The sequence below is a fragment of the Momordica charantia genome, assembly GCF_013281855.1.
Source record: "Momordica charantia cultivar OHB3-1 chromosome 8 unlocalized genomic scaffold, Mcharantia_2.0 BLBB01000008.1, whole genome shotgun sequence".
NCBI lineage: Eukaryota > Viridiplantae > Streptophyta > Magnoliopsida > Cucurbitales > Cucurbitaceae > Momordica > Momordica charantia.
This window is the reverse complement of record NW_028275166.1, coordinates 7,470,184-7,573,178: the sequence shown is the minus strand read 5'-3', so window position 1 is coordinate 7,573,178 and position 102,995 is coordinate 7,470,184. Positions and strand designations below refer to the sequence as shown.

Below are 102,995 nucleotides of genomic sequence, written 5' to 3'. Positions count from 1 at the left end.
TTTTATTATTTTTCTAGTAATGAGAATTTTAACTCTTGCGATTTTTTAATGGAAGATAGGTAATTAAACCAGTTGAATTATACTCAGACCGTTAAAGTGTTTTTATTTTTTATTTTATTTGATATATCAATCAAATGGCTTAATAGTGGTAACATGGTTTAAATACTAGTCTATATTGTTAAATTATATATTTTTTAAGGAGAATATTGTTAAACTATATTGTCCCAAACAAAAACTGTTTTTTTTTTCGAATTCTATACTAAATGTTTGTTGTATATGTCTTAAAAGTATACAAATCCTGTCTATAATTTAAAATTCGAAAATGACATTCGAAAGTATTAAGATTAAAATAGAATAGGCATAAAACTTTAGTATATAGAATAAAATTTAAACCTAATAAAAATAATGTACAGCTTTTGTTGGGTGGAAACCATGGAACTTAATTAAATAAACATTAGAATGTTTAAGTGTTGTTTTGTGTTGGAATAATCTTTTTCTTTCAAATGTGTTGTATAATAAATTCTTGTGCACTTATTTTTATTAAGGATAGTTAATTTTTATCATCATTTTTTGCATTAAAATATTCATATGGTTTTTTTAATACCATTCAATTAAGGAAATCACCTTGATTATTCTTCTTGATGAATATTGTATGAAATTGAACAATATAAAAAGAGTTGCACATCGGATCCTCTTTGATATATCAAAGTGAAAGTTAGTGAAATATAATTGAATATAATCCCTTCTCAACAAGGTAAATAGAGAAGAAAAATAGTTTGGCGGATATATTGCATGTTTGAGACGCTTCAAGAATATGATTATGATGTTTTTAACCGTCATTGCATTCGCGAATTTTTATTTTCCATTTTTCGTGACATTTATAAAACGTCGTACCAACATCGTGCCTCCAATATATTTTTTTTCAATCTATTTTCACTATTCATAAAATAGATATGTGAAGAACGTTTAAAAGAGAGGCTAAGTAAAAGCACCCTAATTAAGTAAAATGACGATAGAAATATCGTAATTACGAAAGGTACGAGGTTGCATCTTCCCAAAGACGACCTCTCGAAATTCAATTACCTTACTAATTAACTCGATAAAAGTAGAATTTGTCCAAATTTAAGCTGATATGTGATTCTTACATATATTAACAAAAGCTATATCCTCGTTAGGATAAGAATGTTGTCACTTTAATTTCAAAAGTTAGTAGCTTATATCTCAAACTCATTTTCAAAATTATATCTTTATTATGATTCTTCTATCAAATAACTCTTTCTCATTCTATAATTAGGCGAATTTCACTTTCATTAGACAATCCATAATAATAATAGTAGTTCTTCACATCCTATGAAAACTGTTTTCATAAAATTGTGTACTTATTTTCTCCCTCCTCCCTAACTTTACTAATTTAAGCGTGAAAATTATTGTTTTAACCATTGAGCATGTGAATAAAGTATCATTTTAATTAGTACTGAAATTTTTTTGATGAAACCAAAAAACAAAGTCACAAAGACTTAGGTTCAAAATGTTCCCTAACATAATATTCTCGATATACGATATAAGCCAAATCTTAATGAACCCGGCCTTGATCTAAATAAATAATGTTCAAAAGTTTTAGTATCAGATAAATCTCGTATAGAATGAAAATAAGGCATTTATATAGCTTCCTAGAAGCTTCAAATTTAAGTTCGTTTTGTTGGCTTTTCTTGACCCTAGTTGAAAATAGATATAATCTAATTATATTGTCAAATTTTTTTTTATTAACAGAACATTTCAGATTATAATCATAAAAAGGTTTGATCTTTTGTAGATGGGTCCATATGGGCAGTGCCTGTGTGTTTCCATTATAGAAAGCATACCATAAAATTATAATTGCATCTAAAACTTGCATTTGAAGCTACACTAATTTTTACCTATATTCTAAACTCACAAACTAAGAACAAATAATTACATAAATTTTAATTTTTTTTAATCAAACAGGAATATGAATCCTAAATTCACTGATCATCTAACTTAAGTTACAATAATTTCTAATTATTAGAAAAACAATTTCTTGGGTAGTATGAATCTAGACGTCTCACCTTTAAATATATTATCCAAAGTTCGGTTAATTTCAGAAATTAACTGCGGTTGGTGGGTGTACGATGGTATGCAAATTCTCCACTATTCTTAAATTTTAAATTTGCAAGTGCATGCATATTGCCTTCACTTTTGTTGGTTGAATTGTGTTCAAACAAATCTCTTATTCTTCATTTTCTTCTCTCTGTTTCTATGTGATCCAAATCACAATATTTAAGTATTTTATAGTAATAAAAACAAAATCAAGGAAAAAAGTATAGTTAAAGTGGAATGTGGAAAAAAAAAAGAGTTGTTTGGGGTGTATTTTTGGAACACGTTTCTAAAATATTATTTCTAATAAAAATGAATCAAGTTAATATTTGTTTGGCCGACTTGAACATAACTCGTTAAATGTATATTCTCGACTAATTCGAATCCCCACTAAAAATGTTATTCAGCTTTAGAAAAAGTTAAAAGATTGTGCTTGAGAAGAACCAGATATAAGAATTTTTTGAAAAATCAGTAAATTAATAGTTACTCAATATTTTAGTTGGTGGGATTATTTAAAATCAGAAGAAAAATAAAAATCTATACATATTATTTTACAATTTTTATCCCTTTTTTAGTTCAATAACATATGCTCTTTTGGTTAGGTTGGATTTTCAAAAGGAGAATATACATTTATTTTAACTACTACTAAACTATATTCTAGTTACCCTAACATTTCGATTTTTTTTTTAATACAATATGTGAGATTGAATGATTCGAACTATTTTTCGGTTCAGACATAGGTGCCTTAATCCACTAAACCATGCTCAGTTGAACTAACATTTTGATACTAAAATGATTATAACATCTCCAAATGCCAACATAATTAACGTCATAAAATTAAATTAAAATTAAAATTAAAAAAATAAAAACATATTAAGGAAGCTAGAAATATTGGTAGTATGATGAAAATTTTATTTCCCTTTTTTTAACGATAAAAATGTTTTTCCTTGTGAACGTATCTTGCTCAATTCAATTTTAACAAGGCTCGTTATCACACAATCAAGTCCTAAAATTTTCTGATGATTTCATACACAGAAAATGTTTTAATTAATAGACTTCACATTAATGTCAGTAAACTCAGATATGATCTAATAAACAACCATCCATTATCAGCTAATGTTAGGTTAAAAACTTAAACCCAAATACAACAGTAATAAGGAGTTAATTATTGTTGTGCCAAAACCCTAAAAAGCTCAGCTAACTAGCAAGGCAGAATGTAGGCATGATCGTATAGGCAAGCTGATCTAGCTTTTTTCTTTTTCTTTTTTTTCTTTTTTTCCGTCCTTTTTTGCATTGTTCTGTGCTTCTGAGTTTCATCCGTCTGTTCTATTTTCCAACAAATGAAACCAGCACCCAAGGATCTGCCCTTCCTTCTATGGCTGAAGTTTTGAGCTAAAATCTGTTAGTTTACATCATTGGTAGTTCTTTGAGGTAACTGCATGCTTACTGTATCTTCGCTTGGGAGACTATATCCCGATGTCTTACTCGGCTCGTTGCTCAGTCGTAGACTTTCTGATGTTGTTAGTGCTAGGAGATATGTGATCTCCTTGGTCTTTCTGAAAACCAGGTAAGCAATTCCAGCTAAATATAATGCCATGCCTGAGAATCCAAGTATCCCTATGAAGACGACTGCTGCGAGTTGGAGATCATTGTGGAGAAGCACGTGGATGAAACGGGTCATAAGGTAGTATATGTTTATAGCCATGATGAGGAAACCGATAATCCATGTCAGTACCGTAATCTGCATTTCGAAAAATAAATGACGAAAATTAATGGTATGATCAGAAACTATGATGTTCAGCTTGGTGTTGTCCAAATGTGAGAACCATTTTGCCATACATTCATTTGTTCATCCTTAAAGAAAAAGTAAGAGAGCATTCAAGCAGAATATATATTGTAGCCTTTCCTTGGTTATAAAGATTCGTTCATGCAATTAGTATGGTGTAAATGTTACATTGATTGTTAATGTGAAGTTTAAAATTAACATTCATTTTTGGTCATTATTTGAGGAAAAATTACAAACCATTCTGAAAAGCTTTCAAATTCATGTCTAATGACCTAACCAGAAGATAGCTAATGGTTAATGGTTAAAGTATTAGTAACTTTTTTTTATGGGTCAAAGATAAAAAATCAAGCACCATTTGGTAAGAACTACTTTAGTGGATAATTCATGGTGTTATCTTTTTCATGATGTTAACGAAAGATAGGAAGTACCATTTCCAATCCAAATTATTTGTTCTAATTATATAACCAAAAAAACAGTTGAAATTACCACGGTAGAGTTAACATGTGGTCCCATCTTGGTCTTGCTGCTTGTAAACTTCAGAAGGGGAACGAGAGCGAAAGGGAGTTCAAATGACAAAATCATCTGCCAAAAAAGATGGCAAGGAGTCAAAAATGTTTTTCGCTTCAATTTTCAGCAACAATAGAACCACACAACAATTGAACCACGCCAAGAAACTTGGGGGGCCTCAGTGAAATCTGTGAAAAATTAATTGCTCTCAAAGTGATTTATGGAACACTTCAACATTTGGGCAGTATCCAAGCAGACATATAGAAGCAGTGCAACATCATCGAATCCTAGGCATATGGAATAAGAAATCTATTGCAATGTTTAGTGTTTTCCAATCGCAACCACTTCGATCTCAAGAAGATGTGTGTTTTGAAGTGAATTTACTAACATTTTTCTTTTAAACGTGCATAAAACAGAGACAGAAGTATTGTCGATGCATATGCTGACTGGCAGTTAAAACTCAATCGCATTCATGGGGGGGTATATATCTTACCGACGCAATAATGATCAACTTCCCAGCCCCAGAAGACCCACCAATGATAGCAACAATCAAACTTGGAACAATTGCTAAGCTTCGGGTTAAAAAGTTTCTGATCCATGGCCTCAGTTTCAAATCAAGAAACCCCTACAAAAAAAAAAAAAAAAAAAAAAAAAAAAAGGTGATATAAACAAGAATATGTCAGGAAAAAAAAAGGAAGATTTAAAGAAACACTGAGTATCACACAGTTATTTGAAATCAAGCATTATGAAATACCCATAATTAGGTCCTGTTTAAAGGCAGAGAGACAAATTACCTTCTAACATTTTATATATAATCTTTCAATTCTAAACATTTGGAGAACTTTGCAATCTTAATTTTTATATATAATTTTTTTAATCTAAGACAAATTTGGGGGCAATTTCTCTCTCCCTTCTTCTTCACTCCATGCTGTCATGTTTATGATCATGAATATCGAGAAAATTTGAAAACCATGGCATGGCTATTTCTGATTTACTCTATACCAATAATATAAATGGAATGAGTACAAGAATCCAGAAACTCTAAAAGAAGCAGCTAGCACGAAAAGTGGAGCAGAGCAGCGCATTATACCTGCATAACATACTGTCCTGCATAGGTTCCTGTTATGGTAGAGCTCTGACCAGATGCTAACAAAGCAATGGCAAAAAGTTTTGAACTCCATTTACCCAATACATTCTGAAAAAAGTATAGAAGACCTCTGTATGAAACCGGCGCACCATTGGTGGGGAACCAAATCCCATGAGGTAAACAACAAGGTTATAGGCAAAAGTTGCTAGATCACACATACTCTCAACAAAAATGAGGCTTTATTCAAGTCCAAGTCACTGCAGCTCATTTGGTCCTCCTTATTTAGATTCGGGGCATTGCAAACTGCACCACTAACAGAAATGACCGACACATTAATGAGGAAGGCCACCATAAGAGCAAACCCACTCTCTATCATATAAAACCTGCAAGCTTCCTGTGAAGAAAATTTGCAAATGTTAGCAAGGTGGAATGTAGAATTAAAATCTGAACAATAAAGCAACAACCAAAGCATCATACTTCTGTGAAGCTATAAGATAGTTACATGTTAAGTACAAATTTAAATAGATTTTAAACTCATTTGAAAATTTTTAAGTAAAAATGAGCATACATATTATACTGATGAAGATGAAACATCACCTTGATACCATTAACAGATCGGGGTATTTTCCTAGAGAGCACCAGTGCGGAGTGAAGAAAGAGATTATGTCTGCAGACAAGTAGTTAGACTTAGAACATTGAGAATGAAGGCTATGAATGTTATTAAATGATATAACAGAGACATACGGCATAACCATAGCACCAAGAAGTGAAATTGCAAGACCAGTAGCACCACTTCCTTTTAATTGAGGGACAAATAGCCCATAAAGAATTTCTCCGGCATCTGGTTTTGCATAGCCCAGCTCCAGGAAGAAGCAAATTGCAATTGTCAATACAAGAATTGCAATCAAGAATTCAAGCTTTCTAATCTGCATGGTGGACATAAACCCAGTCAAGGTGAGCATTTAAAGTAGCTAAAGTTTAGTTATCTAAAATTATGCTACCTCCTTGACAATTCCCAATGTAAATATTGTGCAAGGCTTAGAATCTCAATTTCTTAAAGATAAGTAAAATCCGGAAAAAAGTAAATTTCAATATACCCCATATTGTTGCAGCGCAAGAAGGAGTAGAGTACTAAGCCCTGTCAGCAGAACACCACACCAAACTGGAATGCTGAAGAGCATATTCAATGCAAAAGCTGTTCCTATAACTGGAAACAGAAAGGAGGAGATGTAAGAATAACTTCAACTACCTACAACAAATAACAATTATATACCAATGAATGTCATGTAGCATATACAGAGCACAACACCCCATAGCAAATCTAAACGTGAATCTTCATTGGTAGCATACTTTTAATTCCATACATGCTTTTTGGTTTGGCTTGTACACTTGACCATGTCAATGTGAATCACATCGCAATTGGTTGGACACCTAATCAGCTTTTACAGCATATGATGAGTAGTTCTAATATTTCCCTTCTCCTCCACCTTGATGCTAACGATACTAGCACTAACAAAGCATTTGTATCGGCTACAAATATCAATCTCCACTCAACCTTTTTAATTGGCTGGCGGGTACGGATCTCAATAACTTCATTTTAAATTAAATATCCAAAACAAGTACACAAAATGCAAAAGACTAAGCATGCAACAATTGTACTTATTTCTCCAACGACCAAGAGTATCTTTCACTCAACTTTTAGCTTTCTCATGAAGAGGATCACTTTACCTTCAGGAATATCACATGCAACTATTGCAATTTCAGCAAGAACCCATAGGATGAAATTTTGTACCCTGGGGTATTCAGCTTTGCAGTGCTCTGCTAAATGTTTTCCTACACTTACGAAAAAAAACAAGAAGAAAAAAGATGTCTAAAAACTCTTGAAACTAGAGAAATATCACAAATTAGAGAAAAGGAAAAGGAAAAACCTATGCATAAGTTATTTACCTGTGACAACCCCTAGATTGGCTGCTAAGGATTGAATGATCAGGGCAGCACAGGAAGCTACTAATATGATCCAAAGCAACTGTGCCAAGAGAAGAGGTGTTAGTTGTCAGGCCCATTAGCAATATAACTATCATGTGAAATTTGAATGGTGAAGCAGGACTTTCCAGCTTCCACAAGGGAAAAAAAATAGGAACCAATTCTTTTTTAGTACAACAAATGTGAGGGTACGAGGATTTGAACCTCCAACCTCAAGTGAAGGAATATATACCATTTACCACAAGGAATGCGTTATGTAAATCACAAATTACTTAATAAACTGATCCATACAGATGGATGTGTGGGGGACATAAAATTGAAAGATGATACCAAATTGTGGCCTGTGACCACAATATGATGTGTTGGTGGATAAAGGTAAAGCAACCACTTACGTACCCCATACTTGTACTGTGCTCCAGATTGTAGATCAGTTTCAACTGAGAGTAACCATACCAAGTCTTCAGAATCCCATTCATAATGATAATGGAATAAAGAGAAACTAGAAAACTGAAAATATTGTAAAAGAGAGAAACTACAAATCTTTTTTTTGGCAGCGAAACTACAAATCTTACAATTCCCAGGATCAATATAGGCAATAGAAACAAGAAACCCCGGTCCCATGTACGCAAAAAGGTTCTTCCAGCTTTTCTTCTGCACATAACACGCAATAGTAGCTCTCAATTGAAAATTCCTTCAGCACTTTTCATAGCGAATACTTCAGATCTTACTAGTTACCAAGGACGGAGCGAATGAAAAAATGAGAACTTTCCTCCCTCGTTTATCTTACATTAAAACAAAAATTTCATTACAACGTTAAGATTTTAACATGTTCTCTCTAATTTTCCCTTCCTACGAAGATTTCTGGCTCCACCCTACAAGTTACTTAAAGTATCTTCGTATTCAAAGCGCCACAAATGATTAATCATCCAATAAATTGCAAACATGAAACGATTGATAATCAGAAAAATAAAAATTTATCCTCACGTCTGGAACAACAATCTGATCAGTTTCCGAGTTCTCGATCAACGGCGCGTGCGAAAAGCTCTCATCTCCGGCCCTTGCAAGGAATTGTGGCTGCCCAGAACTAGGCCCTCCAGCAGCCATTTTATTGTGCCTGTTCCTTTCCCCCTCTTTCCGAACGAAATGGAACCCGAAGTTAACTGAACCGAAAAAGAAAGCTCAGATTATACAATACACAGAAACACAGAAACCATTAACCACCCCCCATTACAGAAGATCAAAGCATAATCTAGTCAAACAAGAAATTAAATACGGTAGGAGTGGAGTCATTCAGAAGTTAAAAAAAAAAAAAAAAAAAAAAAAAAAAAAAAAAAGTGATCCTCTGTTCCATCATTCGCCAGCTGAAAGACTCAGGTACCGAAGGAAGCAAGAACAGAGAAAGGGGGAGGGGAAAACCAAAACAGATCTCAGTATGCTAAATTTTCTGTGATGATTTAGAGAGAATCAGGGCAAGTGATCCGGAAATGAAAATGGAAAATGGAAAATGGAAATTGGGAATTGGGAATTGGAAATTGGAAGAATTGGTTTGAAGAACGAACCTTAATCGAGGATATGGAGAGGCGAGTGTTGATGGTTGGTTCGACAAGCTGGTGGTCAGCGCTCCGGCTTTGCTTACTCTTTCAGACTTCTCTGTGGCTTTATATAATCCTCCATCTCCATTCCTTCCTTCCCCTTTCTCTCTCCTCTGTACACCTCCCACCATCTCTCTCCTCAGAGAAAAACTTTTAGATAATTACAAATTTTCATCTTATTCTTTCGGTATTGGGTCTATTTTTTACTATATGCTCCAAAAAAATTCAATCATCTATGGTATAACATGTGTTAGAGCGTAGAAAATCAACCTCACCGCATGGAGAAAGGTGAGGGTCGGAAGGATAAGGTCTTAACTGAGAACCATTTTTAGAGGAATCGACCTTCTATACTTAAAAGTGCAAATGTTGTAATAATACTCTCCGACAATAATGTAGGTATAACCCACATTCGACCGTAGGTACCCGACAACCGAACATTTGGAACGACACCAATAAACGAATGGCCGATCAGATCATCAAGGGTCTCACTTCCGTATAAGGTAATGCATTCTATCTAGGACTTCATATCAAAGTAGAGTTTAAACTGACTTGAGCATCGAAAGTGTTTGCAAAGTCGTCCATTCAAGTTCCTCTAGCTATTATTGATCAAAGTTTGACCCTATTTTTTTAAGAATTACACATGTCAGTGAAATAAATAAATAATATCATGAGAGTAGAATTTGTATTTGGGACTAATAGTTATATTGGATTTAGGGTTAAATAACTTAATTCAAAGGTGAAGTGTTAGAATTCGTCTCATATGGTATTATTTGATTGCCAACCTACCTGCCTTATTAATTAGTATTTTATTTCATTGAGTATTTTTTTTTCTTTTTTTTTTTGAAAGAATTATTTAATTGAGTATTATGTAAGTATTGTGCGTCAAAAGATTACAATATAAGCATAGTAAAGCTTTTCGAATAACTATTATTAGCTTTAAATACCATTTTAGTTATTATTAGCTATTATTTAAGTTATTGGATTTGGTTTATTTGAGTCATTCCTTCAAAAAAAAAAATCTATTTTAATTTTTTACTTTCAATCTTCTTTTTTTAATGAAATATTTTCAAAACGCCTATTTACTGCTTGTACCTTGAAAAAGAACTAATTTGGTCTCTTCAATTTCATTCCAGTTGTAACACGGCACAAATTAATTTTTTTGAAATATAGTCATATAAATTTGTATTAAAGAATTTTCATTTTTATAAAATTTATGTTAAATTTTTACAAATTAGGATTAAAATAGTCACTTTTTAAAAATACGAACAATTGTCAAAGACATATATCAATTACTACGTTTTTTTATATCTATGAGTGTCTGTATCAGTTTACGCACACTTCTACTAATCTCACGAAAAAACCATCTAATCTTACAACATTTGGTACCGAAAAATACATTGGAATTACTAATTCCTTAAAATAGATGGTCATCATGAGACTTGAATACCGCAAGTTCATGTTAACGACTAAAATAACATTTTTTTTTTATTTTAGTGTATCTCAAACCCTGGGGTCTCATTTTTTCCTTTAATTATTATTATTATTATGTATTCCAAGCACTCAACCATAGATCGTAATTCTACTCTACATCCCTTAGGTATTTGACTTTGTTTCCTTTATTTTCTTTATTATCCTTTGGACATATGGTAGGATTTAATTAATAATGATTTGGAAAGTTTGAATATATTTTCTGTCTCAAAAAAAAAAAGTTTGAATATATTTTCAGATAATTTATATCCACAGACATTTAATTCTAAACCCTCATTTATTTAGGGTTCTGTCATCGCAGGGGGAGATCTCTTTAAATGAGGCTTTTTATTATTTATTTTTTATTTAAAAGAAATAACTCCCAAAGTCATAAATGAGTAGCATAGCTTGACTATTTGAACGATGCTATTTTATTTATTAAAAAAACCTTAAAATTTTCGACATTTTCATTAATGCTGCGTTATTTTTTAATTATTCAAATATAAAATGCGAATAAATTACAATTACATGCAAAACTCATTATACTATGTCAATAATTACTCAAAAAGTAGCAAGAAGAAAAAAAATATTCAAAAATATATTCCAATAAATAATTTGTGTCAAAAGGACTTAAATTTGCCTATTACCCCCCAAAAAAGTGTTTTTAATATTTATCTTTAATCTTTTCCCCTTTTCTCTCTCTTTTTTGACTAAAGATTAGGTAATTTCTTTGCTAGAAAGGAAGACCATTATCTTTTGAAAATAAATAGTATGGCACGTTTTTTAAGAGAGGTTCAAAAAATATAAACATATAAGTTTTAGAAATTTTGATTTTTCTGGTCCCTTATGTCTAGTTAATTAGTAGCATTTTCTGATTTACAAAACTGAGCAAGTAATTTGAGATCTGAAGTAAATCTTGAAAGGTTGATTGAGCTTAGCAGTTTATTCATCTGAGTGGTAGATTTGAAAATTTTGAGTTTATATTACTTAAATTTTATGCAATTAATTATGAAAATAGTAACAAATATGTAATTTGGGAATAAATAGATCCATATATATAAAACGTGTATTTGACTTTTCAATATTTAAACTTGTATAATTTCAACTCTTGAGTCAACCAACCTTTTAAAAGACGAAAAAAGAAGAAAGTTTTAGACAACCATTACTTATTCTAAAATTTATATGTATCATGTGCGTGAGTTAGACTCGAGCCAACTCCAATATAGTTGGATAGGAGATTTTTGCTTAAGTGTCACATTAGAAGGCACTCAAAGCTTTCAAACTCCTCAATCTTGACATGTTTGGGACTTAAAAGTTGATCACAATTGCCTTTATTCAACTATTAACCACTCCCCACAGCCAATGTGACCATTAGAGAAAGACAAGATTTAATATTCTACGATCTCTCTAAAAAGTTTCCACTTTTCAATTCACGACCATTACTCTCTTTTAGGTGAAAGAAGTATGACTACGTTACCAATAGTTGAGACTCAGTCAATTTCATTAGATCTACATATTTCTTAGTATATATTAGATATCAAATATATGAATTAAATTTACCAAACTCATCAGTGGTAATTTATTTATCTTTAACGTGATAAGTTTATCCAGATAATAGGTAGGAGGAGCATAAATTAAAACATTCTAGAATGGCACAGGGCCACCCTTTTTGGAGTTAGTGAGGAGGACAATCTCTCTCTCCTGTTTTAGCCAACACCATCAACCACGTTCATTTTTTAACTTGATGAGTCAAAATCAGAGGTGTATAAGTTGTCGAGCTATTTTTCCGCATGATACTAACCTAAATATATGTTGAAAGTACAAACAAATTACCACATTAGTTAAAGAAGAGGAAGATTCATTATATATAAGTGATGACAACTATCTACGTTGATATGATATATTTTTAATGAAACACAAAATAAAGTCATGAGAGTTATTATATTTAAAATAGACAATATCATATCATCGTAAAGATATATAAAATCGAAACTCACCGCTCTACGCACCATGTCAAGTTGATTAATTTTGGAATATTTTCGAGTTCCACTCCTATCTTCAAAGAAAAGGTAAAAAGAAAGAAAGAAAATGGGGAAAAATGGAAAACAAAAACCTTGGTCTCAAAAATTCACCCCATTTCGTTTCGTGGAGCTTTTTGTTTTATCCACACACATGGCGCTTTTCAAAGAGATTCCATGGACCAATAGGAGCTCGGCATCAAAACCCGCGGTCCCACAAAACGGAGGGTGGAGATCATCCCTCACGTACGCTACGACCACACCTGATTCCACCTTTTTGCGAGCCTTCCCCAAAGCATAATTCTTAACGTGTGGCGGCCGTATGGCTCACGCACTCCTCCTCCCTCCCACGTGCTGCCACGTCACCAAAAGCTCCTCCCACTGTGGGCCCCACCCCAAAAGAAAAAAACAAATAGACAAAACTGGCAAATAAGTCAAGTTACGACGTTGACAGATTTTTTCCTCTACTTTCTGCGGGTCCCACTATGATATTTTTACAAAAATCGAAAATTCCAAATAAAAAAAGCTATCGTTATTTGATTCGATGATTCGGAAACGGACGGCTGATGTTGCAGTTCTGAGGATCCCTTTTTATTTATATATTTTTTTTTCTCTTCTTCTTTCTGTTGGTTGTCATTGCCACTATGATTGAAAAATGGAGCAGATTAAAATTTTGTGATTATTCTTTGAATGATTGATCCTAATTTTATTTACTAATTTGAGAAAAAATACTATCTTATAGGTTAGGATAAATTTAATTTGTTTATAGAATATATTTAATCGAACATATTATATATACAAGTAATATAATGTATAATTTTGGTGAGAAAGAAACACACAATTCAATCGAGAATTGATGATAAAAGTTATGGTATGCTTATAAGATTGTTTGAGTAGTATAGATAGAGACTCGACTTATTTACCGAAATAAATTGCTTGAATAGAAGTTTGATAAACCTATTTAGTGTGTCTAGGCTAAATGAATATAGCTTTTCTAAGTTGAAAGGGTTGCTAAACAAGCATTATTCGAGTGTTTGTTTCACTTAGACAAGAAGAATATCGACCTACTTTGTTGAAATTTACCTTGTCTGATGATAAGAACTTGGCATATATACAATCATATAGTTCATCTTTGATCACAAACGACTATATTGAAGTATGTAACAGAGATGCTCCAACATTTATGATTGAGATGTTTCCAATTAGTGATCTTTATCCTATATTCACTTGTAAGAAATAATGTTATAATAATTCAACTAAATTTTCAAATGTTTGCATAATTTTTTTTTACCTTCTTTATGATTTGATTATATATCATTATTATTAAAAGTATAAAAAAATTAGAATAGCGGTATTGTTTTATGATAAGCTGAAAATTGAGAATATTCTTTCTATGATAGCAGCCAAGGAGAAAATAATTAGGTAATATCTTTTTTTTAATTATTTATTTAGTGTTTTTGTATATGTTTGGAGAGAAATAGTCAAATTAATGTCAAGTCATACTTGCGTTGCTCATTTTCTACGCATTAGGTTTAGATTATGAGAGAGGGGACAAAAATTCAATACTTGTGCTTTCACAAGTGATATTTTTGTTGTATTATTATTATTATTATTTTTTTTTTTTAACATCATCTATTTGATGATAATTTATATTTTATTTTTTAAATTTATGCTTGGAAAAAAATTTACAGGTCCACGCGTTAGGTTTGTTTAATTATTATTGTTATTTTGATGCTTATCATTATTTTTTTCCTTTTTTTCTTATCATGAGAACAATTAAGATAACATTAGTATATCATATTTACTTTCATCAATGAGAATTATAAATATTGATCGGATTGTTTTCTTATTGGATTTTAAAAATATGACCCTTTTATCAATAATTTAAAATTTTATGGTTAATTTGAACTAATATAGTAATCAAATACATTAGATTGACTTTAATTAAATCACTAATTGAGCAGTATATTTGATATTAATCCAACTAAATATCTAGTATGTCCAATGTCAGTCAAATTTCAACTTAACTGTTCTTGAAGTTTCGTAAATTTTTACACTTTAATAAGGTGATTTATACTACTAACCCTATCTTAATATTACTTTCTTTTATCTATTCAGTCGGCATATTCATACTAAAGATACTTGACAATGAATCGAATACTATTCAATTATTTTATTATTCTAATGAATTTTCAGCTTTACTAAAAAAAAAATTGAATTTTCAGCATCCATTGCTTTAGCCCAACAGCAGGGCCCATCCAACAAAAGGAACGAAACCCATAATTACAGTATCTGGGCCCAGGCCCAAGTCACAGCAGCACTTCAGATGGTTCAGAGGAGTTGAGTCATCTTCAATGGACAGAAAATAGGCAGACTAATACCAATCCCTCCACAGCTCCACTAGCTGATGTATTTTGACCTTAGAATAGTGCTTCCAAGTAAGACCAAAGTGACACGTGTCTCCATTAACTGGCCCGCATTAATTCGAGTGCTGAAAATCTATTCCTCTTTTAAGGTTCGTTCAAAGAGGGCGAGTTTAAACTTATGACTAAACTGGTAATCAACAATGTATGAATGTTTATGTACCACCCTTTGTTGGGTTTTGAAGACGGAGGAGGTTTGGTTAGCTGAAATATGATTTTCGGTTCAAGAAAGATGTCAAGTACACAGGAACCCCATGACCCAATTGGGTTCCCATTCATTTCATCATGCTACTATGATGTAACGTGCAATAGTATAGGCTCCCCATTTTTTTTCTCCCAACAAATTTGTAGGTTACTTTTTTCTCCATATTACATCGCAAATGAAGAGGTGGCAGTTTTAACTTATTACTTATAATGGAGAGATGTCTATGTCTAACCACTTAAATCATGCTCATCACTAACATTAGACTACCATTAGCCAATCCTTGTACTAAATTTTATGAGACTACTTGAATAAATTTCTTACGAAGAAGGTGTTTGGTTCACAGGTTAAATTTGTGTCCTGAAGTTAAGAAGCCTAGTTTATATGTCATATGTGAATTTGTTTGTCCCATACTATAAATTTGTTAATCTCACAAGCCACATGAATTCAGACTTATGAAACTGACCTTTTATACTAAGTACTGACTTTATCAATTATAAAGTAATAAACCAAAAGAAAGTTACAACTTTTCTAACTCATTCATTTCTACCCTCTGAACATAAACCATATGAACTTAAACTTCTTTTAACTTCAAACTTCATAAACCTAGAGTCAGTAAAACCAGGAGTGAAACAATCTTTGATAGGAAATGCATTCTTTCTAACCATTACATGTCACAAAAATTTATACACAAGTCCCAAAAGCATTAGAGAAGGTACAAATTGTCAAAGCCCACATCATGAGACTGGTCAAAACTACTAAACCAATTACTCTCTCACAAAGTCCAGGTATTTTACAAGCAAATCCTTTCAAGTATTTACAAAGTTGACCAATTTCAAACACATAGCTATCAACTCCAACTAGCTTCTAATCTAACTAAACCATTCATATCCGAAAACACTGACAGATTTTAGTTGATTCAAACATAGCTAAATAGATAAAGTATCTATTACCTTTCTCGAAGTTGAAAATGAGATCTCTTACCCTTAGATTTGTGAACTAAAAACAAACTTCACACAAAAACTTATCTACATCCATCACGAGAATGGCTTCTTCTTCAATGCTCATTTTTCAGAGATTCCAAATCAACCATTAGAGGCCCTCACTCTCCCCTTGCCAGCTCCAAACTATGTCTTTCAGTGCAGGCCTCACATCCTTCTCACAGAACTTGTTGTACTCCAGAGTGTCCCCGGCCGACTTCGAGAACTCGACCACTGCCAGCTCCGGTGCCACCTCGAAAACCTCCGCTGTGACTGTCAGCTTCCCTTTCCTCCCCTCCTCCTTCGCCTGCAGCCTCACCTTGCACTCCTTCAGATTAGTGGCCTTGAAATTCACCTTCTGAGCCAGAGACTGAAGCTTGGCTACAATGGCCGAGGCAGAGCACTTTGAAGTGAAAATGGACCCTGATTTCTTCTTGCTCTCAAACAAGCTTGACAAATCAAAACCAGAGGACATTGTGGAAATGAACTCAAAGGCATTGTAAAATGGAGGAGAAGATAACTTGGGGTTCCCCAGTTCAGAGATTTCATTGTTGAATTCATCTTTCTCACTGAATGAAATTGGCTTTGAGAAGCCGTTTCGAAACCAAGGACTTTGCATTATCTCTGGCATTGAAACTCTATTCTCTGGATCAACAACAAGAAACTTGGAGATCATTTCCATGGATTCCGAAGAAAACCATGGGGGAAACTCGAAGTCGGCCTTGAAAATCTTCCTATACAGCTTCATCACATTATCAGCTCGAAATGGCAGAGCCCCAGCAAGCAAAACATACAGGATCACCCCACAAGACCAGATATCTACCTTGGCGCCGTCGTATCCGCGCTTTCGGAGCACCTCAGGCGCCACATATGCCGGCGTCCCGCACCGCGTGTGGAGCAAACCATCGACTCGGAGCTGCTCCGGCAGGGCGGAGAGGCCAAAATCGGAGACCTTCAAATTCCCATTCACGTCGAGAAGGAGATTCTCCGGCTTCAAGTCCCGGTGCGAGACGCCGCGGCTGTGGCAGAAGTCGACGGCGGAGACGAGCTGCCGAAAGTACTTTCTGGCTGCGTCCTCCGTCAGTTTTCCTTGTTTAGACAATTTCACAAACAGTTCGCCGCCACTAACGTACTCCATCACAAAGTAAACCTTTGATTTCGTCGCCATTACTTCTTTTAATTCCACGATGTGGGGGTGACGAACCAGGCCCATGACGGAGATTTCTCGCTGGATTTGATCCAGAAGCCCCTCTTTCTTCACCCTCTCCTTGAGGATCACTTTAATTGCGACGCTCTCGTGGGTCACCAAGTTTCTTCCATAATAGACCTTAGCAAAGGTCCCTTTCCCTAATAGCCGCCCCATTTCGTATTTCCCAAACAGAACATTTCTCGACGGCGCCGCCTCACCCGCCATCTCTTTATCTTCAACGAAGTGAAAGAAAAGAGTTTCAAATTTGGGTTTCAATTCAGGCCCAGCGACGATGGAGATAGAGGAGAAATCGGCATGACCCAGATGAGAAAACGTAACATTTTCCCGGGAAAAGGTGTGGATTGATGAGAAAATAGAGTGGGGAACTGATTTGGAGTCGAAAACAGAGCATTATCGGCGGGAAATGAAGATAAAAGTGATGGGGAAATTGATTGGGGGATGGGAAAATGGCTGCGCGAGTGAACTGTGGGCGAGAATCAGGGGTAGTGGATTGGTGGGAGAAATTAGGCGATTGGATGATGAAAACGATAAAATTGGAGGAGATATGAAAGAGTAGGGCACTGTGCTCCAACCATTGAAGAACACGGTTAAGTTTTTGGCTTTTGTTTTTTTGGGGGATTCCGGAAGCAGTGGGCTATCGTAATCAGCACATAGAAATATCTACGTTTTTCATATTTGAATAATTTAGAATATTTCTTCCCGTAGATGCTTGACACATCAAGCATTTGTGGGTCCAAAGATATTATTAATATGCCTTGATCACGCTCAAATTATCACGAAACTTTTCGAAGAATATTCAGATTTTCAATTTGAGCATAGTTTATTTAGTTTAATTTGCATTTGTCCTACCAATAAGGTTCAAATCTCACATTATTGTTGAGTTCTAAAAAGAAAAAGAAAAAACTTGAGAATAGCTATTGGGTTAGGGTTTAGTCTAAACGTCAATATTTTGAATTTCTATGCTAATTAGTGGGATAAAAGATACCTATTGCATCCCTTGAGATTAAAAGTTTAATCTTGACCTTTACAATTGTTTGAGCTATAACAATATTTAAATCTCCAAACCTTAATTATAATGTTATATTCTCCACAAAAAAAAAAAAAAATCAAATACATCGTCATGATCAACCTAAGCATTTTGGCCAACATGAGTCTAACTTCGATTGGTTAAGACATTTATCTCCATTTTCATCTCTATATGTTGTATTAAAAAAAACCACTAGTCATCTTGATCGTCAAAGCATATTTTTAAGTGAAACACTTCTTTTTATCCGCACATTTTAAAAAATCACTAATTAAATACGTTTCCTAAAGTATTTTAAGTATCGTTTTTTAGTGTTCTAAGAATTTTCAAAAAACTACTTTCATAGTTAACATTATAAATGATTTCTATCAAATTTACTGTTCAAATTCAAGATTGAAACAAATATTTACCCAAAGTTTCAGAATCAAAATAAAATATTTTCAATTGTGGAGGCGAGAACGCGAATAAATATAAAAAATCCGAATAAGATATTATTATTATTTTTTTATTAACACCATTTTTGCACCAATTGTATTCGGCCAAACTGGTGTAGCTTGAAGTCACTGGATTTCCATTCTATATCAAAATCATGGTTGTTTTTTTCAAAATTTTTATTAGTTCACTTCTTAACCCTAGCTTTTAGCTCCAAAAGAAGGAAAAGAAGTTTGATTTGATCTAATGTTTTAATGTTAATAGATAATACATTAAAGGTAATCATATTCATAGTAACGTGTCATTAGCTATTTTAAAGCACTATCAGATATTTATATAATAAAACAAAAATAGATTAAAAAACTTGTTAATGGATTTGACAAAAAGCCAAAGGCAGATATAGAATTTAACTAAAGTTAGTGTACTTATCAACTGATTAAATACTTTTTTTTAAGGAATATTCGAAGTACCTTCAATCATATTAACTTCTATTTGTGTCTGATTACAGTTTGAAATACGTTTTATTAAAAACCAAAAGAAAATATAATCTTGAAGAAATAATTGATAAGTAGTTTATTACGGACGTTTGGTTGATAATCATATAACAGAAACTTGAAAACGAGATATTAAAAAAAATAGAGTGTTCTTTTAGTATCCTTAGATTTTTGTTTGTCAGCAGTTTGATAATTGAATCTCAATTTAAAAAATTGTTAAAGGTATTTTTAGCAATATATTTATAAATGAGTAGTAATTACCAAATATTTAGTTTAATCTAAAATATTAATTTATTAACATTTTTGTTATGAATTTTGTATAATTATTATTTTACAACTTTCTATAATTTATAATATATTATATTTTATATGTTTTAATATTAACAAAAATAAAATGAGTTTAGAACATGAACTAATACATTAGTCAAAGTTTTTATCCCTTATCTTAAAATTTCAAATTCTAAATCTGAAAATACTGAAAAATGTTTTATAAGGATTTCCACTATTTGGATCATACAATCCCAAACAGTTTTAAAAAACAAATTTGTCAAACCTATCCAACCGTAATCCATTTGATTCAATCTAAAAACAAGAAACATAATTGGATTGCCAACCAAACAAGTCCTATTAAAAAAATATATATATATCCAAAGGCTATAGGTGTATTTTCACAATAACTATGATGATAATTATGATGCAGAAAATGTCAATTCAAATTAAATGGATCGAAAACGATATTACTACATGGATAAGAATTCACATCTTTAATTTCTTACCAAAAAAATTTCTCCTTCCTACCCTCTAATGGCAAGAAGGCGAAGAGAGAGCTAAAAGAAGTTGATGGTTGGAGGGATTTGGGGCGGAAAAAAATTGAGTTGGGTCGAGTTATGAGATTTTTTTTAGACCAATTTGATCCATTCTCCTACCTGATGGAACCGAATCAAGTGGCCAACTTAATCTTAAAATTATTAGGTTGGGTTGAGTTACCAAGTTGCAAAACTTTTAGATTTTCCTAGTATTTATAATAATCTATTTCTTATCACACAACAAATAATATCTAAAATTTCATAAAACAATTTACCCCATGGCTCATGTGGATATATGTGGGGAGAGACATCATAAATGAGGGATACGGAGAGAGATGGAAGTCGAGCACGAAAGATGGATGGACAGTGGGATATGCATACTACAAGTAAATTTAAAGCTAAGAGAGACGAGAGACTAAAGCATTCGAACAAGAAAAGAATTTCAGTACAACAAATATGATGTAGATTTAAAGCTTGAACTTAATAAAAAAAAAATACTTAGATATTTTTTAACAAGTTGAGTTATGTTCACAAATTTCGCAGATCAAAAGGATATTTACCCTCATTATAATACATTAAGAAGCTCTTGTCACCTTATTAAAACTATTTTTTTAAAAGCATTTCTAAACAAATGATTTTAAATGTTTAAAGAAAAGCTTTTCAGAATGAATGACAGAAATCTAAGGCAGAAACAGCCGAAGATATGGGCCTGTCTTTCCTTTGGTGGGCCTAATGACCAACCAAAGACCTTTCAGAATGGGCCGGTTTTATGATCGGCCTCTCTCAATCATTGAGCCTATGGGCCAGATTCCATACCCTTTTTGCTACTTATCGAACATTGGGCCTTTCTTACGATTGTTCTTTCAACAGTTACTTTCCACAATTTTGTCCCACCTCTGTAAATTTTTGACAAAAATTCTCCTTTCCATTACATGATGTCATAAGACATCACTTAATTATAATTATCAACTTAATCCGTTGATAATTATGAATTACTTCAAGTTATATCTCTAGTTAAACATAGAAAGAATATGTACTTAAAAAAAAAACATCGAAAGAATATAAGTTATAACTAGACAATTTTTAAAATAAATACTTATAATTTATTTGGGTAAAATATGGTCAATATGGTAATACTTTGGTTAGCATACGGTCAAAGTACAATAAGATTTGACATATAAAATAAATTTGAATTCTCAAACCAACTCACTTTTTCTATTCTTATATTCCTACATAAATAGATAAGTAGATAAGTGATAGACCACAATAAATAAATAAATATATATATATATAATAAATTCATGGAACAAATATTGGCTAGGGGTAAGAATAGAAACGCAATAATCGACTTTTGTTAAAGAAAAAAAAGTAAAAGATTTTTATTCTCAAAAAAGAAAAAGTAGTAGAAACTTAATTCGTATATGATGCAGTCTTACAATAAAAGAAATTGACGATTCATGTTAATAGCAATATTCATTGTATAGTACTAATTCAACCCTTAACTTCATTCATAATTTTTTTACCCAATTGGAAGTGAATGGTATTGTCCGTAGATAAATAACTTAGCAAACAAGTGAATCATAATATTAGTTGGAGGCCAGAGGAAAATCACACTTAAATCGAAATACATGAGTGTTAGAAATCATATATATTTATATATAATTTGAAATATGGAGTTGGATATTCGAACCAATGACCTTTTGTAAATTATTTCGAGTTTTCTCACATTTTTATTAATAAAATTTTCAAAGATATGATTGTCCAACTCATACAACGCACTCTTTTTAGTTTAAGAATTTTTATGTACGTGCATACATATTATTTGCAGCTTTTATTTATAATGTAATTCTTAATCGTAACACTCCTCTAGACGATTGTGGAGAGAGTTTTTATGTAAATTATTTCTTCTTTATTTTGGTCGTCTTTCAGCATGTATGTGAGAGAGAGATGTTCTTGTTGATTAGATCGGAAGTGAACGTGTTGAATCAAAAAAAGAAAGAAAAAGGAAAAAAATATAAAAAAAAAAAGAAAAAGAAAAAGAAATTGGCAATCTGAGACTATAAGCTCCGGCTGATACTGATAATAATTTATGACTAACTGTTCCAATTTCGGCTATCGCGTGTTCACACGCGTCGGTCACTGATTATTGACCAAAAACTTTTCCGCACGTGGCTTCAATATTTTTTTATTACTATTTTGCATTTTCAATTTCAAGTTTTCAACATAATAACATTATTTTTAAACAATATATATTACATTACATTCTACCAATTTAATATGTATTTAAAAAATATATCATAACTTTTCCTTTATTGTTCAAATATAGCATAAGTTTGATGTTCCTGATGTATTTTAGATTATATTTGAGTTCGACTTTAATTTAAGTTATGATTTTTGTAAAATTTTAAACATTCTATTCAAGGTTTTAAATGTCAATGTCGATGAAAATGTCGAGGTTTCAATTTCATTGAATTATCGATAAAATGTTGATGTCGGTGAATATTTATGTTAAAGTTATCGAAATTAAAAAATTGTAAAAAGTATTTAAATTATTATATAAACATTTTCATATTTTTAAATAAGTTAAAAAATAATTAATATTAATATTATGTATATATTAGTGACATTTTGTTGATATTTTTCATATTTTGTCGATTTTTTTATACTATGATGGAAATGTCGATTTACCACTCATATCGATGTCGAACCCATGAAAACATAGACATGTCGATAGAAACGTCGACGTGTCGATAGATATTTAGAATCATGATTCTAGCTACTACATTTAAAAATACATATATTTATTTTATATTATAGGAGAGTAAGAGATCTTGTGGGTTAGAAGTTAGCGGTACCTTTAGTTCTCATTTTTTTGCGTGGAAGACACTCGATGACGTATATCTCATAGATGGATCTACCTTCTCCATAACTCGACATGTGGTGTGACTACGTGGCGGGTGAGATTTTACCCATTTTTTCTTCTTCTTATTGGCAGTGAGATTTTCATTTCAAACTCTTAGTAATCTCTCCTCGAACGAAACTATATAAAATTTTTCCTCTAAATAAGTTTTTTTTTGTTCTGCTATATTAATGGTTTTCTCTTTATCCATTATTCTTTTTTGGAACAATATACCTTTACCACATTTATTTCTTTGTTGTTGCATCCTTAAGATCACTTTGATATGAAAAAATTTATGAATATAACGATCCTCTTTCAAATTAAATAATCAGTTTATTTAACAGTTATTATCATCAAAATCATTTTTATCTTCAATGATTGTCCATTAAGGTTAAGTTTGACCCCAAAAGGGAAAATATGGAAAATTTTATTTAATTAGGCTATTTTCCACTATGAAGTCAAATGTGATTTTAGAGTTGTAAATAATTAACCAACTAATTTTCCATCCTAATTCAATCAACTTTGAATTTTTGGCTTTTTAGATTACCTAAAACTTGATTTTTATGTTCAAACATTTTCAAAAGTGATTTTTTTCTTTAATAGTTTAAATTTGTTAAAATTTGTTTTGATGTTTGGGTAGATATCATTAATTTTCACCATTGATTTTGAGGAGTTTAGTTGTGTGTTAAATAATTCTCTTAGTCCTTACCCATACAATTCTAGGCGTTATACTCCAAAAATAAAATATATATATTATTAATGCAAATATTAATGAAGATTTTATAACTTACCTGAAAAGAGAGTTTTTTTGTTTTTTGTTTTGTCTTTTTTTAAGAATAACTTAAAAAGAGTTAAAATTTTATTCATTAATATTCCAAACAAATATATATATATATAATAAATTCAACTTCAACACCAGCTTGGACTTGGGATGACCAACACGAATTAAGTACTAACTTAAGTTTTAGAGGGTACGCGTCACATCGGTACAAGATTTTGTTTGTAGGTTAACCCGTCAACCCAAATCATAATCCATTTCGAATCACTTGCTTACATTTAACCTTGGTTAGAAATCATACATCGGCAACACACATATATGATATGATGCCTTGTCGATATCATCGGTCAAATTAGCACATAGGATAATGAAACTAAAGGCAATTGAATTTAGGTAGAGATCAATAAAGATAAAAATGAGAAAAGTAGGAGGTTTGAAAGGTATAATATAATATCTCTTTATCTAAGATGTTAATTCGACCAAACACTATGTAGGCAATATATGGTCAAGTCACTTAGTATCACATGAGGTGACTTGATTGAGTGGAAAGGACTTCACACGCGACAATCCTTGGCTCTCATGTGTTGTGACACTCGAGTAGAAAGGAGAGGTACATGAATGAATTAATACCACATCCAAATAAGAGGGATCCTGATATCATGGAAGAATGTTTAAGGCTTAAAATAATTGATAGTTACCACCTATACTAACAAAGTGCACCTTCCTTTTCGATAACTCAAGCGCAAGAACTCTAAAGTTAAGCATGTTTGACTTGGAACAATCTTCGGATAGGTGACCTTCTAGTTGCTTTACTTGGAAGTATGTGAGTGAAGACAAAGCATCCTGGAAGAACTCGTATTGGTCCGTAGGGATAGTCTACGCTCTTCTAAGTAGCTCAAATCTAGACGGTGGTGCGATCGGGGCGGTTAGGGCCAAATCCAGATTCCGATTATTTTGCAAGTATAAAAATTTTTAAAATATTTTTTGCATGCTTATTTATACATTTTTACATAAAATTCTTAATCCCCATATATCATTAACATACATATTCTAGGATTGAAACATCATGAGGAGGGGAACAAACTACAACCAGTTTCAAGACCATTTCAATCCTTTTCCGTGAATAAATTTAGATTTTCTTTTTTACTATATTTACAAATTCAAAATGACAACGTTAGTCCATATTTACAATTAATCGAGCTTGTTTGGCTAAAATAATTCAAATCACAAGTTAAAATATAAATTAAAAAAAAAAAGTTTGTAGGACAAGTCTCCAAACTCATATGAGAACAAATTTAGAATTGAGAAGGAAAGACCCACCAATAGAAAACTAATTCTCACCCAAGTGGCTTTAGCCATTAACCATTGGCCAACTTGAATAGCTAACTAGACAGACCCCATACCATTGGAATTCAAAAGTCTCTCTCTTTTTTCTTTTTGGCAAAAAAAAAAAAAAAGAAGAAAGAAAAATCCAGCAAAAGCCAGTTAGTTTCCATTTATTCATGAATGAGAACAAAGGCTGAAAACAAGTGCAAATTCATTGGACCACCACCTACTATTAAAATATTACGCAAATTATTTAAATAGTATATAATTGTAATCTAATATTATTTAATATATAATAATAATTTTTCTTTTCCTTTTCCTTTTTTTTTTCTTTTTTGGTCACGGTCAAGGCCATCGCCAAGACTTTGGAACGGTACGACGCCGTCCTGTCGAAATCAATGTTGTTTACGTGGGTCTCCGCCTCCCTTCTATTTTGACTTTTCTGTATCCTTGTCGGATTTGTACAACTATTTTTTTTTGTTTTTTTGGAGAACTTTTTGTTGTCTTCACTATTTACTGATCTCTCTCTCACATCTTCTTTCATGTTAACTTTTTTTATTTTATTATTTTTATATCCTTCATGCATCTATTAAGGTTAAATTTCAATCTCAACTATTTACATTTCATCAACTTAGGTTGGGATAAAGTCTTGGTACATTGAATTTTGGTACGAAAAAGAAATTCAATGATTCTATTCTAATTTCTTGAGACAGGACATAACATAATACAATGAACTGTACATATTTTGTTTTATGTCTTTCCTTTAAGATCAAGTGAAAAGAATATCGTCAAATAGTAGAATGACTAAATACAATTTTTTAATAATGTCGCGAAATAGTAGAATGACTAAATGATGTTAATGTTTAATTTGTTTGATTTTCAAAGTTATGTTTAGACTTTAAGAGAGTAAAATTTATGATAGTATAAAACTATTTAATGAAATATAAAAATATATGAATACAAATAATCAATCAATAAGGAATTTAAGATAGATGTAAAATACTTATTAATTAATTTAAATAATTTATATGAGTTTTTGTTGTTACCAAGATTTCTTATTAATATCTTTATCATATTTCTGAAATGGTAAAGCTAACTATACTTTTCATTTTTATTAATGAAAGAGGTCTACGATGTCAAAGTGCAAGACCAAAAATATATTATTAATGTTTTGGTTAAAAAAAACCTAATTAATAGTATCCATTGAAATACACGATATAATTGGTTCAAGATTTAATTGAAATTGAGAGAAGAATACTTTTTTTCCTTTCCAATCGATCCATTTTGAGTGTAATTCGCAAGAATGCTTAGCTTCTCAGTTGAGGCTATTGTGTCATGCATTGTGGCGAGAGCGAGAGGGAAATTAATTTTTTCCTTTTTTTTTTGGTTAACCTCCAACCACGAGGGAAGGAGTTTGATGACTTGATCACTGAGTTAAGTTCATGTTGGCAGAAAATTTACTTTGTTTATTAAAACTATTATAACAATATTTATCGTCAAATTTGAGTGTCGAGACAGATGTTGGATTTGTAGGTGATTGCAAATAAAGTCTCACATTGGTTAGGAGAGGAAATGATCATTGGTATATAAAATAGGACAATTATCTTCATTGATACGAGACCTTTTGGGTGAAATCAAAAGCAAAATTGTGTAAGGAAAGGAATGGAGACCGAAATATGATTTTAGGGATTCAAGACGAAGCTCTCATGTCTTTGAGTTTCGTTAATACATGTTTAAATTCTTTATTAAAAAAAACCTTGTGTACACATTTATACCATCATTTCAATTACTTTTTTAGTGTATTTTTTTTATTAGCTTTATTGATAGATCAACATTTCAGTTTTACAAACGACACAATTCCTACCTCTGATCCAACGAATAGTTAAGCCAAATCGACGTATCACCAACTAATATTGATTTAGTCAATTTCAATCGAGTTGGTCGGTTTATCGAATCTTCTTCTTGATCACTCCCCAGGAGCAACCCAAATCTACCTTTTTGTGTAGAAGATCAAAAAGAAGGATTAGATCCACCTGCTGCCTTTGCTACCCCAAGTAGAATTCAATTACCAAACGTTTCAAACAAAGACAATAAATAAATAAAATAATAGAGACAGAGAGAGGACAGAAAGTGCTGTTCCTTTTTCGCCTAAGATCTTGACTTTCAATTTTTGAGAAATGGAAGAGTTTTGATAATCCAAATAACCTACGGAATTGAATGTGTTTTAGAATGACTTTGACTCCAAAACATGGATCTCTCCTTTGTTTGTTTAAGACAAAACCAATATGGTTCTAATAAAGAAGATGAAATTTTAAATAACAAAATACATCTTTAAGTTTTATGTCAAAATCTCTCTCCCCACAAAGTTGTGTGTGTGTGTGTGTGTGTGGAGGGAATAAAAGTCAACAATTACATGAACTTGGAATATATTTTGGAATGGAGTGATAAAGATATCACCGAGGCAAACGTATAGAAATGATGCTTATTTTTCTTTATTTGGTGGTCTGAGTTGATCTCGACGATGACCCTCCTTTTGTCTGGAACAAATACACTGATTTAACTAAAGATGAAAGATTCCGAATTAGTTGTCAATTGCTAATTCAATTCTATTTGATGGATTTTTCTCGCAGTTGAATAATCTTTGATGGATTTTTGTCATGAGTATAGAATATGAGTAATTTTTATCATTTTCATTCTTCTAGTATCTTTTTTTAGTATAACAAGTAAAGGTGGGAGGTTCGAACTCATTACCTCTTCATTAGAGATAGACACTTATTACCATTGAACTATATTCACGTTGGTCATTCTTTTAATATCTAAGAAACTTAGAAATACCTATTGACATTTCCATACCCATTTATTGCAATTTCTATATTTAAATGCTTTATCCCGTGCTCAAAGTTTTTAAAATTTATTATTTTATACTTATTTTTTGTTCGATATAACATATTAAATAATAATAATAACAAGGCTATTTATGGGGTTGGGACAATTTGATGGATGCTTGAATCTGAGTTGAGATGTCTTTCTCTTTTTTTGCAACATAATTAAAACATTTTTAATGTAATAATTGTTGGTGCCTTGAACGAAAATTAAAAGGGTTGAACAATGACTAAATAGATTTCAGGCGATTTTCAAAAAAAAAAAAGAAGAAAAAAGAAAAAATAGATTTCAAGCGATAATTATGTTTGATTCATTGAACTTGAAGTGTATAACAATTGAGTACATATGAAAATATTCATGGTCAGACTTTATTTTTTCTAATATTATTTATAATTTATTTATTTAATATACATAGATGTCTCATGTGTGTACAGTAAGTTCAAATCTCCACCCATTTATTTATTGTATTTGAAAAAAATTTCGAGTTCAAATTCTTGTCATTTTTTTTTCGCTCTATTTTACATAGGTCACTTAAAAATATTTTTTATATGCTCTAATGGTCTCTCTCACATATGGTGGCCTTTTTTTTTCAAAGGAAAATATAAATAGGTTAGTGTCTAAGTATTATGGTTGATTATATAATATTTTAACTAATTATGATATACCATAGGAATTACTAATTCCTAACCTAGGGTAATATTAATACATGTATAAATATTTTAAGGAAAGTATCGGTTAGACGCGTTCTCAGACATACTTTTTAATACATGCTAAGCGATTTTTGTCATTAGATCACAACAAAACCATAACATTTTAAGGAAAATATTTGGGTTTTTATTGGTAAGGACTTATTTTGTGTTGAACACCATAAAATATTATTTTACCATCCAAGATAGGTAAAAAAAATCTTTTTAAAATAATTAATTGTCAAATATTAATGGTCATTGGTACAGAGATACATCTTACCCGTTGGGATTAAAATATTTTCCTAAATTTAAACTAATACCAATGTACTTTGAATTTAAAAGAAAAAAGAAATAGTAAGATGACGTGGTATAGAATTAATCCAATTGGGGTAAACATGTATGATGTGACGTGGACATTGACGAATATTCTCATTCAAAACGTGCAAGACTTTTTTTTTTTTGTGCTACAATAGTTATCTCATGCATGACGTCATTTTGTGAAGCTTCGTTTTGACTGGTATTTAATTAAAATAAATGTAATTTGGGAAAACGAAAATCTGCTGGGTCCCGTCAAGTCAATCCACGTGTTTCACTGTTGGGTCTTGTTTGGCACTTCCCCCTTTTCTTTACAAAATCATTATCTTATTTACTATTTAATCAAAAAAAAAAAAAAAAAACTCTCCGCTTCCAGCCAACGTTGAATTTACGCTCAAGCCCCTCCATTATATTTATTTATTTATTATTATTATTTTTTTAAGAATTTGTCTCACTCTTAATTCTATTTGAGCTCCAATAACTACCCCCTTGGCAAATGGCGACTCAGTTCGAATTTGACCCAATCAGTTCTTTCCACGTAGACTACTTTTGTTTCCCTTTGAGAATTTCAAAAGATAAAAGAGGCGCTTGCAAAATAGCAGAAAAAAGGAAAGAATTTGTAAAAGTTGTAACTTCCAGATCGAAAGAACTACAAGCGATAATCATTTTAGTTTTTGGTTTTGGGTTTTTAATTTTTAAGTTTTGGTTTTATATTTTTAGTTTTCTATTTTTTAAAAGTTAGAAAATTGAAAATACATGTTAGAGAGAGAAACTTCTATATAGAGTAGAAATTGAAATGATGTGAGTACAAGTGAGATACTCTCCCCATTCTCGTGACGTCCGAGTAGGGAAGAGGGATATATAAATGAACCAATACCACATTTCAAATCAGAGAGATCCTGAGACCATAGAAGTATGGTTAAGAAAAGGCTTAAAACATTTGATGGTTATTAGCTAAGCTAACAATATGCACCTTCCAGTAACTCAATCGTAAGAACTTCAAAATTAAGCGATAAATAAATATAGAGATAAATGAAAGTTACCGTAAAAGAAAATTGAACGAGAAAAATGATAAAATTTTCAGAGGAAAAAAATAAATTAGAAAGAGAAAGAAAAGTTATAAAAGATTGAGAAAAAATGTCAAAAAATATTAAATTTTTAGAGAGAAATGAAATTTACCTATTAGAAAAAAAATAAAAAATAAAAAAAGATGAAAAATTTGAGGAGAGAAACAAATAATAATAAATATTCAAAATACGACCATTTTAGAGAGAGAAAAATAAATTTTGTAAAAAGAAGTTTAGAAAGGAAAAATTTTATAGCGAGAAATGAATTTTTTAGAGATAAATATGAGAAAGAAAAAAAAAGAGTATTAAAAGAAAAAATTAGGATTTTAAAAAACATAAATCTATTTTTGAAAATTATTTTTTTCCGTTTGTAAAGTGGTTTTCGGAAAACAAACAAAGAAGAAATTGAATTCAAAGAACCTGTTTTCAAAAAGTTAAAAACCAAAAAATTCAAAAACTAAAACGAAATGATTATCTCCAAACAACAGGACATTAGAGTTAAAATATTTTACAAAATTTACGATTTACAAAACTGAAAAAGTTGTTACTAAATTTTTAAATATGATAAATACTTTAGACACCCATTACAATTTTTATTAATAAATTATAAATATAACTCCATAACATAAATTTAATGTGATGTTTAAAATGTTATAAACTTTTGTTTTCTTCATATATAACATAAGTGTGTTTTTTTTCATTACTTTTGAATATAAGTTTAGTCTTTTCAGATTATGTTCTTTTGGAAATTATCAAAATTACAATACATATTTATTTTATAATAAATGCCTCTAAATAAATTTAACCCATTTTTAACTCTTAAATTAAACTAGTTCCGGTAATTTAAACAATAGTTTAAGTCCTACTTCAGTCTCTTAAAATTTTGAAGTTTATTCAATTTTAGTGTCTAATTTTTTCAAAAAGTAACTTTATTTATTCATCTCTTTCAAAATATAATCGTTTTGGTCCTATACCTATATTATTCTGTCACCTAATATTCGTCAATCAAATACAGCTTCAACTGATTCATGTGACTTGAATGCATGTTCGTGTCAGTTTGTTAATTCACATATTCGATGAGAGATTTTATATATATTGACTATAGAATATGTTACAAATTAAAGCGGTTATTTTTTAAAGTTGAGGCAGGACTAAAATAAAATTGAAATCTAATAAATATACGCAATATTTTATGTGAGTCTGATGTTTTTAAGGAGGTCGCAATAATTTACTTTTGTTTTGATATTTTTCGTAAAATCACAAGACATGAAACTAAAACGTCAAGCATTGGGACGTGATTGGACTTTCTTTCCAAACAAGGAAAAAATAGAGGAATTTTAATTTTGTGAGTGGGAACACGGTGGAAAAATGAATGTGGCAAAACGGGTTCAATGGACTTAATTTTCAAGTAAAAATTGTGGGCGAAATAAATGATTAATTGAATTTGGTCCATTTCTCCAAACTTTTAGTCTCAAGGGGAGTTCTTGTGTTTGGTACATTTTCCACATTGCTAATCTAACAAACACATGTTACTTCGTTTTTCTTTTACTTTGACTTTCTCCCATCAGGATTTTCAATTATTGAGTAATTTTTTGCTAGCTGTAATTTAATAAAATCATACATTTTTGGACACGTAATTAGTATATGTGTCTTGTTGATGTAGAATTTGGATAAAAACTCCAACGAACATTTATGCACACGGATACGATAGTAAGTCCAATACACTCTAATGTCAAAACTAGACAAAGGATTCGACTGAGAAGAACAAAAAGTAGGATTGTAGACCCTACTTCGCATCTCATGCCTCTCTTCTTATTGATAAAGGGAGTCTCCTTGAATTGATTCGAATGGATCAAATCGATCAGGTTTCGATCCTAATCGAGTTGGATGGTCTAATCCGAGTGAATCAATTTACGTCACCTCCTAAATCTCACTTTAGAGGAACTTTTTCGCTCCTAACATATCTTATTGATAAATCTCAAAGGTATGTTTCAAAACCCATATATAATTTTAAGATGTATTTCAATTATAAAATGTGGCAGGACTAAGGAGATCAGGGAAAAGTGGAATCAAAATCAAATGGCTTGACCACAAAATCATATTAGTTTAAAAGATGTGACGGTGTTGAATTTAAATTTTATATATAAAAAAATGTGTGACGGTGATGAAAATTGAAAATAAGGGTTTCTTGAGTCAAAGTCAAGTCCTCCTTTCTACCCATCATCCTCCCCACTTCCCACTTACACCAGGGGTTATTATGGACTTTACACGCCATTTCCATTCAATACTACGCCGTTTTCTCACCAAAAAAAAACCATTTTATATTTTCGACCAAATACTTAAATACTTTATGATTTACTCCTGGTACTAAATTAATTGATTCAATGTTAAAAATTTTATTTAAAATTTCATATGAAATAATTTTTAAAATCCTATATTTTGGTTCAAGCAATCTTAAACTTTGTTTATTATAGTTCATATTCTTTCCCAACATCTATTTTAATTTTTTTTTATATTTTTAAGAAGTTATTGTTTTGGTCCTTTCTTTAGTTTATTTTATCTTATTATTTTCAATCTCAATCTCATCTAGTCTTGACTTTGTATGAAAATGTTTTTATTAGGTATAAAATTTATATTAAGATTTTGTAAATAAAAGTCAAATAGGTCCTAAAGAGTAAAATATATAAAAATTGAGGATATAGAGACTAAAATAAATATTTTGAAACACAGGACGAAAAATAAATTTAAACCAAAACAAATTTATTTATTTTATATAATATGATCAAACAAACTCTCTAGCTAGTTTCTAGCATTCAAGCTGAAATATAGTCATATATACAATAGTATTTCCAAGGATGGAGAGATGTGTGTTTCAAATTCTCATGAAAAACTAAAAGTGGTTTTTTTTAATTAATTTATCTAATTAAGTTTTTGAAGAGTAGTTTTAACCAATTAAAAAATTTATTTAATATGTAAAATTCTAAAAATAAATAAATGATATTTAATGTATTTTCAAATGAAGCATTTAATATTAGGGTTCTTTCACAAGGGTCTACAAAATTAAAAAAAAAAAAAGATTACGGATGGTTGGTTTTAAATATCAATAAATAAATTAAATTTACTCAATTCATTAATTTGAACTTTTGGATTGAGTGGTGATTTATTCATTTTTAATACGGGAGGTCATATTTTCAAACATTACATTTTTGTTTTTTGAGCAGTGGTTTATCCATCTATAATAGTTGCGAATTGATTTCTTTTTAATATTTCTTAATTTTAATATTATATATAATATACATTATTTCTATATTTGAATTTATTTTTAATAGGGTAATTTAAAACTACAAAGCATTTATTTATTTATTTTCTTAAAGGTAAATAGAGAGTTTGAGATTCATAAGTATAAATGTGTACTATATAATGACACGTTGAATTAAATTATACCTGGAAAGGTAATTGATTATTATATTCTAACAATTAACCTAAAAAACTCGAAATAATACACATGAGAAATCAACACAATAATATTAAAGTTTTCTACTATTTTATTTAAACCTAAAAACAAGGAGAAAAAAAAAAAGTCCAAATTGGTAGACGGGCAGTTGTGCCTTCTCTCTCTCTCCTCTCCAATTTGAAGTTTGATGTGGACTTTTACTTTTACCATTAAATAATTAATTGATCTATGTCTATGTCTAATTAAGTACAGCTACTCTTTTATTTATTATTAATCCAATTATTAAAAAGATAGCCCCCAGTTCTTCTGAGTTCAACAGCCCCTAGTTCTTGATGTTTTTTTTAGTATGAGGATACTCCAGTGAGAGAAAATAAATTATATTTTATTAATATTATTAAGTCCATATGCTTCCAACTTTGTTTCATTTTATTATATGTAGTTTTAAAATTTACATTTTAGTTCCGTTGACGGGTTCATTTCAGTACTTATACTTTCAAAATGTTCGTTTTGGTCTTTATACTTCTAAGGAAGGATCATTTTGGTCATTTAATTTTATTTTTAATATCGTTTTTTTATCAAAATTTTAACATGACACTAGATTCAATATATTTTTTTTTGAAAGGTAACTATGCTTTTATATTAAAGGGTATCTGTTATGTGTAGAATTTATGTTGAAATTTTGAAAATAAGGACCAAAATGGTCAGTTTTAAAAATTTCAAGGATAAAAAAGAACATGTTAAAATTATAGGGACTAAAATAAACCAAAGCTCAAACTACAGGGACCCAAATAATATTTTCATCCAATTTTATCTTTTCCAAACATGATGTAGGGCAACAACTAATAGAGGATCTATTTATCTCATTATAAATTTACACTATAGAGTTAATTTTCTGCGTTTTCTAAAAAATAATATATTAACATAAAATCAAAATAAATGATACTTGGATATTTTATAATCAATATTGTAACTACACAGAAGGAATCCCTCTTTATCCAACTTAATTCTACTCCAAACAGGAATTGAATATTTTTTTTTCTTTTTTTACTTATGACCTCAAAATAAGTAGATGTCGTTTAGCCATACTTAAGTTATTAAATTCAATCTTTTATAATTCTATGTAAATTTATGCCCAAAACATAATATGAGAATGGACATTTATAGTACTGTACTATTTATTTGCAATTTTATATCTATTGACTAGAATAAAAACAAAATCAATTTGGTCTCTTAAAAGCAAACTTAATATAAAGAATAATAGAGGATGAAAGGAGAATTAAAAACTTATTTTAAATGAATCATGAAAATCATTTCTTTGCTAGCAGCTATTTCAACAGTCTTAGTACATTTTGAACACTATTGAATTTTTTTCATCACTATTCACTCTTAAATTCTTTTTTTTTTTTTTGGGTCAATTGGTAAGGTGGTTAAAATGTAGAATCTCCTAATTTTGGCCATGAATGAAAATAGAATGATTTGTTAACAAAAATAATAATAAAATAATAAATAGTGGCTGTTTTTGGATTTGTTATGGGAAGGGATGAATCTGAAATGAAAAAAAAAAGAATGAATAAATAAAACAAAAAGAAGCTGAAGGTTTAAAATGTGGAACTCATGGCTTATATATTTATTTAATAGACAACTTTAGCTTTCTTTCACTCTATAGAACAATATAGCCTTTGGGTGGGTCCCTCTTAAGAAAGAGAAATTTATCATTTTATTTTCCTTTGAGATGAGTCTCTAATTTTAAAATGGCAACAAATACACAGCTGACAAGTGAAATCAATAATATATTAAAAGTTTCAAGAACATGGTTCAATGAAAAAAAAAAAAATTCTACCTAGTTTATTTTTATTTTTTAACTGGAAGAAAACTTAAGAATTATGTTAGTTCCTATATTTTAAAAACTGAATTCTAATAAATTATTAAAAATAATTTGGTTAAAAAATACATTTGGTCTCTATACTTTTACTAAAGTAACAATTTAGTCCTTGAATTTTAGTTTGTAACGATTTAGTCCATACACTTTTACTAAAGTAATAATTTAGTCTCTAAACTTTAACTTGTAATAGTTTAGTCCATATAGTTTAAAATTGGAAACAATTTAGTTCCTATCGTAACAAAATTTATTAAAATTAAGTGTTAAATTTTATCATATAACAATTTAGTCTTTCTAGTTTATAAATATATTTGGTCCATCTTTAGTTTATCGATCTATATATAAGAAACTTAACAAAAAATTTCATGATAAAGACTAAATCGTAACAAACTTTAAATTACAAAGACTAAATTGTTACCTATTAAAGTTCAAGGACTAAATTGTTATCAATTTGAAAGTACATGGACTAAATTATTACTTTAGCGAAAGTAGAGGGACCAAAAGTATTTTTTAACCAAATAATTCTTGACAGGTCACCGTTGTTAAGTTTGTTAATCTTTTAAGATACACATAAGCATTAAATCAAAGGAACTAAATTAATGATAGAGAATTATTAGACATCAAATTAAAAGTCGAGTGGATAGAATTCTTAAAGATATATCAACTAGATAAACAAAATCTAACAAATTCAAGAATCAATTGAATTAGACAGAAAATTAAGAAACTAAACTTGTAATTTAATCCTAAATTAAAAAAAAAAAGTTAGATGTTGATATGTTATTGGGTGGGGGGAAGGTTCTTACTCGGGACCAATGCCAATACCAATATCGATGTCAAGACGAAATTGAATTAGGGGAAAAAAATAAAAAACAAGAAAAGTAAACTCAAGTGGTCATGTGATACCGTGTCCCCTCAAGCCGTGTGGAAGTCTTGAGAACAATCATATTTTAATAATTTTGTTTTTTTTTTCGTTCTGTTTTTTAAAATTAAAAAAGATAAAAGATAAAATAGGGATGCGTGGAAAATGTTTATGAAACGTGACGATAAAGGGAAGGGTGAGGGCAGATCTCAGTATCTGGAGAAGAGCTGGGGACGGAGTATCTGGTCAACATATTTCTTCCTAATTTCCTAATTTCTTTTTCTTTAATCTTCCACATCATTTTTCAGTTAATTTCTTCACTTTTTACTTCATTTTATAATTATTTTCTTCACTATGATGTTGACGGAAAACAAAAAAAAAAGGGGGGAAATTTTTATTTTTATTACATATCAAACTGATTGAAATAAATTTAATTGAAAGTTTGGATTCTACTGGATTAGACCATTGTTTGCGCCTAAATTTGAACCAAAGGATCTAGATTTACAAAAGTGTAAAATGGTGCAAGAGAAGCTTGCACAAAAAAGGAAAAATAACTATCATTAAGTCTCTAGAATGTGAGGTATGTTTTCAAGACGAACAATCAAATTCAAGTCCTTGACGTTGACGTGTGGAGTCCACTCAATGGTTACGAAGCACGATCGCGAGATTCTTGGTAGGAGATTCGCGAATAGCGGGTGATCAGTTAAGAGCGGTTTCATTTGACCCCTTAGTCCGATCTTTATTTGGACAAAGGCTGGTTGATATTTCATAGTATAGTGCATCAGACTGTGGCTCAAATGCTTTTTATTTCTTGAAAATTTAACAGACTCACGTGGTTAGAGTCAGATGTCTAATTGAGAGTGGTTTGTGTTTTCGTCTCGATGTTTCTCCATGAACTTGAACGAGTGAGAAAATTAACATCACTTTATTGCTACGGATGAGTACTTTTTTATTACTTTAGTGTCTTTATTTTTCTTATGTGGTTGATTTTGTAGATGTGTTGGATGATTGTTCTGTGTTATTTTAGTATGAACCTTTTTTAACAATTTCATTTTGAAGTCCGACGTTTGAGATAAGAGTTTGAATTTAAAAGGTTGAACTCATGTTTGTCTCTAGCCTTTGTCACACTTTGAGATTTGTTAGACAAATTGATAGGTTTCAATTATATCCCACTCTTATTTCTCTAAACTTACTTCCTCGCATAGTTTTCCCTAAACTCTCTATTTAAGCTCCTACGTCTAACGTTTCTTGGCTTAAGAGGTTGAACTTGTGCCCCAAATGCTCTCTTAGTATTTTTCTTGATCGTTTATAATTGTAATATTTGGAGGCACCATGTAATGTCACCTTATTTATTGAATTAAAATTCAACTAATTTATCCCAGTATCATTCATCTCTAGCACGTCCTAAGAAAAGGATTAAAGGAAAAAAAAAGGAAACAGATCTCATGCTCGCTCTAGGAAAGCATAATCTCTCCTTTGACATATCATACATGGACATGAGCAAGTGGGTTAATTTCGATTAATTTTTAGTAAAAATTGGTACTAAATCCACGTATCGTTTAAGAAAATAAAATACTTACTAAAAATTGAGTCCATTGATCAGAAAAATGACCAACTTTACGAATCTCGACTCGGACTGAGGACGGCTCAAAGGATGAGCTGGGCAGATGACCTGCAAAACAAAACACACTCCGATAATAAAGTCAATAACTGGCCGAACTAAACTAGAGAGATAATTTAGTATTTGCATATCTGAAAATGGAGTGAATGAGTTTATTTATAGGCGACTTCCTCGACAACATTCCCGATAATGCCTTAACTACTCTTTAAGGTTGTCGAATATGTCGGAGTCTGGATCTGAGCCAATGTGAAATAGGTCAATTCATTTGAATAGGGATGACCAGATCTATATGACTTCAGCAACACAAGACGTCGGCTCAGCCGTATAAAACGAAACCGAGGTAATGAAATTTCAAGCTTTGGATAATGGCCACATATACTTCCCATCACCCAATCGACATGTGCCACGTGTATGGTGAAAATGGGTTCCAACACCATTAAACTAACACAATATTAAAAATTGAATAACTATCCGATCAACTTGACCTTATCATATTTTATGACTTACTATATTTCATTATAGATAGAGAAAAAACTAACTACATTTGATAGAATTATCTCACACCATAAGGTTTGTTTGTTTGTGTCTTTTTTTTTTTTTTGGCATAAATGACTTATCTCATTAAGAAAAAAGGGAAACAAACCTAAAAAATTTTCTAGTAGCATAGAGAATTGAGAGCTTTATAACTTGTTCGTTTCTTTTAAATTATTTGCAAGTAGCACCTTCGAAATGTCACATGAGACCCAAGACTTTGAATTCTTTCCATTAAAGAATGTGAATGCAATAAATAAACCCAACAACAATAAAAACAAAGGAAAAACCAAACTCCAATTGCAGTGAAAATTCAAAACTTTCAACCCCAAAGCTAAATTCATGTCTCTATACTCCCAAACACATATATTTTTATATTTCCATAGATCTTTATTAAGGTACGTTTCGACATGTTAAAATCACTTTTGTCATCGTCAAGATTACATCCCTTTCCATTAATCATGTTAGCTTAAAATCACTTTGAATTCATTTTTAAGGTATCACTTAGATATTGATTTTGGAAAATTAATTATACTTAAATCTATTTTTTTTAAATTACTTCATAACTACTCTCTCTATCTATACTATGAACCCTTCTTCATAAATTGTATTTTAATATCGCTAGATCACTATTAGGTTTGTAAGGAGTGCAAACAAAGTCTTACATTAATTAGAAAAGAGACTAACCCATGATATATAAGATGACAATTATCTCCATTCAAATGATTAGAGTCTGTTCTCCTTAACAACCAGCAACTGATATAGCTCGATTAATTAAAAAAAGATATATATCTTTTAAAAATAATATCAATTTTTTTATCTAAAGCGAGCATAACTCAACGGTAATTGATGTAATCAACAAGAAGATTTTGAGTATAATATGTGGAGGTAGGAGATCGAACTTACAACATGCTCGCTTTGGCCCGTGGACAGGAAGATTGTAGTCATATGTAAGTACTCTTCTAGAAAATTTCATCATGACTTGTAAATGGTCCCACTCTTATCTAATTTCCAAAAGCATTTATTACTAACTAATTAAATTTAAAAAAAAAAAAAAAGCACACGGTGTGGCTTGACTTTGAATCCTGGAAAAAGATTTTCAAATTTCAACCCTTAAACCGACATGGGACATGGCCCCTTCGCCCCACCAATCACAATTCTCAAATATGCCAAAAAGCGCACACCAAATCAGAACCTCTCCACGTATTTTCCTCTTGTTTCCTCTCTCAATTGCCATTGCCATTGCCAGCTTTATCCTCTTTCTCTCTCTCTTTCCATCCACCTTCCTTCTCTCCACTCTATAAAATCTCTCTTTCCTCTGTTTTTTCTCTCCGAACAACTTTGGACTCTGCAAAATCCCTTCTGGGTCTTCCCTAAATCTCACAAATTTTTCATCTTTCTCTGTTTTTCTCACTTGGGTTTTCGCCCATGGCTGCTTATACTTCCTGGGTGGATTCTGTTGACACTTCTCTCGACCTCAATCTCAACCCTCTCAGATTCTCCGGCGACGCTCCGGTGGGTGGTTCCTCTTCTCTTTTCTCGCACAAGGAGAAGAACTATTTGGATCTTGAGAGGAAGGTTTCTGTCAAGGAAGAGGTGGGTGTTTGACTTTTCAGAAAAGTTTTGGTTTTTAATTTCTATTCTTGAGTACTGATTTGGAATTTGGAATTGTTCTGTTTTCAGACTGGGGCTTTGATGGAGGAACTGAAGAGGGTGAGTGCAGAGAACAAGAAATTGACTGAAATGTTAACTGTTGTGTGTGAAAATTACAACACTTTGAGAGGGCATTTGGTGGAGCAAATGAACAAAAATGGGGAAAAGGAGATTTCTTCTTCGAGGAAGAGGAAGTCTGAGAGCAGCAACAACAATATGGTTGTAAATGGAATCAATGGGAATTCTGAGAGTAGTTCCTCTGATGAAGAGTCCTACAAGAAGCCAAAAGAGGAAACTATTAACAAAGCTGCTAAAACCACTAGAATTCAAGTCAAAATTGGAGCTTCTGAGTCAAATCTGGTAAGTTTTTCCCTTTTGCTGATGATGAACAAAGAAATGGAAGATGGGATTTTCAATCTAAACTTGGATTTCTCTTTTTCTTTGAATCTTTGAATTTGTAGGTTGTTAAAGATGGTTATCAATGGAGGAAATATGGCCAGAAGGTCACTAGAGATAATCCTTGTCCTAGAGCTTATTTCAAGTGCTCTTTTGCCCCAAGCTGCCCTGTGAAAAAGAAGGTAAATTTAACAGATTTTGAGCATTATTTTGATTTTTGATTTCGTCTTTTGTTAAATTCTCAAAAATGCTTAAAAGGGTTTTCTTTTACTTGATTTTTAGGTTCAAAGAAGTGTAGAAGATCAATCAATTCTTGTAGCCACCTACGAAGGGGAGCACAACCATCCACACCCATCTCACATGGAGGCGACCTCCGGCGCCGCCCGCTCCCTGAGCATCACCCCGGCGCCGCCCGGCTCCTCGGCGGCGCCGGCCATTTCCCTCGACCTGGCGGCGAAGCCCAATCCAAGCACCGACCCTAAAACCTCCTCCAATCCAAGATTCGACTCGCCGGAATTGCAACAGTTTCTCGTCGAACAGATGGCGTCTTCCTTAACGAAGGACCCCAATTTCACGGCGGCGCTCGCGGCGGCGATTTCAGGGAAAATTTTTCCGCATTAATTAATCTCGATCGGACTTTCGAAGTGTAAAATGGGACTTTTTCCTTGAGATTAATCTGTAAATACACACCGAAGAAAAAGAAGACAAGATTTGACAGGTCGTAGTAGAACTGTAGAAGATAGTCTGAAAGTTTGAAATGAAAAAAAGAAAAACGTTAAAAAAGAGTACAAAAAATGGGCGAAAACAGAGGATTCAATTTGGGTACTTGGTCGACGTTTTTGGGCCGTCGGAGGAATTATTGTTTCAAATTTGTAATGGCGAAATTCTTCAAGCAATTGAATGAATTCGATATCAATGAATATTCCCTCGCAAAGTTTTCAATTTGTCAACATTTTTTTTTTTGTTTTTTCTTCTATTTTGATTTGATGCCTTTTCTTATAAGTTATTTTTACGTTGATGGAAAGTCATTGGAATCATTAGATCTTTCCATTTTATTCCACTTTTCGTATTGTTTCACATTGAAACTAGAACCAGAATCTCTGCAAGTCAATTTCTTTTATAGTATGTTTTTATGGAGATTTAAGAGGGAATGATGAATTCTCAAGTCAATATTTTAATTTTAGCAACTTAAATTAGTCGTAACATTTGATATTGGTTAGAATCAAAGGTAACAAATGACTCAGCTCAGACATTTCGAAGATGAGGGAAGGGCCCATGATTTCGTAAATAGCTTGGCTTTGACTTGGGGATAATTCCGACCAGCGAGAAATCTATTGACATTTGATAAAAAAAAAAAAAACCATTATGCCATTGGGAGGATCTTCCAATTGTGTACACAAGTGTGGTGGATTCAGTACTAATTCGAAAATTGAAGTGTATGTGGCCGACCAGAATTGTGCATCAACAACATTAATACATTTGGAGTTATGAAAATTATACTAAATGACGTAAAATAAACATGTATTTATAAAATTATATTATTAACTGTTTTTTCAAAAGTGTCAAAAAAATGGTTTTTGGTTAGTCTCATATAATAGTTTGTAATTTATGCTAAATAAAAAATACATATTTATTTTGTGCTATTTTTGAAATTCTCTCATTAATATATATCTTGAGTAACAAGGATATATTAAGTTTTGGATCTTCGCCCCCTCTCCCGACTTAGCCACCTGCAACCAGGCTTGAAACCAAAAATTCCTATTCTGGTGTTGTTGATTTTCCTCACTACTCTTCTTCAACTAAAACAAAAGAATTGTCAAAAGAAGCAAACTAATAAACCACCCAAAAAGCCCCTAAAACTAGAATTGAAATATCCAAACTCGAGCTAAAACGAATATCCAACACAGTCAACAAAATCAACCCCTGAACAATATTTGTCCAACCACAAGAAGACCAATAATTAGCCACAAATTTTGAAAAAGTGACGATTCAACCAATCATATCTTGAGTTTGAATCTCTCCCCTCTCAACTTTCTTTATATAAAAGAAATTTTCCACTATAAGAAAAGTCTCAAACAACCCTTTAGAATTAATGTCTCACCTCTCTAAATAAAACTCTCTCACCAAAGTCTAAACCTTTTACAATATACCTCCATAACGACACATGAATTCTACTTATTTTAGTAGATGTGAAACAGCCCATTTGAATATAACTTAATATATAAGACACCTATTACTATTAGGCTTAATTTTCTTTTTGAATATTTTAATGATTAGACTCTTTACCTGAGTAAATTATATCAATGCCTCTCTAATTCCCACATACTAAATACTAATATTTAATATTCTCTTAGATAGATGTAGTCTACTTCTCAAAGACAGTAATTTTGACATTTGAATATCAGAAAGAAATCTTAGAAGTCTTGAATTGAAAATAGGAAATGTTTTTCTGTCAATGAGCAAAAGTCCACCAGTGTTCAACTGCATTATGTCCTTCAGGAATATAATAAGATTGTTTTATTTAGCATTGTCATAATACAAAGAAAATTTTTACAGATTCTGCAAGCCAAAAACAGGGTCTACAAATCCTTCTCCTAGCCCATAACTTTTGACAATGATTGAATTCCTTCTTGCTCTTTGACCTAATCAGAAAGCTTTGAAGTAAATTACCAGAACATAGAAAGTAAATTCTCTTCTGGAAAAACAAAATTCATTACCAAACAGTCCTTTAGATTTCAAGTTTCCCAAAAACTCGAACGAGAAATGCATCATAGTGAAGAGAACCTACAAAGTATATGGCAAACTCTTATTCCTAGTAGTAGTTACAGACAATTGGCAAAGTAAGTAGAATTGAGGACATTATGAAAAGCTCAAACCAGGATAACATTCAAAATTCCAAGAGCTTTGATCTTGTGGGGTGGGGGATTACCGGGTTAACGGGTACTCAGAAGCGGCCCAAACACACCGTATGTCAATCCTGTCTGGTTGTTCCAAGATTAGTCTCTCACAAATTTAACTTTGAGGCTTTGCCCGAGTTGTGGGATCTTCCTTTGATTCAACTTGCATCATAAAGACGTATCCCAGCGTCAACAGCAGAATATATTGCAAGGGTACCCAAGAAAGACAAGCAAAAATGCTCAAAATGCTTCCCACATACTGAGGATCTCTTATATATCCAAATGGAAATTCTGTCACCCATGGAATGTTCTTCCCAAACCGTACTCCATAGTAAACACCGGATTCACCCAGTAACTGATAGACCCTATAATTTGGCAGAAGACAGAAGAAAGAATTACTTTATAATACAAGCCGGAGCAACACGATATTGTTTTCATTCAATCGAGTCTGGAAAACTGCAGCAACATTGTAAAAAATTGAGGTCCAATAGTCTCATGCATCTAATCGTACTTGACCCTGTCCGGATTGGCCTGATGGTTATAGAGGTGGGTCAAAAAAATATATAGACTTTGAGAGAATGGGTTGAAACTCATGTGGCCACCAACTTAAGATATTAAAATCTACCCTACTAGGTTAGACAGGGACAGTTGTCCCATGAGATCACTTATGTATCCTTAAATTGGCCTAAAAATTTAGGATAGGACATCCTAAACTCGAAAATCTTGATTATAGTTTCTTTGCTTTTAATTAAAACACTAGCAGCCTGAGATGCTTATTCTACGCTTGTTTCTGAATTTTCAAGCTTGAGCATAAGAAACGAACATTAATGTAATCTTAGTTGTTTTTACTTTGTTATATAGTAATAATCACAAAAGATCTATCTTGTGAAGACTACCAATCATATGAGGCAATTATACTGGGAAAATGCTGTCTCTAAAGCTTGTTTGACCATTGCAAGCATCATTTTTCATCTCTGAAATCAATGAAAGAGTATCCAAGAGCAGATAAAGTTCACATAATGAATTTGAACATATATTTTAGTAATTGCTTGGATATTGCAAACCAACGAAAGGACATCTATGATAGATTCTTATTCATATTAAAAATTCCATTCCTCAACCCAAGAGCAGATAAAGCCAATTCCTTAGATTGCAATCATTCTCATCTCATTAAAGTACACAGAATCCGAGGCAAGAAAATGGCCCTTGCAACTATTGATTTCTAAATTTATGTGCTCACTTTGGCGCAACAATCTCCACACTTTCACTTTTTACTGTTGCATTATGATAGGGGAAAATCTTGATATAAACCTATCCACATCAATTTCTTTCTTCTTTTTAATAGGAAACAAACTTCCATTAACACCAAGAGAAATAAATTGGGTGGTTGAGGCATCAACTTAAACGAAACTAGCAGACTAAGTACAGTCCACTAGAATAGCATTAATAAAAAAATATGTACATAGTTACAAAAAGATTTTGAAGATAGGAAACTTTATAGAAGTACTATAAAACGCACAACTTCTAAGTTTTTTTTCACTTCCTCGAGAAGTATTCTTGAAAAGTCTGTAACTTCTACGAAGTCAAATTTCAGGAAAATCCCCTCGACACCACTTTTCTCAAAGGTAACTTTATAAAGTTGTTCAAGGCTAGAGGGGAAGCATTCTTTGGGAAAGACAGAACCAAGTTGAATTCTTATAAAAGTGATAACCAAGGATGTGAGCACTGGGAAGCACAATACAGTAATCCTTAATAGAAATGAAAAACAGTACTCGGGACACTGCAGCAGCCTCAGATAAGTCGGTCACACCAAGTATTCACTTCCTTTCTTTTGGAAAAAAAATTTTTTTTCATCAATATATGAAAAGGAAAAATGTTCAAGATAGAGGACTCCGAAAGGGTGAAAAAATAAGAGAGAGAAGAAGAGAAAAATAAAGCAGAATTAGCACAACAAGAGTACAAACTCAAAAAAGATAAAAAAGCATTCTAAACCAGGTCTCAGAAAACTGCTTCCTACTAAGCTTGAAAAACCAAAAGAACTTCAGAGCCACGACCGCTTGATGTATAAAACCTTGTAGCGAAGACCAAACTCCAAGTATTTCACTTTCTAGGACCTACTTTGGTGCAACAACTATTTCTTACCCAAAAAGTACATGGAAAAAAAAACCTTCCACATATACATCAACTGAATGGTCAATTGGAGAATGAAGAGATTGATCACGATCAGCGATAGCTAAACTTGAAGATAGAAACTGAAATCAAATTTCGTCTCTCTCTCTCCCTGATAAAGAAGAGATTGCCAATGATTCTAACCTTTATTAAATGCTAATAATCTCCTAATGAAGTAATCTTAAGAAGTAAAGAGAAATTTAATCATTAAATTCACAGGTAGGATCGCTTTTCAGACGCTTTTCAGATCATTAATAAATCGTTACTTCCACATATCCAGCTCGTAAATTTCCTCTCATCAATATAGCAAGCAGTAGCACAAAAGTTAAGTCAAGTAGGCTACTATACAGATTGAAGGCAGATTTCAGCACATCAGAGAGAGAGAGAGAGAGAGAGAGAGAGAGAGAGACCTGAAGTTCAAAAATTGGCCAAAGGCCATGAGGGGCCAGAAGTAGAGAGGCGGCGGCCATGAGAAGGAGGAGACGTGGAGGATGGAGAGGAACTGAAGCAACTTGAGAAAGATGGAGACCCGAGCCATCAATTTGCAGGGTTCGCGCCATTTCCCGCAAAAATTCGCCCATAACTGTGGACGAGTCCATAAGACGTAGTAGAAGGGAAATGGCAGCAGCACTCCAATTCCTGCGATTATGCCCATTCTGATTCTGATTCTGATATTTTTCTCACCGGAATTTCCTCCACTTTCTCGGGAAAATGATCCCCGTCGGAAGAAGGATCAAGGAGGACGAAGCCTACCCGTTTTAGTGGATGCGGACTGATATGGGCTGAGGCCCAGATGGGTAATGGGCTATTAGCCCAGGTGGGTATGTTGGGTTATAAGTTATTGGGCCTGAAATTTTGACCAGAAAAGGTTGGAATCAATATGGGCTATGGCCCAGAAAGGGTGCCGTGGGTTGACTAATTGGGCCAAAATTTGTGACCAGAAAGAGTTGGACTTTTGTATTTACCATGATTTGAAGTTTTGAAAGGATCCATTTTCATTGGACCATTCTCTCTTATTTATCTTTTTTTACTAATTTACCCTTGATGAAATTATGAACTTTGGTTTTTCTTCACAATAATAGTAATAGTAAATAACAGCTTTGATTTTTATTTCTTTACTAAAACATTTTGATTTTCGTTTTCAGTCTTAGTTCCCGATAAAATCTCAACATGAATGCAGGTAAAATTAAATTGTTTGGTTGATTGAGTTTAGGCAAAATATATTAGAAGTGCAATTGTCTCACATCCGAAAGATGAGTGTGCTCCAACTACTGACTCCATGACTTTGGGTTTCATTCATCCCAACTGAAAATATTTTAAGTAGTTAGCTGAACAATATTTACTTTAAGAGAGTGTTTTGTATAATTGAGATCGAAGAGAGAAGTTTGTATCAGTGTAATAATTTTTTACATAGTAGACTTTCTCAATTACTTTCTGCTTATTCATTCGAATGAAATAAGTGTTTTTTTACACATCAATGAAACTTAAAATATGGATGAAGCAATGTAATTATATACATAATAATATGAAATGATTACCCATTAAATTAAAAAGCGAGGACAAGAGCATTTAAGAAACAATATCAACATATTGTCACATGATCATTTTTTTATTTCATTATTTTTTTAATTATTCATTATTTTTATTTTTATTATTAAAAGAAAGGTTAAAATCCGAATGATCTATTATGCTAATATCATTTGGCCGAACAAACCATCACATTGCAAATCTTTAAAGCATTATTATTGTTATTCATATTTTAATTAATAAAAATAAGAAAAAAAAAACAGTGGAACACAGCTGTAGCATTTGGCTATTGACACACAAAACTACTTTAATTCTCAATATAACTTTATTTAATAAAAGAAATTGAAAAAAACACTTTCCAAAGCATCACTTTTCTCTATTCTCATTATCATTTACAAACTTTAAGGAGGCTTTTATTACGTGACACATGGTGCTCCACACATTATGGTGCTAATATATATATATATAAACCAACATTGTAATATTAAATTAGGTCAAATTTCATAGATTGGTCACCTTATTTTTTAAAATGTGCAATCAAAGATCAAATTAGCTTTATATTAGTTGAATAAAAGTTGTTATAACATATTGCTAGTCTTTATTTATTCAACTCTTATAATTAATGTTTCATTACTTGGACATTTTCAGTAATTAAAAAGTGGAGATTAATTGAGGGATTTTTTTAATTTTTTTTTTAGATTAATGCTTTCAATATGTTAAGGAAAAAAATGTAAGTTTTAGTCTCTAATGTTTATCCCACTTTTAATTGTTCCCGATAATTTAAGAAATTTGTATCAAATTTCAATAAGATCCAAATTTAGTCATTTAATTTGTATCTAACTAATAGTTCAGATATAAAAATGATAATATATTAATGTATTGGTTAATTTGTGTTTCAGTTATCCGAAAAAGAAAGAGAAGTTAGACCATAAAGAAAATCTTGCTAGAAAATTGTGAATATTCAATTGTAGAGATTAGGAGAGAGAGAGGAAAAAAAGTATTTGATCACTTTTTATGTTTAAACTTGGAAATAAAATAAATTGACCATTTTATATTAACTTATTTTGACAATAAATGAGAAGAATGAATAAGGTAGCACAAGTTGTTAGGAAGATCATGTCTATCTCTTTAATGTGGAATGTTTTGCCATTACCTTTAGTCATGAAAAGTTGATCATGTCCTCATTGCCACTATTCCCATCATAATTTATTAATGCATAAAACAATGGGAAAGATTAAAAGATAACTAATTAAATATCATCTTACCAATTGAATAATCCAAAGTTAGTAGGTTTGCTAAGAAGTCATTTTTGGCCTTCTTGCCTTATTTTCTCAATCTTTTTTTTATTATTATTTAAAAGACTATGAGAAATCTAAGAAAATTATTTGCATATCAAATTTTATATTATTAATTTGTATTCATCTACTTTAGAACCATCGAGACATTTCAAATGGATATTAAAATAACGTAATATCTCTATCGTATCGTTAATTAAACATTTCAATTCAGATCTATCTTTTAAAAATATTTTGGCAGACAATCATTATAATAACATAGAATGCTTAAGCTTTATTAGTATTAATTTTTTAAAAGTTATATACTGAGTTACATTCAAATTGACTAAATGATTAGATATTAACTCATTTTAACTAGTTGACATAACTAATGTAACCAAGTGAAAGGTGTTTCTATAATGTAATCGCTAATCATGATTCGAGCCTACATGCACCTATATACTCTGTCAATAATAAGTCCAATCCACTATTCTAACCTTGTATCTAATATGTATACTTATTTTAATCAGAAATTCAAATTAATTTCTTTTAGTAAAGAGATTCTTCAGTGTGAAATAGAAAGTTAACTACCTAATGGGCCTACAAATTATGAACTCCAATAATCTATTATTAATTAATAAACTATTTAAATAATATTTAATTATTTAAAATAGTATATTAACTATGGCCTAAATGTACTAGTCGACCCTTCCTTCTGGACACTTCAAACTATTTTATTTTCCTATGTTATGTTGCGAAAAACAACCAATTTTTTTAAAACAAGTGAAAAATTTATTTCTTTAAGAGTTCATTTGTAAACATTTTTTCTTTCAATAACTTAACTATTAAAGCATCTATCAATTTCCATTTTTATGAATAATATAAATCATCTCATCGGAGAAAAAAATAGTGTTAGAGATATGAAAGTGAGTAAACTCGATCATTTTAACATATTTTTAAAAACAATCCCGCTATTGTTCATCCTTCCAAACCTATGAGATTGTGAACAATAATTGCAATTTGTACAAATCGTCTCACCATCACAATTCTTAAAAAAATAGTTCTGAAACCAAAAGTAGAAAACTAACCCAAAAACAATGTTCTAGACAAAGCCCTTTTGAACTTTTTTCTGCCCCCTCCAAAACATTCTTGGCTTCTAACACACACAATGAAGCTTGATGAAGAAGAATATATACCCTAGCTAGTCAACATTGTTCTTTGCAAAAATATAAAATCTTGCAGTCGAATATTTTGCATGTCATCTTAATCAAAAACGTAAGCCAAAGAATAACAGCCACACAAAGTAAATCCCCATATTATATTAAATTAAGAAAAAAACCAGCTGCATATAATTAATATAAATGATGTCACTCTCTTACATTAATCCTATAGTTTAATTAATTTTCCTTGAACTTATAAGATATTCATCCATATGGGTTTTCAATTTCATGGATAACCAATCAGAATGTCTATTTATTTTTGGGAAAGATATAGAACATTCGAAGAAATCTGAAAAGCTAAAAACAAATAAAGAAAGGCATAATAAAATATCTAAGAGAATAAGTTAATATATATTTGGGCAAATATAATAAGTGTGACAAAAGTGCTATGTGAACAAGAATATAGAAATCTAATTAACTTTGCAAATAATTCAACTTTTTTTTCTCTTTTTAAACTTGATGGAAGAGAATAATGTGTACATGAAATATGAAAAACAAAACATGGAGAGCATTTTATGGAGATATTCATATTCAGATACAGCCAATGGAGTTCTCTTTCAGACGCTAAAATAATGCAAGTCTATAATGTTGGTGACGGCTCTACTTTTGATTGATTATCTTTTCTTTTATTTATTGTTGAAAGTTTTTTGATGTTGTTTAATCAATATACCTAATAAAAACCATATCAACTCTAGCTAGCTAGACTTTTCAGAAGAAAGAAAGAAAGAAAGAAAAGAAAAAAAAAAGAAGAAGAAAAGGGATACTCTAGCTATCTAGGAGGAATTCTCACTAGTGGCCTTGTTGAACGTGTTATAATTATCCATTTAAATACCTCTCAAGATTATAAAGGTGAAGAATGGGGGAAGAGTTGCTATCAAATCCTTCATTCTAGATTGAAATTCTCATTCTCTATCACATTCCTATTCCTTTTCTACAGAGATTATGAAGACAGAGCTTCACAAGAGAATATATTTTCTTTGCTTTCGCATCTCAACATATATTTCGAAGAATTTCTACCCCCATTCAACAGTGATCTGATTAGAGAGTCCTTTCAATAAAGAATTTCCACAAGTGTTGAGAAAAGAAGAGAATAGCAAATCTTGACATCTATTGGTACCATTGATTAAATTATTTAAAAATTATATAGGATCTAGAATGATACAGATTTACGTATGTTATTATTGTATGGTTATGAAATAGAGTATTCATACAATCACTTACAAATCATTTTTCTCACGCACCCATATTCCTTTATGAGAACAATAATCTTAAGGACTGGGTCAAATATATTTAGATAACCTCCTGAATTTAATTATGGTGTCGAATCCCAGTATAGGTATGATATTTGTGGACTATATTCACCAAACTTCGTATCAATAAAAATGCTATTTCTATATATAAATCTATGATGTATCCTACTATTAACTGATGTGAAACATTAGTGGCATTCTAATATCGTTCCCACCTATAATTGATATGTTACTTTATTCATATTCTAACATCTTAGCTTGACTTGACTCCACATCCGTACAATTTTTTCTCTCAAACTACTAAGTTTAGATAATGCCAATTAATTCACGTTTATCTCAACATGTCCCCCAAAATTTGCTTTCAGATTACTAACCGTGTTTTATTATTATTATTTTGTCTCGAAAGAAATTGTCTGTGACAACAGAACTGGTGACAGAGACCCCAAAGTAGCAAAATTTCAAATGAAATTCTCTTTTTCCCCTAATAGAAATGTTTTTCAGCACTGGTATTCCAATGCAGCCCCTCAATTTGAACAGATTTATCTTTAAAAAAAAGGATCTCAAAGTTCTAAAGGCAAACCTGATTTCTCCAATCAACTTTTATGAATATTGCTGAATTCTCGTTATCTGCAATAACATGAGAACTTGTCATCTAGAGAAGATAAATTAAGTTAAAAAAAATAAAGAGAAAGAGAGAGAGAGGGAGAGAGAGAGTTATGGCAAAACGATGATGAAGGTCACAAGGCCGCCACATGCTGCGCAGTCTGGTGGAAACATGTTCATAAGGCATGCTCTTTCTCTTTTGCCATCTCCACCAATAATTGGTGAAAGGAGGCATATAATATATGGAGACTACTCTCATTTCTCTACAAAGAAAGATTGTTATACAGAGACTGAAGCACGCATGTCATGATCCCAACACCATTCACACCCTACAAAGCTTCTGCCAAATTATAATTGAGTCTTTCGAAGCTAAACATATTTATATTTGAACCCATAAAATTGGATTTATATAATTCGAGACTCTAAAGTTGAGCCTGCCAATGTTATATGAAATTTTACTTATTTCAAACTGAGTCCCTTTATTTTTTCTATGGTGAGAAACCAAGCTTTCGTTAAAAAATTTGAAATAAAAAACAAGGGCATACAAAAAAACTAACCCCTCAAAAGAAGTCAAAACTAACAACCACCCATCCAAAAGAATGAAACCTAATTGATAATGACAAAATGGCTTAGTAACCGATGCCCATAAAGAGGTATCAAAACTAACAACCTCCCACACCTCTTCCCAGGGCCTCTCCGCCCCTTTAAAAATTCTACCATTTCCCCCAGCCATAAATCTTACAAAACAGCGGAAAAGAAATGTCAAACAACCCTATACCCTTATCATGAAAGGGACCTACTCTATCCTAAAACAACAATCCCTATTGTGCACCCACAAGATACCACAAGCCGAAACAAAGCGACACCATAACTCGTGCGCAAATGAGAACTCCCAAAGAACATGATTGAGATCCTCCGATGCAAGCTTGCATAGTCAGGTCCAACACAAAGTAGGAATACTTCTAAATACATTCTAAGATGTTAGCTCTCCCATCGCCAAACTATGAGTTTACAAATTCTACATAAACTCTGATATTTAAAACCTATTTCTCAGGCTACGCAATTCAGAGAATCGTAAACTGAAACCAAACAAAAAATGTAGAAATCCAAACTTTGTAACTCAAGCTACACGTACTCAAGCTTATTCAAATTACGAGCAAAACATTCCCTAAGAATTTAAATTTCTCTTCTCGAAAACTTGTATCTTTGTTCAAAAAGGAAAAAGAAAAAGAAAAAGGTACCTTTGTAGTATATAACAAGATAACTTCATTCAAGGACAAGTATTTTTGTACAAAAAAGTGTTAGAATATTTACCATGTCATGACTCACATGACATTATTTCATACATGGAACATATCAAGTTATTTTCAGATTCTGTATTTAATACTTATAGTGGCCCACTCCAGACAATTCGAACGTATCCCATTCACTTCTCTAACAAATTGTCCTTTCAATCCTGGTTCTTATGTGGTTCAAACTAAAAATGTGACAATAGCTTTGACATTAACATCACTTGTACAAAAAAGAACCTTAAGATCTGACCACTTAAAATAGCTCAAGGACGAATCTCGTTAACATGGGTCTTGGAACACAGCTTCTCTTCTCATAATGCTATAACCAAAATCAAACTGCACCTGGACCAGGTTGAGCTGATCAATAGAAGAGCTAAAAGATTATTAGCTTTCGATCATGATTGGCATCACCATCACCATCACAATCACCATCATGAAGGTCTCATCATAGCCACCAGTGACTTTAAAATATAAATGCGAGAGACTTTTTCAAGTATCTTTCTTTTTTCTAAACCTTATATTCTTGTTGAATATAAAGGTGCTTTGCTTATGAGTAGCTAATGAAACAATAATTGAAGAAATAATTAAATCCACCTGGTTAATCATAGTCATTAGGAAAACATTATTAATCAAATACATCTTAAAGCTATGATTAATAGACTTAAGTGGGAAAACGTGGATTAAGGAGAGGCACCACTTGAGGTGAGACCCACTTAATTAGAGTTTCTAAAATGGTGTGTATAAATATAGGGAGATGGTGGAGTTGAAGCTCCAAACACAATCCTAAGAGGGTTTTTAGCAGTGGTTTCCTCTGTCAAAACTATGGTGCTGAAGATAGCTGATGAATATAGGCCACCAGTTGTTTCAAACACAGAGGGGAATAGTAACTTGGTTGTAGTGAGAGAATATTGTGAAGAGAGAGATAAGGTGTCAGTGGAGAAGATGGAGACGCAGTGTGATGTTGGACAGAAAGGGAAGCCTTCTATTTTCACTGATCTTCTGGGCGATCCTATTTGCCGCATCCGCCAATTCCCTTTGCACGTCATGCTGGTAAATACAATATACATATATATGCAATCAACTAGTGAAAATGATGCATTTATTTCTGTGTTTGAAGTGGTATTCTTTAAACATAAATTAAAGTTTCGTTTGGGATATTTTATTTTCTCATTAGGTGTTTTTTTGGGAATTGCGTGACAGGTTGCAGAGTATGGAGAAGCAAGAGATATCGTAGGAGTTATAAGAGGATGTATCAAACATGTGACAACAGGTCATTCTCATCATGTTCTAAAGCTAGCTTATATTTTGGGCTTAAGGGTCTCTTCTACTCACAGGTCTCTTTCTCTCTCTCTCTCTCTCTCTCTCATCTCTCTCTCTCTCAATATGTTCCTAATATACTTCAATCTGAACAGAAGAGTAGAATCTCTCAATTAAAAAGTTTGATTAATTGGATATTAGATAGCTCTATTAATCATGAACAAACTTTTTTACATTTTAACATAAGAAGTTTTATCTTCTCTAAATGTTCATCTAGTTTTAACTTGAAAACGATATTCTAAGAATGGATAAAAAACAATTAAAATTATATTTGAAGCTCTTAAAATTTTAGGAATGAGTTTGCTATCTACAACAGTAAAGCCCACAAAGTACTCTGTTCCCCACAAACATAAGATAGAGAAACATAAAAGAAATAAATAAATAAACAAAGAAATATGGATCAGGTTCCACCATAAAGTAAAGCAAATGTCTTGGTATCTAGGCAAAATAAGGGCCAAATGCTATTTATGAGGCCAACTATTTGGCTTGTTATTGGACACTTGTATAGAGGGGACTAGCTTACCATTCAATTAAAAATAAGACAACATATTTGTTCTCTTTGTTCCTTCTTAATACAAAAAAATATTCCATCTTTTAACACACTTTGGTCCACAAGACTTTGCTTATTCCTGACAGCTTTGGTCCACAAGAATCTACTTTCTCTCTCTCTCTCTCTCACAGTTTCTTACATCACACTATCTGTGCTAGTCAAAGAAGAAAATATGGTAAAACCTAAAAAATGCAAAAAGTTGACAGCAATACCCAAAAATTCTAAATATTGTTAAATGCTCATGCTATACAGGAGGCTTGGAGTTGGCACAAAACTAGTTCAACATCTAGAGGAATGGTGCAAGCAAAAGGGTGCAGACTATGCATATATAGCAACAGAGTGCGCCAACCAGCCCTCCATCAACTTGTTTACACAAAAGTTTTCATACACAAAATTCAGATCCCCAACAGTGCTGGTTCAGCCTGTCCACGCTCATTACAAGCCAATAGGCTCTGGGATCACCATTGTTCGTGTTCCCCCACACGTTGCCGTTAAAGTTTATCACCATCTCTTTGCAAATTCCGAGTTCTTCTCCATGGACATAGATGCCATTTTGTCCAACAAGCTTAACTTGGGAACTTTCATGGCAGTCCCCAAGAAGCTGCTCCCAAAGTGGGACCCTGAAACAGGGATCCTCCCTCAAAGTTTTGCAGTCTTGAGTGTGTGGAACACTAAAGAAGTTTTTAAGTTGCAGGTGAAGGGAATGTCGAAGCTAACTTATGCATGTTGCATGGGGAGTAGATTGTTAGATTCATGGCTTCCATGGCTGAGATTACCTTCATTTCCAGATGTGTTCAGCCAATTTGGAGTGTATTTCTTGTACGGACTATCCATGGGAGGAACTAATGGGCCACGCCTCATGAAGTCTCTATGCACATTCGTGCATAACATGGCCAAGGACGATGTGGGATGTGGGGCAGTGGTGACAGAGGTAGGCCAACAGGATCCTGTGAGAGTGGCCATCCCCCATTGGAGGAGACTTTCATGGAATGAAGATTTGTGGTGCATCAAGAAACTGGCAAATCTGCAGGGGGATGAGTGTGAAAGATCTGAAACGTCTGATTGGATCAAATCTCCACCGTCTTCATCAGGGATATTTGTTGACCCCCGAGACATCTAAGTTTCTTTCTTTCTTCTTTTCTTTTCCTTTCTTTTTCTTCTCTCTCTCTTCAGTACAGAAAATGACAAAGTCCTGCTGTGCACTGTCTTACAGTACCAAAAGGAATGTTCATAAATCTTTAGCCTAGTCCTTTTTCTTTTAAATACTCTTCAGCCATTGACATCTGACAGAAGCTAAGCTAAGCTAGCTTACTCTTTTTAATTCACGTTCCAATCATTGGTCTTGAACAAATTCTCGAAGTCAGTTGAGAGATAATATAAGAAACTCCATCTCATTCTCAACATATTACACTCCTTTAATTTAGAGATTTGTTTTATATAGTAAGAAAATTTTCTCCAAGTTAGAGAGAGGAAGAGAAGAAATACGATGGCTGGAGGAGCCTATAACTGAATAGAGGTGGTTGAAAAAGAGAGGGTTGCAAGTGCGGTGAGGATACATGGATGAATTAAATTTTCAAAAAAATAGTAACAAGACACAATTGAAGGTGCAATTAGACCCCCTTTTGCATTCTTTTAAATTTTCTTCTCTCCCCTTTTCTTCTCTGCTTCCGGGCTGACTCCATCTCTCTCCTCCAATGACTATGAGCCATCATAAAAAGAAGATAGATGGTGGAGAAATTTTGAGTAATTCCATGATATTGCCACTAATATTTAATCACATGATTAGCCATTAAAGTAATATGATATATATTTTTTTTTTAACAAGAAACGAAATTTTTATTGATAGATGAAAAGGAACATATATATATTTTTTTAACAAGAAACGAACTTTTCATTGATAGATGAAAAAGAACATAATGTTCAAAGATGAGTAACAATAAAATGTTCAAAGATGAGTAAAGTTACTGAGGAAATTTCAAGAATAGAATGAAATGGTTTGAGAGCTTAGAGACATTTATGTAATACCAACTAAGGAAATTTCAACACTCAATTTAGTGTTTGAGAGAGTAATTAAGTAAAATTTTACACATGTGCATGATGGTCGGAATTGGTCCAAGTGAAGTTGGTTTGCTGTCAAATACTTTAACCATTGAGATAAGGGACGTTTAGCTTGATAGAAATACACTAGTATCAGTAGTATGTACTTCAATAATTATTTTACCCTGTTGCGGTCTTCTTCAACCCTTTATTTCCTTAAAATTCTCTTTTTTATTGAGAAATGACAACATAGAGAAATATATAATAAAGTTCGAATTTTTATATAAGATCCTAATGATCTCATTCATTGTGAGAGCCAATTTTTGGGCATGTACTTTTTGGTAAGATTAGATCACTGTCAACTAGAGTTCTTGATAAACCTTTATCTAAAAGTTTTAAATACACTAACAAGGGATAGATGAACTGGTTGTGCGAACAGAGTAAATCAATTAGAAAAAAAATTGTGTGCTAGCCCGCAATGACAGAGTATAATACAATTGGTGCCTACTTGAAACCGATACATGATATAAGGTAAGTTTTCTGGAACCCTAATTTTGGAGTTTGTCCTTATTCAAATACACGGCATGGATAAAAGGTCTCTCTTTTCAATCACATTACATTACCAAATAAATAATGAATTTGCTTGTAAGGACCTAGATGGGTTTACCTTTTATTTGATAAAAAGTCTCTCTTTTCATGGATGGACTCTAATTAACCGGGTCAGAACAACATCAATGAGAGACTACAAGTAAATAGGATCAACCATTGACAAAAGAAGCACTCTAAACTAATCATCAGATGACAATTGAAAACCATGTAAGACGGTCAGTTATACTTTTCAATCTATCCGACCATTGGAAAGAAAATCAATAGGTATCTAATGGAATCCACATGATACATAGTGTCTTAACCCTTTTTTTGTTGAGCCAGCCACCAACACTCATTGAGTTTAATTCTTTAGTAACATCATCTGTTCTAATATTGTGGGTAAGTGATGGGAAATTCTAATTCTTTTTCTTTTTTCTCCATTATTTCTTTTTTGGGTTTGGCTTCCCTTCTTCATTTCTCTTATATTGGTAAAGACTATCAACCGACTCATCCCACTTTCTCGCTCTTGTCTTGTTAGCTTGGGAGGACAAATATGTTTACTTCATTACAGTTCTTTTTTCAAGCAGCATTTTCAAATGATCTCCAATAATTGATCCAACCATTTGTTGTATAAATGTAGAATCTATTAGATGCCTGTGGTAGATTGATATTAGACAAAGGCCGCTAAGTCGAGATGTAATTCTTCAATTCTAATTTACTAAACTTCAATGTAATCCAATTTGACTTTTCTAGTATCTGTATAATAAGTACTATAAACTATATGCTTAAAAAACATTATCTATATGATTAAAAGGAACTATTCTTTCTTTTCTTCCAGATATCCAAGGTGACCATAAAGACAATTAAATTACATGACAAGTGTGACGCTCGAGCAGAGAGGAAGGATGTATTGATGAATCGATATCACATCTGAATGAGAGGGATCCTGAGACTATGGAAGGATGGTCAAGAAAAGGCTTAAAAGAATTGACTAACAAGGTGCACCTTCCATTTCGGTAACTCAATCATAAGAACTCTAAAGTTAAACGTGCTTGATTTGGAGCAATCTTCGGTTCGGTGACCTTTTAGTTGCTTTACTAGGAAGCATGTGAATGAGGACAAAACTAGCTGAAAGGACTCGTGTTTAGAGATAGCCTACGCTTTTCTAAGTAGCTCAGAACTAGACGGTAACACAACCAGGTCACAGGGGATGCAGGGGAATGCCAATTAGGGTCAAATTGGGATTCCGAATCCTGAGCCTGAGGTATTACACAAGGCTCCCAAATGACGGCCTCATTGGCAAGGGCTTGGGGTCTCTTAGTCATATCGGCTCAGATGTCAAGTTCAAACCTTCGAATGAGCTTAATATAAAAAAAATAAAAAATAATCTTCGATGTCTCCCGGATCCGAGCATTAAGGCGGGTGTGGGTGCCCCCGTTTATAGTAGAGCTAAGCTCCGATTCTCTATTATCAAAAGAAAAAAAAATAACATGACAATGATGATGCTGCCCTCTTCGTCATCCCCAACGTTTCTAGTTTCTAGATTTGACATGACAGACATGTATAATTAGGACCTTGAAAATAGGTTGAGACTTGAGCCTTCAAACCAAACCTACTCTTATGTGTTTAAAATAAGAAGATACTTCCCGCAGCCCATACTTTTTTGCTAAGGGAAGAGATGACAAACCAAGTTCTTAAAGGTTTTGAGTTAAGGTAAATTAATTACTTAACCTATTCTCAACATTTCTCCTTGTGGGCTTGTGGGCTTGGTTATTAATTTGATCAATGAGGAGTAACGATTAGGGAAACAACAGTTAAGTTACTTGATTAAGATCAATTTAATCATTTAATACATTCACTACACTTCAGAGCATATGCATGCATATCATTTCAACACAAGTAATACCACAATAACATTTTCATCATTTTCCACAAATCAGGGGGAGAAGCAATGATATTTCGAAAAGCCTCCCTCACCTCTTCCAACTGGTGACCCAAAGATGAAAACCTAAATGTGCCCAGGGTTGATCATCGAAGCCAGAGCAATAACAAGAAAAGAATTTTGATGTAGCTAACAGCTACCTTCATAGTTGATTTATTAAGGTCATCACCTTCTACCTAGCTTGTTCTACCTCTTTAGGGGGAGATCTTCCATCCAAAAATATCTCCATCGGGAGGAAAGAAAAAAAACTAATTTTTTTCAAGAATCTTATTGAAATAAGCATGATAAAGATACAAATACATTCCAAAACTTTTTAATGGCTCAATGTAAAGATTGGTATTATCTGGAGACGTTATCTTAATCGGGTAGTTTGTAGAAGCCTTATTCAAAAGGTAAACAGTCGCTCGTATAAACATTTTAACGTGGACCCACACTCTTTAATCAGTATCGCAATGTGTCACCAAATAGCTAAATTCTATTTGGAAATCATTATTTACTTAAGGTTCTTGCAGTAGAATCGATCACCCTTTACACTGCTAAGTGCCCCCACCAAGCACAATTTAAAAAGTAGTTCAAGACCCACTAAGCTGATTAACTGAACCAAAATATGGGGGGATTGGCAAGTGGCAATCGTCCAGGAAGACGAACCAAAAAATGGACCATTCGCCAGACTCATCAGAAAAAGTGGCGGAATCAGAAACTTATTAAAACCTACAGATAGGCTTTATAGTAAATGCATCCTTAACTACTTGACTGCTATAAACGTGCAAGTAATATGAATCAGTGTGGCGTTGGTCCCCTCCACCAAACACACGCAAAATCCGGTTACATATATATACTCAGGGAACAATATCTCATGCCCGATCTACCTTCACAATGTAACACCAATCTAAATGCCTCCAGAAATGGAAAAGTAACAATAGCATAGATTCCAATAATGACATTAGGCTTAACATCAATGCCTTACCTTACAAATGTCACTGCCTTCCACCTTCAAACCTCGATGCATACCGACTCCCCACGCCAACAGTTCAATCACATAGTATTGAATAAACATAATAACAAACTATAAGGAAGCCAAGGAATAAAATATATGCAAACTGTGTGTACAAGTTATGATGATAAATATTCTTGTCTTAAGATAACAAAATGTATAGTTCTCTACAAAGAATTATCAACAGGCCAATTCTGTCCCTTCAATTAGTGGTTTTTAATCTCAGTTGGTTCTTAACCAAGATAAGTTCAATGGTATTGGACAAGGAGTTCCAACATGATTGTTTTATTTCTCATAGTAAAAACTAAAAATTTTCACAAAAATTTTATTTAACCATATTTACCATATCATGAATTACACTACACTTGAAAAATTCAGTGATGAGTTAGACAACACTCCTGCTACACCAATCACCATTAGATCATAGCAGATAAGTTTATCTTACAACCCTCTCACAACATTGTGATAGTGTACTCACTAGTACCGTCACAGCTCTTATTGATGTTGGTGAGTCAATATATGGTAAAACATAATTTGAAAGATTCTGGAAACTTGAAGCATTTTACAAGAAGCGAACTTTCTAGTATCTGCCGCAAATGAAGCTGGCAAGGCATGTTCAAAGTTACAGAAGAGAAACTCTGAATAAGAAAGATTGACAGAGAAAATGCAAGTTATGCTGATAAGAGATTGAAGGTAAAAGCTCAAGCATCATACAAATGAGTTCTCCGATTACTAGAGATCTTGTAGAGGATCCTTGTATTTAGTAACTGCCAGCATGTTGTTGATTAAAATGCATGCTTAAGACGAACAGTTAGGAGTGCCCCTTGAGCGTAAAGGAAAGCATGATCCAGGCATGGGTAAAGCAGAACTATTCGAATGCTCACATCTTAGAGGCCTTAACAAAGGTTGAAAATTTGGAGGACTCGTTTCCCAGCAGAGCCTGGGGACTTCCTTGTTCCACCTGTCAGAGGAAAGGAAAAAGATTATGCTTTACAAATGAGCAAAAGCTCGAAATTCTGCTAATAACAGTAAATATTGGCTACATTCTGTGGATTATTAATGGGTGAAATACATTACTTTTTTGATAAAATGCTAACAACCATCTGTGTCTGTAAGAGAAGAAATAATCAACTTGAAAAACTGTTTTTCAAGCAGATAATTAACACGTCAAGGCTTGTTTCCTACAGGTTTATTGATTTTCCTCTTTTTCTGTTGTTTGGCCCAGGATCTGATTTTAGGTTGTACAGCCCGGAACCCCCAGAACTTTCATATCAAACCCTACATTGATCCCAGTACATTTCTTACTGCTGTCATGGGGAATAGCATAGTACTTTTGGTGTAAGATTTGAATGGAAAATTTTGTTATAATCATTATTATGTATAATAGACTCGTTCAATTAATACAATGCCAGCCCTTATTTATAGATTATATTTTAATACATATGGATGTAGCTAAGTGTTAACAACTATATATATATATATATTTTTTTTTTTTTTTTTTCTTATAAGAAACAGGGCTTTCATTGAGATAAATGAATAAAGACTACAATAAGAGGGCATACAAAAAAACAGCCCAGCAAAAAGAAACCCCTAAAGAATCGAGCTCCAATCCAAAAGTATGACTCCTAACTGAGAATTATAAAAAGCCTTAGTGACCGATCCCCATAGAGAAGTGTTAAATCTAATAAGATCCCACACATAATCCACAGATCTCTCCACTCCCCTAAAAGTTCTATTGTTTCTCTCCTGCCAAATACCCCATAGATTAGCCAGAAAACACGCTTGCCAAAGAAAACTATATTGTTAACTAACTAACCTAACGGCTACTAATAAACAAATATTTGAGAGGATAGCTAACAATCATTTAATGAGCTGGAGGAACTAGGGATGTAGTATAATTAGGAACAATTTTGCAGTTTTGTTTTTAGTTAGTTTTTGTAGTCTTTAATTGTTGCTGGATTTCATCTAAGCAAAATAATTTTACAAGGTGTGGACAAAATAGGACGAGCAAGTTAAGATTACCAAAAAAAACAAAAGACATGTTCAGAAATAACGGACAGCTTGGAAATAAAAATAATGTGGAAAAAGGATATACATATTCATAAATTGGCATTCATTTGCAAACTAAGCATATTTAGAATTCCACAAGCAACAAATAGAGAAAAAGACATGCATATTCATTCGAGGATATACACATGAAAAATTAGTATTTCAGGTCATGCCATATTCATTCAGAGACATTAACATGCAAACTTGTATACCAGGATCCCATAGTCAAGAATCAGAATATCATCCATGTTTAAGACTGTGGAAATACGATGGGCAATCGTGACCACTGTCATCCCCCTGCATTCATTGGATATGGCGTTTTGCAACAATGATGCTGTCTGAGTATCAATGTTTGCTGTGCACTCATCCAAACACAGCACCTGAAAAGATTTGTGTCAGCATCTCCTCACAATTTAGCATCCATATATACAAGAGCAAAAAGTTTTAACCTGAGCTAAAATTAGGAATACCCAGTAAACTCTTTCAATTCTCACACTCAAAGTAATAGTTATAGCCCTTGAACTAAAAATGAATATAGCTATAGGCCATAATTTATAGGAAAGAAAAATTCTACACAAGGAAACAGAATCGTAATCCTTGTGAATCAGCAAAAACGAGGAAACAAATATTTATATAATTGTACCCAATATTCCACTATCTTCCAAGATGGATATAAAAAATCTATTATTCCCAACTAGGCCCACCAAGGTTTCAAATGTTAGTCTACATACAAAGTCCTTTTGTCGAGAAACCTTCTAGTTATTCTAAGGAAGGTATGAAGGAGAGAAGTTTGAATGACACCTAGAATTCTGATACCATGTGGGATGTGGAGATGCAGAGAGCAGAGGAAAATGCTCTTCCGGTATTACTAATGGTAATAGTTGCATCCCTACATTCATATGAAAAGTTCTGTAATAAAATATTGTACGAGGAAATATGTCGTCTTCCAATTAAAGCCAATATCCGTAATAATTGGCATCTTTGCAAGAGGAAACAATCTATTTTTAATGTAGCTTTCTTCCAATCTACGAAATTTTTCTTTGCCTTAACATTCGACCTGAAGCCTAGTTCGTTGAGATGTAGTATTAGAAGTTCATATATGCTGTGAACTCCATTTGCTTCAAAATCCAACATTAGAAATGAAAAGTGGCTATGAATACTAACTGATGTTGGAATCACAGAAAAAGTAGAAAGAACAAAGAACTGGATTTTCCATTCAAAATGAGGTCCATTTAGAGTGATGCTATGGAGTAATTCGTATGATCTATGGCCTCGGGAAAACATATAGATGTTTCACACAACTATATGATTTTATTCTCTCTTTTTTTTCCATATGAAACATGTACTTTCCATTAAGAGCTCAAAAATGAGTAAACAAAATGGATCGTGGAGTTATATATGATAAAAAAGTTGTTTCTCATACTACTATATGATCAAAAAAGTTTATTTCCCCCTCACCTTAGAGGACTTCAGAAGTGCACGTGCAAGACAAAGAAGCTGCCGCTGCCCAATGGAAAACGATAACCCAGATTCCTTAACATGAAAATCTAATCCTCCGGCTGCTTCAATTTCCCTCTTGATATAACATCTTTCAAGAACTTCCAAAATTTTTTGATCATCATACAAGTGGAATGGATCCAGATTTTCCCTGTGCATTAGGAAATTTTGAAAGTTTAAGGTTTGAAGGTCAAAACAAACATCCAAAGGAATTGTTCAAGCTGTTTCAGATAGAAATAATTGATTCCTGATGAAATTAAATTGCAGAAATATACATAACAATATTTTGGAAGAAGCATTTCATTTTAAGCACCTTAAAGAACCTTCAAACAAGAATGGAGTCTGAGGAACAACAGCAAAGCGCATTCGTAGATCTCTAACAGGGACTTCAGCAATATCTATCCCATCCACCAGTATGCGCCCAGCACATATTGGCATCAGGCGGAAAAGGGAATTCAAGATACTAGACTTACCAGCACCTGTTCTACCAATTATCCCTACCTATTATAAAAAGAAGAGATGCAAGTATGAGCAAGACACAATACCATATTGTAAGAATATAAACCAGGCAGAAAGAACCCAGTAGGAATGAAACATAAAACTAGATAAAAAGAAGCTTCTGTCGCAACAACCATCCATTACTGATGCAATCATCAATCTTCATTTTTTCACACACCTGTGCTCCTCCCAGGATTGTAAAAGAAATATCGTGAAGCGCTGCTGGCAAATATGGTTTATATCTCAAAGTAACATTTTGAAATTCAATTCTTCCTTGATATGGCCACTCTGAATCTAAGGATCGGCACCCATGCAAGTCTTCTTGAGGAATGTCGATATACTAAAAAGGTTGATATAAATAACACATAAATAACTGAAATACACTTTCTTGAATCTGCACAAAAAAGCAGCTTTTTATCCGTACCTGAAGAGCTCTTTCCATAGAAACCATCTCTTTCTCTGTTTCAGTAAAACTTGTCAAAAAGTTTCCCAACAAAGAAACAACTGGAGCAGCATACGAGAGTGCCAGCCCAACCTATCAAGCGAAAAATGTGAAGGCTAATTAATCACTCAATTTCACAACATTGAAAATTAGCATTACTCTATAAGTCAACAGAATTATACTAATAATAGAAAAATACTAGAACAAGAGAATAAGACATGCATAATCTTTTTACATCCACCAAAATCACTTAGCTAGAACAGTCTCATCAAGAACTCTCAGAGTTGCAGATGCCCATAGCACCCTACTCAATTGATCACAAATTGCCATACAACCTCCCACTTTACAAAATGAGAACCCCCGCCCTCTTCAGAACTCTTATCCCTATTAATCTTGAGCCCACAAATGACCTCAAAGATTAAATTAGACACTTGACACTGCACTATAAGTCGACGTCATATTGTCCATTAATCAAATTTTGAAGGCATTCAGCAGAATTTTAAATAAATAAGAAATCCAGATCATACCAGCCCTGGTGTACCAAAGTTTATAGGGAGATTTCCTAGAGATCCAATAACAGCCATCACCGCAATAAACGAGATGATCAAACCTGCTAATAACTGAAAGTAAATGCGAATTACTACAACAATCAAAAGGATCCCTATTTCTTTCATCCAGTTACTGGTCAAACAAATAGGCTAATACTAAAAAATAAAAAGAGAAATCAACAAAAAATAATAACTCAAAATATCTAAATGTACAGAAAGGTTGTAGATGTAGTCCAGAAGCTTGGATTCCATATACGTCTATAAATTTATTTCAGCTTTTAGTTTAATTAGTTAATAACTGATTCTTTTGTTTTGGACTCAGAATCTCTGGGCTGGGTTTTGACTGTTAACCAGTTTTACAGGTTCCCTCTTTGTGCCTGATAGTATTTAAAGACTGCATTTAGGATGTTAATTCAGTTTTTTCACATCAATTAAAAATTCTCTGGTTGTTTATCAGTTGTTAAGGAGGCTTAGACTACAACTGTTTCACATTGGATAAAGCCTTTATAGATGTAGATCTACTAATAAGAAATGCAATCGATTGATTGTGTGTTTGAAAAATTAGGTCATAAACACAATGCTTATCCTTCAAATATACCTGAAGTCGGAGGGATAGCCACAAACTTGCTGTTATTTCTGAGTAACTGGTTTGTTGATACAATATGATGTGCTTTGTGAATCTTGTAAAAAAGAAATCCTGTATCCATCAAGTTTTATTAGTACAAAAATACTAATGCCAATAGCAATTATTTGCAACAAGTACTTGAACTCACAACAGCCATCAAGACAAGATAGCAACAGCGGCCAAGAAATTATGAGACATCAAACAATTATGAGATACCGTGCTCTCAGGATAGCTTATTTTTTTTCTTTTCTTAAGAACAAGATACAAAACTTTTCATTCATGTATTAAAGGGAACAAAATTTGTTCAAAGATGCAAACTCTAGAAAGACAGAATAAAAGAAAAATAAACTTATATTCTACAATGTAGATTGCAACATGATATAGAATATTTCAGACACCAGAAGAGAACAATGGATATTGCAAGACATGATGTATGTGAATTTCTAAAAGAGCGAAGCTGTAATTCATCAGTAGTGAAGATCCAGCATATTTTTTGGAAGAGAAAGAGGTTGTTAATGAAGATTTATCAGAGGTTTCCCTAGCAGAACAATTTAATTTACTTTTTGCAGAGGATTCCAATCTTCTGCAAAAATGGATTCCATTCCTTCTCCTCCTCGGGAGCAGACTTTGGTAGTCGAAAAAGCTTCTTGCACAAATTATCAAAGTTTTTTTAAATTTTTTGAAGGTGTTTGTCTTATCCTAGTTCCATTTACTGAATAGGTAGCCTTTAATTATGGGCAACTGGTTTTTGGTTGGTTCCGCTTTGCAGCAGTTTTGAGGATTGAGATATTATCACTTTTGAGGTTTCAATTTCTTTTCTTCTAGTGATCAGCTTGTGTTAAGTGATTGTTTTGGTTTCTTCCTCAGCAGTCGGTCCTTTTGAATTGGCAAGCTTTATTGATAACAGTTTTCAGCATCTATTCTTGGACTTCAGATCTCATCTATTTCGAGGGTTTTTTTGTTTCTATGTTTTGTTTGTTTTTTCTTTTCTCTTTTTCGCTTCTTTTGGGAGCTTGTATCCTTGAATTTTGTTCTTCCTTTCCATATTCTCATGAAAAGTTTGTTTCTTGTTCAAAAAAAAAAAAAAGAGCAACGTTTTAGCATTATTCCCATATATTAAGTCACTCAGCCAAATTTTTCCTTCAAATTTTCCATTTCAATCTTGGAATCTGATAAAAGATTAAAACTGAAAAGTTATGGTCAAATAACAGTTACCAAACAATGGCTGCTACCTGTCTCACTAAATCAGAACAAATAAAACCTACTAACTCGCTAAGAAAATTTAAGCTATGGTTTCCCTTAGCATCTGTTATGTTTGCATCTTGTTCTTTTCTGTGCTCACTGGTGGCCTTCTAAGTTCTAACTGGAAATAACTGATTTAGACTGAACACAGGACCTTCATATCTTCATAGAAAATGTGATTGCAAATAACTGCTCACCCAATACCATTTTTTCCACACATCATCAAAGTGATCCCAATACTATACTCTTAGGAGCTTTATAGCAAATATAGGATACAAAATACCACCTCACACTTGAATGCTCTAATAGTTGCAGACCCGTCAAGAGTCTCAGTGAAGGAGGAATATATGGGAGAACGAGAAACACTATCAAGCCGTCTCAATTCCCGAGCTGTGGACCTGTAAAAGAACTGCAAAGTTTTTTATTATGTAAGCAGAGGTGAAAATCTCTCTCTTTTTCAATAATCAATATCAAGAGCATAAAGCAAAGAGTTCTAAGGACAAATAGCTTTATTTTAGAAGAAATTTTCGTAAATGGTATTTGCTCTCCTTGAGGCATAAAATTTGAGTGATTAAAGTACGTGCACCCTACAGCATATGGATTTTGTAAGTCTCTCTCTATTAACCTTATTGCCCATCCTACTCTTTGCTCTCCTTTATTCGCCAAGCTCTGGAAGGCCAAATCCCTAAGAATATTAGGTTCCTCTCCTTTTACTTTCATTTCTATAAATATTTCTGTATCCAAAAAGAATAGCATTATCTGTTTTGGTAATCCTATACACTTCTATATAAAAATTAAAGACGGTCATCAAAATTAATATTTGAATTCCTATAATAATATTTAATACATACCTGAAGCTTGCTGTAGATATACCAGAATGGCAGTAGCAACAACAAGAAGAATACCTAATTGAACAAATATAAGCATTGAAATTTTTACCTAATAATGGTTCTTTAAGGAAAAAAATCACATCCAGTAAAGTTTAAGGAATCTGAACAAATATGTAGTACCTGTACATATGACAAGACTATCACAATTCCCAACAAGCCAACAAAATTTGCTAGGAGGATGTTGAGGATAAATGGAAGAGAATCATCAATAGTATAGAGATCAGAAGACAACCTACAAAAAGAAACAATTATGCAAGGCATGAGGAGAAGGAAGGAGCTCTATGTCTCTCGCTATCCTCAACTAACCTGTTCAGGATTCGTCCACCTGGTGTCTGATAAAAGAACTGTATAGGTGCATTAATAAGCTTATTCATTAGTGTATCATGCACCTTAACTGCAGCTTGTAGGCCACCAAATGCAAATGAGAATGCTCTCAACAAAGTAAAGAATGAATTTATGATGCAAAAGATGCAAAGAGTGACCTGCAAAAATGAGTAAGGCATCAAAAAGAAAGATATGCATAGGCACACCTCAATGTTAAAAAATTAAAAAACAATGGAAATGTTGTGTCAGCAAACTTTCATGCTCTCCTGAAAGAAGATAGTTTGCAATGAAAACATAGAAATATTGGCACAAGTTATAATCCATGTATATGGAAGTCATGGCTTTATATGCGAGTTTGAACATGTAAATTTTCTGGGAGAATAACTTTTATACAATAGTCAACCAGATAACTTCAGTACATATGTTTATTCATGAATTTACTATCCAATCTCATTATCTGATTGATTGAATTTGGAAGATGATAGAAATGAATGATCATAATATAGTTAAAGAAGGCATACCCTTTTCACAAAAAATGATGTAACCAAAAGTTCATCAGCCTTCTGTCTTTCTTTAAATATTTCCTATTACTGTTTTAAGTTATTTTTTAGCTGTTGGTTCAGTTCCTAATCAGCTTAAGTTGGTTTTATAGTTAGCTGGACCTCAGTTCGTTAGTTACCTGTTAATATTAGCTTGCTGGCACTTGTTACAATTATATCCATCAAAGTATTCATAAATGTTACAATGATTTTGAAGTAAGAGATAATTTAGTTACATGATAATAAGTATTAAGGTACCTTTGTTCTTGGAGGCTTTGATTATGGTTGGTGGCCACAATTTTCACACTGGTAATGACATAAATCACATCCTAAATGAGTTAGGGTCTATTGTACTCAAACAGGGTTGCGGATTTTTTTCCACCAACTGGGGCCCTCCTGCACCAACTCTGTCCATCCCTATGTTGTTGCTTGATAATGATTAGTTTTTTCACCATTTGTTACCAATTGAGGCCCTCCTGCGCTGACTCTATTACAAAAAATTAAAAATATTTGGAAAGGATGCTGTTGAGGTTTCTCGCCTTCAATCATCCGTCACCAAGCTACAGCAGCTTTATTGTGTGACTTCCCAAATATTTTCATAATATTTCAAATAATTATTTATTGGTATTCTTTCTTTTGTAATCCAGCATGTTGAAATGTGTTTTCTTGGAGGGCTAGGTTGGTTGTTCGTTATTAGTTTGTTTCATTATTATTAGAAAATTTTGTACTGGGTTCTGCTAACTATTAATCAACATTAACTGACTAACGGTTTCTTATTTTTTTAACAATAGTGAGAAGAAGTACAAGAAAACCAAAAGGCTAAAAAGTGCTGAAAGCATCCCAAGAATTACAAATGATACTTGAAGAGTAGCTCGAAAATAAAATTGAAAGAGAAAACCATTGAGAAGCCTTGAACTTTGCAAGCTCAAAACATTCTATCCAATCCTTGCTCTTGCTTGAAAGGTTCTTTGGTTCCTCTCAAACCAAATTTCTGATAATCAGCCATTGACTAACAGCTAATAGCAATAAGATTGGATATATTATATGAATCATGGGAGGAACTACAGCTCGAGATTTCTTCAACTTGAGTAATTAACAACTATTTTACATTAAAATAATTACTTGATCAAAACAAATATAAAATCTAAGCCAACGGCATAAGATGATTTACTAGTAATAATAGAGAAATATAAATGTTGATTACTAGGTAGAAGGTTGTTGAACTATCCATCTGACTTCTTCCCGTTGTGTCAACCCAAAAAGAAAGCCAAAGATCATTCCCATTGCGTGAAACTTGCATTAAAAATGCAGAAATGCATATAATGATTGTAATGGAGTGACCACAAAATGCTGCATAGTTCCTGGAATTGTTGCCACCAAAAATTTCAAAAACTACCAACAATAATCAATTAATGATTTTGATTACAACAAAATTATCCAAAAAAAAGAAGCCACTTTCTGGAATTGCTCGCAGTTAACTGAAGCTGAATATGTTGTTAATGCTTACTTGTATACACTGAGTTGAACTCTGCCCTCTATCCGCATCTCATCATCAACAGTCTCAGTTACTCCATTTGGATCATTCATGGCATCTTTCTCATCAAGGAAATGTGTTTGTGCTTCAGTTCTCTCAATTACTTGGCATTCTTGTCCTTGAATCAGTGTGGATGTATCAACTTCATTCGACCGGGAAAATGCAATATAAGATGAACCAGACAAGTTGGTTGGATGTCCAACCCACTTTACTTTTCCTTTATCCATTACAATAACCATATCAGCAGAATATATTGCCTGTGAAAGATGGGGAAAAAGATCCTGATGTGATCTACAAAGTAGATTTAGCATGTGTTGATATGTTCCACTACATAAATGAGTAGATGTGATTCCTACAGAGCAACAGGCAAAGCTGAGTATGTCTGGTGTTCTATTCTAGACAGTCCAAATTCAAATTTTCAAATGACTAGTTAAAATTTATAATGAAATTATATAACCTTCACTTGATTACAATCATTATAGAAACAGTTGTCTTCCAAACAAGTGAAACATTTGCCCCATAAAATGTTGTCTCACAGATGGATATCATTCTTACTTACCATGAATATGATTCTTTTTTTTTTTTATAAGAAACAATCATGTATATGATATATGATTCATGATGATATCATACTGAATGCATAGAGGGCTTTTTTGTAATGCTAGAGGAACTTTGTGGTTTTTTGTGGTGGCTACAATCTTGTGGAACATATGGAGGGAAAGAAACAATAGAATCTTTTAGAACAAATCCTCAGATTTTCCTTTTTCGTGGAGTAATGTACATCTAACTACTTCTAGGTGGTGCTATAGTTTCAGCAAATTCTTTTGTAATTACTCCTTAAGCTCTATACTCCAAAATTGGAGGGCTTTTTTGTAATAGCTCTTTTGGGGAGGGTTTCTCTCTACCCTTGCCCTTAGGTTGTTCTTTTTGTGAGTAATACGTATCTCTCATGTCTCTTATCAAAAAAAAAAAAAAAAGATTATATCGTACTGAATGCATACTTTAGAAGCTTATATGCAGGGAGTAGCCACTCTTTAAAAGTCTAGGTGCTAAGATTATTCCACTCCTCAACCCAGCTTTCACTTTTCTACCCCAATTTTTTTTTTTTTTTAACAAGAAACGAACTTCTCACTTTTCTACCCCAATTTGATTTTGCTTTTATACCCCTCGCCCCTTAATTCACTTTTATAACCTATTTAGTTAAGACAAGTTTTAGTTTTTGGGTATTTAGATTGTCTTCTGATGCACAAACTTGAACATTATTTAACTTTATTACTTTAATTACTAAGTTTACAATATTATATTTCTTGTTAGGGCCTTGGTATGCATGACTTTCTATGAGATGACATGGACGAGGGTGATGGGTCTCTTGTACTCAAATCAAAGGTGGTGACTACATCAATTCATCAAGGAAGGTGACCTTATAGTGGGGTAGCTTAGATAGTAGGGATTTTTCTTCAAACCCAGTAGTTATGATTTTTCTCTTCAGAACCTGGATCCTTGTGGAAGACTAATGCTAGTAAGCATGGACATCACGCCAATGGTTGGTGAGTAAATCAATTGTGTTACAACCTAAAAATGAATTATTGATATATTAGGTTAATATTAGATTAACTACAAGTTTTGTGAATGCTTGATTTCCTTCTTTAAAGACTTATAAGGAAAAACCACTTTGAATGATATCTGAAAGTCATAACTCCTAATAAGTATTCAATGAGAAATATGCTTGTTTATTCATCGCTTATGCTGATTTAGAATCAATTAACTGTGCCTTTTTTCAAGTAAAAAAAGAACATTTAAGGGAACAACCTGATGATTATGGGTACTGAGAATGCATGTTCTTTTTTGTGCCAAATAACCCAAAATGGCATTACGTAATATCCAATCAGCGACTTGCACATCTACGGCACTAAGAACATCATCAAGCATAAGAATATCTAATCCATGATAAATAGCCCTGTGAATTGCAAAATTCTAAATGAGGTTTTATAAGAATGAAGAGATAAATCACTTTAATGAAGATAAACTTCAAATTTGAGTACATAGAGACGCCATAACCTTGCCATGGCTAATCGGGCTCTTTGGCCCCCAGATAAGTTGACCCCTCTTTCTTCAATATGAGCCATGTCACCTCCAGTCATTAATGCAATATCAACATCTAGAGCACAAGCCCATAAAGTATCCGAGTACCTACTCAAATTGAATTCAACAAGTTGATGAAACAAAAGCTTGTGGATTGCAATAATTTTAATTCAACCAAAAAAAAAATACGAAAGAAGAAAAAGACAGGCTTCATGAGGATTTTTTTTTTTTAATACAAAACAAACATTTCAGTATCAAAATACAGAGCAGAAGAGGGGAGATGAGATATCCCCACCACTGACCACACCAAAGCATGGTATAATAGAAACAGACAATGTAAAATTTTTTACCACACTCCACGGATTCACCTTTGATGATCATAATCCTTTCCGAATAGTATGTTATCCCGAATTGTTCCAGAAAGTATCCATGGGACCTACAATTTCAGGCAAAATGGAATGTCATAAGATTCCTTTTCCAAAACATATGCATAACATAGCATTGCTCAGCCATGAGTAAAAACCTGGGATACATATGCAATCGATCTGTTTGCATGTACAGAACCATGTAGAAGCCGCATTTCTCCCAAGATTGCACTCAATAAGGATGTTTTGCCTGAACCGACCTGAATCACATGCCTTCAGAATAGATTATGTAATGTGATATATGAGGTACAAATTCACTTCATAAATTTGATAAACAAATAACTATTCTGATGCAATCTAACATCCGAGAGTATAAACCCAATTAGTTCTCAACCAAAAGTCTTTACTGTCATTCTAAAAACTTGGAAACACAAGTAATTAACCTGCTAGAGAATGTAAGCCCACTTACTAATTACCAACAAAAGAACCAACTAAAACGAATTAACAGCTTAACCAAACTAACTCGAAGAAAAACCACAAAAAACCTCAAATTACACTACACCAATTCCCTCCCTCATGAAAAATAACTAATTCTCAAGTTAAAAGATAAAAAAGTCTGGAACAATGCTTCAAATAGACTTCTTCCGGTGAATCATAAGAACTCCAATTGAAATGTCTTCTTTAGCTCATAGAAACACCAATTCAATGGTTCATCGAATCCTCAATTTATTGAAGATTCATAAAATTGATATTGGTTTTGTTTGGTTGGGTTATGCAATCTCTCTCTTCAAAAACATTAGTAGTTCGCAGGGCGGAATCTTCATTTCCTGCTGTCATATTCTTGATCAGGATTTTTCTCTTGCTCTAATACCAAAAGAATGCAATCTAGCATTTAAGAATAACTCCAAGAATTCTCAACCAAGGGTATTATGCTAAAAGTTTTCTTTATAGCCAGCTCTCAACTAATCTCATATGACAACCATTAGGCCCTACAACATTTGGTTGTCAAGGAAACTTATAGGATCTATAATCATAACCTAACTAGGTGGCAACTACATCAACCTGGTCATTATTCCAAAAACTTGCAAATACAAAAGATTGACCCTGCTATTTAAGACAGATGTAAGCCCACTAGAGCCAATTACTAACAGACTAACTAAAACTAACTCAAAACAAACTACAAAATAACTCCTAATGACACTACATCATATATGGTCATCCAAATTTGTTCATCACTGCTCATGCTTACAACAGAAGCACAGAATTATCCGGGGAATCAAAGTTAGAGTACTGCTTTTCCTAGAACTTGTAGGTTGCCCAATTCCCTTCCGGAGAAGATGCTGGCTAGAAAATCATCTATTTATCTTTAAATAATAACATTTGTAATGGTTTTAGAAAGATATATTGACTCTGGAAGAATATAAAAGAGATTAAAATTTTGTGGCCCTAGTATGCTTGGTTTAATTGACGGATAGAATTTTGGTTCCATGAAAGAAAACGAGTAAGCACACCCCATGAAGAAATAACAATGAAATGTATCTCAGCTAGGTAATTCTTCCAAAGAAGAATGTGGTGTCGAATGTTGAGTGCCACTGTACGAGGCTCGCTGGAGTAGGCCCCTTATTTTTCGGTTGCCAAAATCTTGGATGTTGCCATTTGGTAGAATCTCCAATGCTCTGTGCCAAATCTTGGTGAGGTCAGGTAAAGTTGGATTATTTTATTGCCATTTATGTAAAGGGAAGCCCTTGCATTCAAATTTAGTTGATTCTTTGTAATTCTGTTTTTTAATTTTTGTCACTCTTCGAGAGTTTGTTTCCTTGAACACTTGTATTATCTTTTCATTATTTCAATGAGAAGTTGTATCTTTTGTTCATAAAAAATATAGGCTAGACTACATGGGTAAACAATATAAAGAAAGACAGACTTACTAAACTTAAAAACAAAATAAACAAATAAAACAAACAATAAAATAATTACAAATACAACCCTACATCAAACTTATCATGAAAACTGCATAAAGCTTACTTCTCCAATAACGGCAACAAAGGAACCCTTGTAGATATTTAGAGTCAAATTATTTAATAAAATATTTGGTTCTACTTCCTTGCTGCTGGACCAAGAACAACATGCATTAGACATGAAAACTGCAATTTCTTTAACATCAGAATCTGCCTGGTCATTTATAATGATTGGGGCAGGAGAAAATTTTGTTGCATCTGGTTCAATTTTGTTATCAATGCAAGATAGAAATCTTGTCAATCGTCTAAGAGATATAACAGCCTGGCAATGTATTTAAAACCCAATTAGAAAATACATATAATGAAAAATCTACAGAAGTAAAGTCTTGCAGCATAAAAAACTTACATCAATCATTCCATTAATGACCCAAGGGAATGAATTTAGAGGAGAAATCAAAGTGTTAAATAGAGCAAGACAGGTGAAAACCTGCACATTAAGGTTGGTAAAAATAATACAATAAATTGCATTTTCCTGGAAAAATCAAATTTAGGTAGAATGCATAAAGGAGTTAACAGGAGTTCTCCTATGAAGTACTACCCATATTTGACATATATACAAGCTATTGTTTACTCTAACAAAATAAAAATTAAAAAAAGAAAGAAAAAAAGAAAGAAATGAAAAGAATAAGAAAAAGAAAAGGAAGAGGAAGAGATACCGTTGCAGCATCAAGTTGATATCCCATCAATGTGAACAGTACAAATGTGAACAGAGAAAACAGGGTTGGTGTAGTAGCCCAAAAGAATACACACCATGCATCAAGGTACTTTCGTGTCTGATAAAATAAATTAAAATTTTTGTCATATAGTATTCAACCATCATTTATAGGCCAAACTAATCCTGGACCCAGATCAACAATGAAAGAATTCTCTTACACTCAAATAGGTGATTTCAAGGGATCTCGTCTTCATCAACCAATCTGAAAAAATCAGCTCCCATCCATGTGTCTTCAAAGTGTGAATGTGAGTCAAAATTTCTCCGGTCCTCCTTATTCTATTAAAAAGTAACATAAATCATTAGAAGTAAACTCTAAAGAGCGTATAACTTTTAGCTCTGTTGCAATTCTTTGGTTGTTTAATTTTCATTATTTAGTTTAATTATTGGTTATGTGTTGGTATAAACATATATGGTCGATTGAGATGCATGAAAGAAATCTTCGACATTTTGAAGGCAAAAGAACATCAAAGGAAGAAAGACTCCATCAAATTAGATACCCTGCAGCCTCTTGGTGTGCTCGCTCAGACTATATTGCAACTATTCCATTGTTGACATTTATTCGCATTGGAATTTTCTTTTTAATTAGAAACTGAGAATTTCATTACCAAAAGCAACAGATACAAAAGGAGGGGGAAAAGTAATCCCCATAAAGCCAACGATGATTTCCAGTTAGTGCTCATATTTACAAAAAAAGAACTCTGTTGGAAAATTTTCAATTAGAATAAGAATTATTCTGTGTTTAATTTTTTGTCTTCAAATTTCTGATGTAGGCATTTGATGAGATAGTCACGCAGGGTCGTGGGGCTTTTGTATACTTTAAAGGGAGACCTTTTTTTTTTTACTTTCAAGGATATCGGGCTTATTTCTTGTTTTGTTTTAAGGGTTTTTTATCTAGGAGTTTTTACTTTGTAACTTTTCACTACTTGAATAAAAAAGTTATGTTTCCAAAAATAAAAATGGGTGAATTGAGATTGAGACGCAAACAATTTTTTTTTTTTTTTATATTCGTGAGTGTCTGTACCAACTTACGTGCACCTTGACTAATCTCACCAGGCAACCGCTTGACCCTACAATATTTGATATCGGGAAACACATAGGAATTACTAATTCCTAAGGTAGGTGGCCATCATGGATTTGAACTCATTCCCTCTTAATTAACCTTAGTCCCTTTGAACCAATGAGCCACCCATGAGAGGCAAAGAATTTATAGCAAACCAAGCCTGCTGCTCAAACAATTACGTGACCTAACATTTCTCAATGAACTGGAGAGAAAAATAGTGGTTCGCCCACAAAAATTGCAAATTCATTCAAATAGTCTAATTTTAAAAAATTTATGTGTGTGTGATAATTACAAGCATTAACATGTCACTCATTACATACTTCTGAATGAAACCATGTCTCACCAAGGTGTAAAAAAAAAATCCAAAACTACATTAACAAACTCAAAAATAATTGTCTTAGAAAAAATGAAAATAAAATATGTGCATGCAGTTATAACATTACACGCTTAAAAAAGGTAAAATATTTTTTATTCAAACATTCATAATTATTCAAATAGAGAAAAAAGAGCATTAAATGCTTATAATTATGCAAATTTTCAAACAGAGGTTTAGAGCATTATAAAACCAAATAAATATATTGTCAACCTGAGCATAGTTCAGCAGTTTAAGACACCTATGTCCGACTAAAAGGTCGTGATTTCAAATCCATCACCCCACATGTTGTACTCAAAGAAAAAAAACCTAAATAAATATATTTTTGTTCGTATCTTCAAAAGGAAAACAGAAAATAAAGGAATAAAAAGTTGTCCAAGTATTTGTACTTCAAATGTAAGTTTAGTCTTCTTCATTGAGAATTCATTACTTTTTTTTAAAACTTTTGGTTATGTTTAGTACTAAAGCTTAAAGAAAAAAGAATAAATGAATAAATTATCTAACGATGTACCGTTGCTCAAGTGTCTGATAGTAGAGTCTCAGGGTGTCAGTATGTCAAATAAGTATCACAAAAGATATGTCACTGAAACTAAATTTTTTGTGCTTTGTTTTGAAACCAAAGAAAAAAAAAGATATGACATTAAACCAAACCCAAAAATACCCAAATACATGTAAAAATTATGTTCTTGCCCACGATTGTTCTATTCATTGGTAATTTTCATATCTACAATACAACTATGTGGAGAATGGAGAATGGAGAAGATATACACCTTTCATCTTTTTGCTTCATCATTTCCTCTGTGGCCCTTGCAATCAATTCAGATATCCATTTATTCACTAGTCAATGTATGTGAATAATTGGTTAGCATAATTAAAGTAACAAATGTCGGCATTGACAGGAAGCAACATAGAAAAGACTAAAATTAGTTTAGATGGAATACTACAGAAGCAAAGTGAAGCTATACCTGGTATAAGTAATATGGTTATGGCAATTCCAGAAAGAAAGGCAAACTTGACTTGCGTGTATAACAAATACAATGCAACTCCTATTTGCAAAGGCAAACTGAAAATAGTTAAATGTAAACATGATTAAAAATAAATCCTCTCACGCTTCAACAATTATTTCTTAGAACACTACTTTTAGTTCAAAAGAAGAGATTAAAACAGAATTTAAAATATAATCATTAAGTCAACTATAATATTTGGATCAATTTCATATTTCCAATTATGTCATAATATAAAATAAAAAATTTAATAGTTAAATCCTACATCAATTTTTGGTATATGTTTACAAAGACAAACTTCAGAAGTTGGCTCTAATTGATCGTATACCATAACTTCATGTAATCATTGACATTTTTCTACAAGGCCAACTCGACTAATCTCACTAGTCAACCATCTGACAGCCAATGAAACTCATAAAATATTAATACCTAGGTAGGTGGCTACAATATTGGTATCTATGGATTGATCACAAGCCGAAATATGGTTAGAGCCCCTATGTGTCTTGAGCTTATACTGAATGCAGTTAATATGAATTTTGTAAAATTTTCTGATTTTTTTGATAGTCGCCAATTAAAAGGGTGGTTGAAGTCATCCTCTCAGTTTTCTCACTAGCCCCAATGATCACTTTTTTTTTTGGGTATGAAACATGAATTTCATAGATGATATGAAATGTTCAAAAGCCACTGGGGCAAGATTACAAAGACCCCAATAACCACTTAACTAACCCACCCACTAGTTGTAGTCGTTGACATTTATAATGAGATTGCACACAATTTCAATCTGAGCTAACATCACTGTTTGCTTCAGACAGAATGAAACACTAGAAAAAGAATATTGAAGATCTTTGGGATAGAATTGATTTTTCTACTCTTTGTTGATCTAAAATGAAAGCCTTTTAGAGTTGGTATTCTTCTACCAATTTGATATCTATATGGGCAAATCTGACGTCATCTTCTATGCAAACAAAAGATGAGTGTCATTACCTCCACAAATCATGGAAACTGTTGCACAAGTTGACAGTTCTATCAGTATCAACAGACATAAAAGTCTGGATCTCTCCTGAAGAAAATTGTGACCGCTCGGCTATGCTAATGGATAGACACTGGGTAAAAGTAATCGGTGCTTAAAAAGCCAAACAATCAATAAGAAATTGATATAGTCACAAAGAGAGAGAGGAGGGCAAATAATATACCATATAAAAAAATAAAAATTATGTATTGTTTTAACTTATGTAAGATACGGATATAGTCACAAATTATGTATTGTTTTAACTTATGTAAGATACGGATATAGTCACAAATTATGCATTGTTTTAAAAATAAAGATTCCATCCTAACAAGAAATCAAAGCAATGGGATTCTCAAGAAAAGTTTGGCAATTAAAAAGTTTATTTGAAGCAACTTAGTAATGAAGAAGATCGGAGATGTTGGTCCATTGACTCTTAGTCTTCGGGCATGTTCCGATGAGTTCTCTTTGTAAATCAAGTCTTTCTTCGGGGATCTAATTGCTGCTATTTGGAAAACAAATGTCCAAAGAACGTCAGTTTGCTTTCTTGGATTCTAATCAAAGGAAAGGTAAACACGGCAAATGTTCTTCAAAAGAAACTTACTGCCTTCATGTTGTCTCCTTCAATGTGCAGGTTTTGTGCGGCTAATGGTGAATGCCAACTTGGCAACTTCACCTTTTCTTTCAGTGCCCTTTCAATTTGGTTTTTTTGAGAGACCTTGTTTCAACATTTTTCTGTCCAATGGGTTTTCAATTCAGATGTTCATCGCATTATCTCTCAACCTTTATGCAGTCAAGTGCTACTGTCCAAAGTTCAGCTTTTATGGACTAATGCTATCAAAACTATACTTTCAAAACTTTGGTTTGGAAGATATCAAAGGATTTTCGAAGGGAAAATCAGATCACCGATGGAATGCTTCAGCTTAGCCAAGTCTAAAGCTTCTTAATGGTGTTCAGTTTAACATTTATTCTTTAATTACTCCCCCTGGTATGCAAAGCCTCCCCTTTAGATTCATCTCTTGTCTTTACATTTTTGTTCCCTCACTCCTCTAGGAGTTTGTATCTTCGAAAATTTTTATTCTTTGTCATGCATCAATGAAAAGTCCATATCTTATTAAGAAAAAATAATAAATAAAGAGAGTAAAAGCTAGAGCAACAATTGAAATACAATCTTTTGAACCTACACTCAAAAGAGAAAAGTCTTAACAAAGGATTAGATACCTAATGGACCCCAAACTTTTCAGTTCAAAACACGTCAAACAGAATGCATTCAATAACATGAAACCCCGTGAAGAAAATAATAACCTAAAAAATACACCTAGGTCCATCAAAAATATACACCTGGAGTGTTTTCCAGTCATATAAAGGCACTGATTTTCAACAATATGATCAGTCCCACTGTATTATTGCACTTCCTAAGTATAAATTTGAAAAATACAAGGGAGAATGCTCACTTTCTGGTAGATGATGGTCATGATACTAGATCGTAACTTTAGCTTCAATTTGGACAGATGGAAAGTGTATTGGGTATCGAAAAACGATCTGCACAATGGAATCGATAGTTACTAGTTTACAACAACTGGCAATAGTTATACAGCAATGAACAGAATACGTATGTACATGCTTCCAAGTAATTTGCAGGCAATATAATCAGCAATGTTGATGGGGCCCTAAAAGTACAAACTTCAAAAGAGTAAGGGCAACTTAGAAGTATTTTGTTTAAAGAAGCACAAAAAGAATACCATATAGGACAAGTTAAAATTCTGTACCATCAATGTTAATACCAGCATGTCTGGGGCAACGAATTAACTCCTAGTTCCCACTACTAAGGAATCATATATTCACTAATTTCACTTGCATAGAAAAATTACAAAGTCCTCAGGGTAACTCTACCTTTACTTCATCTATGAATTTCATAGTTATAGAAATGCATGTCTTACTAAGAATAAGATACAACATTTTTTGGTAATGAATACAATATAGAATGCATGTTCTGCTAGGATAGAATTCATAACTTAGTAATGCCACTAGTCAAGACTTATCGTCATGGGAAGGATGGTCTATTTAAGTTGACATAATCGTTCAACCACTTTATGTTCGCAAAATCTATGTTGTATATTTGAGAGAAGTTGAGTTGAGTTGCATGCTCATTTCTCTCAAAGATCATTGTACTAACATGCCCCCTGCTCCTATCTAAACAAACATACCACCATCAACCAAGTTACGATCAGACCATCGTACTGCAAATTTACCCCCGCCTGTCATGGTGACAAGTACCACCTTACCGTTATAATGGGTGCATCAGAGGCCCTACATGAGTATATCTACACTCAAAAGAAACAACCCATTGGCATAAAACTATCCACTTTTTCTATCAAAAAGAATTATGATATCCCCAGAAATGACCCCTTTCAACAATGCTTTATCTACATCACCAAGGCATCCACAATGCGCACCCAACAAGGGAATTATTAAGAAGGATAAGGTCTTTAAGTAATGATGAATATCAGCAACCTGCTACTAGGATTCATCGTAGTATTAGACTCCACCCACACACGAAACCCTGGGTAAAATGTTAACCAGATATCTACCACCATCATTCCAAGCCCAAAGCTCCCCGATCTACTGTTGTTGTCGTTGATGAATGAGTTATTTCCTTGTAACTACTTCTCTCTTTTATATGTATATAAGAAACAAGAGATTTTTAAGGAAATGGAACTTTTTATTGATGATTGAAAAGTAATTCTTTCCAGAGAAGGTTTTAGCCTTACTCATATTAATGATATTGAAAAAGAGTTCATTGATTTCTACACTTCTCTCTATTCTAGAAAGGAAGGTTATAGATGCTGTCCATCCAATTTGCCATGGGATCCGATCTCCATTGTACACAGGGACCTATTAGAGCAAGATTTCACAGAAGAAGAAATACACAAGGCTGTCATCTCCCTTGGATCTGATAAAGCCCCTGGGCCGGATGGCTTCACTGTAGAGTTTTTCAAAAAATCATGGAACATCATCAAGTCCGCCATCCTGGTATTGTTCCAAGATTTTTTTAAAAACGGAGTCATTAATGCTGCCCTTAACGAGACATATATCGCTCCCATCCCCAAGAAAAAAGGTGCCAAGACAGTCCATGACTATCGCCCTATCAGCCTTATTCCTTGTGCCTACAAAGTGATCGCTAGAGTCCTCTCCGAGAGGCTTAAAAAGGTGCTGCCTAGCACCATCACGGAGTTCCAATCAGCCTTCGTTGAGGGGCGCCAGATCCTTGACTCCTCCCTAATTGCTAATGAGATTGTGGATGAATGGAAAACTCTGAGCTTCGAAGGTGCTGTGATCAAACTAGACCTTGAAAAAACCTTCGATATGGTTGATTGGGACTTCCTAGACACTGTGATGCTCCACAAAGGTTTTGGGACAAAATGGAGAAAATGGATCCATGCATGTCTTTCCACAACAAGCTTTTCCATCATCATTAATGGCAAGCCTAGGGGCAAGTTCACAGCAACCAGAGGACGGAGACAAGGGACCCCCTTTCCCCTTTTCTTTTCATTTTAGTCACTGATGTCCTAAGCCGACTGCTCACTTATGGAGAACACAAAGGACAAATCGAAGGATACTCCTCCAAATGTGGTAATATTAAGGTTAACCACCTCCTTTTTGCTGATGATACTCTCCTTTTCACCAGCAAGGACCCCTCCAAGGTAATAAATCTTCACAAAATCATCAAATTTTTCGATATCGCTTCGGGCCTCAATATTAACTACAACAAGTCCAGCGTCCATCGTGTCTCCATTGACCCACAGATTACCTCTCTTATTGCCACTGCTTGGGGCTGCAAACAGGAAGCTTGGCCTTGCACCTACTTGGGTCTCCCGTTGAATGGTAATCCTAAAATGGATTCTTTTTGGTGCCCTATTATTGAGAAAATACAGAACCGTTTGAGTAGATGGAAAAACCTATTTATCTCCAAAGGTGGGAGACACACTATTCTACAATCAATCCTATCCAACCTTCCTACATACTATTTATCCCTATACAAATTACCAAGGAGAGCAGAAGAACAGATCAGCAAGCTTTTTAGGGATTTCCTATGGGAAGGCTCAACCAATAATGGAAAGCCTCATCTCGTTAACTGGAAGCAGGTTCAACTTCCCATTAATGTGGGTGGCCTTGGGGTGGGTAATATCAGGCACAAGAATACAGCTCTCCTCTCAAAATGGATTTGGCGGTTTATTAGTGAAAGACACTTCTTTGGAGGACTATAATATCAGCAAAATATATGGGTTCTCTATCTGATACTTGGCCCTCTAAGAGCTACACCTGCTTAAAAGGTCCTTGGTCTTCTATTCTTAATCATACACATATTATTAAGGAATTAGCTCTCTGCAAGGTGGGGGAAAACAGTCTTTGCTACTTTTGGAAAGATAGGTGGTTTCAACAAGGGACTCTTAACAACCTCTATCCGAGGCTCTTTGCCATAGCCACAAATAAGCATGCTAAAATTATCGATCACTGGTCCAAGACTACAGCAACATGGGACTACAGCTTCTGTAGACCACTCAAAGACGAGGAGTTTGAAGAATGGTTGGACCTATCACAGATCCTAGAAGCTGTAAACCCTCCCCCACAAGAAGACAGATGGTTTTGGACCCTGGAACCAAGTAAATCTTTCACCACCAACTCTGTTTTTAAGCATCTGTCCAATTGCAATGCCACTTCCAGCCTCTACCCTACTCTTTGGCAAGGAAAATGCCCCAAAAAGGTCAAGTTTTTTTGCTGGGAACTTAGTCATGGAGCTTTAAATACTTTTGAACGGATTCAGAAAAGGCTGCCCCATATCACCCTCTCCCCAAACTGCTGCCACCTATGTGTCAAGGCACATGAAACACCCGGACACCTTTTTTTCAGCTGCAGCTACGCCTTCAAATTTTGGGTGACCCTCCTCCCTTCATTTGGATGGAAGACAGCATTTCACAACAACCCCTCCATCCTCCTTGATTATCTTTTGGTGGGTCATCCTTTCACTAAGCATCGTGCAACACTTTGGACCCTCTTCATCAAAGCCTTCCTATGGAGTCTATGGCTAGAAAGGAACAATCGAGTCTTTAACGATAAATCTCTTCCTTTTGATCCTTTTTTTATAGAGTTACTGTTTTAGCTCTTGGTTGGTGTATTGGTTGGTGTATGTAGAGACTAAGGTTGGAGAGAATCCAATTGTACTATATTCTCATTATTAAAGTCTATATATATAGACAAATATACAAGGTTGACCTAATCCTATAAGGAGAAGTTAAATGACAAACTAATATTAATACAAGAATATAAAATATACGAATATATACTCTAACACTCCCCCTCAAGTTGGTGGATATATGTTAATCATGCCCAACTTGTTAGACAAATAATCTATTCGTGCTTCATTCAACTTGTGTTCTGTGATGTTTGATATCATTGGGATCACCTCATGAGTTACGATTGATTTCTTCTCAGCCATAACAAACAAGCGAACTTATTTGAACAAAACGACAGAACCAGACCAAACCACCCGAACCAAACAAAACATATGAATCAAACGGTTGGAACCAAACCGGATTAGGTGTTTTCTGAAACCAGAAACCCCAAGTGCTCCCCCACGACAACTAGAGGGGAAGGTGATTGGCGGTCACGGAAGCGCACCGCAACGAAGGTGCGAAGGACGGCGAGACGAAACCCACGAATAGCAATTGGAAAAATAACTGGCAAATCAGCAAACGGCGGCGGTGGCGGTGGTCTGCGGCGGTGGCAGTGAACGGCGGCGGCAGCGGTGATTGGCGACGGCGGCAGTGGGCGGCGGCGGCGGCGAGTGTTGGATAGCAATGAACAAAAACCCTAAGGCACAAAACCCTAATGGGCGCAAAACCCTAATGGGCGCAAAACCCTAATGGGCACAAAACCTAGAGCTCTGATACCATGTAGAGACTAAGGTTGGAGAGAATCCAATTGTACTGTATTCTCATTATTAAAGTCTATATATATAGACAAATATACAAGGTTGACCTAATCCTATAAGGAGAAGTTAAATGACAAATTAATATTAATACAAGAATATAAAATATACTAATATATACTCTAACAGTGTAAAAGCTTCCAATCTTATCCATAATTGGAAGGCGTTTTTGTAATTGCCTATGTGGCCTTTTGTATATTTCATATCATCAATGAAATTCTCGTTTCATATCAAAAAAAAAAAAAAAACAAGAGTAAACAAACCCCGATCAGGGAGGCTAAACAAAATCTCCAACGTTACATTTTTTTTTGGGTAAGAGTCCAACATTACATTAAAAAGGCAAAAAAAGACCCCAATTTAGAAATAAAAATCCTGTAAACATTAATTACTAAATAAATCTCCAAGATGTTTTACATTTAGCTACATCCACTCTCTCACATCATTCGATAAATTTGTCCGAAAAAATTCTATGGTTCCTCTTGAACCAAATTTCTAAAATAGTCACTTAGATCGTATTTATTTGCCCATGCACCCCAAAAAAGTTGAATTATATCATTCAGAGCGCTCTCGTCCACCACCCATGGTAAATTGGATTCTCGTAAAAAACCTGCCAAAAAAATTTCACAGGCAAACAAACAGTAGGACAAGTGATTTTGACCTACACTTGCTTTCATACACAAAACACCGAAGGTTACAAGGCTACAGAAGACATTTTCCTTCGAAGATCTTCTGCTGTATTTACTCCATTCTGTAAGATCCATGTTTCAAGGTCTACCTTCTTCAGACTCTTTGACTTCCAACATGCTTTAGGCAAAGCTTTGGATATCTTGGGTGAGTAGTTCAGTTTCTTCCTTAAGTATTGAACTAAAATTATAATTTATGTTTTTATTTAAAAGATAATTACAGCTTCCAAATTCAAGTATCTTCTCTAGCTTGCGGCATCGTGTCCACCAACTTGGCTAATAAAGAACAAGACTCCCCTATTTCCTCTCTCAAATTTCCTTGTAACTATTTTGTTCATTAAAAAATATCTGTTTCCTATTTAAAAAAGTAACTAAACCATAATAAAAGTTTCAGAGATGGGGAGTCACGCTGATGCCCTAACTACAAATGAAACAAGCACTAATTGAAAAGAAAGTTTCGAGGTAATCAAAGTACATGCAGCTTCTTGGTATGTTCTCCCTAAACTTCTCAAAATTATTCTATCAACAAGCTAAAGTCTAATTGGATGACTACCTTATTTGAAGGGGGCATCTTGTTTGGTATTTATCAGAGAAAGATTAGCAACTTGGAATTTTAAAGGTCACAACAACGTTAATTAATAGTTGGAGGTTTCTTCTACTTCATGTTTGTTGTAGAAAGTTGACCGTTTGTAACTTTTCAAATCTCAATGAAAAGTTTTGTTTCTGGTATAAAAAAACAACAATAACAACAAACGAAACAAGATTTCAACTAAATTATTTCAGTGGTGAAAATAATGCAAAGCCTAAAATCAGGTTTATCTGTTTTCAAGAAATAAATAATAAATAAATATGAGACAAATAGAAAAAGACAATAAAACACAAATGAGATATAATGAAAATGACAGCATAAGAAAACAAAAATTTTAGAGTTACTTGAAGATAGAGGTTAGGCCCAAAGATATTGCAAGAACATAGCCATCTGATGTCCTACTACCTGATTAAATAAAAGTAGGAAATATAAATGCCGTTGAAAATTTGAATCATCTTGCCAATAAATAATTTATGCAATGGTGATTAGACTTTCAGAAGGAAGATTAGAACAAATCAATATTCCCAGTATGACATCTAATTTTTCAATAAATTATTTTCAAACACTTGTAAGCTTCATATTGAGAATGTTTATGTCTGCCTGCCCCATGGTTCTCTACCTACTTCGCTAATGAAGCAAACACTAAAATGTGCAAACAGTGGAATAATAGAAAGACTTATAGAAGTGTACAAAACTATTTGATTTAAAACATCAAACTTTCAACTTGAATGAGCGGGGGCAGGGGGAAGGCAAAACATGAATGAGCAGGGGAAATAAAAGAAGAAGAAGGATGGTGTCAACCATAATGTGATCAATATTCATAAACTAGTGACAAAGAAAAGAACACGAATGTAAAAACCTTGTTGTAGAAATTGAATCAACCGATTGAGAAGCATCGGCCCGACAAAACTAATACAATCATTAAGCACCTGGACATGGTAAAATATATATCTAGTCAATGAATAAGATCAAGTTATCTCCTTCGTAAAATATGATGTTATAGCAGGTTGCTAATGCTAAAAATGGTTGGGACAAAAATTTCGAAGAAACTTTATATTTTAAATATGTGGGAAATGAAGTAGGAATTAGAAGCTTCAGTCACTACAACATCTCTATGAAATGAAAACCTTGAAATATAAAGTTCCCTTTTTTTATTTATTTTTGCTTCTATCTAGAAAATGAGAAAACAGGGCACTTTTAAGATATGCAAGTACCTTCAGCAAACCAAGAGAAACATATGGCCAACCATATGCACGACAGATTGCCCAAAAGAATGATGGATTTGAGCAATTCGTGGAATGTTGGTCGTTCCAGCAGGATAACAACTTGTTGTAGCAGAAAGAGGGATCCATATCAGTTGGAAGCTGCAGCAGATCTTCAAAATTCAACTGCTTTTTAACACCATCATTCATAACTGACGTGATAGAATTGAATGTTAAAAGATTCCAACAGCTTTGCTTATCTTCCTTCTGAACCAATAAAGTACAATAATCAATTAGCTATCATAATTCACATTGAGACAAAGAAGAGTACAAATAATTAAAAGGCATACTTATCAAATGATAGCAAACTTTAAGGAAACAAAAGTATGGTTCCATATCTAAGGGCACAAAGGATAGAAGAAGAGCTAAGAAGTAAGTTACTTGTATCTCTTTAAGAATTAAGAAATAATTGGTTAAAGAATTAATAAAAGGCACAGATAAGCAGCATTATCAAATCTTCTAGCAATTTGTTATACTAACAATTTCAACTTATCAGAAAGGAGATGGAAAAGAAATGTAAAGGAAAATGGGTCTTTCTTACATTATTCCCTATATGACTCTCCTCTAGGTCCACATCCACAGATAGGAGTGAATCTTCCATTGAACTACAAACAGCCAAAATAAGCAAGTGATTTCCTAATAGAGAATTGATGTGTAACATGCAAAGACTTATATGCACTCTTACCTAATGACAATGGTTGTTGTATTATCACCACATCTTTGTACAAATACGTATCGAATATGAAACCATGCAACTATTGCACGTGAATACTCGAGAATAGAAAGAAGGGATACAGAGGTCATGAATGGGATCCTTTTGTGTAAAAGAGCGTGCAGATAACAAGTCCACGTATGGACAACCACATAGATGCAAAGGTGAGAGTGACTGTGCAATATGCACAACACGCATATAAAGGAAGACTGGAAGAGAGACTCTGAAAAAAAAATATCGCATAATACTTGGAGGCCCTATATTCTTTTTTAGTCCAAAATACCATTACTTTTTCTTTCACTTACCCCAATGACTACCAGACCAACCATAACTCATGGTGGTCGTAAAAACATTTTTCTTTTTCTTTATTCATAAAGTAAAAAATGTTGGCCAATTCATGCTGCATTCTTATAATTTTCGGAGAAGTGTTAATATGGGATTAACATGTAAATTAGAAATGGGAGTTGTAAGAGAAGAGAACTGATAAAGCAGGATCCCCATTACGTGGCATGAAAAAGTTAGGGAGAGAATGTCATCTTGGAGCCTTGGTCTTTTGACTCGGAGAGGCCCACGCCTCTCGAACAATCTTGCGTTAGAGAAATTCAACCGAGAATGGATCCTCATCGATGAAATTACAGGCAAAGGCGCAACAAGAAATTGAGATGATGGAAAACTGCAGAAAGGGGTTCGGAAATTCCTCAAAAGCATGAAGTGGGTAATCCGATTGCAACTGAGTCGGCATTGCAAAGAAACTGAAAATCTGATGGAGGAAGGAGGAGCGCCAATCCTCGCAAGGAAATGTTTCACGTAGGTTCGAGATGGGCATTATTTCAAATGAGCAGAATATGGCTGACGAATGAACTGGAGGAAGAAACAGCATTGGGTTGCCGCTGCAGGGTAGTGCGTCAGCGGAGGGAAGTTCTTGAGCATGCAGTGGAGGAAAGTTCGTCAGCGGGTTCGAGGAGGAAGACGAAGCAGAGTTGAAGCTGCTGAATCCTATTGGGTCGGGCCAGACAGTTAAAACAATTGGGCCAATGAAAGATGCGAGAATTGGGCCAATATAACACCCAAGCCCATACTGTCCAGGAATTACTACGTGGCCCGGCCCAGTAGTCCAATTCGATCTATTTCTATTTTCTCTGACCACCTGAGTTAGTCGAGGAAGATAAAGTAGAAGTTTATCTCCTCTTTTTTTTCTTTTTTTCTTTTTTTTTGATATTTTGTTATCATAAAAACTGAATTTTAAGTAGTAACCATTTTGGGTTTTGGACCATTCTCCCAAATTTTTTTTCCTTTTGAGGAATTTATAAAAATATCATTAAAAAATATGTATTTTCAAATATAGGTAAAGTTTAAAATTCTACAAGAATCTAAATTGAAGTCAAATTTAAAGGTAAAGTAACACATCAAGAAAATTAAACTTATTCTATATTTAAAAAAATAAATGAAAAGTGATGAGATTCTTTAAAAAAAAATTAATTACATATTAATTTTATGTTATGGAGTGAAATTCCTATACTTTTTCACATGTCATGTTGCTACTAACCACCATAGGTTGGCCTAGTGGTAATTGGGACTAATGAGAAAAGTACGAAGCTAAGAGAGAAAAGGTTCGAGCCATGATAGCCACTAACTCCGGAGTTTAAATAATGTGAGTCTCGTGCCACTAAGTCAATTATGAGTGGTTTTGTATCTGATCTTTTAAAATTAGCGATGTAATAGTAGTTGAATGAATATTATAATTAAAAATAATAATAAGGAAAGAAATATATTGGTGGACATATGAGCTTAACGTACCTGCTTTTTGCATGCTCTGATCTGATAATGAATGTTGATGTGCCAAATATAACATCCAACAAGACAACTAAACTGTTGTTAAAGGTTCTGAGTATCTACAAACAAAACATCCTCTTAGTACTGCACACTATACCTAAATTTTACATATATTTCATAATCTAGAAACATACATAAATTCGTTAACAGATTTGACCACAAAAGTTGCCACTCTCGACCCAAGCTCGATACAAATTTCTTCCAATTATACTCTCCGCTATCTCCTCCCTTATTCTTCCTTCTTTTTCCTTTTTAATATTTGTGAGTGTTCGCAACTCACGCACCTCAATAAATTTCATCCTACCATATTTGGTTTATGAGAAAATTCGTAGGACGTTGGATCTTAGGTAGGTGGCCACCACAGTTTGAACTCATTTTCTCTAGGCCCTTTATTTTTCTTAGGGGTGTCGATGACCACTAGGCCAATTCCTGGTATCCCCTCTTTCTGTTATTAAAAATCTATATTCTAGGGGTAGGAGGTCCGAAAACTTAGATTCCTCGAAATGAGATCATAAATGCAATTCATCTATGCACTGTCACACTGTTATTTCAAACTTCAAAGTGAAGAGATGAAGATATAAATCCTAGATAGATGAATGAGGTCACAAGATACAGTCAGATTAATACTTAAAACTTAGAAGTAGAACAAACTTGATGATAACAGAATATAATGATATGTTTAGGAGGAAATATGAGTACCTCAAAGTCTGCATATGTCGACACAAAAATGAGAATCCCAAACAATGCTCTTACAATCCACCAAAAGCAGAACACTTGGTTGCGAAATACGTGCTCAAAGTTCAAACAATTTGCAAAGATTGTAGTGCATGTCTACATATTCATAGTGCCACTCATAAAACATAGAAAAGTAATAATAATAATTTAACATAATTTTTCAGAAACCTAATGTTCAGATGGTTTACCCAGACTGCAAATAGTGAACATGTTGAAAACCAGTCATGGTATTCAACATCACCACCAGTGAGTAATTTCCTCAGAAGAAACATCATGTCAAAAAGTGACAGGCATAGTCCAATGGCTGGAAGGAAATGCAAGAAAATTTTCTCCAGAAGACTTCTCTGAAAATTCTACAAAAAGAAAGTGTGGATCAACTAATAAATGCAGTTTGGAAACAATAATAGTTTGCAAGAAATTTCAGCGCCATTTTATCATTTTTTTTCAGTGATACATTGGATTTTTGTACATCCATATCATGAATTTTTCCAATTTCAAATTTTTTAGAAACATAAATCATTAGATTGGACTAGCATGGAAGGCTCAATTTTCACTCGGTTGATGGTATTTACAACTACATAGTGGTACCAACTCAAAACATAGATCTTACTCATATTGTTTACAAATCTATTAAGTTTAAAAATGGTGAAGTTACCATTACCCCAATAGCTTAAGCGCTGCAGTATATTAATCTTCTAAACTCCTGACTTATGGGCTTTAAAATTAGTACAATGTCCAACATGTAACTATCCATGTTAATTGAGGAATAAATGACATATCTGGCTAAATTATAGGAGTTTGAACATATGACATCTTGTCCTGATACCATGTTAAATCACCACTAAACTCAAAAAGCTTAACTTAAGCTTGTGGATTATGGGGCTTGAATAATGATAAAAGAAAGAAAGCTAACTACAAAATCTTTATATGAAAAATAATGAAAGGCGCCCTAATTAATTGATTCAATCTTCCTATATATTAACTTCTAATAAGATTTTGACAACTGACATTATCATAGAAATTAAGATCTCACAGTCACCATATTCCCTTGCTTCTTAGTAACTAAGGAGAACATATGATAAGTGAAACGTACCCTCCGTCTCCTTCCACCATTTTTCAGAAAAATTCCAAGCAATGCAGTAATAATGATGGTCAAAACATTTACTCCAAAAGCCAAGGTCGTAAGGATTGTTAAGACAGAACGAACAATTAAAGGCCAAACAGAGCCAGAGACTAGAAATAAATTAAGGCCAAACTGCTAAAATGAAAGGATATATATCTATAAAACACTTTGAGAATTGATGCCCATTCCAAACCTGCAAACAAAGAAGGACACTATTAGCAACCAGAAACATCATATAGTTACTTTGAATAATTTCTATTCTCCAAGTGTTATAATTCAAAATTGGGCACGGGAAGAAGTCAAATATCAATTAGCTACCAAGTGGAGGTGCTAACTGAGTAGAGGATACGAGAAGAAGATCTTATATTTAACAACCCACTCCCATTTTTCCAAAAGCTTAAGCCAGGAGAGGTAGAGCAAGAAATTTTCATGAAAAGCAAATTGCTACCTTCTAACTTTTGTATCTATAATCTTCGATCCTAAAACTTTAGGGGTCAATTAGATAGAAAACTATTAAAATCTTCATTTTTTTTTATCTATAATCCTTCTTCCTTCTTCCTTCTTCCCTCTGGTTGGGTTATATGGTATATTCAATCTTTAATATATATCCTCAAGTCTCAACACATCTCGCTCTCGTATTTGGGCTCAAATATCAGTTTGATTTGGAAATATAACACGTGAACCTTCAATATCGATAGGAGAGGAAATGACACTGTAGAGGTTAGAACTCAAGACCTACAACTTTTAGTACTATACTAAATCACTATTAGACTCAATAACTTAACTATATATATTTAATATTGAATAAATTACAATTTTGGTCGCTGAACTTCATGTGACTAGTGTCTAAACTTTAAAAAATTTATAATAACTCCCTAAACTGTCAAGGTTGTCTCTAATAAGTTTCTACCCTAAACTCTATGGTTTCAACACTTATTATCACAAAATTAAAATTTTGAATGGCCTGTTGAAATCCTTTTAAAATATTGAGACTACCAGACACAACTCCTTTTAAAATATTGAGACTAATAAACACAGCTCAACGTTCATGACCTACAACAGGGGACTAAATAGACACCATTCTAAAAGTTCATGAAAAGTTTACTCTTAATCTTTTACATACGCTCTTAACAGGCCCAGTACTAAAATTTGTATTGGGAAAAGAAAACATGAAATAGTTCCAAACTCAAGAACAATGTTAACCAATCGACACATTGAAAACCACTGTTTAGAATGACAGAGCATCAGGGGCCAAGAATGCATTCATAACAACAAAATTCTTAATCAGGAGGTAAAGGGCATTGAAATTACAGAAGGATAATCGGGGCAACCAAGTCGCAAGAACCAGTCCGCCATTGTAGCCGCCGAGTTCAATCTTCACTGTGTTTTCCGCCGTGACCGAGAGCGAGGGAAGTGAAATCTTCTTCTCCGTTGGAAAATTGGAAAATGGGAAATGCAAATGCAAGGCGGACGAAAAGATTCTGAAAGCCTTAAAAGAAAAAAAGGAAAATTGATCACAAAACCTTTGACATTTTCCACTTGGCACGTCACAGTGGCACTCCGCCACCATCTTGGAAAATGGAAATAAATATTCCATTATATGTGTGTATATATATTTAAGCTTTTTGTTTTTGTATTTATTTACTCTATTTTTTATATTATTTGAATTGCTAAACTTTGATATTAATATCATTTTGTATATATATATCAACCTAGGAAGTTCAATTTCAAATTATTCAAATTCATAATTTTTTTTGTTAGGACTTTATTTTACTTGGCATATTAATATTATATTTTAATTCCTACACTTTTCATAGGAATATTAATTAAATTTGTGCATAGTTGAACTAATATTAGCTTTTCATCGAAAGTTCAAATTTAAAAAACAAAACAACTAACACTAGTAAATTTTCTTAAAAAGTCAAAAATTCTAAATCCCTACTTCATAGTTATAGTATTACATGAAAAAAAAATTATAAATACTATGCAAATTATTTATTTGAAAACTTTTTACTTCAAACTTTATTTTCAATATTTGTAAAAATGATCATCTTACCACTGTATACTAAATCTTTTTTTTCCAGATTTTTTTTAGTACAACAAATAACTGAATTCATAATCTTTTAATAAGAGACAAGTATAAATTACTGTTGAGTTAAACACATATTGAGAGCAAGATTTTAAATGTATAGAAGTTGTATTATACTAGTTCGGAAGAAGATATCAAAAGGAAAAAAATTGAAGGACTAAATCGTAATAATATAAAAGTAGAGTTTGCAATATGGGGTAATTTTGTATTTTGGTGTCTTTTCCAATAAAAATTAGTATCACAAAAGATGGCTTGGCGCGCATGCAAAAGACTGAAAATTTCTTTAGTGCTTTTTATAAAGTGCTGGTGGAGCGCATGCAAATGCGTTGTTAAAGTGGGTTTCATACGTGTATTCCACAACAATAAAGGTTACTAATTCTAAAATTTTATGTAATTATTTTTAGGCAAAATTAGTGTGTAATACGTCTAACTTTCAATTTAGTATGTTTACTAGATTTTTTTTTTTAGTTTATTGATTTTAAACTTAACTTTTAATTTTGTATTCCGACCTGTCTAATATTGTCTAATGAATTGTTTTAAGAAAGTATTCCAATTTCCGAAGACATCTGCTCGTGGTTGCTAAGTTAGGAGAGAGATTTATTAGATGTAAAAATTCATAAACTTAAATAATTATTTAAGTTTATGGACTTATTTAGACATATAGGGTTGAAAGTTTATGGACCTATTATATATTTTTAAAAATTCAATGATTCTATGAGATGTTCTTTCTTTTAAGTTTAAAGACTAAACTTGTTACTCGGCATTTTTTAAAATTATTTTAACCTTCATATTTTATTAGGAGTCTCTATACCCCTTGTATTAATCGAAGTATATGAATGAGCAATAAATTAAAATATTTTTTTATTTTGAATATAGGAAGCTTATTGACCCTCTTTACTTGTTAAAGAAAAATAACTCTGTTACAAATAAAAACTATAAACATCAAAATGTTAATTAGGAGTCGCGAGCAGTGCAAGAGAAAAAGTACTGGTGTATATTAACCCAATGGTTATTATCAACTTTTCTGTCCAATTTATTTGTTTATTTATTATTATTATTATTTTAAAGTAGAGATTTTTATTCATCAAGTAAAAGGGGTCACATAAGCTACATTTGATAAGATTCAACTCTCTCACTATTGGAATTTTCAATAATTTGAGCCACACATATAATTAGATCAAGAGGTAATCTAATTATGTTTAAGTATTGGTTTAATAGAATATAAAATAACCATGGATAAAATGTAGAGATACATTAAAATAAATTCTAATTTGATGAGCCGTCAAATTGAAATATCAAAACCTTATAACTGATCCGTAGTTTTTTGTCGATCGGTTGTAGAATGGTTATGATCCCATGTCAGAGCAATCACAACTTTTATTTTTCATCCCTTCAGGGAGAGAACTCTTCTTCTTCTACAAGAATACACAGTAGAAACATAGGAAAATCATGATTTATCTAGATTTGGAAGATCAAACCCGTACGTTTCCACTTTCAATTAATTTTTTTAACCTCTTCCTCGCGGATTGAAGCAATTGGCAATTAGGATTGTTTTTTGCGACCAAAGAGGGCCTACGGATTCTCCTTCTTCCTCTATCGTAGCAGAGTCATCTCCATCTCGACGCTTGAATGGTTTTCCCCGACTCTACAGCAAAGGAAAAATTCTTTCTCTAAATCAGGCCAGTTGGTCTATTGTGTACTCTCCCAACATCATTCGTCCATCTGACCATCATGGATCAATATACACTTCCGTTTCTTTAAATTTAACATGGGAAGCCGATCATATATGGCTTTAAGTTTTGAGTTTTAATTTTTCCCAACACTTACTCCCGTAATTAGAGATAATATACTTGATAGTAACATGCTATTTATGACGAGAATGCCCGTTCTTTTCATGTATTTCAGCATATCACATGCCACATCGATGTTGATTTCGATGTATCCAGAAGGTGGTGGGCATCAAGGGGGCTCACTGATCAAATTTGTGGCATGACTATCAAACCTTCCAATCTAAACATAGACTGACGACACATCAAATAAATTACCATGAAATATACAACCTTCTAAAAACTGATGCCACAGATGATGATATTCCATTTTGTTCTCATTCTTTAGGTCCAACAAAAAAACCTTTAACTTGTGGTAAACGTCAGCATGTTCAAACACTTTTAAATGTAAAAATGTGTATCTAAAAGAAGACTAAAATATATATTTATGTTATAATAAAATTTTGTAGTGTTTTAAAAAACGAAATCTGAACATCAAATGATATATTATAACATGAACATTAAGAAATTTTGTGAACATAAATATGTATCTTTTAAGCGATTTCTTATTACCAGCTCTAAATGGGCAGACAAATTTTCAACAATAGGATCATTTTTCACCTTCAAACCTCAAATTAAAAGCATGTAAAATGAGTCTTATTTTTTCCCATTGATCTAAAACCTTCATTTGATTCCCTTTTATTTTTTCTTGATAAGGAAAATACTGAGACATCGATTGATGAACTGTCGATTTTTAAATATTTTCCTCTTAATAATCTAAGTCTACTCTTTATAAAGAGAGATTCAACCACACTCAGAGATGACCATATTCCATGTAATAAATTTTGGAGATGATGTCATTGATCACTTGCCCAATAATCCTCCATAAACTTCACTCAACTTTTTGAAACTTGTCTATCCATATTTTTAGATATAACAATTATAGGACCGAATTTTTGTGTTGTTTCACGCTCCTCGTCGCACCCTCCACCTCAGTCTTCAAAGATGGGGGCACCGAGAGTAGAGGAAAGGAGAGAGAACAATTATATATAAAAAAAAAATAAAAATCAACTGTATTAACTAGTTCATCACTTAAAATTAGTCATGAAAGAAGGAAATTAAGTTGTGGTATATAAAAAATAAAACTTTTCAAGATCGATGTAGAAATTTGAAGAAATATATCTATTATTCTAGTGTATTGAGATAACTCATTAACCATTTAAGCTCAACAACAAGATGGTCAATGAGATTCAAACTTCCAATCTTATGGTAGACATATGGCTATATATACCTCGAAGTAACGTATCACTTTATGATCACCCACTTGTATATTTCGTAACGAAAACTAGATTATTAAAAATAGTGTAGAATTTGGTGATGATATTATAGTGTCACTCTCAAATACTAATTTAGTAGCAAAGCAACCAAAGTACCAACATTCTTATCAGGCATCACATGGTAGCAGCCAAGGAAACATATTTCCATCTCTCTCTCTCTTTTTGTTGGGTTTTGGACATTCAAACAGAGAATTGCGCCAAAATCTTGAAATTGCGAATCATCTGCAGATCTCACACATTTATTCACAAATATAATAATGGAATTGCCGTTGCCGTTGCCATTGCCCCCACTCTCGAATCTTCATTCATTATCCATTATTTGGGCCCTTCCACAGCTGTCTCTGTCTCTGTCGCCGAGCCATTGGTTTATCAAATCAACGCTCTTCCTCCTCCACTCCACTCAAATTGAAGCTTGGCTCGCTCGCTCGCAAAATGCACGCCTCGCACTCGCCGCACCTTGCATTCTCCTTCCTCATCCTCGCCGCCGCCGCCGCCGTCGTCTCCGCCACCGACCACATCGTCGGCGCCAACCGCGGCTGGAACCCTGGCATCAACTACACTCTCTGGGCCAACAACCACACCTTCTTCGTCGGCGACTTCATCTGTAATTTTCTCTCTCTTTCTCCCTAATAGCTAGGGTTTCACGGGAGAGACTACAATTTAAGTTCGTGTATAATCTTTTTTATCCTAGAAATGTTGAATCTAAGATGAACTAAGGGGGAAATGGCCCTATATTTGGCAGCATTTAGGTATCAGAAGATCCAATACAATGTGTTCGAGGTGAACCAATCAGGGTACGGCAACTGCACCACAGAGGGGGCGTTTGGGAATTGGAGCAGTGGCAAAGACTTCATCCTTCTCAAGGAGGCCAAAAGATACTACTTCATTTGTGGCAATGGGCAGTGCTACAATGGCATGAAGGTCACCATTCTTGTCCATCCTCTTCCTCCTCCTCCATCTTCTCCCCTTGCCGCCAAGCATTCCTCGCCCTCGTCTGCCCCGGCCCGGTTGGGTTCTTGGCCGACACGGATTCAGGCTCTGCTCGTTTCTCTGGCTTTGATCTGGTTTGGATCTGAATGGATTTAGTTTTTTCTTATCCATGGCAGAAAACAACTAGTTTTAGTTCTGAAATCCTTTCTGTGTTTTAGATTTGGTTAGAAGAATTGTGTGTGTCTCCCAATTTCCAAACTTGTGGGAAGATCAGGAAGGAACATTGGTTTTGGTTGATTGTTTTTTACTTTTGTGGGGTGGTTTTGAATGCTTGGTTCGTTCTAATTTGTAATGACAAATCCCATTCAGGTTGTTGAATTTCCTCTTCAGTTGCCCCCAGATTGTGGGAGAATGAGCATTTGTCATGGTTCACAAATTATTATATGCATAATTATATTATAAAATAATTTGAAATAATATCAGTATGTATAACGTATATGTTTATAATCTGTAAAAGCTAACATATGCCATATGGTACTAGAAAGCAAATTTCATAAATCTGAGTTAATATAACTAAATTTAAACATCTTAGTCCTACGATAAAACTAACTTATGGACTAAACATAAGTTCAACTTCTTAACTTCGAGTTATACGAGTCCTGAGTGACTCAGAAATTTATGGTTGCTTTTGTGATTTTTTCTTTTTGTTAAAAACTATCTTTCAATTGTAATTTTTTTTAATCCAAAACTGGTTTTTTATTATTTTTCACCAACAGCCCTAGCTAACAAATATAAGAAGATCATTCCAACAAATAAACATACAGGAAAGAGAGATAACAGCCTTTGAATTAAGTTGGAAGAATTGGAAGAGATGAGCCAAGTTTTTCCTACATCTCATGTTAACATTAATCAAGAGAAGGGAAAAATAATAATAATACTATGAATGGCATCCCATTTTGTTACCTCCAACTACCCATACAGTACGACCAATTTTCTTGTATGCCTTAATATTTAAAGTGGCATCAGTCTTTTGTATCTAAAAAACCAAACAAATGCAGAAAATATGATGATTCCACTTACTCCAGTAATAACAAGGACCCACTTGAATGCTTCAGGATACCCAAACATTGGTATTTCAAAATTCATGCCAAAGATTCCTGCTACCACCCCAAAAATGGCAACGACAAATGTTGCGGTAGTGAGTAGTAACTCGAACTGAATCAACTGATTTCGTACATTATCCTGCATACGAAAACATTTTTGGTAATTGATGGAAAAAACAGAGAGATGCGACAATAAGATTGTCGACCAGTGTTGTTATCTAATTCGCATATGGTCATCTAACTGCACAGCTGTCTCATGAAAAAGCATCAAGTTCTGAATTTTTATTAAGCATTGTTTAACATGGGTTTTCTTTAGGAGTTAACACAAAGTTCTCCTTCAAACAAAAACAAAAAAAGGTTCAGTTTCCTGTAGCGAACATGACAGGGGAGCAAGTTAGAAGCATTTAACCAACATGTAAATTCGCTATAGTTCATATGCTTTCTTGGTTTCAGCACTATCAGCTTAATTTGCAGCGGCTTGAAAGATTTTGTCAATTTCAGGAGATCACTAATCTCAGAAAAAAGAGAGAAAACATGAACTAACAAAAGAAAAAAAAAAGTAATGAAACATGAACTAACAAGAGAAACAGAGAAAACATGGTCATACCAACTGGATGTTGATGAAATCTTCTGTGTCATCGATGTACTCCTTCAACTAAAAGGAAGGAAATGAAATAAGAATGTAACTTCATCCTAAAGAGGAAAAAGAGAGAAGAGAGAACTAGTTTTCTTTTTAGTTTGTATGCTTACCGATGTCAACTTGTTCAGGGTGCTATCAATGACAACAAAATAAGCTTCAAGCAGCATCTCAAGCTCCTCTATATTTTCAGTGGCACTTTCTGAACTTCTCATGCTCTCATGCCGGCTCCTTGCAATGCTCAGGCTCTTCTCAAGCTTCCGAGTTTCAGGCGGTGAAGATACAGGAGAAACGGGAGCAGAAATAGATGCTCCATCAATTGATCTGTATCCCGACACGGACTGATCACCATAAACAAAGGACTCCATTCTCATTTTCTTCTCAGTGAGATACATTTCTGCCATATCTCCATCATCATCCATGAGCTGCTCTATTTCATCCCTGACCTAAAAAGATGTAGCTCAAATAGAGAACAACGACAGGAAATGGTGGGGCCACCACTTGCAAAAACCAGGATCACTAGATGTGAATGCAGAATACCTTCTGAACCCTACGAGTTAGGGCAACAAGTCTGCTCTTCAAGCGACGGACACGCTCCAAATTTAATGTACTGATTTTTGATGTAAGTTCATCTAGCAATGGATATGCCTCGATTTCTAATTCTGCAGCCTTTGGTGAAATGAATGATTATAAATAAATTATCAAGTGCCAATCTAAGAACCACGCCTGAAAGCAATACTGATATGTTCAAATGCATCTAATAAATAAAGATGAACGTCCATGGACACCATGATCCATAAAGTGTGTAGTTAGGCTTCATGTCAAACGAGTTAGAATAACAACAATGTCTTATGCAAAATATAGGTGAGGTTCCTCAGAGGCAAGTTCAGATGTTAACTGACATGGGAATACTAACTAACTGTGAAATGAGTAAAGCAACAACGCCACAGAAATCACATTGCCTGTCAAAGTATCATTAAGAAATGAGGATTATTTTAATATTTTAATAACATGAGATGAAATAAATAAATATTTTCTCCAACAAGACAAGTAGACAACATTTTTCTTCAAAATAGAACAAAGTTGCAATCTTTTCCCCACTTCACGATATATCAAAAGGCTATTTGCTTTATTTGCTAATATGTTTTAAATGGCTGTACGAAAAGCATTACTTAATGAAAACACATACAATTAACGCGTGGGAAGTGAAACAAATAAAAACAAACAGCTCAAACTTCTACTTCTACACACCTGAGAATCAAGAAATGTACAAGCTGCCTCCAAAGCAACTTCTAAAGCCCTAAACTCAAAGGGCAAATAATCAGGAGAGGTGCTTCCAAATACATTATCAAAATTCCTACTTCCCCTTCTTCGATTTAAGTCAGTTCCATGATTTGCATCATTCTGCCAAACTTCATCAACCCCAGTGGTTTTCAATCGCCTTTGTAGCTCTACCACATACTGAAATACATAACTATCAAGAGAATTTAGCAGCAAGACTTCTTCAGCTGTTATAATACATCGAATCTGCTCTAGATTGACCACAATAGCCTTCTCTCTACCAAGAATTGTTGAAGGGTAAACAAACAAAGGATCGAGCAAGCGCAAATCACGAGCAGGTAGATCACAACGACGCATCATGGTGAACTTATCGACCTCAATGATCTGGGAATTCCCAGAGGAATCTACCCGGATCCAAGATCTAAGTCCCTGGCCTCGCTTCTTCAGCCCTAAAACATCCACACCTTGAAAAGGCAGCCTTCCAGAGGCTGATGGTCGATTATTAATTCCCTCCCTAAGATTTATAGCAGATGCAGGTTTCGGAGGAAGCAACCGCTCTTTGAGATCCGCCATTTACAGAGATATCTAAATAGAACAACACACAACATTAATGAAATAAGCACACTCCTAATCACCACTATATATATTATAGCGCCCGTATCAATTCAATCAATCATGCACTCCTAGCACAAACAAAAAAATAATCAGAAACATGTAGCAAATATTTTCGCATCTTAAACGCAGCAGTGATCAAATAATACACCTACAATGCTCGTGCAGTCTACAAGTGAAAGTCACCCACCAATTCCCAGAAAAATCTATTTCTGACCCGAAAAAATCCAACTCAATAGGCGTAAATGCCAGCCGCAGGTATCAAATCACACATAACGAAATAATAGAAAGACGAAAGGAAAAAAGAAAATCACCTCCAAAGTAGAACTGATACGGCGGTCCTCAGAGAGCGTAGAAGCGGATTACTTGTATCGGGCTCGGAAATGACAGATTTCGGAGCAAAAACCAATTGAATCAATGATTCGACAACAGCAAATTAAGGAAAACCTAGATTTCGGAGGCGAGCGAAGGAAGCAACAGAAGGCAGAGAAATCCGAGCGGCATACGTGAAAGAAGTGGAGACTGAGAGAAGTTTCATCCTCAAGTTTTTCCGCAGACAGAGATTGAAAACGGAAGCGATGATCGATCGAGGAAGAAGAACCAAGACAACCCAACCAGGTTCAGGAATCTCTCTCATGCTCCAGTGTTGCTGACCATATCATCATATCACAATTCACAATCAATATTAACTGTCAATTATCACTTTTCAATAAATGGCACAAATTTAATTTTAAGGATAAAATTTGAAAGGGCTTTTTTTTTTTAGTTTAAGACTCTCTATTGTTATTTTTCCCAATTATATGATATGTGCAATCTAATACATCTGTAGGTCTCGGATTTAGTTCGTGAATTTGAAAGTATAAAAGTTAAATAATTTTTTTAGTACAACATGTAGGGTGAGTAATCGAAGTCACGATCTTTTAGTTAGAGATATATGTTCGTTTTTTACTAAAAGCTAAATAAATTAAACCTTCAAAATTCATGAAAATGAGAGATATAATTAAAACTTTCAAAACCTTGAGGTGAAAAATTGAAACAAGGATGACACACTTTATATATAATTTAGCTTAATATCTTGAAAGTTTTATGATGAAACTGTCCATCTCTCTGAAATTGAGGTGAGTTGAGTTAACTCAGGAGAGTGGTACTTTTTGGCGCATACATTTTCTTAAAATAATGTGACTAAAATACCAAGAGAGAAAAAAAAAAAAAAAAATATATATATATATATATCCTTCAACTTTAATATTTATTTCGTGTGAAGTGAACTGGTGCCATACATTTTGGGACTGCCAGAGCAGAAGAAGCTCGCTTCCCAATCCTCTCTAAAAACAAGTGGCGGGGAGGTGGCCAGTTGAAGGTGTGCGTTTTCT

The 102,995-nt window shown here is 33.2% G+C and overlaps 8 protein-coding genes across 27 annotated transcripts; 3 read left to right on the top strand and 5 right to left on the bottom strand.

Moving 5' to 3' along the window:
- Positions 1-3,196: 3,196 nt before the first annotated feature.
- On the bottom strand, positions 3,197-9,239 carry LOC111020946 (metal transporter Nramp1). 3 transcript variants are annotated; one of them, XM_088127715.1, is made up of 14 exons: positions 9,035-9,239; positions 8,460-8,635; positions 8,048-8,126; positions 7,868-7,912; positions 7,440-7,518; positions 7,221-7,330; positions 6,590-6,699; positions 6,237-6,418; positions 6,090-6,159; positions 5,713-5,886; positions 5,496-5,600; positions 4,899-5,030; positions 4,385-4,480; positions 3,197-3,853 (listed from the first exon to the last, which is right to left on the bottom strand). In XM_088127715.1, exons 2-14 carry the CDS (start codon positions 8,577-8,579, stop codon positions 3,515-3,517), a joined length of 1,641 nt encoding a protein of 546 aa, XP_087983841.1. In that variant the 5' UTR covers positions 8,580-8,635; positions 9,035-9,239; the 3' UTR covers positions 3,197-3,514. The 3 variants fall into 3 exon arrangements, with proteins under 3 accessions (XP_087983841.1, XP_087983842.1, XP_087983843.1); XM_088127716.1 differs by having other exon boundaries at positions 7,221-7,325; positions 7,872-7,912; positions 9,035-9,236; XM_088127717.1 differs by lacking the exons at positions 7,868-7,912; positions 8,048-8,126 and having other exon boundaries at positions 7,221-7,325; positions 9,035-9,237.
- Positions 9,240-15,944: 6,705 nt separating this feature from the next.
- Positions 15,945-17,954, bottom strand: LOC111020996 (CBL-interacting serine/threonine-protein kinase 5). The gene is given in 2 exon segments (XM_022297822.2): positions 15,945-16,278; positions 16,281-17,954. Coding segments are annotated over 2 exon segments (1,335 nt in total). The 5' UTR covers positions 17,572-17,954; the 3' UTR covers positions 15,945-16,234.
- A 21,772-nt stretch (positions 17,955-39,726) lies between these two features.
- WRKY40 (WRKY DNA-binding protein 40) lies at positions 39,727-41,420 on the top strand. The gene is made up of 4 exons (XM_022297716.2): positions 39,727-40,017; positions 40,105-40,434; positions 40,536-40,652; positions 40,753-41,420. Exons 1-4 carry the CDS (start codon positions 39,850-39,852, stop codon positions 41,089-41,091), a joined length of 954 nt encoding a protein of 317 aa, XP_022153408.1. The 5' UTR covers positions 39,727-39,849; the 3' UTR covers positions 41,092-41,420.
- A 1,506-nt stretch (positions 41,421-42,926) lies between these two features.
- Positions 42,927-46,281, bottom strand: PLMT (phospholipid N-methyltransferase). 4 transcript variants are annotated; one of them, XR_002602761.2, is made up of 4 exons: positions 45,947-46,280; positions 43,400-43,732; positions 43,188-43,254; positions 42,927-43,112 (listed from the first exon to the last, which is right to left on the bottom strand). XR_002602761.2 is itself a non-coding variant. In XM_088127034.1 (3 exons), exons 1-3 carry the CDS (start codon positions 46,189-46,191, stop codon positions 43,526-43,528), a joined length of 354 nt encoding a protein of 117 aa, XP_087983160.1. In that variant the 5' UTR covers positions 46,192-46,281; the 3' UTR covers positions 42,927-43,525. The 4 variants fall into 4 exon arrangements, 2 of the variants coding, with proteins under 2 accessions (XP_087983160.1, XP_022153398.1); XR_002602760.2 differs by having other exon boundaries at positions 42,927-43,254; XM_088127034.1 differs by having other exon boundaries at positions 42,927-43,529; positions 43,628-43,732; positions 45,947-46,281.
- Positions 46,282-53,412: 7,131 nt separating this feature from the next.
- LOC111020955 (putative N-acetyltransferase HLS1) lies at positions 53,413-55,826 on the top strand. Its single transcript, XM_022297757.2, has 3 exons — positions 53,413-53,752; positions 53,903-54,036; positions 54,822-55,826. Exons 1-3 carry the CDS (start codon positions 53,525-53,527, stop codon positions 55,687-55,689), a joined length of 1,230 nt encoding a protein of 409 aa, XP_022153449.2. The 5' UTR covers positions 53,413-53,524; the 3' UTR covers positions 55,690-55,826.
- Positions 55,827-60,596: 4,770 nt separating this feature from the next.
- On the bottom strand, positions 60,597-93,429 carry ABCC13 (multidrug resistance-associated protein 11). Of its 15 annotated transcripts, none has more exons than XM_022297810.2 (36): positions 93,179-93,427; positions 92,020-92,060; positions 91,838-91,925; positions 90,933-91,097; positions 90,709-90,840; positions 89,974-90,068; positions 88,006-88,069; positions 87,417-87,671; positions 87,062-87,131; positions 86,547-86,607; positions 80,396-80,483; positions 78,920-79,038; positions 77,897-77,994; positions 77,702-77,768; positions 75,657-75,774; positions 75,440-75,556; positions 75,130-75,210; positions 74,791-75,045; positions 72,924-73,025; positions 72,769-72,836; positions 72,377-72,508; positions 72,128-72,275; positions 70,292-70,575; positions 69,989-70,145; positions 68,228-68,403; positions 68,042-68,153; positions 67,883-67,936; positions 67,318-67,440; positions 65,763-65,861; positions 65,144-65,236; positions 64,599-64,709; positions 64,353-64,514; positions 63,990-64,177; positions 63,638-63,827; positions 62,392-62,559; positions 60,597-61,091 (listed from the first exon to the last, which is right to left on the bottom strand). In XM_022297810.2, the coding sequence occupies exons 1-36, from the start codon at positions 93,221-93,223 to the stop codon at positions 61,011-61,013; spliced, it is 4,407 nt and encodes a 1,468-aa protein (XP_022153502.1). In that variant the 5' UTR covers positions 93,224-93,427; the 3' UTR covers positions 60,597-61,010. The 15 variants fall into 15 exon arrangements, with proteins under 15 accessions (XP_022153502.1, XP_022153503.1, XP_087983947.1 ...); XM_022297811.2 differs by having other exon boundaries at positions 87,417-87,668; XM_088127821.1 differs by having other exon boundaries at positions 93,199-93,427.
- A 4,028-nt stretch (positions 93,430-97,457) lies between these two features.
- On the top strand, positions 97,458-98,367 carry LOC111020966 (early nodulin-like protein 17). Its single transcript, XM_022297771.2, has 2 exons — positions 97,458-97,663; positions 97,802-98,367. The coding sequence occupies exons 1-2, from the start codon at positions 97,492-97,494 to the stop codon at positions 98,143-98,145; spliced, it is 516 nt and encodes a 171-aa protein (XP_022153463.1). The 5' UTR covers positions 97,458-97,491; the 3' UTR covers positions 98,146-98,367.
- Positions 98,368-98,808: 441 nt separating this feature from the next.
- On the bottom strand, positions 98,809-102,305 carry LOC111020965 (magnesium transporter MRS2-1). The gene is made up of 6 exons (XM_022297770.2): positions 101,937-102,305; positions 100,981-101,595; positions 100,270-100,398; positions 99,843-100,175; positions 99,700-99,747; positions 98,809-99,231 (listed from the first exon to the last, which is right to left on the bottom strand). Exons 2-6 carry the CDS (start codon positions 101,581-101,583, stop codon positions 99,001-99,003), a joined length of 1,344 nt encoding a protein of 447 aa, XP_022153462.1. The 5' UTR covers positions 101,584-101,595; positions 101,937-102,305; the 3' UTR covers positions 98,809-99,000.
- Between the last annotated feature and the right edge of the window lie 690 nt (positions 102,306-102,995).

Coding starts and splice junctions, on each gene's coding strand:
- LOC111020946 (XM_088127715.1), bottom strand. CDS start 8,579: ATGGCTGCTGGAGGGCCTAGTTCTGGGCAGCCACAATTCCTTGCAAGG. Junction 6,419..6,589: donor TTGCGCTGCAACAATATGGG/GTATATTGAAAT, acceptor TCCACCATGCAG/ATTAGAAAGCTTGAATTCTT. Junction 4,481..4,898: donor AGTTGATCATTATTGCGTCG/GTAAGATATATA, acceptor CTTTTTTGGCAG/ATGATTTTGTCATTTGAACT.
- WRKY40 (XM_022297716.2), top strand. CDS start 39,850: ATGGCTGCTTATACTTCCTGGGTGGATTCTGTTGACACTTCTCTCGAC. Junction 40,018..40,104: donor AGGTTTCTGTCAAGGAAGAG/GTGGGTGTTTGA, acceptor TTCTGTTTTCAG/ACTGGGGCTTTGATGGAGGA. Junction 40,435..40,535: donor GAGCTTCTGAGTCAAATCTG/GTAAGTTTTTCC, acceptor TTGAATTTGTAG/GTTGTTAAAGATGGTTATCA.
- PLMT (XM_022297706.2), bottom strand. CDS start 46,191: ATGGGCATAATCGCAGGAATTGGAGTGCTGCTGCCATTTCCCTTCTAC. Junction 43,733..45,946: donor GGCCAATTTTTGAACTTCAG/GTCTCTCTCTCT, acceptor GCCAAATTATAG/GGTCTATCAGTTACTGGGTG.
- LOC111020955 (XM_022297757.2), top strand. CDS start 53,525: ATGGTGCTGAAGATAGCTGATGAATATAGGCCACCAGTTGTTTCAAAC. Junction 53,753..53,902: donor TCCCTTTGCACGTCATGCTG/GTAAATACAATA, acceptor ATTGCGTGACAG/GTTGCAGAGTATGGAGAAGC. Junction 54,037..54,821: donor AGGGTCTCTTCTACTCACAG/GTCTCTTTCTCT, acceptor CATGCTATACAG/GAGGCTTGGAGTTGGCACAA.
- ABCC13 (XM_022297810.2), bottom strand. CDS start 93,223: ATGGCGGACTGGTTCTTGCGACTTGGTTGCCCCGATTATCCTTCT. Junction 91,926..92,019: donor TCAAAGTGTTTTATAGATAT/ATATCCTTTCAT, acceptor AACAATCCTTAC/GACCTTGGCTTTTGGAGTAA. Junction 87,132..87,416: donor TTTCTCTTGGTTTGCTGAAG/GTACTTGCATAT, acceptor TACCATGTCCAG/GTGCTTAATGATTGTATTAG.
- LOC111020966 (XM_022297771.2), top strand. CDS start 97,492: ATGCACGCCTCGCACTCGCCGCACCTTGCATTCTCCTTCCTCATCCTC. Junction 97,664..97,801: donor CTTCGTCGGCGACTTCATCT/GTAATTTTCTCT, acceptor TATATTTGGCAG/CATTTAGGTATCAGAAGATC.
- LOC111020965 (XM_022297770.2), bottom strand. CDS start 101,583: ATGGCGGATCTCAAAGAGCGGTTGCTTCCTCCGAAACCTGCATCTGCT. Junction 100,399..100,980: donor GTACATTTCTTGATTCTCAG/GTGTGTAGAAGT, acceptor ATTTCACCAAAG/GCTGCAGAATTAGAAATCGA. Junction 99,232..99,699: donor ATTTCATCAACATCCAGTTG/GTATGACCATGT, acceptor TTTCGTATGCAG/GATAATGTACGAAATCAGTT.